General features: G+C 33.6%; 3 protein-coding genes across 12 annotated transcripts; 1 reads left to right on the top strand and 2 right to left on the bottom strand.

The window, feature by feature from the left end:
• The first annotated feature begins 8,730 nt into the window (after window positions 1-8,730).
• Window positions 8,731-21,044, top strand: LOC106069106 (Rieske domain-containing protein-like). 3 transcript variants are annotated; one of them, XM_056014411.1, is made up of 5 exons: window positions 8,731-8,825; window positions 11,072-11,260; window positions 13,704-13,738; window positions 13,889-13,969; window positions 16,044-21,044. In XM_056014411.1, the coding sequence occupies exons 2-5, from the start codon at window positions 11,122-11,124 to the stop codon at window positions 16,212-16,214; spliced, it is 426 nt and encodes a 141-aa protein (XP_055870386.1). In that variant the 5' UTR covers window positions 8,731-8,825; window positions 11,072-11,121; the 3' UTR covers window positions 16,215-21,044. The 3 variants fall into 3 exon arrangements, with proteins under 3 accessions (XP_055870386.1, XP_055870385.1, XP_055870384.1); XM_056014410.1 differs by having other exon boundaries at window positions 8,754-8,892; XM_056014409.1 differs by having other exon boundaries at window positions 8,759-9,168.
• A 3,021-nt stretch (window positions 21,045-24,065) lies between these two features.
• On the bottom strand, window positions 24,066-38,422 carry LOC106069105 (serine/threonine-protein phosphatase 6 catalytic subunit). Its single transcript, XM_056014135.1, has 10 exons — window positions 38,304-38,422; window positions 33,414-33,509; window positions 32,465-32,530; window positions 31,141-31,208; window positions 30,489-30,562; window positions 28,780-28,859; window positions 27,348-27,465; window positions 26,558-26,649; window positions 26,378-26,435; window positions 24,066-25,698 (listed from the first exon to the last, which is right to left on the bottom strand). Exons 1-10 carry the CDS (start codon window positions 38,370-38,372, stop codon window positions 25,508-25,510), a joined length of 912 nt encoding a protein of 303 aa, XP_055870110.1. The 5' UTR covers window positions 38,373-38,422; the 3' UTR covers window positions 24,066-25,507.
• A 3,685-nt stretch (window positions 38,423-42,107) lies between these two features.
• On the bottom strand, window positions 42,108-98,931 carry LOC106066103 (sodium bicarbonate cotransporter 3-like). 8 transcript variants are annotated; one of them, XM_056013459.1, is made up of 25 exons: window positions 98,640-98,931; window positions 83,298-83,652; window positions 82,279-82,422; window positions 80,497-80,523; window positions 76,627-76,762; window positions 74,325-74,485; window positions 73,587-73,799; window positions 73,101-73,270; window positions 71,650-71,682; window positions 65,270-65,512; window positions 64,732-64,878; window positions 64,301-64,407; window positions 63,655-63,838; window positions 62,031-62,164; window positions 60,804-60,981; window positions 59,644-59,994; window positions 59,006-59,119; window positions 58,032-58,193; window positions 56,158-56,336; window positions 55,392-55,464; window positions 54,240-54,485; window positions 53,623-53,754; window positions 53,049-53,275; window positions 48,431-48,457; window positions 42,108-47,218 (listed from the first exon to the last, which is right to left on the bottom strand). In XM_056013459.1, the coding sequence occupies exons 2-25, from the start codon at window positions 83,404-83,406 to the stop codon at window positions 46,951-46,953; spliced, it is 3,765 nt and encodes a 1,254-aa protein (XP_055869434.1). In that variant the 5' UTR covers window positions 83,407-83,652; window positions 98,640-98,931; the 3' UTR covers window positions 42,108-46,950. The 8 variants fall into 8 exon arrangements, 7 of the variants coding, with proteins under 7 accessions (XP_055869434.1, XP_055869435.1, XP_055869436.1 ...); XM_056013460.1 differs by lacking the exon at window positions 98,640-98,931 and adding an exon at window positions 88,079-88,165; XM_056013461.1 differs by lacking the exon at window positions 98,640-98,931 and adding an exon at window positions 85,584-85,697.
• Between the last annotated feature and the right edge of the window lie 8,361 nt (window positions 98,932-107,292).

The following is a 107,292-nucleotide window of genomic DNA, read 5'->3' on the forward strand; positions in this document are numbered from 1 at the left end:
TGTATTCTGTATTCTTTTAACTTATATCTATTAAATAATTTAAAAAATCAACTTGCCAAAATAACTCACAATGGATTCCCAGCAGGGGATTTCTAACAAGGCATTCCCAGCACAGGATTTCTTTGTCTATTTTAGGTGCTTTATTCAACACACAAATGCATCAGCTGAAAACATAAAAAGGGACACTATGCAGAGAAACAGAAGCAAAATAATGTTCAAGATATTTAATATCTATTAAAATTAATTTCAAAAACTACTTGCCATAATATCATTGCTAGGGATTTGTAGCAATGGATTTCTAGCAGGCACATCTCCAAAAAAGGGATTTCTAGCAGGCATCTCCTAGCATGGGATTTCTGTATGTCTATTTTAAGTGCTTTATCCCACACACAAATGCATCAGCTGAAAACATAAAAAGGGACACTATGCAGAGAAAAGAAGCAAAATAATGTTCAAGATATTTAATATCTATTAAAATTAATTTCAAAAACTACTTGCCATAATATCATTGCTAGGGATTTGTAGCAATGGATTTCTAGCAGGCACATCTCCAAAAAAGGGATTTCTAGCAGGCATCTCCTAGCATGGGATTTCTGTATGTCTATTTTAAGTGCTTTATCCCACACACAAATGCATCAGCTTAAAACATAAAAAGGGACACTATGCAGAGAAAAGAAGCAAAATAATGTTCAAGATATTTAATATCTATTAAAATAAATTTGAAAAACTACTTGCCAAAATATCATTGCCAGGGGTTTGAAGCAAAGGATTTCTAGCAGGCACCTCCAGCAAGGGCATTCTGTATGTCTATTTTAGGTGCTTTATTCTGCAGACAAATGGATCAGCTGAAAAGATAAAAAGGGACACTATGCAGAGAAACAGAAGCAAACTAATGTTCAAGATATTTAATATCTATTAAAATTAATTTCAAAAACTACTTGCCAAAATATCATTGCCAGGGGTTTGAAGCAAGGGATTTCTAGCAGGCACTTCCAGCAAGGGATTTCTAGCAGGCACCTCCAGCATGAGATTTCTAGCAGGCACCTCCAGCAAGGGATTTCTAGCAGGCACCTCCAGCAAGGGATTTCTAGCAGGCACCTCCAGCATGGGATTTCTAGCAGGCACCTCCAGCATGGGATTTCTAGCAGGCACCTCCAGCAAGGGATTTCTAGCAGGCACCTCCAGCAAGGGATTTCTAGCAGACACCTCCAGCAAGGGATTTCTAGCAGGCACCTCCAGCAAGGGATTTCTAGCAGACACCTCCAGCATGGGATTTCTGTATGTCTATTTTAGGTGCTTTATTCTGCAGACAAATGGATCAGCTGAAAAGATAAAAAGGGACACTATGCAGAGAAACAGAAGCAAAATAATGTTCAAGATATTTAATATCTATTAAAATAAATTTGAAAAACAACTTGCCAAAATATCATTGCCAGTGATTTGTAGCAATGGATTTCTAGCAGGCACATCTCCAAAAAAGGGATTTCTAGCAGGCACCTCCAGCAAGGGATTTCTGTATGTCTATTTTAGGTGCTTTATTCCGCAGACAAATGCATCAGCTGAAAAGATAAAAAGGGACACTATGCAGAGAAACAGAAGCAAAATAATGTTCAAGATATTTAATATCTATTAAAATTAATTTCAAAAACTACTTGCCAAAATATCATTGCCAGGGATTTGTAGCAATGGATTTCTAGCAGGCACATCTCCAAAAAAGGGATTTCTAGCAGGCACCTCCTAGCATGGGATTTCTGTATGTCTATTTTAAGTGCTTTATCCCACACACAAATGCATCAGCTGAAAACATAAAAAGGGACACTATGCAGAGAAAAGAAGCAAAATAATGTTCAAGATATTTAATATCTATTAAAATTAATTTCAAAAACTACTTGCCAAAATATCATTGCCAGGGGTTTGTAGCAATGGATTTCTAGCAGGCACATCTCCAAAAAAGGGATTTCTAGCAGGCACATCTCCAAAAAAGGGATTTCTAGCAGGCACTTCCAGCAAGGGATTTCTAGCAAGCACCTTCAGCAAAGGATTTCTAGCAAGCACCTCCAGCATGGGATTTCTGTATGTATATTTTAGGTGCTTTTTCCCACATACAAATGCATCAGCTGAAAACATAAAAGGGACACTATGCAGAGAAACAGAAGCAAAATAATGTTCAAGATATTTAATATCTATTAAAATTAATTTCAAAAACTACTTGCCAAAATATCATTGCCAGGGATTTGTAGCAATGGATTTCTAGCAGGCACATCTCCAAAAAAGGGATTTCTAGCAGGCACCTCCAGCAAGGGATTTCTGTATGTCTATTTTAGGTGCTTTATTCCGCAGACAAATGCATCAGCTGAAAAGATAAAAAGGGACACTATGCAGAGAAACAGAAGCAAAATAATGTTCAAGATATTTAATATCTATTAAATTAAATTTGAAAAACAACTTGCCAAAATATCATTGCCAGTGATTTGAAGCAAAGGATTTCTAGCAAGCACCTCCAGCAAGGGATTTCTAGCAGACACTTCCAGCAAGGGATTTTTAGCAGGCACCTCCAGCATGGGATTTCTGTAAGTCTAATTTAGGTCTTTATCCGACAGACAATTGCATCAGCTGAAAAGATCAAGTGACACTATGCAGAGAAACAGTAACCAATACATGTACAAGTTTTAACTGTTTAAAAAATTTTATTTAAAAAAAAAACTACTTGCCAAAGTGACATTATCAGAGATTTCTGTGCTTTATTGCACAGTCAAATGCATCAGCTGAAAAAAAATACAAAGGGACACTGCAGAGAACATTAACCAAATGATCTCCCTTGGCAGATTCCTGACAGTTGGAACATCACAATCTTGAAATATACATTACAAGACTCACTTTGCAGGGTGGCTCATTTGGAGCAGGCTTCTTTCATGTGTCCATTCTAAACAAGGGTTCTGTCTAGCTTCTGGAGCAGCAGTCTTTCACGTGTTCATTACATGACAAGGGTACAGACTAACTTGTCTTGGAACAACAGTCTTTCAGTCAATGGTACTGATTGACTAGGCAGGTCGGCTAACTTGAAGCAGTCTTTATATACACTGGAGCAACTGGCAGACAGATGTTACCCTGTGATATAATTAGTTTGAGATTATCTGCAATAAAAAGTAAATGCACACAAGTCATTTTAACCAGATCATGGCTTCCAGCAAGTTTAAATGTGTAAACAAGTGATCCAATAAAATATGAACTCATTTTGTCAAAATAGTGAAGAACTGATTTACAGCCATATGTATATATATATAAATGTAAAGGACTCCAACCTGTTTTTTCAGTTCTCTTTTCCTCTACTGAATTGACCAATGAACTACTACAGGAGCAATTAGTTTGTATCTTAATCTGAAATGAGATTTTCTATTACAATTTATTACAATGATTTAACATAGAACTTGCAAAGAAAAGCAAATGAAAAACAAAAGGCAATGAGAAGACAAAAAAAAAAATATATATACATATTAATTTTTAGATCCAGTTTTTAGTGTTAGCCTTTTGCTTATGAGATAAGGTCTAAATGATCTGTACGTTGCTTTACTGAAAAATATAACAATGATAGTGGATAGGGTTAGGTTTTTGTGTGCATTGTCAACACTCAATTAGCATGCTTAAAATTGTAATAATAATGACAGTACTATCTTTTATTATGCATACATCCAAGGAAACAAAGTTAAATTTGCCTAATCCTTCTACTTTTAAAAACTACTTGCCTCAAGGAGAACAAATGTGTAAACCCTTACTGCAATTCTTGATATGCAGTTTCTATTATTTGGCCTGATCCTAGTACTGTGTGTGGCTTTATATCAGTAGTAAATAGTCTGCATCCCTGTCTGAATTTAAATATATAATGAATGGGCTGCCTAAATGAAGAAGATAAATGTATGTCTTAGTGTAGATACTGACTGGAATTTGTACTAAGCTAGTTTATATACTACTGAATTAAAATAGTTCTTTAAATGCTCTGTTAAGATATAGAAGGTGTGTTAAAGTTTTGTTTTAAGCAACATGGTAAACAAATCATTAAAACAAAAAACTATTTTAATTTACTTGAACATTAAAAACACATTAATTTTCATGCATAAAACTAAAGATTTTATAAAATAAAAAATAATTAGAAAGATTACGTTTTCTTGAAGTTGACCTGTAGTTTCATAACTGGCATGTTCTATTTTATGCATATACATCAAAAGAAGAAAATCTAATTTTTTAATGTTTAAATCAAAAGTATTTTGAAGTCCCAGTATAATGTGAGCAGCATTAAAAAAAATTAGACATCTTAAAGCTCTCTATATAAAGCTTTCAAGACTTGCCTTTTACTCAAGATTGCCTTTTGAGTTGGACTTTTTACTCAAGTTGTTTTCATTAGTCTGTATGCTGCTCTATTTCTAGAGCAATAGGATGTATTCTGGATCTCCATCTGAAAAATATGAAACAAGAAGAGATAGAGCATTCAGCTGCCAAATCAAAATCAAAGATAATGAGTTTAAAGCAATAGTGATACTGAAATTTGTACTAAACTGCTGAATTATTCTAGCTATCAATTTTATGTGAAGAAAAGTTGTACCAACTTAAAAAAATAATTTTAAAAGCATACACAAAAATCTGAAAAAACATTTTCTTTAGGTTAGTTGAACACTAAAATATTCTCAACTTGCATGCAAAAACCAAGAGAAGAAAAAAAATATATTACTAGCTTTGCTGGTGTTTATCTGGAGTTTCATAGCTTTCCTATATAATGCATAGATCAAAAGAAACAAAGTTAAGTTTATACAGCTAATACAAGGCATTGTAAAAGACTACTTGCCTTTTAGAACAAAACTTGTTACATCTGTTGTAGTTTTATACTCTGCCTGTTCCTGTTTGGTTCCATTAATCAGTATGCTGATTTCTTTTATGAAACTAAATCTTCTCTGCAAAACTTGATCTGAAGAATATTATGAAATGTGATGAATGAATGAAATAAGCACTAGGCTGTTTAACCAAATATGTGTTTAAGTCTTAGTGGAGATAAAAGAATGTCAGTTGTATATTCAGGAATAGATCCTGCTCTATAAATGCTATGTCAGAAGAATAATTTAAGCTTGTATCATGATTATGATAATGTGGAAAATGTTAGTAGAAATATTCTTAGAATGTGTTATTGGAACATATTCTCAATTAGCATGCATAAATTAAAAGTTTACAAAGAACAAAAAAAGGAGGATTATACTTGCTTTGCAGAAATGTATCAGTAGTTTCATTTTCTCTGTTCTGTACTATGCATAGGTCAAAAGAAACAATTAACTTTTAATATCTTAATTAGAGTACTTTAAAAAGACTACTTGCCTTAAGGCAGAAGAAGACATTTGGACATCTTTGAAGTCAATATTAACATGTTTTTAGATATTTAGTCTGTTCCTAGAAGATGGTGGTTCCATTCAACTATATCCTGCTTTAGAGTGCTACAATGGTATATGCAGCCCAATATGTAAAATTTAAAGATGATAGTGATGATAAAAAAATAAAACATATGGAATAAGATCTAATCAAAGATGTGTCTAAGTCTTTTATATGGAAATAATGGAATTTTTTAATAAACATTTTGATAAAAAAACTCCTAAATTAATCTTGCTTTTAAATGTTATGGGACAGAAATAAAGTTGTAACAAGGTTACACCAACAAAAGAGTAATTACCAAAAACACAGAATTTAAAAAATTATTCTTCAAATGTTACTGGAAAAATAACATTCTCAATTAGCATGCATAAAACAGATAAAAAAAAATTACTTGCTTTGTCGAACTACATAATCAGTTTATAGCTTCCCTGTTCTGTGCATATATATCAAAGAGAAAATAAAATTATGTTTGTAATGGTTAAGTCATACTAATTTTAAAGAGTACTTGCCTTTAAAAGAAAAAAGAGTTGGAGATGTGTGCTGCTGTTCCAATTACATAATGGTTCCATTCATCCTCATGCTGTATGCAACAATGCTTGGATGTACTGAGACTTGATCTGAAAATTTTTTTTATATGATGATGAAGGGATTCAGCACTGGGCTGCCTAATAAAAAATGATGTCTTACTAGAGATAATGGAATGTGTACTAAACTAGTTTGAACAATGGAATTCATTGAAATTGTACTAACAAGAAAAACAAAATAGACATAAATAAGTGAACTAACTCAGAAATTATTCTTAAATGTTAAAATGTTATTCCAACATTGGAAACAAACATTCTCAATTAGCATGCAATCAACAAAAGTTTTAAAAAAAAATTACTTGCTTTTCTGCGGTTTATATGTATTTTTATATCTTGACTGTTCTGCATTATGTAGCCTATACAAAATAAAGCACATTTAAAAAATAATTGTAAAATTTAAAAGGAACAACTTGCCTCGAATGAACTTTTGGACGTGCTGGCTGATAACTAGTACTCAAAGATTGTTTCTTTAATCTGTCTGCTCCTTTAGTCTTACATTAATCTGTCTGCTCCTTTTGTCTTAGAATGCTAGGATGAACTCCATAACTGGATCGAAAAAAATATGTGATGAGTAAATAGAGCATTGGACTGCCCAACCAAACAATTTTAAATCAAAGGATGCTGAACTAAATACTAAACTAGTTTGGACACTTCACTTATCTCTAAATACAAAGCAATAAGAAAGTTGCATCAAAATTTATACAAACGATATGCAAACAAAAAATAATTACTAAGCAATGAGAGAACTAAGAAAATTATTCTTGAAATGTTATTTAAACAATGAAACTAACATGCTCAAAGGTAACATAAAAATGAAAAGATAACTTGCTTTTCTGAAGTTTATCAGTGGTGTCATAGTTTGCCTGTTCTGTATATAGCTATGCATACTTTAAATGAAACAATGAAGTTAATTGTAAAATGATCAAAGTATTTATATAGATCTAAAAGAAAAACTTGCCTCAAACAAAAAAAAATGTTTTCAAGCCCTGCCTGTTACTCTATGGAGCTGGTTCCATTGATGTATAGACTGCTCTATTTCTAGAGCAATAGAGTGCAACATCATCTGAAAAATAAAATGTGATGAATTGAGTTGCCATACCAAAGATGTTGACTTTATGTCTTTGTAGAGAAATAGGAAATTTTACTGCTATTTCTAAATTCTGCTGAAAACCCTGACATGTACCGCGAAAACCTAGAATTGTAGACTTTTCAAAACCTATTCCGTTACCCTTAAGTTTTGAATGGAGATTTCTCTCCTTTGCAGATTCTATACTAGATGTAGACTAGATTAACTTTGTCTTAAGTAGATTCAATGAAATGAAACGATTATAACTCAATTACTAATAGTAATATTAATAATCAACTCAATAATCCATGGCTCCGCACAATAAATTAAATTTAATGTAAAAATAAATCAATCCACTCACAATGAATTAAAATAGTCTACTTTCTAGATCTAGATCTAGATTTATATGATCATAATGTCATCTTGGCCATAGACAACTTCTGTCTCTGACTTTCTACACACCTCCCACGACGTATGTGAACAGCGCACGAAAATCTCACCAAAATCGGGTCAACTTTTAGAGTCGTCTGCACGGGAGAAAAGGGGACGCAATAACTGTTTTAGTCGTCTGCACGGGAGAAAAGGGGACGCAATAACTGTTTTAGTCGTCTGCACGGGAGAAAAGGGGACGCAATAACTGTTTTAGATCTAAATGAATAGAAAAATTAAAAAAGCGAATATAGGCCTATTGGGTTCTATTTTAAATGATTACGTTCTAGTTTATGAAAACTGTTTCCGAATAAATTCACCATACTAAGCAGCAACTATTTAAATATAAATACATATCGGATTGGTAAGGTCAGGTGCCCGGAGGATTGACCTATTTGGGGGCCCTTTCAAAAATATATACAAAATCATTAGAAAATGTATACATACACTAGTATCAAACACAACACACTAATACAAGATAAAAAAAAATACTAAAAATTACCTATTAATTATTTTATTTTCAACAAGAGAGACAATTAGGACTGGAAGATGCAAGGTGCAAATTTCTTTTGGTCACATCCCTTTGACCAAATAAATAAATTTTCAAGACAACCCTAACATAATTCATGATAATGGACCAAATGGACCAACTCCCCATCAAGTCTTTTCGTTCTTCTGGTTGTCTTGATTACTGGAAACCTTCTTTACCTTTTTCAATTGATTGGGTGATCAGTTTCGTCCGTTTCTTATCAATTGTAGAAAGCGTTAAAGGGTTTTAATTTCGTCAGCAGCTTCCCATAGGGCCAGACGTTTGTAGTTTCTTCTGAACTATATTAATTGGGCGCAGGGGATTTGACCAAATTTCCAGATAAGCAAAAAAATCATAATTTTCCACTGTACGAAGAATATTCTATGCACTGCTTCTAGTGTCCATTCTTTCAGTTGTTGGATTCAGAAAGTTTCTCCAACAGCTTGTTGATTTTGTCAAGATGCAAGGAAACTGTAAAGTAGTGTATTACTCTGCTTTTAAAACTCCAGGCTCCAGCTTCTTTTAGTTTGGCCCATCTCTGGGGTGAATCTGAACAAAAAGTTGAACAATTCATGCACAGTGGCCGGCGGGGAGGGGGGGGGGGGGGTCCGCTAATATAGTATGGTTTGTAAAGGGTCCCTGAACTTTGTGACTTCTGCCATATCACAGACCTATGTACATATGCAATTTAAACAAGGGAAATCAATCTAGAAGCTAGATCTACAATTGTAATATTAAGTGTCAACAACAGTCCATAGAAAAACAAAAGCTAATGGAATACTCAAAAATCCAAGCCAAGATATTAGAGGCACATTTCTTATTCATTATTGTCTTTTCTTATGCTAGAACAAATTCGCACTCGTAGAGAATATAAAGTAAAGTAGCTTTAATACATAAAATAAAACACTAAACTTTTAAAACTATAATTTACAAATAGAAAAACTTTCAAAAACGAAAAAACTTTATGAATGACACAAGTCACAAGTGTGGGGACAATCACAAAGACAAAGTGAAAAGATTGAGGAAAATTTCTTATTCAATACGCTAGAATAAATTCATACAAATCATGACAAATTAAATGTCACAAATGCTCCTTCTTCCCTAGAATGGAATGGGTTGCCTGAATTAGCCAGGAAAACTAATGACTTAGGGCTAGGGTTAGCAGAGTTTTTTTAAGTAACATACTGTAACTATAATATTTAAGTATAAGATAAGAGAGAGGATGCTATAATGCTACCTAGAGTAAAGTGCGAAGTTCAAACAGCTCTGATTTGTATAGAGGTTCGATCGGTTCACTTTTTATTTGAATGTTTACCAAATTACTACTATATTGCTACTGCGCATACTATTCCTTTTCCTTGTAAAGGCTAAGTTTATGGTGAGGTCAAACTCAAAAGGTGTGGAATTATTCTTTTTTACTACCCGGTAGTAAAGGAAATGGGTAATGGGCTTAGGGCTATTTTTAAGTCTAATGGCTCATTAGCTAAAAAGAGACTATTTGAAGTTGTGGAGCATTGGAAAGGTGGCAATGGATGGTGTTCTTGCGCTGGAGTAAAAAGAAAATGACTTCATAGTGAAAATTAAAGATTAAAACATGTTTTTAATATATTTTCTTTGATCTGCTCGAGCCTTGCATCAACCCGATCAAGCTTACTTGCTGGGGAAAAATCAGATAGAGGAAAAGTACACTTGGCGATACCCACCCTACACCTCCTTGACCTCATATTTATTTTTAACTAAGCCTAGTGATACATTAAATCAGGTTTATTTTTATAGACAAAAGGACGAGGAATTCAGAGATACCATCAGTTCTTTCATAGGTCAGACCGTTACGGTGCTATAAAAATCCAAACATGAAAGTCGCACTTTACTAAACACTTCTACTATCTATATTTAAACTTATAATAACTGACTTCTAGTTAAATTGACTTTGATGTATTTATGATAGATTTTTGAAGAGTGGATTTTACTTAACATGGAGGCTTGTCCGTTAATAAACACCAAGATAAATAGTTTGAATTTGTCAATTTAATTCTTGTTTCTACTGAATACAAAATAAATATTATGTCAATTATACTAAAATCACAGGGGCAGACTGGGTATATGGGCATTCTGACAAATGCTCAGTGGACCTGCACCCAATGGGCCAGTCTGGTCGCTGCTTAATATATATATATTGCTTTCAATTATAGTAAAGCTGATAAAAGATTGTTTATTATTTTCTTTTTAAAGGGCTCCACTGACAGTCATGATTGAGACTCACCTAACCTTGTATAAAAAACTTTTTTTTAAAAATAGTTTTTACAGAGTAATACTAGCTTAACACATTGTTCTTATTGATGGAATAGTCAATCTAAAATATTATATGTTACAAAGTGTAGTTTATGATATCACAAGGTGGAGAGCTTTGTATTACTAATGAATTACATTGAACAATTACCTACTCTTGTTTTTGCCATGGACGGAGAAATTCAGTTTTTAATGCATTTTCAAACTTGATATTTGTGGACAGATACAAATATGGATGCTCATCATAAAGCATACAATTTATGGGCCACATTGCATTTTAATGCCAGGACTAATTTTGACACCCAGTCTGCCCCTGTAAACACACATCCTGCCCTTGACAACGACCACCTTCCTGTTCTTTTAGGACCAATTATCGCCACTTAAACAAACAGCAGCAACAATGGTTGTAAAGACAATGACTTTACCACATTGATAGTAAAGTAGTAGGATTAATCCCAAGATTAAATAACTTTGTCTACATCTATGGTGCGTTCTAGTTAGCTATCAATAATTGCAAAAAAACAATAGTCTTCAGTTTTTATTAGTCTCATACTGTGGTCAGTAAAAGGCAATACAAATTATAGATTAAAGCTTAATTAGAAGTATAATTACAAAGTATTTATTTCATTTTAAGTCAGGATAAGTAACTGGTTAAGTGAAGTTTTAGAAAAATACATAGATTCAACTTTTAACCCTTCTTACTTATTTAATGAAACAAAAATTAGGTTAAATTCATTCATTTTAACATCAATTTTCTATTTCCAGGTGTGTGGAAGCATTATACTTATAATTTGAGGCCCTTAATTGAACATGCAATGGCTGAACCTATATTTGCGTGTACAATGAAAGACCTACAGCAAAATGGAGGTAGAAAAAGAATGACTATAGATGGCAAAGACATCTTTATATTATTACACAAAGGTCAACTTTATGCATTTGATAGTTTTTGTTACCGTAAGTTAAAATGGATATCTTTTGTTTATTAAAACTTCAACATACACATGATTTATCTTCCTTTTAAAATAATTTAGATAATTTACCATTGCTTTACCAAAAAAATTGATGTCATTAGAAGTAGTGCTTGACTATGATATGTATTATAGGTAATGATGGCTCATTGAAGATAAAATTTATATTATTAGACCTGCTAAACAGAAAATACATGAGATGGCTCTATGTTTTTATTTTAAAATTTTGAAATACTTTTCCTTTAACGAAATGATTTTTAAATTATTACTTTGTTAAAAGGGAGGTGCAGTGGCTGAGTGGTAAAGCACTTGGCTTCAGATCCGGGGGTCCCGGGTTTGATTCTTGGTGAAGATTGGGATTTTTAATTTCAGGATCTTTTGCCGCCTCTGAGTCCACCCAGCTCTAATGGCTACCTGACATTAGTTGGGGAAAAGTAAAGGCTGTTGGTCGTTGTGCTGGCCACATGACACCCTTGTAGGCCACAGAAACAAATGACCTCTACATCATCTGCCCTATAGACCACAAGGTCTAGAGAAGAACTTTGTTAAAGTAGAAGTTGTAAAAAAATATTCCATATGCTAGGACAAATTTGTACAAATTATCCTTCTTCCCTAGTGCTATTAGAGCATGGAATGGGTTGCCTTGATCAGCCAGGAAAACCAATGACTTGCCAGAGTTTAAGTCACTGATTAACATGTATGACTAGATTGACAAGGAGACGTGTAGGACATTATCATCTTCTCTTTTGATGTAATGTCTGTAATTTATAAAATAGGATATCCTACAGAATGACACCTGCATGAAATCAAATCAGCTGGTAATATCTGTTTTGGTTTTTCATGTGACTTGACATTAACTACTAGTCTGTATTGTTTTTCTAGTATTATTGGAAATTAACTTGATTTTTTTTTAGAGATATTCATCTACTGCAGAGATGATAAAGTTACCAACCGTTACAACGTTCGAACAATTATTCCACAGAGGGCTGTACACTATCTTGATTTGAAGTTTTAAATTATTTTATAATTTAACAATAAAATGTGTCTGTGTTATTGAGCCGGAATCTGTAAAGAGAATATGTGTTAAGTATTCATGCATTTATACAATGAAACCAAGGTTGGGACCTGTGCTCTCTTCAGTCAAGGATTACATCAATATTTCAGGGACTGTGACACAGCCGAGGATGTCGACTACTATATTGCTCTCTTCACCCACAACACTTGAATTGAGAGACATTTGATTAGTGTATGTTTAGTCGAAATGAGCAGTTGATTTCATAAACATTTTTAATCTACATAAGTCAACATGTTTTAGGGCTTCCTTCAAGCTAACAATGACCAAGGATCATCTCATGGAAATAAGATGAATACTTATTTTCCTATCTTCTTCTTTTCTTGTAGAATACAGATGTTACTTCAAAAAAGATGATTACGTCCTACACATAATGCATTCAGTCACAACCAATGACCTAAATTCTGTCAAGTCACTGGTTTTCCTGGCTGGCTCAGGCAACCAATTCCATGCTGTTATAGTACTAGGGAAGAAGAAGCATTTGTACAAATTTGTCCTAGCATATGGAATGAGGAATGTGCCTTTATCTTTGTGTCTTTCTGAGTATTTTATTAGATTTTGTCTTTGTATTTGAAGATTATGTTTCAGAGTTTTATGTATAATTGCTACTTTACTTTTGAGTCTTCTATCATGAAGGCTTTCTAAATTTAGTGATTTTACTAAAGGTGTTACTCTAGTCAAATGTGAATATTCATTTGTTATGAATCTCACTGCTCTATTTTGTGTCTGTTCCAGTTTCTTAATGTTTTCTTGAGTTGAAGGGTCCCAAACAGAGCCTAATTATTGCCCTAATCAACATTAATGCCTGGGCACTAGCTGTGGTCTGAATGATGTCACCCACTCCCTTTTCCACACAGCTGATTTATCCAAAGGAACAACATGTGTTGATACAGTTTGGGATCAGGGGGCATCGCAGACTCTGACAAGGTGTAGCACTGTGTTGCTGCATGTTGCCTAAGGGTTGCTGGCTCCTGATTTTTCCTCAGAATTGATTCCTGAAGCCGGGGGTAGCTGCAAGATGGCAGATGTTTGCATTCAGAAATTTCCTTCACTTATCCTCCATAAGGTTGTTAGTACTGGAAATGCTTCCAATGGCATTCGTATCGAATAGCCTGTAACAACCAGTCTAACTCATGGCCTTCACATCTGGCTGGGGGGGGGGCATTGAAACTGTTTATCACCAACTGGAGAAGGGGCCAAGTAACTGGCACCTAAACCAGAAAGCTTCATGGGACAGTAAGGGCTTGTTAGCCTTTGCCTAAGTGAATTCAAAATGTAATTTTAGAAACTTAAGCTTGTATTGTCTTGCTAGACAATTTTGTGCAGTATTAACTGCTGTCTACTATTTTCTTTTCAGATGCTGGTGGTCCCTTGTACCAAGGTGATATTGAGGTAATGTATACATCTTTAACTATTTGTATATTTTAAAAACTTGTTGGAACAGTATCAATTTAATCTTAATTTAAAAAAAAAAAGAAATTTAATTCAATTAAATGGTTTCACTTTTTTTTTTCAAATCAAGAAAATATTATTTTTAAACAGGACACATCAGAATACTCATGTATTGTTTGCCCATGGCATAAATATAAATTAACTGTGCAATCAGGAGAGGGACTGTACTATGTAAGTATATAGGTGATTATGGAATCAATGTACAAATTAATGTTTGCTTTTTTTTTTTTTTGATAAGGTAATATAAATTAAAAATTAAACACTTAACCCAAAAAGTAAGTAGACAGCTGCAGAGTGAATACATAAACAATGTAATATCTAAAGACAACAACAAAAACCTATGGTCATACATTAAGTCTAAGAAAATGGAAACAACAGGCGTAGCGCCATTAAAAGATGAACATAACATAATACATAATGATAATGAAACTAAAGCAAACATTCTAAACAAATACTTTGCATCAGCATTCTCAGCCCCAGGAGACAAAGACATATTACTGAATTTGAACCAAGTAGACAACATAGAAGATATAGTAGTACAAGAAAATGGAATTCAAAAACTATTAGCCAACACCAAACCAAATAAAGCTTCTGGACCTGATGGTATTCCAGCTAGATTACTCAAAGAACTAAGTAATGAGCTAGCCCCAGTGTTCAAAATACTCTTTCAGGCTTAACTTAACCAGGGCAGAGTACCAAAGGACTGGAAAGAAGCTAATGTCACCCCCCTATTTAAAAAAGGAGAAAAATCTGACCCAGGAAACTACAGACCAGTATCACTTACCAGCATCACATGTAAAATCCTAGAACACATAATATGTAGCAACATCATAAACCACTTAGACAAACATAATGTCCTCACACCATACCAACATGGCTTTAGGAAATATAGATTATGTGAAACACAACTAATAGGACTAATTGATGATTTTTCAAAAGGTTTAGATAATAGTGAACAAATAGATGCTATCTTACTAGATTTTTCTAAGGCTTTTGACAAAGTTCACCACCATAGTTTGCTTAAAAAATTAAAATATTTCGGCATTAATGGTCCACTGCATCAGTGGATTAAAGACTTTCTGATAGGGAGAGAACAAACTGTAATAATAAATGGCTCTAAATCAACACCGATAACAGTAAACTCAGGTGTACCTCAAGGAACAGTCTTGGGTCCACTACTATTTTTAATTTACATAAATGATTTACCAAATTGCATTACTTCAGGAACAAAAGTCAGATTATTTGCAGACGATTGCATAATATATAGAACAATAAAAACAACACAAGACACAGATATTTTACAAAGAGAATTAGATGAATTACAGAAACGGGAATCAAATTGGAGCATGTCTTTCCACCCAGAAAAATGTCAGTTGTTAAGAGTAACAAAAAAACTAAAACAAATTAATTCCACTTATCTTATTCATGGCAAACCAGTAACACAGACTAAAAACGCAAAATACCTAGGTGTTATAATAAATGAAAAACTGTCATGGAATCCACATATTGATGAAACTACAAAAAAATCAAACAAAGCATTAGGATTTATTAAAAGAAATTTCTATAAATCAAATAAGAACATAAAACTAAAATGTTATTTAACCTTGGTTAGGCCAATAATAGAATATGCATCTTCTGTTTGGGACCCCTCAACTCAAGAAAACATTAAGAAACTAGAACAGACACAAAATAGAGCAGTGCGATTCATAACAAACGATTATTCACATTTGACTAGAGTAACACCTTTAGTAAAATCACTAAATTTAGAAAGCCTTCAGGACAGAAGGCTCAAAAGTAAAGTAGCAATAATACATAAAACACTGAACCATAATCTTCAAATACAAAAACAAAATTTAATAAAATACTCTGAAAGACACAAAGATAAAGGCACATTCCTCGTCCCATATGCTAGGACAAATTTGTACAAATACTCCTTCTTCCCTAGTGCTATTAGAGCATGGAATGGGTTGCCTGAGCTAGCCAGGAAAACCAGTGACTTGGCAGAATTTAAGTCATTGGTTAATATGCATGACTAAATGCATGACGCGTAGGACGTAATCATCTTCTTTTTTGAAGTAACTTCTGTATTATATAAGATAAGATAAGATATATTGTAGTTTCTTGCAAAACTGACTAATATTTTCCTAAAAATTAAGACAGGTTGATTATTATCTTTAAAAAAATGCTTATTTCAATCTGGGTTAACTTAAAGTTGAAAGTAAACATGAACCCATGTCTTTTTCAGTCCGTGAATCCACAAGACCTGAAGTCACCTCCACAACTTTGTTCAAAGGGTGCAAAACAGAGGACACATGTAGTCACCAGACAAGAGGACAGGTTATACATCACCTTTTCCTACACAGTGAAGCCCCTTGGAACCGTCGAGTCTGATCATTACAACGGCTTGCTGATGTAAAACATTTCATTTTCATTTTACATGTCCTATATCACGATGAGTGAATGTTGAGAATATTTGCGAACTTGTAATATTGATGCAATTATGAGTAAGATATAGGCACCTTATTACTATCTGTAAGGTGGGAATGAAACATAGCACTCTGCTACTTTTAAAATGCTTTCAATGGTCTGCATCTCTAATAGCCTCTGACAATAATAATAATAATTTTATTTATAAAGCGCTGTTAACAAACAAAATGTAGGCTCAAGGCGCTGTAATAACATTACAAACACAAACACGACAATACAAATAAAAAACTAATCTAAAAAAGTTTTAAACAAGTAGGTCTTAATGTTCTTCTTAAAAGTGGTATAGCATGTTGTCTGTCTGAGATCAATGGGGAGTGAGTTCAGAACCTTTGGTCCGTGCACTGAAAAAGCCTGCAGACTGTAGCTTTTGAGGGAGAAACATGGCAACCATTCCAACTCCTGATCTTCACTAGTTGCTCAGATATAGGGACCAGTGGAATTGATTTACAAACAGGAGAAGGGGCAAAGCCAAGTAACTGGCACTTGAGCCAGTAAACTTTAAGGAGGAGGGACTTGTAAGTCTTGGCTGGCTACCCACCTAGTAAAAGGAAAACTATGAATTCAAACCTCTGCTTACTTGCAGTTAGACTCAAACATGGGAAAGTCTTTGAAAGTAAACCCTAAGGAAAAATTAGGTGACCTTTAGGCAGCTTGCGGCAGATAGGTGTACATTCTGGTCCAGCCTGTGATGCCGCTGACCCCAAATTCTAATGACATTTGCCATTTCTTTGTATAGATCAACTGCCTGGAGAGAGAGGAACTGCTGTGTCTGCGACATTGTTCTGACTAAAGCTAATGCCCTGGCATCTCATTTCCATTAGATGATCCATAATTGTTTCTTGTCTGAAGGAGGCCATACATTAGGCCTACATTATATGAGACAAAAGTTGTGACTTCTCTGTCTGTTGTGTGAAAATGATTTCTATGTTATAGAGTGTGGTGTCATGATTTAGTAAGGTTCTATTATATATAGACATAGAAGGTTAAGTGAAAAACTGCTCCTGTACCATTCTTCTTCTTCTTCTTCTTCTTCTAGCCAGCTTTATTGCTGCTGAGCTGTGAGCTCTTTTGCAGACTGTGCCAATGAAAAAAAGTGTGCTGTTTTCTTCAGTTGTTCAGCACTGCCGTACAGGATGTTGGTTATGTTGGGCTGTAGTGGAAGTAGGGTCTGCCTAAGGTGGATTTGGGAGGGGCATTCAAAGAGGATATGGTTTACGGTTTCAAAGGGGTAGGCGCAGTGTCTGCAAATGGGAGTTGTGTGGAGTTTATTTTGTTCAGATGGTAATTTAATAGTGGTGTGTGTTCTGTTCTTAGTTGGAAGATTGTAGATTGTTCTTTGCGGGGGAGGAAGTTAATACTGTCCAGTTTGTTAGGCATAGTCATTTCTTTGTACATGGCTCTGTCTGTGTTTCCTGATGCCCATTGGTTGAGCCACTCCTCTTTGTGATTGTTGACGAACATTGACCTTAAGGTGAGGTAGTTAACAGGTCTATTTGGTTGTTCCATAGATGAACCTGCCTTTGATAGCTTATCTGCCTTTTCATTTCCCATGATGCCAATGTGTCCAGGGATCCACTGTAGTATGATATTGATATTTAATTTTGGATATCATCTGATGAATTATCACTATTAGTGTTGTCAACTCTCTTGGGCTGTTTGAGGTGCTGCTGTTAAGTGCTTGCAGAGTAGATTGGGAGTCTGTAAAGACAACAATATCTGATGGTGGTTGCACTCCTTCATATAATTTGTTTTTCTACTGTCTGTAGTGCTATGGTAATTGCCTCAATTTCGGCTTGAAAGTTTGAGCAGTAATTGCCACAGGGTGCGCTCATCTCTCGTATACCATATGGTGATGCATCACAAGCCAATCGAACTGGTAGATTTGGGTCATATCTTATATGAGAACATTATCAGATGCTATCATTGTTTTTATTGTTTCGAAGGCCTTGGTGCAGCTTTTGTCCCAAATGAATTTAACTTTGTCTTGTAGTAGATTGTAGAGTGGTTGAGCTATTATGCAATATTTTTGAGCCACAAATGGTAATAGTTAACCATACCTAGAAAAGACATCAGTTGTGACTGTTTGGAGTATGTGTGTTCATTACTGCTAATACTTTGTCATTAGTTTTATGCAATACTTCTTTTGAAACTTTCATTCCACAGAAAATAATTTCATGTTTGAAGAAAGCAAATTTTTTTTCCAGATTTGAATTGAGACCATATTCCTTCAGTCTGCTGAGTAGACTTCTTAAATTTCCTGCGATGGTCATGTCGTCTTGATTGCATTGTACTCCTGGCAGTTCATTTAAGATAATATCCATAGTTCTTTGCCATATCATAGGAGCTAATGTGATCCCAAAAACGAGTCTGTTGTACACATATAGGCCTTTATGTGTATTGATGGTCGTTAAAGGTTTTGAAGCTTCATCTATTTGAAGTGTAAGATATGCTTGTCGTATATCTATTTTTGAGAATTTGTCTCCCTTTCTAAGTTTTCAAGAATATCTTCTATTCTTGGTAGAGAATATTGTTCGACTTTTAACACTGGATTGATGGTTACCTTGAAGTCACCACATATTCAAACATCTCCAGATGGTTTCATTATTGGTACAATTGGTGTTGCCCAATTGCTGTAATTCACTTTAGACAGAATTCCTTTATTCTCTAGTTTATTTAACTCCTTTTCTACTTTTGCCTTGATAGCATAAGGGACGGGCCTTGCATTTGCAGAACTTTGGTTTAGCCTCATCTTTTATTGCTATGTTTGCCTGCATGTTTCTAATGGTGCCTATTCCTTCTGAGAAGACCTCTTCAAATTCCTTGATTAAACTGTTGAAAGTTTCTTGTATACAAGATTCAGAGGATATTAACTGTTTGATGTCACTTCAGTTGATCTTCAGAGATTTTATCCATTCATGTCCTAGTATAGGATTGTTACTTTTACTCAACATGTACAAAGGAAGTTTCTTGGTTTCATGATGATTGTATACTATTATGTTCGCTTTTCACAAAGGGAGTATTTCTTCTCCTTTACTGATTCTTAAGCGGACATTAGTACATTCAAGTTTTGGGTTTCTTTTAAAGATGTTTATGTAATCTTCTATTGTCATTAATGATAGCCCAGAGCCTGTATCTATTTTAATTTCTGTGTCGATTCTGTTGATATTAATTTTGATGCACATTTGGTTTATGTTTGTTGACAAGCTGAATATTTCTTCTTCTGTATATTCTTGTACATTGTGTAAATTCCCTCCTCTTTTGCTTGCTTATTCAGGCCTTGTTTGCCACACTTGAAACAAGTGGCACTGTGAAAGAAGCATCTTGATCTTGTATGATTCTACTTGCCACAGGAGAGTTGTAAGGTTTCTTTTGATCTCTTGCGATTGTCTTTCATTCAAAGTTCAGCTTTTTCTGCATCCTATGTAGAGATTGAGATTGATTAGACTGAATCTGTTCAGCATCTCTCTTGGCCGTCTCCATGGCTGTAGCTATGTTCATAGCTGTCGATAATGTTAGACTGGCCACTTGAAGGAGTCTTTTTCGAATGTTTACATCTTTTAGACCACAAACAAATCTATCTCTAAGCGAATCTTGGAGAGCGGGGCCAAAATAACAGTGTTCTGACAGTGCTTTTATAGCAGTTATAAATTCATTGATTGTTTTGTTGTCTTCTTGGATTTTGTGGTGGAATTTAAATCTTTTCATAATCTCCAATGGAGGAGGGCTGTAATAATTGTTAAGTCACTTGCAAAGCTCTTCATATGATTTCCTGATGGGCAACTCTGGGGACGCCAATGACCTTAATGTAGCATAAAGCTTGGCCTCTATAGAGGTTAGTAATATGGCACCCTTTTTCTCCGATGGAGTACTGTTTGCATTAAAGTAGGCATCAAGCCTTTCTTTGTAATTTATAAAAGTTTCTGTACCTTCATTATACATGTCTGGTTATCCAATCTTTGTCACTAATTGTGGTGTCGTGACTTATTAAGGTTTTATTATATATAGACATAGGTTAAGTTAAGAAATGTTTAGTGTTTACATTTTCCATTGAATAACCCGGAAGTGATGCTCTTTATTAGTAACATAAATAAACATACATATATAAATTAGCATAATATATATACCACATTCATCAATTCTTACATTTCCTGCAAAGTATTTTATTTTGTCATGAGAACACTTGCATAAAAGTTTGTAACTGTTGTTTGGTTTATGCTAGAATGACAGATGACCAAGATAAATAATTTTAACTGTTGCTAATGTTGAATTTTTTTTTTAAACTTTTAGTTTATTGTTATGATTGTAATTGTTGGCTAGTTTTAGGGGGGTTTTTTATCGGTTTGTAAAACAAAAAAAAATCTGATGTAATAAATCGACTGAAAGTCATTTAGCAACCAATTCCTTTGACATAGATTTAAAACTTTTGGTTTATTGTTATGATTGTTTTTGTTGGCAGCGAGTGTAAAAAAAAACTAACTTGCAATTGTGTCACTATAAATCTATCCAAATAATCTAAAAAAAAACACTTTTCAATTGTTTTGATAATCAAAGTGGCAACAGGATGAAACCTTCCATGTATCAAAGTTGAAACTTCCGTGTCTCCAATTGAATAATTGGCAGCTTTCATTTTACATTGTCATATAACATGCTCATAATTTAGTTCATGAAAATGTTTTGCTTCAATCAAATAATGAAATTGTGTTTGGACACAATTGAAAAACTGTAAAGCTTTGTAATAAAAGTTTCAAACATTCAAGAATTTGTTGTTCTTCATTTTTTTTTTAATTTTAGGAAATCCCCTTCCTTATAGTTGGCATCTTAAAATTCCAGCAACAACAAAATAATTTTTTTTTTAAATTTAGTTTATATAGACCTATATAATTCTGATACATGTGAACAACTTGTTAGAACAAAAGTTCTCAAACGTTTTACTAGCGGATCCCTAACACAGCCGGAGTTGTCTGCTAAAGCAGCATAATCAAACTCTCCACAACTGTAAGATTCATAATAAAATGTTTGTAAAATGTTTTACGTCTCGGATGTTCCTTCAGAGTTTAAGATAGTTTACTTCCTAGTCCAAACCTCCAGCAGGACGACGGGGGATGGGAGCAGGCAGGATTTGAGCCCTCGACTGTTGATAAATCAGAACGACAGTCCAGCGCGCAAACCGCATGACCAGGCAGCCATAATAGGAATAATAGCCTAAGTCAGTGATGCCCAACCTAATTTGATCTGCGGGCCATTTTAATTTGGACACTCGTGCCGAGGGCCACATGACCGAAAAAGTACAAATACGAAAAGAAATTGACCCGAAACAATGTTATTACAAACTCTGGATCTAGTACTTACATTAATTAATGGGATATTGAAGGTTTATTTTGTTTACTCGTCGGAAAATTGCAATATGTTTCTACTTAAAATATGAGCAACATTGTAGCTAATTTTACCAACGACTCATTTTCTTGTCTCTGTTTGGTAAATATTGCCATCGATCCTCCCATTTATTAGAGTAGTTTAACAATATTTTTGTTCGCGGCTCAAACCAAGTATGCAGTCGTATTTGGTTTATAATGCGTTTTTTTTTTTACACAGCCTTAGTTACTTTAGAAAACAATTATGCTGGCTTATAATCATGTACCACAACATGTAAAGATACGTTCACCTTTCCTGGTAGATTCTCATTCAGAGTCACCTTTCATAAACATATAAATGGTGGTGGTGGGGGGGGGAGATTTTTATACACTTTGTTTTGACGTTTCGGAGGGCCGGATAAAACCACTTCGCTGGCCGGATCTGGCCCACGGGCCGTACGTTGGGCATCACTGGCCTAAGTCATTAAAAAAAAAACATGCACACACGATGTACTAATACACTCCTAGGTCATGGTAACATTCTTGTATGCTTGCCAACTTTGGATGCTAACTGCGGAATTACAGAGAAGGATCTTGGTAATGGAGGTGAGATGCTATAGAAGGAGCTTAGGATCACCTATAACGACCACATCGCCATTGAGAAAATTAAAAAAAGGGTCACATTGACCATTAGGCCCCATGATGACCAGCTTAACACTGGCAAATATAGCAAACTAAAAATTATGAGTTCCTCAGAGTTCTCAAAGACCTTTCTGCAAAGGGAAGACACTAAAGAATGGACTCAAGTCATAGCAAAAGACAGGAATGGAGAGTGCTAGTGTTGAGAACTGTTCAACAGACTAAAGGATAGGGTGAGGTGATTTTGATTTATTCGTGCTATACATTATTAGCACTAAAGATCTACATTAATACCATCAAACATACACTCACACAAAGTCAGAATGAACAAAATTAATAAACTTGTATGTCTACATGTAGGTTTGTATAAATCTTTTTCCTTTATTTCAACATGTCAATAATTCTTATCTAATACATTGCTATATTCAATGGAAAAATACAAAGAGTGGCTGAGACTGATGCTATAGTCAGTTGAACAATACAAAGAGTGGCCAAGACTGATGCTATATTCAGGGAACAATACAAAGAGTGGCCGAGACTGATGCTATATTCAGTGGAACAATACAAAGAGTGGCCGAGACTGATTTATTAGTATAAGAGCTCTTAAAAGTTCTAAACCCAAGCTCTAGAATAATTCTGTTTCTTCTTTGTTATAATCAGGAAGTATTGAATGAAATACATTGAACTGTAATTGCATAATGATATAATCAGTGTTTCAAATCTCCAGGTATTCCTGATTTACGTTAGGCATTTATAGTGCAACATAAAATACATGAAGTCAAAATTGATGTTCTCACTTATCAACAACTCTCAAAACACCAACAAAAATTGTGGAAATAAAGTGAACCTCACTTGTTTCCATACTCCTCAAACATTAACAAAAATTGTGAAACATGTTTTAAATTCTTACTGTCAGAATAACAGTAGACACGAAAAAGACCTACAGGATTTATGAAAATCATGATAGAAGAAAAATGAAAGTACAAAATTACTAATAAATATCAACCAGAAAGTTGAGTTTAACACATGGCCAAAAGTGAAGTTATTAACATTCTTAATTTCACACCAGACCATTATGTGACTCAACCAAACAGCATTTAGTCCATTCTTAACCACAGCTACACTGGAACCATCCTCATTAACGTCTGCTCAGTAATAAGGCTTGTCTTGGAGATCAATGAGGAGCTGAGTATTTCATGTTGTTACGCAGACCCAGCTGAGACCTACATATTTTGCCACAAGCTACTACAGATCAATCCTTAAATCTCTTTTACTGCAAGACCTTTCTTTCATTTCTGACCTAATTAGAATGTATCAGTGAAGCATATCACAATAGTTTTAATAGAGTCCAGTCTCTCTCTAAAAGTTCAATAAGTCAAGTTTCAAATTGAACAACATGTTTGAATCTGTTTCTATTCTCATCCAACTTGCGTGTGCAAAACAGTTGAACAAAAGAGTAGAGTGACAGTTTCAAAACTGCTGCATGCTGGTTCACTTGTTCTTATCTGCCAAGTTTAGATTCTATTCCATAATCCTTGACTGGACTGGACTTATTGTTGCCTGGGTTTACAATCCAACTTATGATTTCCTACCGATATCTGGATGAATGAACTGACACTTCTTCCTACCTTATATATATATATATAAGTGTGTACAAACAATTAGGTCAACGCAATAATATTTGTATGACAAGAATTTAATTAATTAAAAGACTTTATTCCAATGTTTTTTTTTTCAAATTTGTTCCCAGTTACACAAGCAATCAGTCACACACATACAAACAAGATGCAGATTGTTCTGTTCAATATTTTTTATTCTGTAAAGCTAAAAAAGATATTTACATTGTAACTTTTAACATGTGTGTTGGAAATTTACAACCATTTACACTTTAATAATAAGGGGGGTTAATGTCCATCAATTAAACAAAGATGGTATGTAATGCTATTGACCATCTGCTTTTGAACTACAGTCAATGTATTTCATCTGGCAAAGTCTGAGTTTAAGTCTCTGTATTTTTCTTAAATCATTGCATAAAACCATATCAAGCATTTCCTAAAGTATGAAACCAAAGTTCCACAGACAGACATTTTGTTGATGTCTTAAAAAACAAACAAGAATAAAATACAAAGTACATATTGCTCCAAATGGAATGAACTCCCTTGAAAGAAATTTTAAATTTTAAGTCAAACTTTATATACACATTTTAATTTTGTGTTTGTATTTGTGCATAAAACATCAGATTCAGTAAGTATTTAGAACTTTCCTTATGGATAATAAAGATTATTTTTATTATTTGCCTGGGACTTCTGTGTTAAATATTTTCCAAAAAAAACCCCTCTCTGTGGGACATTATTAAACTTTGATTGAAGCTATTCAATAATAATAAAAAAAAAATTCTTTTACAATTGAGCATGTACCATAAACATTAATTAGAAGTTTTTAATCCTGCAGTCTCTTAATAAAAAAAAATGCTATTAGTTTATATTCCCATGTTGGAGGTCATAGTTGAGTAAAGTGCCAGACTGAGGATCTTAAGTTCAAATCTGTTGAAAGCTGAAATCATTGTGACTTCATATAGCATGTAAGCTATATGAAAGATGTCTGTTCATTGTTCGGCCCATATGCCACTCTATTGAACCATGGGCCATCTTTACTACTTGCATAATAACAAAATATGCCGATGTTTTACTGACACATTCTTGAAATGTTGATGTTTAATGGCCAGTCAATATAATAAATCATAGTTAACAAACAGAGAAGCCTCATTCTGGATTTAATTTGATGAGCTTATAATGAACATTAGGATTTAAAACAAAAAAAAAACATGTTACAAACTTTTCAGTAGAATGTGACACTACCCTTTGGAGCTTAAAAATATACATCAATTATTGATCTGCCATTTCATTTGAAACTAGATATGGCTGTAACAAAAAAAAATACTGGTAATATCCTTATTCACAGTGATCAAGACAGTTACATCCATACTTCAATATGTTTTAAGTCTCTAATATCATAAACATTTTTTTACTCTAGCAATGTGCCAGCAGAAGACCAAACTTTTATTAGCCCCTGAAGGCAGGTACAGAATCAGATTAAGTTGACTAAGCCTGATATTTTTTTGTATTTAAAGTATCTAAACCAAATTTTAAGTATCAATGTTTTGGAATTTATTTTTAGCCTTTCTTGAAAATACAATAAATATTAAAGAACATTAAAAACATAATAACAATATCTATAAAAAGTAAGGTGTTTGATTCCTCGGGGGGATAACCCTTTCACTGTCTGGAACAGCTCGGAACAGCTTGGCTTCTCTGTGGTCAGGGTCGGAGAAAGACAGGACAGCAGCAATGTTACCGCAGCGATAGCAATAGTTGGGTGCTGACCAAACAGTGACCAGCTTTTCATCAAACATGAACTTGTAACCTGAGAAGAGAGTGAGTAAATATTGATTGAGTCAGTGGAACTAAACATTGAAGGATTCAGTCAATCGGGAAAATGTTGAACAAGAAAGCCAATGGGAATATATTCAAGTGATAAACAAGAAAGTCAATGGGAAAATATTCAAGTGATAAACAAGAAAGCCAATGGGAATATATTCAAGTGATAAACAAGAAAGCCAATGGGAATATATTCAAGTGATAAACAAGAAAGTCAATGTGGAAATGTTTAAAAAAAATGAAATGGTTTTCACTAATAGAGATCATTGTGAATTAGTTCAGATAGATAGGGATGTTTACATTTTTACTGTATGTAAATTGAAGTAACTTGGTCCTAAGGAGAGACACTGTTAGCATGAACATTAAGGATGTTGTTTGTATGTGCCCTATAGTTAATTGAATGAGTAACTATGCTAATGAACTGGTAGACCTAAAATGTATTTGAACTCTTGTATCTTAGAGTTAGAGGTTTGGAGTGAGTGTTGGACATTAAATACTATGTGCATGTTCGTGTCATAATAAAGCTGTTCAAAGAGTTACAGAGTTTTCTTGGCTGTTTGTTCAAGAATAAATTCAAAGAACTTATTAATTGAATGATAATCTGCTTTTATAGATGTCTGAAAAACAAACAAACAAACCAACTAGATTTTAAAACTAATTCTAACCTTCATTTACTAATTGATGTGCCCGACATATCAACTTTAAACTGTTCAGTGTTACAAACTGTAGAAAAAAAAATTCATTTATTAATTTGATTTCACATGCTCAGCAGAAGATAAAGGACTAAAACAATTAACTTTCTAGAAACAAAACTAATTTTTCAAGACGTATATATTCATACTTACCTCATTTGTGACCTTTGCTCCAAACAACCAACCAGCTCCACGAGGGCTCATGGCCCACGAGTCAACATCTTCCGGGTCTGACCAAACCAAGTCTGTGAATGACAACCAGAGAGGTCTATTTGATTTAGTCAATACGAAACAAAGTTTTCACAAGCAGTGTCCACATTTTGACTTCTCAAGTTGATAAAGAAATTAAAATTGGTCAAACCCTATGAAATGTGAAAAGCCTTCAGATTCACATAGACAGAAAAACTGAAGCATGACAAGAACAGAAATCTATGCACAGTGAAAATATATTGGTACTAGGTAACCTAAGGACATGCCTTACCATGGATCTTAAAATTTAACTGCTTTCAATTTATACATGCTTTCCTTAACTCTATGGAATTTTTGCCACAAATCTATTTATTTTGGATTATTATTAATTGATAACTTCTTGAGTAAGGGATTTCTATTTTACGTTTCTTTGATGTGAGACTAAGGTCTTATAACATAAACATGTAATAAAAGGGACAAAAGTTTTGAGAAGAATAGAAAGACAGAGAAAGCGATGGGAAGACAACATAAAAGAATGTCACTGAAAGAGATGAAATGAGAAGAATGAGATCATTTCTATTCTCAGAAACTTTCAACAAAAGGTTTGGACATATTTGCAATCCAGCTAACCTCACTTCTATAAAATATTATTTTAAACTATTTAAACCGCTGACATGATGAGAACTTTAAGGTTACAGTCAACAAAGAAAGTGTGTTCCTATTCAAGTTCACTGACCAGAACAGAAGAACTTACCACAGAAAGCACCTTTGTGAGGTATCTCTTGATTTCTTTCTATGGTTCTAATTTGATCAATGGTCTTGATGTCTGGAGACAGTCCCCCATGCACACACAATATCACTTCATCAATAATCTGGAAGTAATTTTTATTCTATACAATCTCGCAAATCATTTATGCATCTGAACTTATTCCTATGTAAAGCAAGTCTGTATTATATTCTTTTTTATTCAAAGAAATTCCTACCAGAAGATAAAACTAAAAATGTTATTAAATCTTAGTTAGACCAATAGTAGGTCATGAGTTCTCTGTTTAAGGATCCATCAACTCAAGATGGAATGCTCTTGACAGAATTATCCAGGCAAAATAATGAATTACTAGATTTTAATTTCTAATTAAACACATATGAAACAATCTTTTTTTAAAAGAATTTCTGCAATTTATAAGATAAAAAGCAACTTTAAGTCATGTTCTTCCAAGTCTCAGTGCTCCACTGGTCCCAGACTCTATATTGTTATCTGCCACTAAAAGACTAGCTAGAAGGTTTGAACGGGAGCCCTTCTATGATGTCAACATTGCTCCCAGCTTGCCCAACTATTGTTTTAACAGACAGGTCACAAGCAGATGGCAACTAATGCAATATTTTCTTGGCTTGCCACTTTTCCATAATGTACGGTACTCCACTTAATACTTAATTTTTTTGTGTTTTTTTGGTTACAAAACAACACCAGATTTCTTCCTAAGTATTAAAAAAATGACAATCTTATTTCAGCTGCTGTTACTTTGGCCTGAAATACTTCCCTTGTAATAATTAAACTTCAGTTAATGATTGTACTAACAGGAAAATGATATAAATACTGTTGAGAAAGCCAGGCTCTAGATAAAGAAAACCAAAACTGATCTAGATTTGCTTATTCTATAAGCCAATTCAATTGTAATAATTTTGGACTTTATGGCTATAAAATTAGAGGATTATTAGTCTGGTTGTCTCCTTTTTTTGTTATGTTTCCAAACTGTTCATATTGATCAGTGTGCCTCCTAGCCTTATTTTCATGATGAGATTGAGACTTTTTTCAGTGTAACTTGTTTTTGTCCAATAGTGCTACAGATAAATAAGCGTATAATAAAAGAAAACAAGTCCTAGAAATTGAATTTAAAAGACAATAAATGTTGGAGTTAGTCTCAGCTAATAACATTTGATGAAACAGATATTGTTGCTGAATCTACTACTACTCTTAAGATCCGAGCTAACCGACTGTCTGTTGCATGCCAGAAGTTTGATAAATATTTATCAAAGCACAACCAAAATACTAGTACGAAAAGTAACAGTGCAAAAGAACACTCAATAATAAAAATATAAATAATTGCTTGACAGAAATTAGGCTATTTACCAAAAGTCATCAGCATAAATCTACATAAACTAACAAACAAATCATTGGAATAACTTACAGCTGCTATGGTGAGAAGATCAAAGACACGACAACAATATCTCCAGGCATTAGCGTTGCCATACTTTGACTGGCATTCATCTGTGAAGTAACATGAATATGTACATAGCAAACACAAAAAAGCACCTTAAACTTTGGTTAAAGAGTTACAAAAAATTTAACTAACTTGTTGAAACAAAATAACTCTGTTGCCTGTTTCAAAGAGGATGACATTTTAAAGTCATCACAGCAGGCCAAAAATTAGCAAATAGACTTTTAAGTTTATCTAAAAAATGTAAATAATGTTTTAAAATATTATGATGTAAACAAAATATTATAGCGAATTCAACATATCTATCACACTGCCATTTTGTTTCCAAGATTTACAGTGGTGCTGGAAAATAAGAGAATTTTATTTTTAGACAGCATTGTCATAAAAGTCTGGCTATGTTTTTGGTCAGGCCTTGACCATGAAGAATGGCATGAAAACTAATCCTGGAGCGCTGATCTACACAAAAGCCAGTGTTTATTCAGAGTTTTAAAAAGGTCTCACAAACATTCATCAGCAAAAACACTTCATCTTTTTCTTAACAAGCAGAATAAAGGTCAACTGAAAGGAACATGGAAATCAAGAATAATTTAAATTGTAAACGTTTTCTTGTGATGATTTGAATGTCTTTCAATATGTGGAAACTCAGACATATAAATGTATGTATGCAACTTTACATTTGCTATGGAGTTGATTCTAGTCTCTGAGAATAAAAGTGACTAAAGAAACAACAGGCTGGGTCTCCTTAGTTACATTGAGTTGAAATAAGTAGACTTTCATTGTCAATACAGTCCCTTGCACATTGAATCAACACATTAACACATTTCAGTTTTTATATTCTTGTAGTACAGCAGTTCTCAACCTTTTATGCTCGGCGACCCCTTTTTAAAATCCACCACTCTGCCGCGACCCCCCCCCACACACACACAGATACAGCAATAGAAGAGTAGACAATTTTCGATGGTCTTAGGCGACGCCTGGCAAATCGTCATTCGACCCTCAAGGGGGGTCGCGACCCACAGGTTGAGAACCCCTGTTGTAGTAGAAGGGAAAAAGGAGGGGGGGGGGGGCAGCTTTCAGACCTTGCTATCTATAGATGCAACTGATATAAAGTTCATTTGTTTCAATGGTAAATGATTAACAAAGGAGTCAAGTGGCAAGCACGAGCAACTGCCTATTTTTCATCAATGTCTGTAAGGTAACCATTAGACTTGGGTGGACTCAGGGGTCCCACAAATACAAAAGTTCAAAATCCTTATCTCCAAAGGGATTCAAAATCAATATTCCTTCCACTCAATTCGGAAGTCAAGTGCCTTAAATAAATAAATAAATGATTCTTTTTATATAGCACTACTTCCACGCCTATAGCATGCTCAGAGTGCTACGGTCCAATCTCGTTTGTCAAACCTCAAGCCCCATTCATTGGTAGCTAAGCCAAGTTCAAGCCTATTTAGCCTCTTGACAACGTTTCCCTTACCATCGAGCCATAATGGACTCTAGTTTTCTAGACATTTATATAGACAACATTAATCCATTCTGTCACTCCCATGTCATTGAAAGATATTCACTTTCATGCCAATGAAAGATACATTCACTCTCATGTCAATAAAATATACATTGAAAGCTGATGAAGATAAATATAAATACTTCTAACCCAGACAGCAATGTGTTTAAAAACTTACCATAGAATCCATAGATCTGTGTTATCTGACGACTCTCATGATTACCTCTGAGTAAGACAATCTTGTCTGGCCACCTGGAAGTGCAAAGCAAATATATGAATACAACTGGTCTAAGTATCTGTTTTGTTTCACAGCCTTCTCTTGCTATTAGCACTGCATTGACAAGACATTATACAAGCACAGGTAATGACATTTGCATAGCACTGCATTACAAGACATTCTATTGGATCATTCATTTGGACAGCATTAAAGAGTAACTTATTTATATCATGATTTTTTTTTTTTTTTTTTTTACAAATATTCTTTAAGAATTGTATTACATCCTAGTCCAAAACACAAGGATTTAAAAACTGACTATCAAGATGACAGCCAAAGAGCACTTATCACAAAACCCTGCAGCAACGAATGGAAAAGTAACTCATTCCTATCAAAAATCAACTTATGAACAACTCATTTGTGTCTAGAAGTGTAACTTATGCAACACATTAAATGAGCTCATTCATATCTGACTCCCATATTAATCAATGGCCCATCACTACCCTGGGGAATCTCCTTTGTACACTGCAGCATTTCTTTGAAATAATTATAGGACTAGAACTTCAATTCTTCTACTGGTTATTTTTATGCAGATCACAATAGTAAAAAAGCTTACTTGGCTTTCAGTGTGAGTAGAAGTGTGAAGGTTTCTAGACTAAAGTATCCTCGGTCTACAAAATCACCCTGAAAACAAACATTAACAAAAAAATGATGCATCTATAGCAATAAAGGACTCAGCAAAGATGTGTTGTGGCCAACTTAGTCTACAGATTTTCTATCAATAGGATAAATCAAACAGAGAGATAATGCTAACATAAAGTAAGAAGATACAGTTCTGATTTTAAAACATTATAAAGGGAGCAAATTGTCATGGGCAAGAATTTCATAATATAATAGTTGTAATAAGGAATGACAATATAGACATTCACACGTATAAAATATTAGGTTTTATGTAATAAATTAGGCCTAGTAATTTTTTTTTTACATTTTTAAACTGAGCTTTTAAACCAGGTGGTCTCTGGTTCAAATCTCTGTGAAGACTGGGATTTTTAGGAACCCTTTAGTGCACCCAACTCTATTGAGTACCTGACATTAGTTGGGGAAAATAAAAACAGTTTGTTGCTGTGCTAGCCACATGGTACACTTCAACTTGTTAACTGAGGGCCAAAGACGCAGATGACCTTAACATCATTTCCCCTACAGATGGTCAGGTCTGAAAGGGGTAGTTCACTTTTATATTTTCTATTAAACTGAAAAATTGTTCTAGTTTTCTGTAGAGATCAACAAAAAGAAATCTGGATTTAAGAAATATCCGGGATATACAAAGTTCTGATATTTCCAACCAATATTGTCTTTAAAAATGTCTTCAGAGAGAGAATTATAATTGGTAATGTCCTAACTAATTCTAGAGGGATATTTGATGAACAAATTAAAGCCCATACAATGCTGCAATGTAAATCTGACTCCTAGATCTAAGAAAGAAATATTTTCTTGTTGAATTCCTTTTCAAACATATAAAAAACAATTTTGCAAGCAATTATTTTCAAAAAACAGTGTTTTAAAACTGGATGGATCTTAGTAACTGCACTCTAACTTAACTTAGCCCTTATCACCTTATACTAACTGCCCCACATGTGTGTGCTCCTACAAGCTATGCCCCACACCTCTTTTTCTTAGCTCTACGTCTAATAAAAAATCAAGTTTTTTTTCCTATCAATCCAATTCCCACTAATTATTGCATTCTAGCACAAACCTTTTGCAGGACAGAACAGGATGACTGGACAGGGTTCAAACCCAGGACCAATACAAAAGTCTGGAGCATACACCATATGATTTTGAATCATTAATGTTGTTTGTAATTTTTAAAAGAAAACAGAATAGTCTCTCTCTAATAAAAAGTAACTTAACATAATTGACATAAACCAATTATCATAGCTTACCATAAAAACATAATTAGTATCGGGCATCTCTCCTCCAGTTCTGAATAGTTCCATTAAATCATAAAACTGAAAGAAAAATAATTAAGTCATAAGAAGAAGAAACAGAGAGAAAGGGTGGTACTGCTAATTTGTCAATGAGGGTGGATATAGGGGATGATGATACTTTTCTAGACTCATCTTGGAGCCCTCGTTAGGGGAGACAGCTAGGCTAATGGGAAAGGAAACATTTCCTCCTAACGGCTTTCAAATCATGTTGCAGCAAACAAGCACTGCACATGGAAAAGAGTTGTAAGAAAGGTTAAGCTAAACTGTCTCATAAGCCACACTATTACTCATGGGGACAGTTCACTATGGTGACTGCTCTTTCACAGTTAGTGGCAGTACAGAATAGGAATAGGGAGGACCCTCTCATGTGCTCAGTTGTTTGTCTTATTGGGATGGGAGAACCTAGAAGTTGTGTCTTACAACAACATCAGATGAGATTAAATGATCATCTAGTTGATAAGGGATCTCCGAACAGAGGATTCTGTGAAGAGCCAATCCTAACCCCAACCGTTGAGTAAAATCCTTTCCTTAGGTCAAGGGTCATGAAAGGGGGGGGGGGGGAAGCTTAAACCTTAATGGACTTTCTACAGATAATATGGGGGAAAGAGGGTACAAAAGAACCAAATCAATCACCCTAGCAAGCAGGGAAAAAAAAAAAGAACTTACAAGTAGTTAGTCCAGTTATTTTTTTTATTATTTCAATAAATCATCTAATAAATTAAATATTAGCTACAAATAGTAATACATCAAAGAGGTCATAACAAAAAAAAAAAGGTTATTGGAAAAGAAATGGTATTTTTGTGCTACACAAAAGCAATTTTTAAAAAATAATATCATGTAAGTTATGAAGATAGCAGCATCTTCACACAAAGCAAAGTGGATTCTAGAATCCAAGTCTTCTTACCTGACCATGGATGTCTCCACAGACAGTCACAGGTGTCTGAACAGGTTGTACATTGGACTCCTCCAACAGCAGCTCACACACCATGTCACACAGTTTCTACAACAACAACAACAACATTCACAGAATTGTCAAAACTGTTTCTCAGTTTGTTATTAAGCACGATGATCAGGTTTAAAAAAAAAAAAAACTAGATCTAGATGTTTTATACATAAATATACTTTTACTTTGTGACATATTTTTCTGTTAATAATATTGTGACTTTGTGAGAGTCATGGATTATTGGACATAGCTTCTGTCAGTGATGGATTTTTTTCATTTTTAGGGGTATTTTCAACCTAATTTTGTTTTTTAATGTTTCAAAAAAAAAAATTGTTGCTGCTTCTGTTTTTTTTCCCTGTATTCTTGGGGATTAAAAATAAAATTATATAGATTTTTATAATATGTCAATAATAGCCAGTTTGAAATTGATTTAAAACATTTTTTTTAAACGCCAGAAAATGGCTTAAAGTTTCTACTTAACCTTCTTAAGACAACACTGACGATCTATCACCTAAGGCTATTTGGCAAAAAAGATGAAGCGGACAATCTATTGGCTGCGATGTTTCCAACCACAATATTGGCTAACCAGTGTTTGTATCAGCCAACCAGATTGGTTCTTACTATTTTTACACATATGGCAGCTTTCTTATTTGTTTGTATTAGATTTTTTTAAGTTAGCTAGTGAAAGGTGAAAATTTTAACAGGTCAGACGGTGATATTGATAAAAGCAAACTAATTGCCTCTGATTTTATTTACAAACTCTGATAGCCCTAATAAAAATCAGGGCAGTATTGAGGAAAGCTTTAGATCTAAATCTAAGTTTACACTAATACTAGATCTAGTGTTGACTATGTCTATTCAGGGTAACATGGTTTATAGAGTTACGGGTGAGGAGCTGGATAGAGAAGACCCATTTGAGCCCAATGGAATTAGCGCTCTGCAGACTTTTTTTTTTTACTATCAATTTAGTTCAAATGTTTGTCAGGGAGACTAATAAATATGATGCCAACTTTCTGACCAACAAATAGCTCACAAGAAGATCCCTTGGTCATAAACGGGTGGGTGTCACTGTGGCCATAATAAAGGTGTTTGTTTCCTTGGTACCTGGGAAGGGGGGGGGGGGGGAAGGTAGTAAATTAATGTGACAGAAGTGTCTCCATAGGCGGCATGGGTCGCCTTGTTTCTTCAAACACAAGTATTATGACTCATTCAGGCCTAAAACTTCTTAAAAAAACTCTTTTTAAATTCTGTTCTGTTTTGAAAAAATTTGTTGGAAATTTTTGCACATTACTTAGACCTATATTTTATCCAAACTAGCTTGGCTTATTTTAATAAATTGTAATAGATCTATTTCAGATAAGATTGCATTAGTCTCATTAGATGATTAGACATTAGTTAATTCATTTGTCTTCAAATAAAATTGGGTATACCTAAAATTGAACTTCAATAGAAATAATGGCTTTCAAGATATAGAATAGATTTAGATATAGATCTAGTTTTGTGTATGTACATTAACTCATTGGGTGCGGAGCGTCTTTCCCAGAGACGGTCTGACTACCCTAAATGCACGGAACGTCTCTGGGAAAGACACTTGTACCCTACCTTAGTTTCATTGCGTTTTTTAATCTAAATTTTTAACTAACAATGCTAGAACTATTTTCTCTCTATAAAAGAGTTCTTTATCCTATGTTTACATAGCAATAACAAGCTTTTAGCCTTATTTAGACTTTATTTGAATTTTATTTTTTACGATTTTTTATTTGTAAAAAATGGCGCCTTGGCTACAGTAGTCCAAGACACACCCACAATGTTTACTACTGAAGAAACTTTATAATTATTCTATAATTTATCACAAATAGATAGTGATTTTGATCGAGATTAGATCCAGTAAGTTTAGATTTAGTGTAGGATAATTTATTATAATATAAATAATAAATCTAGATTTGTATTTATTATATAATATATATAATATTTAGATCTAGAACAAGTATTGTCATAAGGTGTAAAGTGTGGATCGAGATTAACTAGACCTAAGCTATTGTCTCTAGATCTAAGCCTAGAACAAATAAAAAGAACAGATATATTAGATCTTCATCCAATAATCATCCACTGTGGGCATTTTTTGCCCATTTTAGATTTTTTTTCTCTCTATTGTTTATCTGCAAAAATCAACGTCATGGCTAGGCTAGTCCAGGACACACCCACAATGTTTACTAGAGAAGAGAAGAAACTTTATAATATTTCTTAGAATTTCTATAATAGTGATATAAGTGATAATGAAGATTTAGATAGATACAGTAGGTCTAGATTTAGCAACAGACTTGGATATTATTAGTATTTACTATTTAGATCCAGATCTAGTATTGTCTAAGGGTGGCTAAGGCTAGGTCTGGAATGTAGATCAAGATTGACTAGATCTAAGCTTTTATCTCTACATCTAGCTAGATCTCTAGATCTAAGGCGACTATGACTAATGTATATAAATATGTCGAAACTGATACTGGTTTTGTTTTTCAGGATGATGATGAAGTATCATTTGCAACCATTTTTTTTTACTGAGGGGGTGGGGTCTGGGGAGGTTAATTAACAGGCATAAATGTTTTAAGAAATTAGTTTTTATTTTATTTTTCAAATGTTCTATAAAAATACTTTACTTTGTGACACATTTTTCTGTTAATAATACTGTGAATTTGTGAAATTCATGGATTTTTAGACATATCTTCTGTTAGTGATGAATTTTTCATTATTAGGGGTAAGTGTGTTTGACCTCATTTTTTCAAGTTAAATAATTGTCTGTTGCTTCTGATTTTAATTTTTTTGAATTCCTCTATTCTTGGGCAATAAAATTGATATCTACTATGTCAATAATAGCTAATTTGAAATTAGTCAAAAAAATGGTCCTAAAAGTAGAATGTTGAAAGCTCAATCTGTTTTCCGCCATAATTGAAAACAACAGAAATGGTAGATCTACACCCACTAATTATCCATGCTAGGCATTTTTTGCTTATTATTTTGTTAGCATTTTTTTAGTATTGTTTATTTGTAAAAATCATCATCGCCAAGGCTTTCAATTTGTTCATATTGCACTCTGACTTGTAAGTAAAATAAATACTGGTAAATAAAAGTGAAATAAAAAATTATTCTACATTCATTATTTATCACAAATGAACAGTAATAATGAAAATCTAGGTCTAGATCTTAGGTAAACTGAATTAGAATTGGTGTTGTCCTTCGTCTATTTTGAGATCTACGCTTGGATCTCTTGCTAGCCTATATCTTGCACTGGTGTGGTATTAGAATCAAAGATGTCTTAGGCAATTAAAAGTAAGAGAAATATAGATTCTAAATCCCATTGATTCACATGTACATAATATTTCAATACATTTGATTGATAGTTTTTGTGCTGGTATCTATTGCTATTGCTAGTCATAAAAAGTGCAATAACTTTCCCTTTTTGGCTGACTAGAACGTCAGGTAAAATTAATAATATAATCAGTAATTCATCATATTTTATTGACTGTTTTATGACTATTCTTTTTGATAAAGCTGTAAGTATTCTAATATGCTGTTTCAACAGTAATGCAAAGATGAAAATCTAGATTTAGGTCTCACAAGTAATAAGTCTAAGGCATCCATTTTGTTTGTTATAAATATAATGTCATATTATTTAGATTATAATTTGTATCTTATATTTAAATAAAAAGTTGTTTACATTTTCAAACTCTCCATTCATTTACCTTTAATTTGATACCAAAAATTTTACTATAGCTTCATTAGTACTTATCTTATCTTATATAATACAGAAGTTACTTCAAAAAAGAAGATGATTACGTCCTACGCGTCATGCATTTAGTCATGCATATTAACCAATGACTTAAATTCTGCCAAGTCACTGGTTTTCCTGGCTAGCTCAGGCAACCCATTCCATGCTCTAATAGCACTAGGGAAGAAGGAGTATTTGTACCAATTTGTTCTAGCATATGGGACGAGGAATGTGCCTTTATCTTTGTGTCTTTCAGAGTATTTTATTAAATTTTGTTTTTGTATTTGAAGATTATGGTTCAGTGTTTTATGTATTATTGCTACTTTACTTTTGAGCCTTCTGTCCTGAAGGCTTTCTAAATTTAGTGATTTTACAAAAGGTGTTACTCTAGTCAAATGTGAATATTCGTTTGTTATGAATCGCACTGCTCTATTTTGTGTCTGTTCTAGTTTCTTAATGTTTTCTTGAGTTGAGGGGTCCCAAACAGAGGATGCATATTCTATTATTGGCCTAACCAAGGTTAAATAACATTTTAGTTTTATTTTCTTATTTGATTTATAGAAATTTCTTTTAATAAATCCTAATGCTTTGTTTGATTTTTTTGTAGTTTCATCAATATGTGGATTCCATGACAGTTTTACAAATGTTTGTTTTTGTCATATTATTATTAGGAAGAAAAAAAAGTTTTTCTAAAAAAAGTAGCATTTTTTTTACAAAATTTGAAAATAACACAATAACACCACACTCAATGAGTTAATTAGTTTATTTGTTAGGAACTTTTTGGAAGAGAAGTGCTTAGCCTGGAAATATTTATGTATAATGTCTTGAGTCGAACAGTCAGTAGACACTATATAGAGAGAAGAGTAGACTTTGAAGTCTTTTGAGTTGAGTCTCTCAAGTCAGAGAGTGAATCTGAGAAGTGACTAGATCTACTAACTAACTACTAAGTGAGTCGAGACGTCTCTCACACTCTGTTTGGCCTGTAGTCTAGATCTACATATAGATTCTAGGACTTTCTAAAGCATATGTTTAGATCTAAATCTTTGGCCTAGATCTATTAGGTGCATTTATAATCTATACCTACTTACTTTTAAATCATTTTCGGGTAAATATTTGCACTGCTTTGCTACTTCTATCCAATGATCAATGTCCGCCATTTTCCATTCGTTCGTATGATTTCACTCCCCTAGCCCCTTTCATAATCCCCGCTAGACTTCCTTGTTTGCATTTAGCCCAAAATAAAATGGTCCAGTCAAATCTTTTTTAAAAATTCTTATAAACAAAGCCTACAATTGTTGTGAAGTCATATAATTTGTCTTTCTTACGCGACAAATAGTATTTAAGTAAACAAAAAATAATCATTAATTACCATTGCTTTATGAAGATAAATAACAGTACTTTCTTTTAATACGCCAGACTACTGCAGTCCTCATTAATCTTCCGACTCGAAGACAAGCCTTAAAATTATTATATTATAAAATAAAATATTATAAAATAAAATATTATAACTAATTTCAGTATTAAATGATTTTTTAAATCTAAAATATGTCTAGGTCTATATATTTCTTCTCTTTATAGCTAGACAGATCTATTTAAAACGAGATTTTCATTGAATGAAAGCTCTATAGTAGAAAGTAATCATCTTCTTTTTTGAAGCAATGCCAGTATTTTATGAGAGAAGACAGTGTACCTCAACATAATAGAAACTATGTAAATATTGACACGGTGCAAAATAGAGCAATATGGGATTTACAACAAACGACTTTTCACATTTAATTAGAGTAAACTAGTAAAATCACAAAATTTAGAGAACAGTAGGCTAAAAAAAGTAAATAATGCTTTAAAAAAAACTATAGCTGAACAATGACATACAAATACATTAGAAACCCGACCGGATAAAATACTCAGAAAGACACAAATATAAAGGCAAGTAGCCTGCAGTTCTTATTTCATACAGATTCTATATGCTAGGGCAAATTCTTACTAGTGTTTTATCTTCCTTAGGGTCATATGTATGGTAGGCTACGGATTGCCTGAAACAGAGTTTACGTCTCTAATTAACATGCACAACTGTATTAGCACATGGATACGTGTAGGACATAATTATCTTCTCTTCTAAATGAACGTCTGTTCCCTATAAACATGCCCATTATGGCCCAGTATCAGTTTTAATTAGGGTTATCCCCATTTGCCCTAATTGCAGCCCTAAATAGCCCAAATGGCACCCTAATGGGCGCAGGTACCGTTACTTATAAGAGAAAAGGAGTTGTTTTTTACCACGCCATGGCCGATCCGAGAGTGTTGGAGATCGAGTCCGTACGTTTCCATCCAGTATAGGCCTACTGTATAGGCCTACTATATACTGTATAAGCGCTATTTATGGTTTTACTGAGTTATTGCTAAATAAATAAAATTAAAAAGTCAAGTGTCGCTGTATTAGTCTAACTAAGAGTAAAAAGAAAGTTTCATCTTTTAGCAGGCATTGCTTTGATTTATATAATTACGCATTTAAATATAAATCTAGATTTTGACGTTGTTTAAAATAGCCTACTGTTCAATTAAAAATAGCAGAAAATATGTGAAGATAGTAGAGTCCCTACTAATAGTAGGCCTATTAAGGAGGGGAGGGGGGAGAATTTGAAAATCCCCCCGGGCCTCCACTTGAAGGGGCCCCCAAATGAAGAGGTTTTTTTTTTTACATTAAATATTAAATATTACGCAAAATGCAGGGGCCCCCAAAGAGGTCAAGCCCACTTGACCAAATGCTGGCCCTAGCTACGCCTCTGCTACATGTCCATAATCAATATGCTTTTGGGCTATTCCAGACACAAAGACGCTTATGAGTCAGATTGATTTCATTTTGAATAGGGTTATCAGACGTCCGGCAAAAGAAGGACATGTCCATCTTTAGAGGTCATGCCCTCCGTCCGGCAGGCATTGGCCTAAAATGTAAAAATGTTCGCTAGTACTCTGTTGATTATTTTAATAACGCATAATTAAACAATAAAATTCCGTTCTTCATATTCTTCTACAGTAAGCTACTAACTCGGTTATAGATGAAAAAATTGTCATGTAATCGATGTTCAGTTGTTTGACCTTGCATTACTGCATCCTGAAATCATTTAGCCTACAAGACAGCCAACGCATAATATTTCGCCTCAGAACCGGACACAACAGAATGAGACAACATATATCTTCCGGACGCTTAAAGTCGGGACTAGCGAAACCTACCCTTGTGAAGCATCGCCAGAGAATGATGACCATGTCCTTCAAAGCTGCACACACTCTTATCAAAAGGCCCGAACAAGACTCTGGCGCCGAAACTATACGGAGAACTGCCTGGTCTGGAAACCACTGTGCTGTTATATATGTAATACAGGCGTTACTTCAAAAAAAGATGATTATTTTAATATCAGATATGGGATTACTAATCTGAAACCTCAAACATGAAAATGAGAATGAAGACGAAAAAAAGAAGAGTATACAAGACATAAAGATGAGTTTTTGTTGACAACCTCCTTCGTAAACAATGAACAGATCGAAATGTTCATACATTTAAAACTGTTCATGTGACACCAGTTACTAAATAGAGCATCTCAAGTTTTCGGAATTTTTTCTTTTGAAATAGAGTTTTTGCTGGTCAACCTATAGTCGCAACGAGAGAATTATAATGCCCATTGACTCGACAGTCAGAACCATATTCTAACATCTTAAGGCTACACTGTTGCCTCTGAGAAATATCATATTTTACATTTGCATTCTATGATCTATTGACATATTTCGCCAATTACATTATAAGCCTAGTTTTTTTTTTTAAATCCCCCTTCTTTGTAAGGCTTTAGCCTATATCTAACAGGTTTAATTTTCTTTCTTAGGCGTTCAATGGTCTGGTAACCCTACTCTACTAATGACAGTGAGATCATGATCATGCTAATGACTTAACGAATAATAAAAAACAATAGGCCTATATTGATTATTTCAATATATAGACTAAACGTCTGCAATTGGTGACAATTTACTTTGAAAAATGAAAGTGTTAATTCGAAATTTTAATCTCAAATCTAATTTTGAATTTAGCTCTACGTATTTGAAAGAAATGAAATACATTTAAGATCAATAACATTTCCTTATAGTCTAAAAAGCAACTTTACACATTCCTTTGGTGTCCATTTTCTTATCTATCTCTCTCTCTCTCTCTCTCTATATATATATATATATATATATATATATATATATATATATATATATAATAAACATTATTTCAAATCGCAAAGAATGACGACATAAAATATATACTGATGTGGATTCTAAGCACATGGCGTTAGTTTTTCTTTAAATGTATGTTCATAAAGACTTGAGGTCAAATCGTATTCTCTTACAAGATTTTCCCTAATCGTAGGCTTACACTCCTAAGAAATTAGCTGACCTTAAACTCAGTGTATGTAATAATGAATTAATGCTAACTTGTGAAATTAAACTAGCTGACCTACAAAGCCTACGTCATATTTGACTAGCCTGTAATGAGTGAGACCTTATTTCTAAATCGAGTTTCACTAGTTTATACAAAAAACGTTTCCATTGTAATTGCTTAAAAATGTATTGCATTTGTATAGTAAAAAAAAAAAAAAGCAACAATTTTTTAGATTGTGATTTCCTTTGGATGTCTGCATGCTCGTGTGGTATGCACTTTAGACTTTTGTCTCGATAGTCCTAGGTTCGAACCTTGTCCGCCACCCAACTCCCTCGTCCTGGACCAGGATTGAATAACTTGATTCTAAAGGAACATACGAAACATTCAATGTCTGACTTTGTTAAACACAAACACTTAGAGATAATCTGCTACAAGAAAGTCACAGGACACTTTAATAGAAATTAACATTCAACACTTCATACACTTTTTTTTTTGTATTTTATTTTTCTCTCTAAATTCAGTATTGCAAAACAAAACAAAGAAAAAGAACATGACTCTGTGCTACTTCTATCACCTCTTGTCTAAACTGTAAAAAAAGAAATACAATAGCATTAGGACAAGGAAGTTCTAACTGTAAAATCTGTTGAAAAGCATTTCTACCACTGGCTAATGTCTAAATAAAACCTTAGTGTTTATCTTCACACTTTATTATGGTGTTTTCCTTCAATACTTAGGTTAACTTACTATACGAAGATGGAAATACTGTTTTTTTGGGCCTTTCTTTTTTAGAACCAAATTAGTTACAATATTATAAACACATGAAAGAATGCTGAAGAAATATTTTGTAAACATAGTAAAAATAAATTATCATTTAATAATTTAGTGATATAAAAAAATGTGTATGTCTTGTATGACTTTCATCTCATATAATTTAATTACTATAAGTTTAATTGGTTGAATTAGTTATTGACTTATTTTTGGAATTCCGGTTCTCAACTAATAAATTAGTTTATAAATGACACTTTTCTAGGTCAGTGTTTCCAAACATTCTCGAGGCCAATTCTCAACTAGATTATCTCAAAATATGAAATATCTTTATTTTTACTCATTTGAGAATACAGAACATGCTAATAAAGTTATACCTTTTCTGATTTAAAAGTTCTCTGTATACAAAAATAACTTTTACAGTTAAATAAGACAATAGAATTCAATGTTTAAGAATGAGTCTACCACAAACATTATTTACAAAAGAAACATCTTTTCAAATGTTATCAGCATTATGTTACTTCATATATATATATATATATATATATATATATATATATATCAGTGACTGTCACCATACACATAAATCTATGCATTCAATTCATAAAGTTCTACAAGAAAGAAAGAAATTAAATCAGAATTAAAGACATTTTTTTCTACTCACAACACTACCTTCTGCCTATCACTGTGGATTTCAACTTGTGAAACACTGCATTAAGATATGCAAGTGTTAGCTTTAGTTTTGTTTTAAGAAATTTATAAACAAAAAAAGTTCAAAAATTAACACAAAATATCTTGTTGTCTTAACACATGAGCGAGATTTTGAATCTTTCGAAAAGGTGTAGCTATTTACCTAACCCTTAGTCTATTGAACCATTGGGGCACCACACAGGATCTGTCAACCATCTTTCTCCATTCCTCTCTTTTACTATTATATTGACCAAAATATCACAAAGCATTTAAACTCTTATTAAAGTATGGTATAATCTTTGAAACTGTGAAATAATTTTCTTTTAAGTGCTTTTACAAAACACACTTTTTTTTGTTACAAAGTTTTATTGAATAGTTGGGTTAAACATCTAGCATCAAAATTACTCTGCTAATTGAAGAGAAGTCTTTCTACTTGAAGTAAAAAAAATTGTAAGAGATTTTTAAGTTGTTTTTTTTTATGACATGTCCCCTCAAAAGTTGTTTATAAAAAAATTTGGCTCTGATAACCTCTGACCTGCAAATTAGCCATAAATATAAACAGTTTCTGTCTACATGAAGAAAGATTATGATTTGAATGAAATATTCAACCATCACACATTTGAGTCCAAGTGAAACAGTCAACAAGTTCTAGTCCAAGTATATATGTTTTTTTCTTCCTTTAGAACTATTTTTATCCAGGTCTGCCAAAGACACCTCCCCCCAATCATGGATCATATCTGTATTATATAAGATAAGATTAGTTATTTAACCTTTGATGTTATATTAAATGTAAACTATGTCTCATCATTGTTTCTTCCTCATTAGTTCCTCAAGTAAATTAATTTATTGCTTGTTTTCCAAAGTGATTGAAACATTATGTTGCTATTTATTTAATACAAATTCTTTAATAATATTGAAATTTATTTTAGGATAGGTGGCTATTTATCCAGGAATTATAGATATCAAGATAACAAAAAATCTAGTCCAATTTTATCTTGGGGGAAAAACCTATTCAACAGCATACTATTTATGGCATACATATGACACAAACATTTTGATAGATATTTTATTTTCAATTATTTACAAGAACAATCAAATAGAATCAAATCTGGATTTCAATGTTCAAAGTGTGTGTATGCAAGCATGCATGTGTGGGTGTGTGTGTGTATGAGTTGCATCCAAGTGTTATTGGTCATGGTTTGAATATTAATACACACAATGACAAATATTATTTTCAATACTCTAAAATCTAAAACTAAAAAAAAAAACTGTTCTATAAATATTAAGACTAACAGTACACACATTTAAAAAAACAAAACTGAAATACAACCAAAATAAACAGCTGTTTTTGTTTACATTACAGCCATGTAGAAGAAATGTCTGATGACAGAGTAGTGTTATATTACAAGGACTATGTGGGTTACAATGATATGCCAAAGAAATAAGTTACTTTTTAAAGCTTTTAGTCTCTCTCATGCACATATTAGAATAGAACATTTCTGTTTAACCATCTGAACAATTCATCTAATAGTTGACAAACATGAGAACATTTGTATGACTACAAGTTTTGTGCTGTTTGTTTGCTAAATAAGAGAAATGACTCTTGTTTATAAGTAACAATCAAATAACGCACTACTATCACAATGTTATTCACATAACTATAAAACCACAAATGCTTACAAAACTCACAAGCTTAAAATGAATAAATAAATAGTCTGGGTGAGATGACAGTACACAACTTTTGTGTGAACTAAGAGACACATACAACTGACACACATCTGTGGATATCATGATGATATAGCGACTGTCTTAATACATAAGTGTTCAGCAAGGGGTGGGTGTTGCAAGAGATGTGACTAGGTTGCCAGTGGTAGTTTTTTTTAAACAAACTGTGGCCACACGTGAAATGCTTGAGAAATGAGAAAATTGTTTTGGCGTAATAAAATATGAATCAATCTTGATATGAGAATAACTGTTGAGTCAGTTCATAAAAATGGTGAATACAAGTTGAATGCAAGTGTCATCTAGCCTAGTCATGTGAGTATCCTCTAGCTCACTACACTATAGACCAAAGATTTGCACCAGTCCTTTCAAACCAAATCCCACAAGAAATATAATCATTGAAAATAATGCTTAGTAACAAGATACATATAGATAAAATATTTTACACAAGAAACGATCACCCATAGGAACAAACAAGTTTGTTATATACTCAGAAATCATAACAAAGTAATTTGGTGTGATTTCACACACAAAATGGAACTTACACTTGGGAAATTATATGACTTCCACTTTTCAGTTTTGGTTGAAATAGATCTAGTCAAGTAATACAAAGTTTCAATGTAATTATTCTGCCACATTATGAACACTGGGAAAACATTTTTCATTCATATATTCATATTGGCTTAAGATGAAAGATGCACAATGTCTTGTTTTTTTTTTGTCACAAAGTTTAAACATGTAATTTAATTTTCTATTAAAAATGCAATAAAAAAAAAAGATTCAATTATTATTATGAGAATAATATAAAAAAAAAGAAAATTGGAAATATTTTTTAAAATATTTAAAAAAAAAAGACTTTCCTTGAAAACAACTAAATATTAATTGAGTTGATTGGTTAAACTAAAATAAATGAAATAATGATAGTAGGTCTACATGTGCTCTTATAAAATTCTTGCGGGTAAATCTATTAAAAACATTAGGAAGTACTAAAAAATCTTCAATATAATTTGTTTGTGTACATTTTGACTTTTCCTTGTGTTTTTATTTCACACTGCAATCTACTTCAATATTTTTAAAACAGATTTAGTATATTTGAAGGCAAACCAATAACTGAAGCCTTCTGTTAGAGGTAGGCTGATATTATCACTAGCTCAGTAACTTCAGAAAATAACATAAACAAGTTTACAATAAGACATCAATTTTACAAGCTAAAAACTTGATTATCAAGTTTGCAATCAACACTGAGTTTAATCAAAGAAATAACAAGATTTGTATTTTTTTTTAAAAAATCACATTCAAAAAGTCAACTCTTCTTCTTCTTATATAATACAGTTTTGAAGTGACACTATCAAGGTGCATAGGCCCACACAAAGAAGGTAGAATTTAAAATTCCAGTCATCAAGACTATTAGGGAAGATATTTTGGTCAAAGCTTCATTAAAACAAATAAGATAATCTTATAATGAAAGAATGTTTTAAAAAGGCAATCTTTAAAGAGTTTCAAAAGAAATTTAAAAAATACACTTCTTTTTTGATTAGTTCATAGTTATTTTCACACACAAAAAGAGTAACAGTAATTAAAAAAAAAACACAATGTTAACAAAAAACAAATATTTAAAGGCTGTATTCCTACAACTCTAATGCAAAGCTTTGACTTTGAAAGTAAAACACATTTCTCACTAAAAAATGTTACATTCAGTATTTGAAATTAAAGTTTACTTATTTGATACGTTATTTTAAGGTTTATATATAGTCTAGCTTCAGGTTTTATATTTGTATTATATTTGTTTGCACATAGAAAGACCTATACATCTTGGCTCTAAGTCTAAGTAAATACATTTAAAATTATTATTTTAAATTAGTACCAATTTTCAATCAAGATCATTATTGACATAAAGTCTATGCTTGGTTTATTCTTCATCTTCACAACTTGAATACAAACTATTTTCAAATGAACAAAGATACAATCCAATATCTCCCTTTTACATCTTGATGATGAAATCTGAGAGTTGCATTTTCCCTTTTGGTGTTGACACCAATTGTGAAAGTGAACAAAAAGACAACATTAAAAAGTGAATGCAATAATTTAAGATGACTATAATGAATGTATCACACAAACAAAGGGCCTCTATCCATCACTACACACAACTAGCATTGTGCATCGCCTTCCCCTGAGTCTCTGTCGGGTGTTCTGGCATGGACATCACTGGGTGGGTCCACTACTATTTCTGGTGGTTTGATCAGCTGGTCTCTCTCCTCGTGGTCTTCATGGTCATCGATATAAAACTTGACGGGCATTTTTTTCTTGGATGGAGAGGAAGTTAGCGCAGCTGCTCCATGCTCCTCCGTCTCTTCTTTGACACCACCCAACAGAGGCTTGCTTCCATTCCTCTTAGAACTGTGTTTCTTCTGCTTTCTGAAATAGTAGTCAACAAAAAGTCATCAATACAGTCAACAGTGTTTTTTTTATATCAGCATTAAGGAATGAATTTACTTTTAAATGACATCAAAAGTTAAGACGAAATTTATCAGACAGATAAAAAAAATTAACAGGGGCTGATTTAATCAACATGTCAGTCAATTTTTAAATGTTCTTCTCATGTTCTAGTTTGTAACTCGGTGACAAGTTCATTGTTGTTACAGTACAGAGTAATCAATATACAGGTACTACAATAATTAGCTAAAAGATGGTATGCTAATATGCTTTCCAATAAGTTTTTAAAGGTTTTGATTTAGTCATTAAATAAGATGAAATTGTCTCAGGTTCGGTATGAAATTGTCTCAGTATGAAATTAATCTCAGCTAATACAAAACAAATGAATTTAAAGAGAAATATTTTTTTCAACCACAAAGTGTTATTGTAATATTTAGAAAGCTACTGTTCTTACTCCAATTCCATGAGCATATTGAAAGGCTATTTGCAAAGTAGTTACACTACAGTCTATTGATTTGCCATTTAAAAGCTTCAGTTTGACAAAAAGCTGTTCACAAGATTTTAGCAAATAAATTTTTTTTAGTTATAAACTTCTAGTTGAAAAAAAAAATGATTTTAAGACACAGAGAACAAGAGATTCATAAGCAATACAAAAAATATAATAAGCCTACAGTAGCTACTATCACTGATAATACCTATTTCATTTATTTATTGATGGTTGTTAAAATTTGTGTTAGGTTATTCAAAGTTTACTTTTGTCTAGTGACCATTAATAGTTGAGTAGAAAAAAAAACACCCTCAGAGAAAATACTTTTTCTTACTGTACTTTTCTTTAAAAAAATAACAAAGAAACTTATCAGTCCCTTGTATTCCTTCAATCAAATGAGTACATCACTAAATATTCATACATTCAATCGAATGTTTAAAATAAACTGATAGGAAAATGTCAGTGGGAGGCTAACTACTTTTTTCTAATTGCAAGCTCAAATTATTTGAAGCCTCTTGATAGCTAAGAATTAGATTAGACTTTAAAAAAAAATGTGTTACATAAATTTACTGGTTATAAATATTTTAATAATAGTTATAATTGTTGTATAATAGTTATAATTGTTGTTATTGCTCTTATGTAACTGTTATAAAAGCATTAGAAGTCATCAGAAAGAGCAAATATTGAACCATATGTACACATCTCACCTAGCATTGTACAATAAATAAGGATTGCTGTAACAAGAGAATGAATGAAGTTGTTTTATCAGTTCTTTCTAAGCCCATAGTGAAATTATATAATCTAAAAACACACTATATACTCAAATAAGAGATGTTAGCCATGGCTTCCTATTCATAGAGTTAATAAACTAAACATGCAAACATTTCTTTATATTTGGACATAATATGAAATTAAATAAACAAATCAAAGATTTCCTCTCTATTTTAGAAGAACAATAAATCAAATAAGTAAAATTATCATGCCTTAAATGAAAGCTGTTCTAATTAGAACAAAATTAGAGGGTTTTTTATATAAATAATTTACATACATATATCAAAACTAATATCTATATACATTCTGATATGTCAGTTGCAAATAGTCTGCGGTATAAAAGAATTTTTTATTACTGTAACAGTGTCACGTACAAATTTAATATCTGTCAATATTTTTGTAACATGTCAAGAAATAGTAACTGGAAGTATTGTCTCATGTTGATTACAATGTTCTTGATACAGGGCACAAACCAATCTAAGATGTGTATCTAAAACTAAGCATTCTGAGCACATTGAGATATTCACTTTAAGACTGACACAAAACTAAATCTAGTGATTCAACTTTAGAGACACATACAGAATATAATAAAACAATTAATTTTGTTTTTGAAGAGAGTTGAAAATTCATTTTTTCAGAGGAACAAAATAAAACAGGAAACATACAACAAAAATAAATTGCAATAGTCATGTAAAGAACATTTGAATTCAAAGCAGATGATGATGTGTCCGTGCTGTCGACAACATAATCCTGGTGTTACAACAGCGTCAGATGTCATACATGTCAATGAGATACATTATCACAGAATTGTTGGATCAAGCAGTGTGAAGAATGACTGGATGGTCATGCAGAGGACCAGAGTTCAGAAGAGTGCAAGCATAAACAACAAAACTATTTAAAAGGGCTGAACACTATCAGGCAGGCTACTCTGGAGAGACAGCATCCAGAACTTACCGCAGCAAAGCTGATTGGACTACCAGCTTCCTCAGAACTTTCTGTTACATCATTAAGCTGGTCCCCCGACATTTTCTGGCTACCCAGTGACATGCGATTAGCACTGTGGGCATGTCTATACAATTATTAACATGCAAATTCTTTTAAGTTCTATGTTAATAATCAATTTAGTATTAGGAAAAAAACTGTACTGAATCTCCAAAGTGCACTATTGCAATAATCATGCAAGAAGTTATTAAAAAAACAACATTTGTTTAAATTAGTTTAGTATTATTTTTATTCTTTTGGACAATTTTAGTTAAAATAAGGTTTAAATCATGCTTTTATTGCTTTAAAAAATCTGGCATGCTTTCCTTAGATTTTTCTATTGAACCTAAAACTACTGGGACTGAAAAGTATTAGGCTAACATTTTACCCAGGCCCAAAAATCTGGCCATTTTAGATTTTTGAGATAGTCTTTGATAGTCTTTGATTTGTTGACTAATGAAATAGCCACTAGATTGTTCAAGATGTAAAACAGATTCACAATTTAGATGAAGACATTTTAGAATGAAGTGGCAAGGATATGGCCCAAACTGGCAAGAATTATAATCAAGTAGTAATAAATCGACATGAAAAAAAAATTGACTGATTTATTATTTCTTATGCAAACATTATTATGTGCAGAATGTTTCATTCCAAATCAACATTGCTTTGTGTCATTATCAAGTGACTATAAAATAAGTGAAAATGTCAGCTCAATTTCTGTCAAGCCAGAGCTGTATTTTTAACTCGAGGTAATAGTAGAAGGACCTCAAAGTTAAATCATCAGCATGTGCAGTTTCTGCTACACTTTAAACCTGTAGGATACAGCAGCCAACCACTAATAAAATATAAGGATACACATTTGTATACAAGTTGTCTATGCAAATACAAAAAGAATGTGAGCACTAACAAGTTTTGTGTCAGTCTTTAAACCTACCAAGTGGATTTCAAAGTGACTTTCTAAAGTCGCTTACAAAAACACAAACCAAACACATTGAAGGAAAGTGACAAACTGGCAAACTTCTTCCACTTCTACTAAACCTTGAAACTTTCAAAAATCATCAAACAGTTCTTTCCAAAAGTCTCCTAAATGTTATCCAAGAAATAAGCCAATAATTTAGCCCTAACACCAGTATTAGAAATTGTACTGTCAAAACTTGGAGTATGAGCAGCTTGGTTAGCAAAACATATAGCGGGACAAGTAAAAATAGATTTTAAAATTGACACAAGCATAAACTTACTTTACAAACTCTGAGATTGTACAAATATTTGACAAATGCTTATTTAGTTATTTTTTCCTACTAATTAACTTCAGAATACCTAGACATAGGGAATGACAACATGAGAGTGAATTTAAACATTATATAACCTTCAACCATAGTGAAATTTTTTTTTTTTTGTAAGGCTCAAAAATTGGTAAAAGAAATATTTAGGCCTTCCTCAGTGTATGGTTCTCTTGATTTAATTATGTAAAAAAAAGGCTAATGCTAATTATTTTCTAGTATGTTCCATTTAGTCTTTTTATTATTGTTTAGTATATAATGCTAATAATTGTACTCAATCTTTTAAGCTTTATTTAATGATAACTGTATTTATATAATATTTTCTGCTTTTAAATACAGAGGCTATATTGCCTTTGCAAATGAATAACTAAAAGTTTGTATGTTTATGTAAGGTATAAATGTCCAAAACTATCCAAAAGGCTCACAGTCCAAGTATTGACCATAATAAAAAAAAAAAGCTAAATATACCTAAAAAACTTCCATCCATCTAGACCATCACATCTTTTTGATCCAACCAGAATTAATTAACTATTAACTGACTGATTGGCTAGTGCTTGTTTGTATTCCCCACCCCAACCAAAAAAATAAAATCAAAGATTTTCTGTGATAGAAATAGTAAATAATAAGAACATTATGAAATTAGATTTATATTTTTACGAAAAAAAACAACATAGTTAACCCCTGTACCCTAAAAAAAGATGATCTTTTCAAATGATAACACGCAGTACAAGAGCAGTAAAGTCTTCATCCTTCTTGTCAGTTAAATGCACTTTTGGAAGTGATCGTTTCATAGAATAGTAGAAGTGTAAGTCAAAATTTAGTCATTAAATACCCCATAAAATTTAACTGAGTTTTAACTTAATTTAAATACTTGCAATGACATCAATTATAACAAAACTATTACCAAGTTTTGAAACAAAAAAAAGGTATCTACATTTTTAACAAGATTTATGTTTAGCTTAACATAAGTTTCTGATAAAACATTGGAAGAGTAGGATCCACTAGAACCTTAGTGACAAATAACTGATCATCTTAGCCAATTCAGAGACGTATTCTAAATTTAGAACTCTCTCTTCCATCCCCCCCCCCCTCTACTTTTCAGCCTGTATAAAAGGAACAATTAATTTGGTTTTGAAAACAAGTATATTTGGTTACATGACTTAGAAAGATATACTAGTTCCAGTAGTTTCTGCTGGATATAAACACTTCTTGTTTCCCCATCAACTGTTATGTTAGTCAAATGTTTGTTATGTTTTAATGAACAAATTAGTAGTCAATGAAGTGAAAAGATCACTCACCTATATCTGATCAGTGAAAGAGGTGCAAGAGGAAGGCAAACAAAAACAGGAAATAGATTTAGTCAAATAAACATTTCAAAGAAACAAATATCTTTTAAAAAAAAGATTACAATAATGACTTCTATTCTAAAGTCTAAGTCTAAACAAACCAAATTAATGCATCAAGTGCAAATACATTATTGACTTTGTCTCAGATTAACCTTTACATTAGATGATAACTTCGACTAACGAATTTTTTTAAAGCACATAAACAGTGTTTGGAAGAGAAAGTCTATAGTTTTATTGTGATTTTTCCATCTTAACTTAAATAGCTTGACATAATAAAATACTACAAATTTTTATTTTGGTCTAATTATTGTCAGGTTCTATATATCAGAGAATAATTCTGAAGTTGATACACTATTAGAATACAGAGCTGATTAGGGCTACCATACATCTATTAGCAAACATTTTTGTCATTGTTAAATTTATTAATTCTTTGCAAGTAACCTTATTTACTGATAGTTAAAATATTGTTCTTACATTTCAATATTTATTCAATATTTAGTTTTCTTCTTCTCATGACTTTCCCATGAAATTAAAAAAAAATCACCTTAAAAAGTAAATCATTTGAAATATGCATCAGTCTCCACTATTGATTTTTGATCTTGTCATGTTAAGACAGAATCTCAAACCATGGAAACATATGAAACTAATTGCAAGCAAAAATTCCTAACTAAAGTGCAATTCAAGAAAAAAAAAACAGTGGGAGAGAGAGAAAAGAAAATTGGTTGATAAACAGGTTCTTAGTTCCAGCTGAAATATATATTTTGAGCAATAATAGTAACTTCATGATAGACTATTACTTTGTTTAAACTACTAAGGACATTTTTTTTCTAAATAAACTTTAAAGTTAAAATTAACTGCAGCATTTAAGATAAAACTTTTTCACTCTGACGAAAACAAACATTTTGAAAACTTAATTTTTAACATTAAAAAATGCCCAACCGACATACTTTTTAGAACTACTCCTATGTCCATTCTCTTCTTTAGTCTGATTGGCCAGATTGGAAGAGGATTCATTGGACATAATGGATTTCCACATGGCTGTCTTAGACATCTCTTCTGATATATTCAACACATCAACATCAGCTTTAACTGTCCAGTTTTCACTAGATATTTCACCAAAGCCCAGAGCTGCCAAGGGTATAGCAGTTGAGTCTTCAATAAGAGATCGTCTTTGCTGAAGATTTAGAAAACAAAATATTATATTCTCATCTTTAAGAAATTTTAACAAGCAAGTATTAGCGTATTGACTATATACATGTAAAATTCCAATAACTTACATGAAAAAAATAAATAAAAAGGATCATCTTAGTAGAGTTAGTAACTACCCACAGTTATATAGAGAGACACTTATATGGTTTATGAAAAGAAAATTCAGCAAGAAGGAAGATTGATGTGGCAATACAAGGATTTCAGGTTAAAAGCAGTGTACTTTACTGCTGCAATATCAAAAGCTTATGGAGGAAGTAGGCTTGTAATTCATAAAATACACTAGTTGTACATAGAACAAAATCTGGCCAGTACCTCCTCAAGTTTCATCTCTTGATCCTCTTTCTCCCTCTTATGTGTTTCTGGCATAATGTCATCCAACCACTTGAGTTCTTGTTGAGTGAAGATTTTGTCCATACCCTTACGCACAAAACACATAGCTAGAACCTGTAGCAAGACAAACAATACATTAGTTAAGGCAGAAAACTACATACATTTAAATGAAAGGAGGAAAGATGGTTGAGAGAACTTGTGTGGTGTCCCAATGGTTTAACAGACTATGGGACAACTGAAGGTAAATTGTAAAATTTTAAAAATTACTTTTTTTTAAATTTGGTTATTTAGTTTTACCACAAAAGTCAATTTTTTTCTCAGAATTTCCATTTTACCTAGCTCACAAAACTAAACCTTTTCTCTTCAAATCATTAGTAGGAAAAAAACAACAACTCATTTTTATTTTGCATTAATTGTAAGAATCTATCAGTGCAGCCACAATAAGGATTAAAGATTTCAGAAAAATATTTTAAGCTGATGATGCTAGAAAGGGAACACAAAGAAGTTCAAATTACTGACTCATTTAAACAGAGCACCTGTTATAAATCTGTATATATTAGTTACTACTTTAGTGATTGGCATTTCTATCTAAGACTCACCATGACTGGGAAAGCTATAGAGATCACCTTGATAGACTTGATGGCCCACAGAATACTTAAACATATCACTTGGATGGCAGTGAAAATGTGCACACGGTTTGTCTTGACGTGGCGGAGATACAAGAGGTCAGGTTGATACTTTGGAGGCATGAGGAGGATCAAGATGCGGTCAACAAATTGCATGCCCCTGAGAGAGGACACACCCATGTATAGGAAGACACCGAATAAAACTGGCATAGGAATAAACTGAGAGAGGAAACATAAAAAGCATGAGTTTATTCACAACACAAAACTTGATAGTTCAGGGCTACTAACCGTAAATTAACATATCCCCTACTAAACAAAAGTCAACATATTTAGGCTACTAAACATCCTTACATTTTCAGACTATTCTAACTGAATTTGACTTAAGAAAATATGTGGCTTTCTATAAAAAAATTAATAAAAATTTTCATTTAATATAAGTCCAACAGTCGACATAAAAAAAAAGTAAACTTCCCCTTTCAGACCTTGTGGTCTAAAGGGCAGATGATATAAAGGTCATCTGTTTCTGTGGCCTATGGTTTATGAGGGTGTCATGTGGCCAGCACAAAGACCAACCACCTTTACTTGTGTCTGTTACTAGTTACTTATGTAACTAATGTCAGGTAACCATTAGAGCTGGGTTGACTCAGAGGCACCCAAAATTAAAAATCCCAGTCTTCCCAGAATTCAAACCCAGGACCCCCACTTCAGAAGCCAAGCACTTTACTGCTCAGCCACTGTAAATTGTTAATGTTTGATGGACATTTCAGCACTTATGAACATAATAAAAAATAGTAATTAATAATTTACCCTATTTGTTATGAAAAAATAACTATTCAATAGTGATTTGTTTAGTGGCAAAAAGACCTCACGGAGATTAAAATAAATGGGGATGTTAGGGTTTTAAAAAAGAATAAAGTTACAATTATTTATGAAACAAAATACAGTAGAAAAAGTTTTTGTAAAAAAAAACACAACATTTTTAAACATAACAAATGAAATGATGAGCTTTGTCCACACAAAAAAGTTGCTCATCTTCTTCAGCATGTAATATACCAAAGTGTGGGGATAGAAACACTTGCCTAATGGTGTTAATATCAGTCTAGAGGTAAAACTATTTATATTCACCTTGAGAACAGAAGTTAAAAACACAGAAACTCCAATGAACAAAAATATCAAAGTGCCAGTAACTCTTTGTTCTCTGAGGAATAAACATAAAAACTCTATGATAATGCTGATTTTGTAAATATTTATAAGTATAATAAATTTACAAAACAAACTCAGTAAAAGCATGGTCCAGAGGCTAAGTGCGCTTGAACTTGGCTTGGCTACCTATAAAGGGGGCTAGAGGTTCGACACCCGACTCGGGCAGAGTTGTGTTTACTGAGCGCCTGAAGGCAGCACAGAAAAACCTCCCAGATACCCCCTCCCTTCCACTGTTACACAACTGAGATTGGACCAAAGCATTCTGAGCATGCTATAAGCATGAAAATAGTGCTATATAATTTATTTATAATTTATTTATTGGGAGAAAAAAAAGCTATTAAAGAGAGACAAATCTCTACTTTTATTTTCAGAGAAAAAAAATAAAAAAATATTGAGCTCTTGTCCACTGATTAAATAGTAAGTAATGCTAATGTGAAATTTCATCAGCTGTCTATTTAGCAAACTGGTCTTGCACAGTACATATATTAACCAACCCCACATGGAATCTCAATTTTATTCATTAGCCTTTCTTTTCAAGAAATTTGGAGTTCTTTTTTTTTTTTTAAATCTATTGTGCTAGAACAACTATTGTAACAGAATAGTACAGACACACAAAAGTCAATATCCCTATTTTTCTAAGTCCTAAAGACAATGTCTCTACTACTGGTCATATTGCTACTGTCTTCACCTTACTCCCAAGAACTTTGCACTTTCTCCAGGAGCAGAGCACTGAGATTCTTTCTTTAAACTGTTCACATGGTTGATGGACAAGACTGTGGCAGCCACAAACCAAGGCAGGCCAATGAAAGAGCAGATAACTATCAGAGTGGAGATGACAAACAAGTCGAGGTGGTAGCCTCCTCCTTTCTAGAAAAACAAATTCAGAAACAAGCCATTCATAATTCTGAAACATTATTGTAATCCTATGGAAATGTATAGCAGGTGTGTTAAAAAGTCAAGTTTCTCTTTGAGAGCCAACCCCCAATCACTTGTATCCAATGTTAACTTTACAACATTGTGTATGTACGTAATAAAATAATAAAAATACAATTTATATAGCAATGTTAGAAAACATTAAGTAGGTTTAAGATGCTATGAATAAAAGGCAAACTAATTACTAAGTTTTGAACCGCTTAATGTTCTTATTGTAGTGAAGCATGTGCTCCATGGGAAATGTGTTCCAAACCTTTAATACATTACAGTGCTTAAAAGACCAATAAACGTTATGTAGCTCTTTAATTTCAAAAAGCAAATATCTTAGTCTTCCATAAGTCAAACGAAATATACACAAAATAGTTTTAAGACAGAAGCATTTATGTAATATATATACACAATAGTTTTAAGAGAGAAACATGAACATATATAAATGTTCAACTTTCCCTTGTTTTTATCTTAGTATTCTTGTTCTAGTGACTTGTTCAGAATTGGGACAGATATTAATTCCCAAAGAGATTTACTCATCTGCCAGATCATATTTTTAGTGAGAGAGCATCAGCTACACTTCCAATTCTACTACTGCATGTGTAAAAATACTCTTTTTTAAGTCAATACTACTTTAATAGATCCTCAACACAAAATTTATTCTAATGCTCAATTTTGGAACTTGATACATTTCTATGTCATTCATACTATTAAGCTGAAGATCTGAAAATGAAATGAGATACTTCATAAATATATAAGCTATCAACTACAAGGAAGCAGAGGACATAATCAAAGTTTTTATTCACCCCTGATGATAACCCATGACTTGTTACAAATCACAATTTCCTTCAGTTGTGCAGCAACAATGGATCATTTCATTGAAACGAGATGAATGCCTGAACTTTAGCTATGGCCGGAACAATGTTGCCTACACAGCAGTCCCCCCCCCCCCCCCATCCATGTAGCTGATGTGCCCAAAGGAACAAGTGTTGATAAATATTGGGATCAGCTGTGTTAGGAGCTTCCATGCTGTGTTATGCAGCTAAGTCAAACAGAGGTAAAACTCAAATAACAAACTCCAATAACACAGTCGAAAGGCCAACAATAGAAGTTAGTTGATGCTGATAGTGAATGTCAAACAAGAAAGTTAATAATAACAAAGGGATCTGTTGAATGTCAAGCTAAATCTCTACATCCATTAAAAGCTCCTCTCTCTAAAGCCAACAAAAGTAGACTGGCTGCCTGGTCGTGCGGTTTGCACGCTGGACTGTCATTCAGATTTATCGATGGTCCCGGGTTCAAACCCTGCCCGCTCCCATCCCCCGTCGTCCTGCGGGAGGTTTGGACTAGGAAGTAATTATCTTCAACTCTGAAGGAACATCCGAAACATGTCAAACATTTTACAAACATATTTATATTTCACTATTCTTTCTCAAAACCTAGTCTAGGTTTTACTAGTCATGTCATTGTCTCTTAGTCAAAACTTACCCTATTAATGAAACAAATAACTAATTCCTAATCGTGCCATAACAACGATATTGCAGGCTCTGCAAAGGTGTAGAACTATATGCTGCAAGATGCCTCCTTAAAATGTGGGATGCCCCAGACTACCTGACATGTGTCTAGCCACTATTGACTTACTTTTAACTTGTTCTCTTTCCTGTTGACTATAACTGCTGTGATTTGCTGGTCCATGAATATCAAGATAGTCACCAACATGGCTGGGATGATAGCAGCTATGGCAGTCCACCAAGGATTATAGCCAAAAGGATTGATAAACCATTGACGCTTGGGATTTGTTGGCTGTAAATTTACACAACAAAAAAATATTATTTTTTTAATGAGAGAAGAATTTTGCCATATATTATCAAATTGTAACTAATTCTTTATTTCAAATTTATTTTTATAGAATTTTAATTTTGAAGAACATTTTTTCAATTAATTTAAAAAGAATGTGATTGCAGAAAAGATTGCAAGAAACAATATATGTAAGTAGAAGAAGGAATTCATTGAAATCATGAATGTTAATTGACTACATTTTAGTCTCTTATCATGAAAAATTTCAAAGTTTTAATTAATTAAAAACAAATATAGATATTGTGAGTCCCAGATGCTAGGACAAATTTGTACAAATGCTCCTTCCCTAATGCTATTAGAGCATGGAATGGGTTGCCTGAGCCAGCCAGGTAAACATTGGTTAATTGGTTAACATGCACGACTAGATGCATGTCACGTAAGATGTAATCATCTTCTTTTTTGAAGTAACATCTGTATTATAACAATAAGAAGATATATATATATTATATACTTTCTTAATGATGTCATTAGAAAACTTCAGTGCAAAGCATTGGCTAACACTCAGTCTTCAAATTGTTGATTTCAAAGTTTGGAATGGGCTATAATCAAGGAAGATTTGTTTCAATATATTGAAGCTCTTTATTCTCTGGGTGTTTAAAGATGTACTTGAAATAATTGTTTTTCCTATTCCTCACAATGAATCATGGCTCTCTGGAAAACTGTAAAGATGTCTTAAGAAAAAAAAATGCCTAAAACACTCATTGACAATGCATTATTTTGTGCTTTATGTGGCCAAGTAATATAAACAGTAAACTTACAGCAAATTTTTCTGGTACATGGAGTTTGGGTGTATTGATGCCAATCAGAAAGTCTAAGAGAACCATACTCAAGATGGCAATAAGAACAGCAAAGTCACTCATCAGACCTCTGACCTGGAAGGAAAAGTGTTTTAAAAATAGTTATAAAAAAAGAAAAAGAGTGTATCCATTTAATAATAATGTTCATCTAGCTATGATAGGAGGCACAGTGGCTGAGAGATGGTAAAGCACTTGACTTCTGAACTAAGTAGTCCTGGGTTTGACTACTGGGGAAGAGTTGGATTTTTAATTTTTGGATCTTTAAGGTCCCTCTGAGTCCACCCAACTCTAATGGGTACCAGACAATAGTTGAGGAAAAGTAAAGACGATTGGTCATTGTGATTGCCACATTACATCCTCATTAACCATGGGCCACAGAAACAGATGACCTTTGCATCATCTTGCCCATGAATCAAAATGTCTGAAAGGGGAACTTATTAAGCTAAATGTATTGATTTAAATCTGTACTGTTTTAAAATTTAGCTTTTTATTGGCTCAATTTTTGAAGGATATTTATTTTATAAAGTTTTTTCAATGAACACAAAAAGTATAAATTCTCTATAAAACATTATGAATGGATCAACTAAACAATGTCTTACTGTGGTAGGAAAGAAAGAAGCATTCCTTGACATTTTCAGAGACAGCGCTAGAGTGAACGTCCCAATGAACAGCAAACAGGAGAAGAAGAACACGTCTGGAACATAGAAAGGAGTTTTGCACCCTGGCCCCAGCAGCAGGTACTTCTCCTCATTGCACATGTCCCGTATTGTTTTGTTGGAGGCATCAACCTCCTCTGTGATATTGATGTAGGTCAAGGCTGTAGCGTTGGAGATCAGTGATTCGTTAATGTAAGGGGAGAGCACTGTGCGGTTCATATAGCAGGTACAGTTGTAGTCAGGGACAGAGTTAGGATTTAAATTGACCGGAGAATCAGAAGCTATTTTAATTAACTGAAACAAAATAAAAAATGTTGACATATTTCTGTGAAATCTATAATGTGGGACATAGAGTTAAAAGATATACAAGTAAAAAAGCAATATATTTCTGTGACAGTTAATTTGTATCTATTGTGTGGCCAGCTAACTATCATTCTGCCCTATATCTCACTTAGCAATTAGCTGAAAGAGCAGATATATTTCCTTATATTCTAAATAAAAAATGTGAATGTGTAAATTCCTTCCAGTTCAAATAGTTCATCTCAAAAGTGAAATATCTTCCTAATACAATCAGTAAAGGCCATAATATATCAGACCTGAAATATCCTTTTCAAATCTGGTGGATTTCACTGTAGTAATCTAAACTATCTCAGGTTTGAAACCTTACACTACCATTTGAGAGCCCACCCAGCTGTTATGGATCCTATGCTCTAGTTGAGGGGGATTAAGACAGTTAGCTAATGTGTTGGCCACACAACATCCTTGCAAAGCCTGGTCCACAACAGTACTTTAGCTGACACATAAACCTCTTAGTCTGAAAGTTGAAACTTCCATTTTAAATGTATCAATCCATAAAAATGTATTTTGAAATATTAAAGCATCAAGGAAAAGTGTACACCAGAGAACAGATTTATATACTGGATACAGACTCATACATGTAACACAGTATCAGACATTAGCTACAAAATTGTCTGATGCAGTGACAGTGGTGATTCAATAAATGATGTCCAAGTTTTTACCACAGAATTTCCATTGCTAAGATGAGCAGACTAAAAGTATTTTCCTAAAACAAGATACAAACAAGCTCTAATTGACCAACTTACTTTTTGCAGTGACTCAACAATAAATATCAGTGAAATGAGGGCAGCAAAACTCTCCTCGGTGAAGCGAGTAATGAAGCGCACCAGAGCACTGAGGTCAAAGGCCACCATAATATAGAGTGCAGTAGAAGTCCATATCCCAATCCACAGCCTCATCTCCAAGTAGTTCAATTCATTGTCACTGAACAAATAAAAAGGTTTCTTAAAGATTTATTAATTTGGAGCTCATCTGTAATTTATAGTTGCTTCCCTTCATAAAGTGGATAAAACGATTCTGACCTTGATGGAGGGTCAATTTAGTTTTGTTTTTTTGTTCTTTTTATGACCATAGTAGACTACATCTGAGTAGTTATTACAATAAAGCAATTAGACTCAAAAGTAAAGCAGCATAAAACAATGAACCATAATCTTCAAATACAAAAACAAAATCTAATAAAATACTCAGAAGGACACAAAGATAAAGGCATACATTTGTATACATGCTCCTTCCCTAGAGCATAGAATGGGTTATCTGAGTCAGCCAGGAAAACCAATGACTTGGCAGAGAGAGTTTAAGGTTAGGGTTATGGTTACTGTTAAATATCTATAAAACTTCCCAAGCACCAATCTTCAAATATACTTGCTTTAATAAACTCTTTTTTTTTTTAATTTAAGTTAGAAATTATAGAAGCCTACGGTTTTTTTTTCTACTAAGGGAAATCACTCAGATATAAGACTACATCACATAGCTACAACATTTAAGTATAAGAAAAAAAGGGCCAAGAATAAGAAAAAAAGAGCTTAGAAAGTTACAGATCCATCTTTATAATTTTTTTTTTTTCTTGAGGTGTGTAAATGTAAACAATAAAGAAATATTAGTTGCCGACATATTCTAATTTAAATTTGGAACTATTTACCAGGTTTTCATGAGTTCTCATTAGACCAAAATCAACCAGCCATTTTTTTGTTACAATAATTAATGTATGTAGAATTAACTTTTCAAATAAACAATAGAAATAGAAACAGCTGATGATGTTACAATGGGAACAAAAAAATAATTTAATTATTGAAAACAGTCTAGAACTCATTTAAACTGTATTTGGAAGGAGAATTTATTTCAAGTCAAGATTGTAATTTAATATTTTTAATAAGATGAGCAACAAGAGTCAATATTTTTTTTTCTATATATTTACAAAGTTTATCAATATCTGAACTATTATCATATTCCTATCATAACATTAATTTACTCACTTGCAAAAATGATTCAAGATTGTCTCAAAGACTAGGACAGGTCCAGTACTGCCAATGATGGTCAATGGCTGACCAGAGAATAAAGCATAGATAATACCACATATAGCACCTGATAGAATGGATTCCAAAGCAGCCTATAAAAGAATACAAAATATGTCAGTATAATGTAAACTAAAGTAAAGGTAAAGTTCCCCTTTCAGACTTTGTGATCTATAGGGCAGATGATGTAAAGGTCATCTGCTTCAGTGACACATGATTAACAAGAGAGTCAAATGGGCAGCACAATGACCAACCACCTTTACTTTTCCCCACCTAGCTCTAATGGCTACCTGACAATAGATTTTAGCATAAGGTATTTGAAGATAATAAGATAACATTCAGGATGGCTGCCTGGTCGTGCGTTTTGAGCGCTGGACTGTCGTTTGGATTTATCGAAGGTCGAGGGTTCAAACCCTGCCCGCTCCCATCCCCCGTCGTGCTGTGGGAGGTTTGGACTAGGAAGTAAACTATCTTCAACTCTGAAGGAACATCCGAAACATGTAAAACATTTTGCAAAAACATTCTAGTCTAAGATAAACTCAAAAATATAATTAGGATAATATAACCTTTTATTAATTCATAAGATAAGATAAAGATAAGATCTAGTTTCAAGCCTGAGTTTTCACTTAAAACTGAACAAGGTAAGAGTCAGTGGCTTTTTTAATTCAAGGCTTGAAGTACTTAGAACCTCCCCAGCTCTAATGAATAAATGCCATTTTTTAAAAGTAAAAGCAATTGGTAGTTTTGCTGGTCACATAGCACTCTGCTCTATTGAGGAGCACTAGAAGTGGCTGCACTAGATTTCATAGAGTGGCTGCACTAGACTTCATAGAGTAGCTACTTTTTCTGAATTAAGGAGTTTTCCCTTAAATTTGCAATTAAAGTAAAACTGGCTGACACTCATTGTGAATGACTCACAGCAACAAAAGCTTAAAAATTTTTGTGTCTTGGAATGGATAATTTTCTTTTCCACATAACTTACAAAAGCAAAAATATTTTTCTGGCTACCAAAAATATTCCTGAGAGTGTGGTGGTTGAGGTGAAGATTAGGATTGTGAATTTCAGGCTTTTTAGCATGTCTTGAGTCCAGCCAACTCTAATGGGTATTGGTCATTAGTTGGGGAAAAGTAAAAGCTGTTGACAAATGTGCTGACCACATGACACCCTCATTAACCATGGGCCACAGTAACAGATGATCTTTACATCAACTGCCTCATAGATTGTAAGGTCTGAAAGAGATATTTTACTTTTTTCTAACATAAATTTCATTACACAATTAAAAAAGGTAAATGATCTCTCTCAAGGCATGTTTTCTTCTTTAGTATACAAATTAATGCCTTTTCAATGTCTTGGGAATTATAATTATGGCTTCTTTAACAAAAATGTTTTTCCATAAGGCTCCACTAAACCTGGAAGAAGGACTTAGCAGTCACTAATCAAAATTTGTCTTTTAGACATAGTCAAAACAGTTCAAGAATATAAAACAATGAAAGACAAAGTTTTTCAAATGAGGCTGTAGTGTGCTTAATACAGTTTTGGGAACTATTGTGTCTAAGGATGAGACCAACAGAATGTCTTGACTAACCATGTTCATGTCTGTAGCATCTCCCAGCAGTCCTCCAAATGTTATGATGGGTGTAAGACATGCAAAGTACAAGAACACAAAAGAGGCCACAGCCTGCACAGAGAGAACAGAGAGAGCATCTTTGAAGTCACTAGGATACCAGGGCAGCTTTCTCTTCACATCATTGATCAAACCGCCAAATAACCTGAAACAAAAGCTCAGTGCTCAAATCTAAACAAAATTTTTAACAACTTCTAGTCTTTGTTGTGTAAATTTCTCTTTCCATATACAAAGAGCAATAGTTACTAACCATTTGTTTAAAACGAGCATTTCATAAAAAGTAATAGGATTTAAAAAGCCCCACAGAAAACGTTTCAAGACTTCTGGTGGAGTCATAGCAAATGACTATGCACCAATAGACCTTTAGATTTTTATAGTTGGTAAAGTTACCAATTGTAGTACCGGTAACTAAAAAGCTTTTAAACATTGTCTCAAAGGCCTAATAACTTAACATTACACCAACTGTCGTAAGCTACTCATCAGCACCAATCTCAAATTACATAAAGTATTCACTTAAGACCTTGGTTTTGTTACTGTGTGCTTTACGAATATTTATTGAGGAAAGTCTGTTCACAATTGCATACATAACTGTAGCACAACAATGTACCTTCCAGTCCTGACCAGTGTTGGGTCAGCATGATCCTCAATTTCATCCTCAAAGACTGGCTTGCCATTTGGTTGAGGTGGACCAGAAGATGCAGTTTTCCTTCCCTCCTGGTATTTAGAAAAATGTGGACAGTATTAATACTTATGTTATAATTACTAACAAACAAAAATTACCTTCCAACACTGACAAGTGTTGGAAAAAAAATTAGTCTACTTATAAATGATAGAGACAGTAGCTATTCTCATTCTTTAGGGTTAGTCTTGCTCAGCTAATTTTCTAACATGTACATTTTTTAACAGAACGTTTTAGTTAAATATTCAGCTTTAATCTATTTTTATTACTCATTGCTAGCAATTTAAATAATATTAAATTAAAATATTGTATTCAAACTAACCAATAATTTCATTTTGTGTTGTAAACTCTACTGTTACCTGAGAGGGTACAGACTTTGGCGGTTCAATACGTATAGATGGGTCCCACTCTCCAGGGGGAAGCACTGTCACCTGATCTAAGAATTCATCAATGCCAGCTAACAAGTCTTCTCTGTTGTGTGCATGGTAAGCTACATCATGAAAGATCTAGTAGAAGATAAGCAAATAAAAGGCAAATTAATGAGAGAAAAGCATGTCAACTATTTTACAGATACATGAACTTCTTTTGATAAAGTGTTATTTTTCACAAAATATTATTGAATTTCAATTTATTTTCTAAGCTTGGTCAATATTTTTTTACAAACAAGGCTTCTGTTACACAACTTACAAGTCACTATCATCATAAACTTATATTGTCATATTATAAAAGAATCATTCCTGTTTCCTACAATTTCTGCATTTCTTACATTATCTTCCTTTTATGGTCTCTAACCATTGAAACTGATAATTATTAACACATGTTGGCTTGATTAGTAAAGAAAAATTGCTAAAGAAACTCAAACATTTTTCTGACATCAAAGAACACTATTCTACTGACCTCATCAGACATCAAGGTTGCAATGGAGCGACCTATCTCATGAAATTTATTTTGATTTCCTATGGGCCCCAGCAATAAGAAAACAAAACGAGTGGGCACTGGAACTTCTGTGAGGTCGCCAATAACCTGGGCCTTGGTCAGACGAATAAATGCAACTATCTGGTGATTTAGGTAGTCCACTTCACCAACAAAGATATTGGCAGCTTCAGCACCGGGGGGAATCTTCTTCATGAAGTGTAGATTCTGATGACAAACAGAAATAATAAGTAAACAGATATTCAATTAAGTTAACATTATAGATTAAAAAGTATGATTGGGAATAAATACACATGTAAAGTAAATACTTTTAAAATTTGTGATGAACATGGTGTCAAGTGAAAAAAGAAAAATCATTTTAATGTTTGAGTTTTGGGGTGGAATATATATTGCCATTAGTTTTGCAGATGTGGCTAAATATGCAGGTTGCATAGGGGTTTGCATGGTCATATGAAATACAGCCTTCTTCCTTAATCTTCAGAATTGAAGACAATTTCTGATTAGTTTTGGTAACTTTGCTGTCAGATTTACTTATGGCTCAGCCAGTACTGAAAAAAGGGCTTTTAAAAAAACTAGATATTAAAAAAGTGGTGGTAAGAAAGGTGGAGTTGCTAGTGGAAGTGAAATGTGTAACTCCAAAAACATTTAGTGATAAAAAAGATTAATTTGGCTGAAACTTAGTATGATTCATTGTAGTCTAATCCTATTAACATGATCCATATGTCAATTATTTTAACTTTTTTATAAAGCTATATCATTTAATTTGTGTGCTGCCAAATATTTCAAATCATTTTATTTTGTTGTGCAACTCAAAAAGTAAACTCTGATGGAAAATGAACATTAATTTTTCATTAGCATAGCAATCTTTAAATAGTTTGTGCTGGCAGCCATGTGTTGTCCAGAAATATTTAGTTTCATTTTCTATACACCATAATATTTAAAAAGATATTTTTCATTATAACCTATGAACCACTGGATATCTTATTTTGATATAAAGCTGTAACATGTGCCATTATTGTAGAATATTATAAGTCAGTCAAATTTTATATTAATTAAAAATAACAAACTTTTTAAAATAAGCAACAAAAAAAGTTTTAATGTGAACATAGAATCAGTAATTTAGTCAGAAAATCAAACCATTTCTTTTGGCATTCACTGGTTCCCAAACTGTAAATATGATGAAATATTATAATTTCAAAAGCCTATATGATCCCCTTTGAGACTGGGATATTTGATTTGAGAACTAATGATGGTCTTATTTACAGTTTTTATTTGGAAGACTTTGAAAATAATTATGATAAAAAAAAAGTTAAGTATTTCTCCAATCCAATTTCCACTATAAAAATACTTAGCGCAGGCTGGATGCTTTGTATAGTGTTTCTCTATGGTAAAATACATTTCAAGTAACATACACAGAGATTAGCACCATTGCTATCAAAATTCTATATAAAGTCAGGATAACAGCCAAGTGACTGGTTAAGAGATGTATATTTAGATAGTCATTACAAGAAATGCAGTCAGTGCCCCTTTAAACATCCTATTGATGCACAGCTTTTCTAGTATAAAATTAAAAGGAGAAGGTCTAATGTTGCTGAAGGCAGACAGAAACAAAGAGAACTAGGTTTAGATTATTGCTTGAGTTATGGGTGTTCAAGAAGTGTTTTGGACAGATAGACTTTTATGTCACACTAAAGCACACTGGTATTAAAGGTAACTGGTATTAAAGGTAACAGGTATCTCCCACTCAACCCCCCAAATGGCTACCTGTTTGCACATTTAAAATGTTCAATGTAATGTTGCTCCAACATGAAACATATTTATACTACACACCTGAAACCACAGCCTTAAGAATATCATTCGTAAGGTTCTTTTGCAACTACACAATTTGTCAAGCATTTTTGAATCATAACTTATGCACACACTCACTATCTGATGATAACTTACATTCACACTCACATAATATCAAGGAAAATATACACAAAACATTTTTCTGGCCTCTGTTATTCAAGCATTCCACCTGATTATAAATCTAAATGTATGACATTGCTGTTCCCTATCTTGTAAAAAAAAGAGAAGCACTGATCTACATTAGTTTCTTACAAATGAGAATTCTTAAAACTTAAAGGGCAAAGCTAGTGATATTAAAAACAAACCACATGCTGAATGAAATTATTTGTAAAGTTCATTGACATTACATGCTGATTTAGTAGATGCTTTTAAAAACTTCCAATAGGGCCATGCTAATAGTGGCATAGTTTCTAGCTTTATTATAACTTTTGTTCACAGAGAGACAAAATGATTTTAAAATCTTGAAATTAGGAATGATCTATAAATAAATTGATAATTAATATGGATGAACAAATGAATCTTAAAAAGAATTTGTTTTTATATCTACATAGACCATTCAGTTTTAAGAGTTGTTTCCAATCAAAACAAATATATAACATGATCAACATAAATACTGCACAAAATAAAGAAACATTCATAAATATCTTATTGTTTTTCACACCTGGCACAAAAGCTAATATATTCCACACATTAATGTGATTTAAACATTTTAAAAATGTAAATATTACAATGATAACTCCCTAAAGCTATCATAAAAAAAGTTTTTAAAAATATTTTCAAACATTGATTAAATATTGATTTTTAAAAAAATTACTTTTCTTTCCTTACAAGGCTAATAAGAAGTAAGCGTGCTAAACAATATTGATATTTGAAATAATGTTGAACAAACCATGTAATAAATATAGATTTTCATGAATTTCACAATCCTAGCAATATAGAATTCATTAATTCATTGTCATGTTGCTTGTCCTATACGTCTTTACATTTTACTTTCTAAAAGTCACAAATATTAGTTCCCAATATTTTTAATGTTATTAGAAAATTGAAAAAAAACAAAAAAACTGACTTGTTTGAAATGCATGCTGGTTACTAAAATGTATGAAAAATACTTCATTGTTTCTCAAGTGAAAAAGATGAAGCATATAAAGTATAGATCAAAACACTTTCTTAAAATATTTGTTAACAGAATAAGATTTTCTATAATAAGCATTTGTATATTATCTCAATTAGCCTAATAAATAACTCCAGATAACAGATTGGATAAACTAATGTGAATGTTTATGATTTTGGCCATTAATTAGGTTTCAACTTATTTTATATTTAATTGTATAAACATTACATCAATTTGCAAATTAAAACAAATACAACAAGAAAATATAACAAAGTGGAAACAATGTTAGTAAAAAAAAAATATAAAAAAATAAAAATGCAAACAGAAAAAAAGGAACTTTTATTTTTGTACTATGAATTTAAAAAAAAATATATAAGAAATGTATATTGTTTAATTATGGACAACTTAACAAATAATAGTCAATTTGTTAACAAGTAGTATTAAGTAGGTTTGTAATATTAGTGTGGCATCTTACCTGAATCTGCTATTTAGATAAAACAAAATGATGGAAATAATTTAAGAATCAAGATGACAATTGTTGATACTTAATTTACTTTATTATTTTTATAATAATGTCACAATATGTGTTGAAGCTATTTTCAAATCATTCTTGTGTATATGAACAACAAAGATCTGTTTATTTAGATTCAATTATTCGGTTTATTGAGGGCAATTATCAGCTAGTGTTAAAAATTCAACTAAATCTGCTAAAAAAACAGGTAAAAATATTTATTTTATACACATATTAACACAGCATTTTAACAGGATGCAAACGTTTCCCACAATGCAACAACTACATCTTGTTGCTAAACATAAATTGTGTGAAGTTGGTGCAGTCTAAAAGACTAAAATGAGTGCCAGGGATCAGCCATAAAATGAAACCAGAAGAGGATGAAATGCTCTGTTAATTACACTTCTGAAAATAGAACACTCCATGCTTCAAGAATTAAGTTGGTAAGCTGACAGGAAACTCCATAGTGGCCAAGCTGGCCTTCATATATTTCTTTTGTTGTCTCTTGCATATTGATATCTAGCTCTATGACATGTTCAACACTAATCCAAACCACTCTTTAATATTCAGACATTCATTTATGTTCCTAAGGATGTATTTTAATTACAAATTTTAAGATATATTACACAGAATACAGCCATCGATATTAACTGATTGATAGGATTTAGAAGCATTTTTTAGTGCCTTCAATCCCAAGCTATCACATGAGAAGAAAACTCTTCAAGCCCAAGTTAACATTGTGATACAGAACATCATGGTACATGATGAATGAAATATTTAATATTAATGTACGACACTATTGAAGAATACTTCTTAATAACAATAAATTGTTTTTGAAGACTGACAGTATATAAGACTGCTAGTGTAAACAGGAAGATTTTGTTGATAAAAACATCCAGTTCAATGAAAGTATGTAAGAAGTTCTATTTAAAAGCATAGATTCGAAAAGACCTGTTAAAAAGAAAAAGTAATGTAAAGAAATATTATAATGTAATTCAACTAAATCTTACCTTTATATCAAAGTTCAAGGAAACACAATCAGATGCATTAAGGAAAGAAAAACAAATAGTATTTTAATTCATGTCAGTAATGTAAAGAAAAGTTAAATTCTGTCAAATATTATTTCAAACTTATTTTAAATCTATTACAAAATTAAGATTCTATTGTGTTAAAGTAACTAATGGAGAAAACATTTTTAAAAAATACTTCATTAAGAAAAATCAAAACAAAAACTACTTGTTCTAAAATTCTTGTTAGAAAATCCATACAAATTCGGCATTAATTGCCAGGTTAGGTGAATGGAAGAATACATAGTGTTTGTAAGTTGAAAATAATCCTTTTTTAAGCCAAAAGAAATTGTGTTAAAATCTATACATTCACCAGAATGCATGCATATTAGATTGACCTGTTCAAGAACGAGTTCAGTTGCACATGTTAGAAAGTGTAAGCAGCAAACCTACCATCCACATTGGAGGCTAATAGTCTAGGGCTAGAGGTGAAAATAAAATAAAGCCAATGCAGGAAAAGAAAGAAATGAATTCACTAGAAAAACTTGATAAGTGTATTTCAACTTTCTATATAGGGATGTGTGATACAAATACTAGGCAAACATTATTTCTATTGCAACTTTTTAAAGAAGTTTTATAATCAAGGAACTAGCAGCAAGTAGAATTTAAAAAAAAAAGGTGCTTTCATTTCATATTTTAATAAAACTTTGCTTCTTCTCCTACTAGTTATAAAATACAGACGTTACTTCAAAAAAGAAGATGATATTACAACCTGTGTTTAGTCTTGTCAAATGACTCAACATTTCTGTTTCTAATTTTTAAATACCCACCGAAACCAAAAGTGTTAATGCAAAAGGAAAGTGTTTAATAAGGCTTTAAAAGCAATGTGGCTAGCCATTTCCAAAGCAAAATGAATGAATAAGTTTTCTGAGATTCTTTAGTAGAGAGCATGTTGTATTGACATTTTGTACAAAGTAAAAAAAAACCAACAAATTATTTAACAAATTTATGTTTTAAGCTAAAGGAACTAAGATCTCTTCTTTTTTTTTTTATGTACATCTATAAATGGCTATAAAGAGTGCTATAGATTCTACTCAATTATATATTTATTCAAAATAAATGTAAATGGCATATTTAAATACTTTTATCAAATTTTTCTTCAAATTCTATTTGTTTCCATGCTTAATATACTGCTGCATATATAGAGTTATAAAAGCTTATAGGCTACACCTGTATGGCATGTTCCAAGTTTACTCAGCTTATTGTTTTTATCTGGTTTGTTTATTTTTTTTTTAAATTTGTATTCAACTAAGAGGTTGTTTTTTTTACTTGGCAGAAGGGGACTTTTTTTTTAGATAGCTTTAGAAAATCATTTGCTTTTTCTAATTTTTTCTAACTATTATTTGTTTCTTTTTTGTTTTTAAAATGATTAAACTATGAATTTGTCAACAACATGAAAGCCATACATACTTGATGTTACAGCCCTCTTGTAATGACAAAAAACTATCTGCCTAAAGATGTGATAGGCATTATCTTACTTTTTTAAAGCCCATTTGTATTATTACAACAAACTCATTAATGCATAAGTATCTTTTTTTTTTTTAATGCACTTGGACTTGTTCAGGATAAATTACTCCGTATATGGATTGTATATTAGTTAAAAAAAAGAGTAGAGCTTTTGCCAGAAAATAATGGTCTACTTTATCTTTCTTCATAATCTGTCTCTATATACTGTAGGCAATGTAAGATAACTAACAATTTTGTTATAAAAAGCCAAGATCAAAGATGATTAGGTAAAAAAAAAGGGGGGGAATTAATTATATTGTGTTGCAGATGACTATGAAGATGTAAATCTACCTTGGCTTACCCTCATGGACGGAACAGTCGCAAGACTTCTTTCCTTAAATGCATGCAAGTTAATATTCAGTTTCAACTTTGTTTCAAAGTGTTACAATTCTAAACATTGGCTTAGTCATTACAAGGTAAGAATCAAGTCACATATTTTTTTTTACTTCCATTAGACATCAAAAATGAGTCACTAACACACTTACACTTCCGATATTTCAACATAAAAACACTCTGGCTTTTCAAATGTTCATTTACAGTTATACAAAATTGTAGAGAACTTATAATTTGTTTGAAATATCCTTGTAACAGATGAAAGACCTCAAATCTACTTTCTTATACAGCTGGACAGGGAATAATAAGAATTTTTTTTTATTTGACCTAGCTATAACTTAGTTCAATATATCAAACTTTGGTATAACTGTTTAATATAACTTATATAGCTTGTTTAACTGTAGGCTTTTTTTCTTTTGAAGAATATTAGGAACGTTTAAAATATCTATTCCAGTGATGCAAAAATTACAGGCTGTATTGGGCCTACAATGTTTTCTAGCCCATCAAACTTTCTACCCATAGTACTTAATGAAGCCGCAGATGTACAGCTCCAATAAGATTGGACAATGTTTGGCAGTGATGCTGCCCTTCATAAAAGTATATGGCCCTTCAAATGAAAAAAGTTTGACACCACTGATCTATTTATTTAAGACGTTCAGTTAGAAAGTTGAAAGACAACATTGAATCATGAAAGTTAACAATGCAATCAGACTAGCTCAGGCTAACTAAAACAATAACATAGCCTGCAAGGGCTCACGCAAAAGAATTGAAAAATTAACAAGCTAAACTAAACATTCATGTTTCAAAACAACTTCAAACATACATTTAATTTTAACTACATGTAGTAATTGACAAGATGACCACTAAACAAAATAAATATAAAAAGACTCTGGAGAGCATCTCATAACTAGTGGTGAGGTAAAGAAAGATGTATTGCAGTCAAATGTTTGGCAAAACATTTTAAAGGGGCCCAATAGTTTAATCTGTTAAAAACAGTAGGATGGATAGATCCATCTAGTACATCAAACTAGACATTATCAGTAAATTTAAAAAAATATCCTTTAATAATGATTTCTTGCTGTTTGTGGTAAATCTATGACAGCTCTACTCATAGCCTTTGTATTTATATCTGGATTGGGAAGCCAGGACACAATGAAGGCCAAACATCATGTGTTGAAGGGTTTATGAACAGGATTTTAAAATGAAGGTTATGAAAATAAATTGTGGATGCTAAATAGAGCTAAAGTTTTTGGGCTCCCTTCCATTGCACGAAATAGATCTGAATAGTTTTGGCTTCTCTACTTAGCCAAATGCAAACTACCTGCAAGCAAAGTTTAAATGAAATGTCAGCTAAAACTCCACAAATAGTTAGGCGTACAAAAAGGCAGTTTTTGTCAAATTGTCTCTTCAGGAACTCACTTTATGAGAGGCTGTCTCTGATAGCTCCCCAGTGCTGGGCAGTGTGGTTGCAAAGGAGCTGTTCACACTTAACCCTTTCTCGACCTTATCCTCGTCTTTACTTCCATTTTTACCTGAGCCCATCCCCTGGATGTTAGGTGTGCTCTTGGCTCCAAAGTTGGCATCGTCTCCTGCAACAGAGATCAGGAAAAAATAAACTGTAAACAATTTCAATCAGAAGAAAACATGTTCATTTTGTGCTGCTCATTAGCCTGGCTACTTGCACTAAAGTCAACAGCAAATAAAATTTTAAATCTGCAAAACACAGAACCCCTCTATGTGCTGAAATTATTTTCAAGGATATCTCAACTTTTTTTTCTCGTATAACTAAAAATAATCATTTCTAAAAATATTTTCTTTGAATTATTTCCTAATGCTAACAAGTCATTGAATAAAACTGGATAAAAATGAATACCAATAGTTAACATATTACTCTTGATTTATTACCTAGAGTTAACAATGTCTTGGGCTCGGAATATTTTTTTCCAATATCAGCCAGGGATCGGACAAATGGAAGATGCATTCTGCTCCCACCCTCATCTTTAGTCTGACGCCTCTTTTCATTCTGATGTCTGTGCCTGCACAATATGGTGGTCCTGACCTGATCCCGCAGGTGTTCCTCTAATTGCTTTGAGGCTATCATGTTGTCTAACATTAGATCTGGAATCAGTCAAGAAACAAAAACAGTTAAGGCCCACTCTTTCTATTTAAAAATAAGAACCTGGTAGTTTAAACAATTCTTTACGTTAAAAAAAAATGGTTCTTTGGTTAAATTGTTTTTATTGGTTGGATGAAGTGAAACTTATTGGAGCAGCATCATGTTCATACAGAATTGGCTTAAATATAAGACTAGCAGACACCCATCTGTATATTTTGTAGTATTTCTACTAGTACAGGATGGCTGATAGTCATGTGGTATGTTCTAGCATGGTTGTTATGATAGTTGTTACAGCAGTCCTAAGTTCAAACACTGCTTGTTCTCATACCCTGTTGTTATGAAGATTGTTTGAACATAATAAGCTTTATTTCTAAAAGAACTCTGTAAAATTTTACACCTCTACCCTAATAAGACCTACCAGCTACTCTTCTGTAATAAATTTTAAAGTCACCTCTACCCACAAAAAACCTACCAGCTATTTCTTCTGTAATAAATTGTGAGGTCACCTCTACCCACAAAAGACCTACCAGCTATCTGTTCTATGGTGTTAGCTTCCATTTCAAGCATGCAAGTTCCCTGGAGAAGGCTGCATCTCAACTCAAACATAGAGTGCAGGGACAGTGTGGCCACATGTGGTTTGGACCACCTCTCACCACCTTCCTCCACGTCCTCTTCAAATTTGATCCACCTGGTGAGTACAAATTAAAACCTGCACATCAGGAATGCACATGTAAAGTCAACAAGTCCCACATCTCACTAGATCAAGAGGTGAAATAAGTAGCAGCAAATCAAAGAATACAGCGGTGTTATGTTACAAAAGTAAATCAAAAACATTATAAACAAGTTTTTCTAAGTATAATAGTAAATAACACAATTTTACTTCAATCCCTAAAGATAATTTTTTTAAAATTATGTATTTGTTTATACTCCCAAAATAAACTTTTAATCTATTGCTGTTTAGGCTTTAATTTCAATTTTTTTTTTCAACAGTTGCACCATGTTAAGTGTCTCTTAGATTTTCAAAAGTACCATCACAATCACTTAGGTTGAATTAGCCATGGTTTTAAAAAGATGAAGAAAATAATTTGTTGTAGACATATTTGTTGTTCATTTTCATTCAGTTTTTTATTCACTTGCATTGATTTATTCTAGTAACTTCTTTAATTGATCATGGTGTTATTGTGAAAGAAATACTAAAAAATATTCATAATTTTCTGACTCTTTTAAATTCTGATTTGTACAAACCAATCAAGAAAAAGTGTTACAGTTCTTGAATCCACAGAAACAAAAGGAGACAGCTCTTTGGCTGTGAAACAAACAAGCTACACCACAGACTGTTCTGATTGCCCCCGCAGCAAAATAAATTTTGTCTTGTAAATTGGCCTAGTTAACAGTCTGGCTGGCATCTGGCTATTCAATGTATACAACATAATTGTATTCTGTTTTGGTTACATTTTGCAAAGATAAACGGAGAATTTGGAGACTGTAAAATGTTCATTGTCTTGTTTTTAGTGTTGCTCACATGTATCCAGCATTTTACTTTCACCTTTGACTATCCCTTAGTCTGATGTACCATTGGGACCACACATGATCTGTTGATCATCTTTCTCCTTTCCTCTTTGTCTTTTGCCTAAGATAGAATCTATTTCAATGACAGGCCCAACCATTCTTTTATGGTGTCTTCCCATTGCTTTCTATGTCTGCCTCTTCTTCTTTTTCCTGGTACTGTTCCCGGAAGAAAGTCTTTACGAGCCCTGACACCATTTTCATAAGGCCATAAAGTTTTAAAGTTTTAGTTTGCGCTTTTCAACAGTGGTTAGAAGGTCATTATGGTGCCCAATCGCTATTTGATGCTGTTTCTAATCTCTTTATTTTTGTAGTGGTCTTTGTAGCTGATACCTAGGATCCTTCTATAGCATCTCAATTCCTGTTCCTTCATAGCATCTTTCATTATCCTTTCAAGGAAGATATTGAAAAGAGTTGGTAAAAGTAGGCAGCTTTGTCTCACTCCAACTGTGGTTTTTAAATCATTTCCAATGTTATTGTTGAAGTACACTGCACTAGTGGCAGGCTCGGAGCATCTCAACATTGTTTAAAAAGTGGGAATATGTGGCTGAGTGTCATAAATCACTTGAGGGTCCAGTTCAACCCCAGTTGTGTTTGCAGAGCATCTTGATGCAGCATAGAAACCTTCTCCCAGCTACACCCCTCCCTATACACAAATCCAGAAAAGAGATTGGACCAGAGTGTACCAAGTGTAATAAACCCACTAAAAACAACTTTAACCTCAATTAGCACATGACAAATAATACACTCTTATCTTTCACTCCAGCATCCTCTTGTTTTTCTGACCCTATTCCACACAGTCCTGACTTAAACACTTTCTTGGCTGTTTACTCATTATCATTATCTTTCCTTTGCGTTTCCTTGGATCATACGGCCTCAGTAAAAACATGCCACTCTCTACTGTCTCTTGCTAGTTTTTTAATGGCTTCTCAGCTCTTTCCTGTCCTCTTTGCTTTATCTAGTACGCTGCATCGCCACATTCTTTTAGGTCTTCCTTTACATCTTGTGCACTGGGGGGGGGGGGGGGGGGGGGGGGGGGGGGGGGGCTCTTAAGGCCTTTCTAGTTCTAGCTCTGTTGTTAACTCATTCATTTACAATAAAGGTCAACTGGTCTTTCCATACACATTCATACACAATGCATTACTAGTCACTTAAAACAAAACACATTTACTATGACACTGAGCATATTAGAGCATGTAAGATTTACTATAAAAGAGTACTTCTAATAAAAAAAAAAGATCCTTGGTCGCCATTTCTACTCACCTAGCAGTCTCTTTCCACTCTTTTTCATCCCCGGCCGGAAAGAGCTCGGCCATCTCACAGAATATATCATGAGCTCTGTGGTCTTCATCTTCCTCTTCTCCTAACAAGAACTGGACACGCTGCGATGGAGGGGCAGCTGCACACACAAAACATAATGCCATTCTTAGTGCCTGCAGTCATACTGACAGTATCATTACAATTCAACACACAAGTTTTGTAAATTAACAATTAAAAAAAAAATTAATGCAGCACTTTATTTTACAAGATACATGATATTATTCATTTGCAAGTTTTATACATTTTATTTATAAAATTTTGAGAAATTCTATCGTTTTTAATACCTACATACCCAAATATTTTGATTTATTATAAAATAACGTTTAGGAATTTAGCTGTTAGAAAAATAGAAATGATCTTACTTGAAATTAGAAGTTGAATTGGTTTTCAATTTATTTTATAGGTTGTAGAAAAAAAAAGTATTACATTGAAAAGTGTAAAGACTCAAAGAACAAAGGATTTTATGAATAAACTACAGTCCATGTCTTTAAAAACAAATTATTTTTGTCCTTAAAATACTCAAGTCTGCTAGATAAAATATACTGATCACAGAGCAAGCATGGTAGAAAACTGACACACATTAGAAGTCATTTTTAAAAACAGAAAATTTCAATTAGAATTAGATTTAGAATTAAATTATAAAGAAAAAAATGAATGTATACAGCAGGAAATATTATTTAATAAAGTAAATATTTTTTTAGAATAAAACGCAAAACACAAAGCAAAAATTTTAACAAAAAAAAAAAAAGTAAAGTTACATTAAAACTGTTTGTGGAATTTTTAAGCCATTTGTACTGAACAACATTGTTAGAAATTGTGTATTTGCTGTATATTACCTAGTTAATATTATAATGAAGTCAATTTTAATAACATAGCATACAAGAGTATAGAGAGAACAAAGATGGGCTACATACAGACTAACAATACATAAACGTCAACCATCAAATCTGTTCTAGAAAAACTAGTTATGTTATCTACCTCAAATAATATCATTAAATCCATACTTTAAGGAAGTGCATAATTTATTTCATGGATCAACTATATGATACCATTTTCCACATTATTTTGCTGCATTGTTATTACAAATGTATTTACTTATGAGGGAGGGGAGGAGTGAAATATTTTATATAACAAATTTTTAAAACTAGACTATAAGGCTAGGAGACAAACATTTAAACTTATTGACTAGTGTTTCAATACTTCATAGAAGCTTCCTTAAAAAATATCTTTAAATTATTCTGTAGCTATTATTTATGTATTAAGACAATAAAGAGTAAAAAAACATTTCAAATTATTAAAGGGAGATAAATCATCATTGCAGGTGCAAACAATAAGAATGTAGATATAAATAAAGTGGGCACAGTGGTCAGGGGTCGTGCAGAATCTTTCAGCTTATTGATGGACTTTAAGACTGTAATTTTGTTCTCAAATAAAAACTTCTAAAAAATGAATTATATAACTCAACAAATTGCTATATTTTTTTAAGACTCCATTGATTTAACATTATACTTTAGTTAATATATCCTGTAAATGGCAGTTTTATAACTAAGGATAATGGAAACCATTATAATAGTCCCAATAGAAACCATGCAAATATTTAACATCACGTTAATGAATGCCTGTCACATGTTTATAGGAATACACTTTTTAAAGAAAGAACAGAGAGATATCCCTTTTAATATTTTTTTTTTTAAATTGAAAGCAAATAATTAACAGAGATGGAAGAAGAAAAACAAACAACTAAATATATTTTAAATCTTTGTAAAAATAAAACTTGTACAGAAATACAAAATATTTTGCAGGGGAATAAGATTTCTTTTTTTTTTTTTTTTCAATATAGAAAGACAGAAAAACTAAGACCTAGAAATACAAAACATGGAACAAAAGAAACTGCTGCCAAATACCCGTTGTTTTTCTTCTAGATCGAACTGAAACTTTTCAAAAGGGGGACCAAAAAAAATAAAACAGACAAAAAGAAATAAGTTTTAAAAACAAAAGTTAAGGAAAGATAATTCTATTCATTTTTTTTTTTGTCTTTCATTTCCTTGCTAGAGCAGACAATAAATTGCACCTCGACTGCTCACTAAATCAAATTTTTCCCAAACAAAAATAAAATTGAAATGTGCATGTCAACAGGCAAAGACTGTAAGATACAATAGTTCTAAATATAGTAACAGCTAAATATAGTTACAACTGGCCTAAAACATACTGAAGATAATAATAATAATTATTATAATAATAGGAAACATTTCAAAAATGCAAGACTACTATTTGATTACTTTCAAGTTAATATTTTTTTGTTTTTGTATTGGGATTATTGTTGTTTTGTAGTTTATTTATTTAAGTCTCTGATTGCTTTGGATTTCTTAAAATTAAAGTATGATTTGTTTTCCAGACATCAAATTTACTATAAGACAAATACTAACAAAATGTAAACAATTGTTGACCTATTGTAGGCTACATAATGGATATAAGAAGATGACATTAAGGGATATGAATTTGAAATAGAACCGTAGACATGTAATAAACTCTACACTGTTAATGATAATATACCTTTTCCTTTAGGATTGATGCATAGGATTGTGAAGGAAAATATCAGTTTTTTGTCTGTTCCTTTTACATTTAAGGATTCACTAAAGAACATTTGATTTAATACTTTTTATAATAAAATTACAATAGTGATTTTTAATATTCAGATAGACACACAAAAAAACAACAAATTCATCTGTTTAAAAAATAATATTTTTAAATATACTTAAAACTGGCATGAAAGTCTAATTGGACAATGATTCCAGAAAAGCCAAGAGTAAACTTCAAAGAGTTATTTTCAAAAAATGATCACTAAACACCTTTTTAATCCAGGTTTTAAAATAAAAATTGCATTCTCGATCGTTCTAATTATAAAAACTATTATTGACTTTTGTAGGTCATCTGTTGATTATAGAAGTGTGAATGCAATAGATAAGTAGAATAGGGCCTCGATTTAGGGAATTCCATTTTCTCAAAGCCCTAAAAAAATATTGTGAAAAGAAATAATTTTATTAGCAACAGAATTCAGTGTAATTCAAACATAATCCACACAAAGATGCTACACACACATTTTAAGAAAGCCTAACGATGAATAAAAAAAACAAACAGTAATTTTAAGGATGAGAAAATGAAAAGAAACTAAAATCTGAAATGTTAGAAATTACTTCCCTTGAGACATGAAATAAAATGTGAAACATTTCTAATATAAAAAAAAGGAAAAAAACAAGCCACACAACACACACACACAAAAGAATATTAGATCATTTTTGTGATGTTTTGATGTGTAGTATTGAGCTTTCTTTAGTCTTTTTTATAGCCAACTACAATGTTGTTCTTTTTTATCCACATTTATTTCTTTTAAAGGTTTTTAAGGATCTGTTCTTGTTTTTTTTAAGTCTCGTAGTAAAATACAAATGTAATTAGTGATTATTTTTTAAAAAAATGAGGGCAGTGAATGTGTTAATGTAGTTGCACCAAAGTTCATTATTGTGTTAATTGGAATAGTTAAAAGTTGCCAAAGTTAAACTTTTCAGTAAAAGAAGAAACAAAGTATAAGAATCTAGGTCACTTGTAAAATCTGCCAAAATTTAGTAGCCTACAGCTAATGTCTACATTATAATTAAAAACAAGTGAGAAAAAAAACTGTTTTGAATGTTAGAGAAATCCCAGAGCGATGTTTCTAATCTAAAGCAAAACTGTTTGAAAGTGTAATGGCTGCTTAAGTTTGAGAAATGTCTGGAACTGGATGTCAGGTGTCATTGCATGACATTTCTGGACATTTACCTCCTTCACTTTCTCCCCGAGCTGGGCCTTTAGTTTGGGAAAGGTGGGAGATAGGAAGACATAGTTAATATCAGTGACATGACAGATCAGCACTGACCTACAGCCATGCAGAGAAGACCATAGTCAAAGATGACCATTACTTCAAGATTTCTCTTACACAAAAAACTCTCAGATATCTTGGCTCTACTTTTATTATCCCCTCCTACAAACCTTCTCATGGTAATAGAAAAATAAACTTTTTGATAATTTGTTGTGCGATTACCATTAAATGTAATATTATAAAGTTTCCCCTTTTAGACCTAGTGATCTATATAACAGATGATGTAAAGGTCATCTGTTTCTGTGGCCTACGGTGAATGAGGGTGTCATGTGGCCAGCACAACGACCAACCGCCTTTACTTTTCCCCCAACTAATGTCAGGTACCCATTAAAGCTGGGTGAACTCAGAGGTGCCCGAAGATACCGAAATTAAAAATCCCAGTCTTCACCAGGATTCGAACCCCGGTTCCGAAGCCAAGCACTTTACCGCTCAACAAGCGCTGAGATAAATTGTTCATGGTTGATGTGTGGCTGAGAGGCCAAAACAGCTTGGCTACTGCTTGACTGCCTAACAATAGAGCTCAAGCTCAAATCCCAGTTAGAGTTGTGTTTACTAACCATCTAAAGGCAGCGCGGAAACCTTCACCGCTTCCCCCTAATGACACATAAAAGAGATTGGATCATGCTATAAGCACAAGAAGGTGCACTATACAAAAGCAATTAAAATAAATTAAATGGTTCCATTTCGGCACTATGTCTTGCTTCTTTATTTGTTCATCAATAATCAAAATACCAGATCCATATGCTTATCAGAAATTAGAATTTATTCTACTAATGTACTTTTAATAATATTTACAGTTCATTGAATACAGCCCAAGTAATATCTAGAGTTCATTGAATACAGCCCAAGTAATATCTAGAGTTCATTGAATACAGCCCCAGTAATATCTAGAGTTCATTGAATACAGCCCAAGTAATATCTAGAGTTCATTGAATACAGCCCAAGTAATATCTAGAGTTCATTGAATACAGCCCCAGTAATATCTAGAGTTCATTGAATACAGCCCAAGTAATATCTAGAGTTCATTGAATACAGCCCCTTGTAATGTTTACATGACATCTGAGCTGTAGATCAGTGCATCATAAATATGCCAATTAATATAAATGAGATGTGAGGATGTTATCAACAAAACAACACTTGTAATGAACGTATAGAAATATTGGACAAAAACATCAAATAATAAAATTCATATTTGTCAAAGAGAAATAAAAAGGACAGAATAAATTATAAACCTTTTAACAAAAAAAATCAATACCAATGAATATGATTCTTGACATTTTATTTTTACACGGAAACTTTGAGAGCAGTGTTTCTAAAATGAAGTTTAAATTTTTCTTTTACCCAAGCTTTTTGTTGTTGTTTTTTTTAATAATTCTTGCAATGTTTTTCTCCATGGGCTTTTGAATTTATTACTTTCTGTCTCCTTAGATATCTTGAAGCTAGGTTTGAAAAAACTAAATATATGTTTTGAGCGATGATGATTATCAACAATACACACAAAAAAGGGGTGTGTAGCCTGGCCAACATTTTATTATCATCTAAAAACATAAACTGAGCACATTAGAATAGATCTAATTCTCCGTGAGTTCTTACAATCTGATGATATTTGCCTGTGATTCTCAAGGATTGCTTTTCAAGTTATTATAATGTTCAGTTTTATGTTCAACTCATGTCTTAATTACCTTCTGCTGTAAACTGTTGGTTGTTTGCATTGGCAGCACGCGATGAGTCGTTCTCACGTCTGTGTTTATGCTTGCGATGGTGTCGTCTTCGTTCTTGTCGAGGGAGATGAAGGCCGATGTAGACAGTATCTTGCTTACGGTGGTCTGTCAAGTGAAACAGATCAAAGTGTCAAAAAATTTTTTTCGAATGTGAAATACATAGACTATATATATATATATATATATATGTTCAAATTAATAAACAAATACTTAAATTAAAATATTTAGATAAAACATTAGGATATATATTACAGAATGGAGATCTCAAAGTTAGTCTAGATATAAATTAGCGTAACATAAAATTTATTGATGTTTCGAGATTAGAATAGACTAGGTCTATAGTTTACCACACCAGCTAATCTCATATTGCTTATGTTATTCAACTTTAAAAGTCAATTAGTCTCCAAGTAACTCTATAAGTTTTCATATTTTGTTGTTTTTTTTATTTTCAAGGTTTTTTGTTTAATGATTGTGGGACTGCCATGTCTAGGACTGACTGACTGCAATTTTTCTTGTCTGTTTTTGTTATTAAAGAAATGAACTAGTATTCATTCTCTTGCACAGCCAGGGTTGATATGTTTGTAAAATGATTTACATGTTACAGATGTCCTTTAACTTTTTACACTACGGAGGTGTGGTGGCTGAGTGGTTAGGCTTCCGAACCAGAAGTTAGCATCCTGGTGAAAACTGGGATTTTTTATTTTGGGATCTTTAAGCCTCCACACAGCTCTAACAGGTACCTGACATTCATTAGGAAAAGTAAAAGTGGGTGGTCATTGTGATGGTCACATAACACCCTCATAGCAGTGGTCACATAAACGACCTTTGCATCATCTTCCCTATAGACCGCATGATCTGAGAGGGGCATTTGTTTCTAAAACTGTGTCCACTTAGGAATGTTCTGGTGATGTGACAGGTTTTGATTTTTATTAATATAGTTTTCTTTCATCCATTGGATCCTTACTATTATTATGACTTACCTTGAATGTCTGTAATACTGGGTGCGTGAAACGATGCATACGATCCATGGTCTCTAACTGGCATACCAGGGTCCATGTTGGACGGGTCAGGGGAAAGTTGACTTGCCATTGTCAAGTCTCTGGCTCAATACAAAAGGGGAAGGGGGGATTTAAATGAGATGGGTCAGAAAGGAAGTGAGAGGATCTGACAGAGGGGGGGGGGATAAAAAAATATTTAAATTAAACAAGAAAAAGAGAAAGGGGAGAGTTTGTTTCAGGAAGCGCGAGGTCAATTGTTTCCAGTGTGCGTGTGGGTCAAGATGAAAGTGTCAAGCTACGTCAAACAGCTTGTGATGTCTTGGCCAGTGGATAGAATCTGTTCAAATAGAAAACATGATCAAGTTATTTATTAAACAAGCTAAGGATTTTATAAAAAATATTTTTTAATGATTTAACTAAGACTCTACGGCCCCAACACAGATCGAGTCCGTCAGGGAACAGTACCAGGATAGCAATAATGAAGAGGCGGACAGAGAAAGCGATGGGAAGACAACACCAAAGGATGGACGGGCCTGTCATTGAAACAAAAAATAATTCTAAGGCAAAAGACAGAGAGGGATGGAGAAAGACGGTCGACAGATCATGCATGGTGCCCCAACGGCTCAACAGACTAAGCAATAGGTGAGGTGAATGTGATACGGCCATCTCCGCAGGGGCTCATTTAGATCTTTCTGCGTTTAACACTTTCACGGAAAAGAAGGAGAGAGAGAGAGGCGAAAGAAGGGGTGGGAAGTCAGCATCAAGGAATGGGCGGGGGGCATGTCAATGAAAGAGACTAATCCTCATAAACGGTAGAGTGGAACGGAGAGAGATGGTCGACAGATCAGGTGTGGTGCCAAAACGGTCCAAGGGACTAAATGACACGTGAAGGTGAGTATAGAAGGCAATTTAAGCTAACCACGGGTGACTATAAGTACGTGTAATTAGTCTGTACTGCATCCGGCCGCCAATAGCGTGGATAGCATCGGCCAACATTTATTGAAACTTAAACGGTAAAGAAACACAAAACAAGCACTGTAGACGGAATGTAGCGGATGGTGTTGGGTCAGCTCGTTTCCTTGACCCACTTGTTACTTTGTTTGGACTACACATTGAACACTGAGAGGTGAAAAGGGGGCGGGACATCAATTCTGTCTCTATGCGAGGATCTCCAGGTACGGGAATGTCCCCTAATACTTGCACTCACTACCTATTACCCATCCATTGGGAAATACCTGTGTGGTGTGTAACATTCAAAAGAAATGTGTTAAAATAATGATCAAGGTAAAAATAAAAAATAAAAAAACAAACAACTAAGAACCTCTGTCCTACACCTTGTTCATAATTTAATCCGCAAAAACAAACAATGTCCAATAACTAAGCTAGACAAATATGAACAGAATAAAACACCACTATGACTATGCCTTCATAGTTTGTCTGTTGATGCATTTTTATTCAAACTGATAAATGACAACAGCAGGTTAGGATAGCAGCTAGTCAAACCTTAGAAGAGAGTTTTTAAAAAGTAGGCTATTTGTCCACTCCATTCATAGAATTCCTCTTGGAGACAATTGAGAAATGAGTTGATTCCTTGGCTTCCTTGGCAATGAGTTGATCGCATAGCAATGAGTTGATCCCCTAACAATGAGTTGATCTCCTAGCAATGAGTTGATCATCTAGCAATGAGTTGATCCCCTAACAATGAGTTGATCTCCTAGCAATGAGTTGATCATCTAGCAATGAGTTGATCACATAGCAATGAGTTGATCCCCTAACAATGAGTTGATCATCTAGCAATGAGTTGATCTCCTAGCAATGATTTGATCCCCCTAGCAATGAGTTGATCATCTAGCAATGAGTTGATCTCCTAGCAATGAGTTGATCTCCTAGCAATGAGTTGATCACCTAGCAACGAGTTACGCCAACAAAAGTAAGGTGACCTACAACGCTATTAGGAATTGCAAAGAGTAAAGAAAAAGGAACTTGTACTGAGAACATGGTTAGCTTTTAGCTCATTGTCACATTGTAAATATGTGAAACACTGTACTCATCCTTAATCTTCGGAATCGAATACTTTGCCACTAATATGAGAACATCGCGTCATATCTTCCCTTATTCCTAAAAATTGCGATTGAACTCTTCAGTTCAGTGAGGTAAAGTTCAAAGCCTCGCACGAATTCTGATAAATGTACATCGTAAATGTTAAAAACAATGTTTTGAGAAATAAGATCTAATACAAAGTCTATATCGATCTAACAATCAACTCACAGGGCTCCAGTCTTTCAGACCAGATAGATCCAAGCAGAACATCACTCGACAGACATTGTCATAAAACAGACTCATGGAAAAAAAAAAACAACTAAATCCAAATATTTGGACAAGTGCACACGTTTTCAAAAATAAACTTTTCATGTTAGTTTTTTTTTTTATAAAATTATTTTTCTAAGATTAGAAAGTATGCCAAATTGTAATCTACAGCAAACATTCCGATCTGTTTAGACCAAACTTAAAATTATCTTTTTGGAAATTAAAAAAAAAAAAAAGAAGATCGATGGGAAATACGCATATATGTAAAGTGCTGGGTCAAAATATATTATTATGTTGGAAAGTTAATATGTCCTAAACCAAACATTCTTGTTTCTTTTTTAAATTATGGAGTTGTGTGTGTGTGTGTGTGTGTGTGTTTCTGATGTAATTCTGAGTAAAACTATGACAGATCATTTTTTAAGTTGGACTAGCTGTCTGGAGCTACTGCCCAGCAAACGTTTACCGACAACTTCAGTATGATTGTAAGGTCATCCGAATGACCTTGTTTGAATCTGGCTCGTGTTATTTAGAGATCCGAGCTCTACTAACACTCACTGATGTTTCTGCCTATGCTTTAGTGGCAACTGAAAGGTTCTAAAAAGTGCTTACACTACAGCAGCGGTTCTCAACCTTTTATGCTCGGCGACCCATTTTTACAATCCCCCACTCTGCCGCGACCCCCCCCCCCCCGAAAACACACACAGCAATAGAAGAATAGACAGAAACAATCCATTTTTTCGAAGATCTTTGGCGACCCCTGGCAAATCGTCAATCGACCCCCAAGGGGGTCGCGACCCACAGGTTGAGAACCACTGCACTACAGCAATTGAAGCAAACAAGGTTTTAAATTTGGACCATTGTTTCGATCATGAAGGAAAAAAAAAGCTGACCACTACGCAGCTTTCCTGTTTTGTTATTGCTGTTGTGATTGCTGTTGTTATTGTTGCAATTGTTGCTGTCATTGTTGTTGTAAATGTCGTTGTTGTTTAGTAAAGAAGATGATGAAAATGTTATATCCAGTCTTACTTGGCTAAAGATGTATTCAAAACAATGTTTTGTACGTTGCAAGGTATGTGCACTATCAGCTGTTGTCATCTAAGCAAAATTCCTCCTCATGAAACACAAGAAACACCGACCATAAATGAATCCAAGACATGACCTATATATGTGTAGATATTCATGTCCGTTAAACCCAAACCCTGAACATAATCGTATCAAAGAGAAGTCACATCTACACACAAACCTTAAAACTGCTGTTTCCGTGGTAACGATTAGTAACTTGAAAACATCACCAGGCAATACATAGAGAAGTAAACAAAACATTTTTTTAAATTTTAGTCATTTGTTTATTTGATTTGGTTTGTAGAATACCGGTATACAAGTAGATCATCGATTTTACTTTCGACATACTTTGTTTTTCTCTTATCTTATCTTATATAATACAGACGTTGCTTCAAAAAGGAAGATGATTACGTCCTATGAGTGAGTCTGGTGTGAATGTACACTTTGGTTTCTTATAGTTATAATGTTGTTTTTTTTTTTGGTGTTATGCACAAATTGTAAGACAAATTTCCATACGGACTATAAATATTATTATTATTATTATTTAGTCATGCATATTAACCAATGATAAATTCTGCTAAATGTACTGTGTCCATAAATAAAGCTTTAAGAACCTTTGATTGAAAGTACAAAGCAGACGATTTGAAAATAGACACGCAGATAGATTACAATTCGAAAGAATTTAATTTAAAAGCTAGTGAAAAAAAAAATGATATAATTGTGTGTACACAGTGTATTCCAAACAAAGGATGTAGAAATTTGGAAATTGGTTTTCGTTTTGCTTGTTGTACAATCAATTTTCTGACTTCCAGAAATGAGAATTAGTACGCCCTAGCCCAACTCGAAAACATCTTGATGACAGTCCGAAGCGCACCCAACACGACGACACAACACGACCACACACAAGACCAGAATATTTTTTGAAGATCCAGAGATTACGGTCGGGGTGTTTCACATCTAATTATGGTTGAATTATTTAATCATTTCTGTCCTGGGCTTGACGATGAAGACCTCGTTACTACGTTGACAAACTTTTAACTTATCTGGCCAATGTGATACACACCAGAAGAGACTTTTAAGACTTTGTTTAACTGCTTACAGTTAACTATAGAAAAAAAAAGTATATGTATCTTGGCTACTTCAGTTATAAATGTGCATTGCTGCCTGGCCCTGTTGTGTATGCGTCTGTCACATAATGATCATTAATCCAAAACTTTTGCATAGCCTCACGTCTGCAGCTTTGTAAGGAGTTTAGTCCAGTGCACATCGCTTGGGCAGATAGAATTTTATCGTCTTTGTTTATGATAGATAGTCTTAAGTCTACATAACAAAAAAAAACTAGAATGACAGCCTTGGATATACGAAACAAACAAGACTGTAAGGAACAAACTCACATAGTTTGATTGTAAAAAAACATCGAGTCCAGTGACAGAATCTATCACCTCAAGACACTAGCCGAGGGGGTTAAGAAAGCTTCACTTGAGAAAATCTCGTTTATAAAGAATTTTGTTTAGCAGCGCGGGAATTCTCAAGCAGACGTCAGTCGTGCCATGTCATATCTCGTGTCACATTTCATGTCACTTTAGGGCATCATCTTTGTTAGTAGGTTTACATTCACGTGTGCGTGCGTGCGTGCGTGTGTGTATGCCTATGCGAAAGTGGGGTTCATCCATTGTTTTCATTGCAGTCCTTGAAGTAACCAGGCAATGTACTTTCACAATGGAAAATTTTCCACAATTTTCCAACTGATAAGAATTTCAAACCTCATTTCACGACCTTTTTTTTTTTTTTTTTCTAATGTGAAGTAAAAAAAAAAATCCAACAACTTTGACGTCATTGATTGGTTATGACGCAATAGGTTTCTAATTTATTCCATAAGATAAGAAACATCAGAGATTCGACGTTAATTTAATTTACACAAACTGACATTAAATATTCATGTTCAGGCGGGAGGAAAAAAAATGATGACATAGATGTAAAGACTTACTGAGGCAAGAAATGCAATTGTAAAAAAATGATGATCAAGTAACAGAACTCTTGTGACTTTCAAAAGTACGGGGAATGCGCATTAGTTTTAGGGAAGAGGGAGGGATGGGAGGTAATTAAAATTTGAAAAAAACACACAATCTTGACGCTAATCCGTTCACTTTAATAGGAATAGCATCCGTCGGGTGAATATTGACCAGCAGACGACGTAAAGGAATCACAGAAGTGACAAGTGTTGTAGAGAGGGAAGAAGAAGATTTGTAATATTTGTGATACTTTTATGATACTTCTTGATATTTTGTGATCCAACTGGATATTTCTTGGATACTTCTTGATATTTTGTGATCCAACTGGATATTTTTATGGATACTTCTTGATATTTTGTGATCCAACTGGATATTTTTTATACTTCTTGATATTTTGTGATCCAACTGGATATTTTTTTGATACTTCTTGATATTTTGTGATCCAACTGGATATTTTTTATATTTCTTGATATTTTGTGATCCAACTGGATATTTTTTATATTTCTTGATATTTTGTGATCCAAATGGATATTTTTTGATACTTCTTGATATTTTGTGATCCAAATGGATATTTTTTATACTTCTTGATATTTTGTGATCCAAATGGATATTTTTTATACTTCTTGATATTTTGTGATCCAACTGGATATTTTTTATACTTCTTGATATTTTGTGATCCAACTGGATATTTTTTTTATACTTCTTGATATTTTGTGATCCAACTGGATATTTTTTTCATACTCCTTAATATTTTGTGATACTTCTGGACATTTTTTGATACTTTTTTCTGATACTTCTAGATAGTATATGATACTTCTCGAGCGCATGTAGTCTACGGGAAAAATGTTTTTTGTTGAGTTTCTTTTTATTATTTATGATTATTTTATTTTAAAATCTAATGCTTGTTAGATTTAATGACAGAGCATAGCGGCGTCACTTGACCACTAAATGTAACATTAACAATAAACATTCGTTTGTTTGTTTTTTTTCTGTTGTTTTTTTTTTTTTTACATAAGGTTCTTTTTCTTTATTCTTTGTGACAGAAAACACATCTACATTTTTTTCAAACAAGTAATAAAAATATTTAACGACTTCCTACTTTATGTTCAAATAACTTAGTAAACTCAACATTCATAGAATGGCATTGAAAAACAAAGAGAACAAAAATAAATGACCAGATCGAAGTCATCGAACCCTGGACAATCGCTTCATTAGCGCGACGCTCTATCAACTAAGATATCAAGCCGTACTGCTACGTAGGCCCTACTAAGTTTTATTTTGAAATATAATGATTTGATTTTTTTTTACTTGTGTTTCCTACAACAATCGAATTTTCTAAGAAAAAAGTGTGAACGAATTGTAGAAATGAAAAACAAAATGTAAAGAGAGCAAAGCGAAAATACGTCAAGAAAAAATATCGTATATATTTTCTTGAAGAGATAACATTATTTGGCATACATAGATAAATAAAAATACGTCTTCATTTGGTTTAATGAAACAAACAAATGATTCGGACAGAATGCGGGCTTGTAGTTTAATTTGAAAAAAATATAAACTTGTTGAGAATATATATGTCATGCTCAATAAGACGATTCTGACGTGTAAAATAAAACTTTTCGATACCTTTTCTATTTTCTTAAAGCGAATACTCTGACGTGATAGGATTCCCGAACTTTGTAGTGGGTATCGATACTTATTTGAGCGTGGGATTGTCTTCTCGACCAGCGATACCTACAAGATAAGATGCCATGCAGCAAACTAGCTGTTCTGTTACTTGCATTCGAGCATAAAGTCAAAGCTAAAGATAAGATTCTGTGTCCAACTCTATAAAGTCACTCGACTTGTTCTCATGCAATGCATAGCACAACACACACACACACACACACAAGTATACACCTTCTTTTAATTGAACAGGATATTGAGTTATCTCTCCTATGTGGGGGATTTCGTCCACGCTTTAGGTGTAATATTAAAGGTTATTACAACGAAGACACTGCTAAGTTTTTTAAATTTTAGTTCAGTGGTTACCAATCCACGTACTGCGATCCCTTAATGAAATAGCAAAAGTGATTATAAGCTAATTTCTACAGTAATAATACTTTTAAAAAAATGAAGATTGATCAGCATATCTATTTGAATATTTAGCTAGAAAGTATTAACTTCCTCCCCCGCAAAAGAGCAAATCTACAATTTTCCAACTAAGAAAAGGACACATACCTCTGTTAAAGTACCATATTAACAAACTACATTCCACACAACTCCCCCCCCCCCTTGTAGGCACTGCGTCCACCCTTATTAAAACCGTAAACCATATCCTCCTTGAATGCCCCTTCCTGATCCACCGCAGACCCTACTTCCACTACAGCCCAACATAACCAACACTCTGTAAGGCAGTGCTAAACAACTGAAGAGAACAGCACTCTATTTTTTCCTTGGCACAGTCAGCCAAAGAGCTGACAGCTCAGCAGCGAAAAAGCTGGCTAGAAGAAGAAGAACATTTAGCTTATATGGGCTACGCATTACGACTCAACCACCAAATCACAGTATAAATTTATGGCGTAGCTACTGCACAATAATAGTAGATTCATTAAAAAGATAAAGATTTTGAATCGTTGATGGCCTCCCTTCAGTCGTAGAACGACTCTGGTTCATCTCGTAGAACCGTTCTTTGATATGACTGTGGAGCCCTATTTTGGAGAGACACTCCCATCCACAAATATCGCAGGTGGCTTTCGCTTTGGTTGGTAGAGGAGCCGGCCCTTTTTCGTATGGCACGCTTTTCTTCCAGAGCTGGGGGCCCATGTTTTTTCACTGTGATTTTGAATGAGGTAGTTCCGAATCTCTGACCTACTTTATAAAAAGTCACGTGACTGTGGTCTTATACATGGGCAATAATGGCAATATCTTCCTATGATAAGATGTAGATCTAGATTTAGTGCTAGCCTAGATCTAGTAGTCCTACTAAATAATCATAAAAATTAGTGAATTATTGTAATATACTTTTTATTACTTAAATATGTATAGATTTAGACTATTTTCATGTTTAAATTACAATGAAATCAATGAGGTCATTAATGTAAACAACACACCCACGTGACTGAGAAGAGATCCGGAACTACCCCATTAAATAAATGACGATTACTGTTATTACATTATAAGTTGTTGTTCTATCTTGGGACTGAGTTTAAAACATTGAACTTATCACCCGGGTGTGGCAGTTTAATAGAGAGACATAAATATCAACCGTACATCAACTTCCCAGACAGAACGAAAATAGTTATATTGCTGTATATATTATTGTTATATATATTAATGTTATATATATTATAACCCAAAGTGTAAGTAGCGTTACGTTATTTCCATATCAACCCGCAGAAAATTAAGAACGGGGTCAATACCCGTTTAGTGACGTCCAAAGCGGTGGACTGGAATGGACATAAACAAGAGTGTATCTCAATTTTGTTCACAAATTAATTTTTTTAAAATCCATTATTAATGTAGAGAACGCAATCTACTTCTTATTTTGAAGTAACGTCTTTAATATATAAAATAAGATACACTCTATTAATTTAAGACCATATTTTGAGAAACACAGAACAAGAAACCTAGTTATAGTAACCTGTAGTAACCTAACAGCACTGTGCATTGCAGACCTATCTGTTTATCGAACTTACACAAGACTTGATATTACTTCTCTTGGGATTTACGGAGTACAAAAGGTATGTACAAATGGTTAACAAAAGATGACTACACTTTAAATCTTGAAAGGATTTACAGCGTAAAGCACACCTCCTGGATTGACTCTAACAAAAGAATTCGACCTATGAGTTCACCCTAACCCAGGAAGTTGACCTCTAATTCACACTACATGGCAAACAACAATGCGAAAAATACAAGAGGGAAAAAAAACGCAGTTTGACCGTTACGCTGGACGACGATTTACCCAGAAAGAAATGAAAGAGATAGTCAAAAGTGAGGGATTACAATGTGTGTGGGTGTGAGGGTATATAAAAGTGTGGGGGGGGGGGGGACTTTTGAAGGCAGCCCTATTTCAAAACAACAAATTATGAGTTAGATGATTTCAGATGTAAAATTCAAGGCTTGACTCAAAAAAAATATTAACAATTAGTATATTAATTACTGGTATTTAACTATTTTGTTTGATACTAACAAGGAAAATTAATCCTTCAGTATTAACAGATAGGCTAAATATGTAGGGCTTCGTCCGAGACCAAACGTTATATAAGGCATAAACACTAACCTGCAACGTCACAACCTGTGGGCAGTTTAAACAAATAGCTCGTTGCCACGTCACAGGTCTTTTCGCCACATTATATAATTACACACGTTATATTTGCCACACCCATTGTAGGGTGAGGTCAACACTTCAAACAATTATATATTGTACCTTCAAACAATGGACCTCATTCACCAATCGTAAACAATCAACATTTAGCCACGTGGTGCTCTATCTCTTCTGTATAATTTACGATCTCATGTTTAATTCATGATGGTTGTCACGTGACAGTTTTTTTCCACTGTTTTATCAATAAGATCACGTGACTAAATGTTGTTTGTTTACGATTGGTGAATGAGGTCCATTATTTATTGTACCTAACAAAACTTAAATCAATTAGAAAATTAACCAATTAGTCAATGAATTATTGGTAATTAATTATTTTCTTTGATATCGAACAATGTAAATAACTTCTACATTATATAGAGATATAGTAGTAAATGCGGAGTTCTTTACTTTAGTTAAACTTTGTTGTTTTTTTTTTCAGGATATATTTTGCTTATTACTCGTACTTCTTCCTTTTTTTCTTTTAAATCAGCTTACCCCCCTTTATGAGTATTTGAGCCGTGGCCCCATATTCATTTACCACTACCACTACCTCCCCTGTGCAGATATATTAAAGACATTGCAAGATTAACTTATACATTAGTATTACGGATGGGACTTTGTTCAAGTCCACATATCAAGTTCTTTTAGGAATCGCTCCCTTCCGCCACGTACTTTTCTTAAAACGCCGTTTTATAGTAAGATCTGTATCAGCGTCCTGGTCATGTTTGACTGAATCCAACAAACTTACTATTTCCCCCCCATCATGCATACAAAAAGTGGCGTAGAGGGGTCCAAATTTACCCCTCCCGACCCCATTTTAGGAGGGGGGGGAAATGAGTGTCCTAAATTTATTTTTACATTAAATATTAAGCCATTATCTCATGTCATGACGTGGAATGTCAAAATGCAGGGGCCCCTAAAAAAGGTCAAGCCCCTGGGCCCCTAAATCCCTAGCTACGCTGATGCATACAACTACAGCGTTTCGAATGGACTACACGAGTGTCCCGGGGGCTCAACTTCGATTATCGCACAAAGACATGGGAGGACAACGTTTTTGTCTAGAGTGAAATCTTCTATTAAGTGAAACATGAAAAAGACTCGCTGGATACACACTCACACACACACGCACATGTAAACACGTGTTATCTGAGGTACGAGTGAGTAATTACAATGTAACAGAACGAGATGTTACCCACTACACTATCTCCTCACTCCCACACACATTGTAGGGCCACGTGATACATTCACCGCGTGAGTGTGTCACCAGATGACCAGCTGTGTACTTCCCTGACAAGTTTGGCCCATTCACCACTTGACCTACGATAAGCCAATACAACGCTACGCCCAGACCAAATAGTGAAGAATGTGTTGAAGGGGGGGTCACTAAAAGAAAAGGAAATTTTAAGATCTGTTACCTTGGATGTGGCTTCCTTTATTCCTTGGGGCTCCGATGAAAGCCCCTTAACAATGAAAAACATTATGTATCACAATAGGCAAAGTAGTTTTATTGTATTTTAATTATATAAACGTCAACTAGATAAGCACCCGTCATACACTGGACATACTTTATGTATGAAGCACAATGGAAAAAACTGGTATAAAATATTGCAAAAAATTGGCTCGTATAATGAAAGATAATTGATAGAAATCATTAAATTTGTACTTTTGTTTTTCTTAGCGTATTCATTTTTTAAGAAAAAATTAGTTACAACATCAGTCATTGAGATCTAGATCCTATGCCTAAACAGACCTCCAGAGGACAATGGCTTAACTTGCATGAGAGGTGACAAAATATGTAGGTCACAAATGGGCCTGCTTCGTCGCGTGAAATACTGCAATTTTTCATAATCCTCTAGCTCAAAGACAACGCCTTATGTTTAATTGAATGTCTTTACTAATTAAGCCTAAGGGATGGTATGCCTATGCCTACATCGGCTATACATTGATATATGTTTAGAGTGACAATTCTTCAATAGTCCAAGATATTTTCCTCAGATAACACGGGGGTTGTTTGTATAAAGGGTCATCGACCTTAAGTTTTGTAGAACAATCTACTGATTACAACTTAAGTGTATACCTCAAAATCCACCCCTCCCACGGAAAGTAGGGCCAAGTCAGTTTCTATGCGGCTTACAGGTCTATCTACACTCGTGTCTTGTCTCGGTTTAAAAAAAATAGTGCGCCAATGGAGATTCGCTCGTATCAATGGAGTCCTTTGTTTTATGACATCGTAAAGGGATGTCAGTAGCGTGGCGAGGGGTGATTGGCAAGGGAGGCGGCATGGGGTGGCGGCAATGTCTGTCACCAAAACGAACACTGGGAGTTATGGATCTACAAATTGGAATGTACTCTTCCTGGTTGTCGGGGATGTGTCATATATTTAAAATAATAAAATTAATACTGGAACATATTTACAACATAAGTCAATTTTTGAGGCCATGGGCATATCACATTACTTTTCTTTATTGAAGCATTACTAACGAATATATCATGTATAGATTTGATATCCACTTGTTTCCAACAAATAGTGAGTAAATTAAAGATGGCAGTACATGTGGCAATGTCTTCATATTTTATTTTTTTTAGTAATGGCATGGCGACTTAAAAATGTGAAGAACACTTTACACATGCAGATAAGAAAGAGCGAAGAAAAATGGACAAAAGTGAGATGGAGGTTTGATCCTTCACGGATTATTGTCCAAGAAAAAAAAAGTGTATGGATAAGGATGGAATGAAAAGAAGGAGGGGGAGACAAACGAGTATCCTGTTTATACACGCAGACGTAAAAAGAAAAGCTGAACATACAAAATTAAGGACTTAGATCGACTTGTATTTGAATTGTTGGGTGGATCTAAGGTTAGAAAATCAGAATGACGCAACACTAATTTTTTTGACATTTTTTTTCGCTTTTATAAGATTAATTATGTGTTTAAAAAAGGTAAATAAAGAAATAAAATATGTGAAATTAGGCATCCAATATGGCCGGTATGAGTTACCGAGTTACTGGATAACTGATTATAACATTCACTAAAGATTAATTCTGTCACATAAACATTTTTTTATCAGTGATTCTCAAACTGTTTTATCAAAACAAACATTGTGTACCTTTTTTTTTTTTGTGAGCATATATTAGATCTACATTCCAACTAGCTTTTATACTAGAGTTTTTTTTTGTTTTGTTTTGTGTGTGTGTTTTGAATATACTGTTTCCCCAATCAGCCATTTTTGTACTTTTTACCCCCCCCCCCCCGAGGTATCCAACTGTTTAGATACGCTACTCTGTACAAGTCCCATGTACATGTGTGTGTGTGTGTGTGTTCGTGTATGTCTATGTGTATGTCCCTATTAAAACATTGTACAACAAGATAGCTTTTGGACCTGGCAAACGTTTCCTGTTTCAACGCTGAGAGTCACTCATGGTTCACACAGTATTTTTTTTTAAAGTCACTATTGGTATGTTAGACCAGAATAAGGCAAAAACAAAAAAAAACTAACAAACAAACAAAAAACCAAAGCTTGATCAGACTAGACTGTAAGTTGGTACATATAGCCCATTTTAAATGCATGGCCCCTATAAAGATCTGGCGATGTCTCCATCTGTGCTTCGGATGACTGTTACAAACTTTAGACTACACAATAGCGTAGCGAGGTACCAGTGGGCCCTAAGAATGTGAAATATAATAACCAAATGTAAGCGCTACCTTGTACATGTAATGATGTCCTTACACTTAATCCAGTAAGTCACTTCCAACTTCAACACATTTAAATTCATACAATGAAATATTTTTTTTTCTTTCTATTTCTTTCAAGGGCTCCTGTTGGCCCCTATGAGAACGTCTGTAATTTGGTCTTGTGCCAGGGCCCAATAAAAAAAAAAGTTTCTACGCCACTGCACCATAGAGTATATGTGTACAAACAACTCGAGATTGTATTAATAAGTTTATGTTAGAAACGAACGAGCATTTATTCTATGGAATTTTTATTATTATTTTTTTTTAAATATTACTATTTGCCAGGTGACCTGCACCTTGATTTATTTTTTGTTCTATGTTTATATTGTTTTGTTGTTTTTCATTTCCTCTTTATTATTAAACTCGACTTCCTGTTTGATTTACTCTTTATAAGGGATTTTGATTTTTACTTCTTTGTAAAAAATTTTCATCGTTAATATATATATATATATATATATAAAGAGAGAGAGAGAGAGAAAGAGACAGAAATGACACACCTGATACTTCAGCTGGATATAATACAAATAAGAGACACAATAACAAGACTTCAATACATGTTCATTTAACAATTGTATTTGCCAAGTCCAGTTACTAGATGGATAGATTGAGCATTTAAATAATCATAACCTTCTGTGTAATTGAATTTAAAATGTTTTATTACGATTAGTTAAATTCTATTTCATGTATTTATAAATGCCTGCATTCATTTTTTTTTAAAGAATTGTGACAAACTCTCCCTTGTACAACAAATGTTCCCTCTCGCGAAGATAAAAAGCTTATTGCGTGATTAAACCGAAGGACAGAAATAATTGTCGTCTTGGTGGCACATGTGTTATTTCCCCCCCCCCCCCCTCGTGTGCTGTCTCGTGTAGTCATGTCACTACTCCCTCAATTCCTCTATCTAGGCCTAGCACGTGAATCTCAAAGTTCATTGACGAACGTCTGGTGGGAAACCAGACACAGGGAAGAGTAAAAAAAAAAAAAAGGAGGTGAGGGGGAATGGAGGTCACAATGGCGGACAAGGGAATCGACCCCCCCCCCCAAAGCCATTATGTTTATTTCCTGAATAATTAGAAAACGCAAAAAGAATACAAGTAATTACAACAGTCGATACCTGGTCATTCACCAGTTTTATACACAATATAAACTAATTCAAACATCGGCTTGTCAAAGAAAGTTAAGACAATTACAATGTATATCATACAATAATGTAAAAAAAAAAAAAAAAAACATAAATTAAGATGGTTAAAAAATGGGACATTTATTTCACTTTTATTTAATTGGAAAAGGGGGCAGCACTTGCATGTACAATTAGTAGCCATACGAGAAAGTTGACTAGTAAGAGATAAATATCATTAAAATGAGGAACATCTAGTAGGTGACAAAAGTAGTTTTTTTTTAAATTTAGAAAAAAACGATCTATACCTACTTATGGGTAGAAGAAGATATAAAAGAGGGGTGGGGCGGGGAGAGACATACACTCATTATATTATTATTATTATAATGGTTACTATTATTATTATATAGTTAGATTGGAGTGTGCATCTATATTTAGGATATGAGGTACAACTATAATCTAGCTAAAATTAAAATAAGTAACAGATCTGGATCTAGTTTGTAAAATGTTTTCCACGTTTCGGATGTTCTTTCAGAGTTGGGATGGGAGCGGGCAGGGTTTTGAACCCGGGACCATCGATAAGTCCGAACCACCGAAGTTAGAGGTGGACATATTTAGTTATGATAATTCTATTGAGGACAAGTGACATGACACACTCACACCGGCCTTCTTATACACATTTGTCAAGCTCTGTGTTGAGAGCAAGCTAGTCATTAGAAGTATACGACTCACTGTATGAGACCTACTTACCGACAAGAAAGACAAGAAACACAACTCTTCAGCCTACAACTCCAAGCATACGGGACGTACGTTATATCCAAATAAATCCAACAGAGAATGCACCAAAGTATTATATTTCCCATGACAAAACACCATCCTGATTTGAACAAAAAAATAGACACTCGCGATATTTTCTTCACATTCTCTGTCCTCGTTAGTTAAAGCTGATCACGAGTCAATTTGAAGTCATGTCGCTGGTTCTCTGTCTTAAACTTTACGGTTGAAATAAAAAGACTCAAACTGAAATGGGAAATTCCCGGTGCTAAGAAACTTATTGAAAACAAAAAAAGAGAAAAAAAAAAACGCCGGTAGTGATAGTTCTTGGATTACTGCACTAGCCACAGCCTGGAGGGAGTAGATGTATATGTAACTCTTCCCTTTAACGTCAAACAGCAGGGGCGGAGAGGTGGGGGGAGAGGGGGTTTAAGGAGGAATTAACAAACTGGGTGTGGTGGCGAGCTAGCTAAATATTAACTACACACGAGTCGGCTAGACGAGTGGAGGAGGGGGGGGGGGGGGGAATGAGCGAGAGAGAGAGAGAGAGAAAAAAAAGTCATGTGGGATACGAATTCATTATTGATCCGTAACACGCGTTCAATGTTCAACACTTTCTTATATACACCGCAAAGAGATTTTGACGCCCCAGCTCCTCCCCCACTCCCCACAACGACAGAAACATATGTATATCATATGATTACATATGAGGACAAAAAATAATTGAACAGAACACGGAAGGACTTGAGATCTATTCTAGTTATCGCAATGTCCTGTAACATCTGATCTAATAAACCAAAGCTATGACTCGTGGAAATTTTTTTTTTTTCATTGTCCCATCCCATAGAAGAAAATGAGAAAAATAAAGGTACATTTTCAAGAACTATTCCGTTTAAGAAAGTCTCAAAGAGCCCACTGTCTATAACCAGTTTACTCTGCGTCACCACGGGAGTTGGGGGGCGGCTGTAGGGAAAGAAAACGAGTTTTAAAGATGAAGCTTATAAGGAAAAAAAATTAAAGCTTATACAAAGTGTAATTGTATCAATTGGTTTGGCTCAGTCACGTGATTAGGGAAAGGGGTGGGGGGATGAATAGGATATCTGGGTAAATGTTACCATGATTACTTTTAAAAAAAATTCCAGGCTCAAAAAACAAAACAAAAAAAAAAACTCGAGGCTCAAGCCTCCTAAAGTCTTCTCAAGCCAACAATCTAGCCTCTGTGTCAGGGAAGTGCTTAAGAAAATTGTAGTTTATATAGTTATCTATTCGTGTTCGTCTCAAAGCGGCGACCTATTTCTCTCCAAAATATATAAAGGGGAGTAACTCAACTTTACTTATACTACCACATCAGTCAAGAACAATTTCTTTCCCTTGTTCGATACCGAACAAAACAATACTTAATTAACATTTTTTTTTTATATTCTTGTGTTGTCAGTTCAAAAAAATACAAATGCAATATTTCAGCTTGATCCGAGATTGGGTGTGGGAGAAATAACGTGTACAAACATTTTACCAGACAGACACGAGTGAGTTTGTAAAAAAGTGATTCACAAAACTTTAATGTGCTAGTAGACAAAAAAAACACAGGGTCGGGAATTTTTTTTTTTTTATTTAGAGCAGTTAAATAGAAAGAATTAAAAACAAATACATGCAGCGGTGTCGCTAGTGGAGTGCCAAGGATGCGTACCGCACCGGGTGACACCCATCAGAGACTTATGCGCTCTAGACTGTCGTTCAATGGTCTCGAAGGACGCGAACCCTTCTCGCTGCCATCATCCCCCCCCCCCTCCCCGGCGTCCTGAGGAATATCCGTGACATGTACAACAAGCAAGTGACACCAAAGCGATGAAATGTAACAAGCAACTAAATAATAGTAATGATAATAATAATAATAATGATAATAGTAATCGGTTCACATGAAAGTTTTGTACTGAGGGCCGGATTTACAACAGTGCAAGATTTTGCAGCCTCACAGACCCCCCATCGTTTAAGGAAGGCTCCACATTTCAAAATATATGTATATTTTTTTTTTAGAAATATGCAAACTATACTGGAATAGACTCAAAATAGAGCAGTGAGATTCATAACTAACGAAAATTCACATTTGACTAGAGTAACATCTTTAGTACAATCACTAAATTTAGAAAGCTTTTAGGAGAGAATACTCAAAAGTAAAATAGCAATTATAATAAAACACCGAACCATAATCTTCAAAAACAAGAACACAATACTCAGAAAGACACAAAGATAAAGGCATATTCCTCGTTCCATATGCTTGGACAAATTTGTACAAATGCTCCTCCTTCCTTAGCGCCATTAGAGCATGGAATGGGTTGCCTGAGCCAGTCAGGAAACCCAGTGACTTGACAGAATTTATGTCATTGGTTAACATGCATGACGCGTAGGACGTAATCATCTTCTTTTTTAAAGGAACGTCTGTATTTTATAAGATAAGATACACAGATGTACAAGAAAATAAGATAAATGAAATGAAATTTACAAGTACTCTATTTCTCTCGTAAGATATATTATCTTTTTTTTTTTTTTGCTTCTCATAAATCTCATTAAGAATATTTCTATAGAAACTTGAAAAAGAGGTTTCCACAAAAATCCTGCGAAGAGACTCCACTTAATAAATTCAGACTCCACGTAATAAATCCAGGCATGATGTCAATTAAAGTAGGTAATTATGGATTTGCATTATATATTAACAAAAATTAAAAAAAAACCGACACGTTGAATGGCAAAAGAGACGAACATGACATCATTAGCAAATCGCACGGGGGTGACACCGACCCTAACGACGACGCCTCTGAAAACATGACCTAGATTAACTTGGGTTACAATAGAAGGTCTTTGTCTATAGCAGTCTAAATGATTCACTTTGTCGTCATCTACGGCGTGTTTATAAGACCGCAAATCAACGTGAACTATATTGCCGTCACGCTTGAGTGCTCACGCAGATCACGTCTGACATAGTCAGCGGAAAACAGCACCTCACGTAAGTAACCGTGACCTCCGTGACCCCCCTATATCGAAGGTCTCGATACAACACGGCTATGATAATCTACTAGAGTATAAAGCACGAGGACGAGTTGTGGAGCTTAGAGAGTTACAGGGTACGTAGTGCACATGTACAAGGCAGTTATACAACCGTATGATCGAACTTTCTAGGATAGGTAAAGCACAGCTCGCCCCGTTCCTGTGGTCAACGGTTGTAAGGAAATGTTTAGTGGCAAGGACAAGGCTCGTAAAGTAATTCTGTACGTAGTAAAGAATGAATAAAATGCATAGACGAATTTATTTTCTAATACAAACTCTTAAAAATTTCACTTATTATCCGCTTCCCTAACCAAACTTGGCCCCACGAAATCCGTTACGCATAGGGCCTCACAATAGTTAAGTCCGGCCCTGCTATTTAGTGACGGGTGAATATACATAGTAGATTACTTGTTCTCTTTCCATGACTTCTTGGTCACAATAGTTAAGTCCGGCGCTGCTATTTAGTGTTTGTAAAATGTTTGCTTGTAAAATGTTTTACATGTTTCGGATGTTGCTTCAGAGTTGAAGATAATTTACTTCCAAGTCCAAACCTCCCGCAGGACGACGGTGGATGGGGCGGGCAGGGAATGAACCCGGGACCATCGATAAATTAGAACGACAGTCCAGCGCGCAACCCCACGACCAGACAGACATCCGTGACCAACAGATGTTAAAATTTCAATTTCACAAAAATATTTCTTAAAATTGAAAACCTCCAATTTGATAGATATCTTGTTACATTGTACCAAAAGAAGAGTTATATATAAAACAGTAAAAAATATTTTAAAAAATAATTTACAAAAAAAAATGTATATTGGAACGAACTGCACATTTACAGCCATATATCTTAATAATGTGAGATGTGTTTTCATTTTTTCATTATCAAACAACAATAATTAATTACCACTGATAAATTAATTATTTTTTTTAAATTGATTCATGTATTTTTTTAAGGGACAATGAATAATTGTGCCAAGTTCTATCTTGATACGAGAATGGGAAATGGGAGAAATAACGTGTACAAAATGTGTAACAGATAGACGATGATTCGGGACAGGTTTGTAAGCCGGATTGAACAGTAATGCCAAAGGCCGATTTTGACACCCGGTTCACCCCTGGGTGCGTGATATGAAGTTAGTGTGAGCGTGTGTTTCTATTGTGATGGTGGGAAGAGCTATGCAGTGCGAATGATGCAAGAGAAGCGGCATTGTAGTCAGAGACCAACAACAGACCAATCCAGATTGCCAGAGTGAAAAGACGTGTTTTTGTGGGGAGTTAAAATTTTGTTCAGAATACCATTTTATATTATTACCAAAGTCTACTACATTTATTTCATGTCATCTCAACTTGATTTTGTCTACATTGTAATCAAAGTTATAGTTAATATTGTTCACAAAGAAGTTATTGAAGTTATTTCAAGTTTTATACGTCAAGCTATAATACGCCTAACAACGGTTTAGTTGTCTACTGGCAGTTTGGTGCTACAAGTCAACGACCGCTCACAACAGTGTGTGTGTGTGTGTGTGTGCGTTTGTTGGGAAGCGTGGTCTAGAGGCTAAGTGCACTTGAACTTGGCTTGTCTTGGCTACCTATGAAGGGCGTTCGAGGCTCGACACCCGAGTCGAGCAGAGTTGTGCTAACTGAGCACCTAACGGCAGCACGGAAAACCCCCAAATTCTTTGCCCTTATTTCTCAAAATTCTCACAAGAGCTAGCAAAATCAAATTTGTTAATTTAATGATCTATTTACTTGAAACATTGTTCTATTGATTTCATCTCGCTCTTCTTACGGTCAAGTTTTTCTCGCCGTAATGGTCCTATGTCAGGTTCCCAGACAAACGATAAACTGTTTTTTTTTCTATAAGTTTTATTTTTATATGTATCTAGGTATCAGTGATTTAAAACGTGTCCCCCCCCCCCCCCCAAACCACTTTTCCTTATGCCAAGTCACCCCCCCCCCCCACAGACACACACTTTTCCGTGCGCCAAGCGCGCGCGTTACACACATAAACACATAAGATCTAAATGTACTTTTTTTTTTTTAATTGACGAAAGTGATGTACTACTCTATAAATAGATCTCGACAGAACACACAACATGAGTGATAATCTATCAGTGGCGCAGGTAAACAAAATGCTCAATGCGATACGATCTATAAATAGAGCCACCCCATCAGTGACAATCTACTAGTGACAGATAAACAAGAGAACATTAATGTGGGATTTTTTTTTCTCTCTTCTTGTTTCGCTAAAGTTAGTTATGTTACAATTCTCACAAGACAATGAATATCCAAGGACGCTGCACAGTTCATTGGAATTCTATAGCAATTTTTTTCACTCTAAGTTTCTGTAACAGCTGATTAGTAGTAACCCCCCCCCCCCCCCAACTTTGACCAGTAATTTTTCTTCTGTCGAATGGAAGAAATGACAGACAGACAGACAGACAGACAGAAGGGCAGAGCTGCAAGAGTAAGAGAATTAAAACAGGCAAGCCCTCCCACACACACTCACACAGCCACCCTTTCCCACTGCCTATCATGACAAGATTATCCTAGAACGTCCATGACAAGATTATCATTGAACATGCATGACAAGATTATCATAGACAGTTCATGACAAGATTATCATAGACAGTCCAAGACAAGATTATCAAAGAACGTCCACAACAAGATTATATTAAAATGTCCATGACCAGATTATCCTAGAACAGGGCTGGCGAACCTTTTTCAGTCCGAGTGCCCATTAATTTCAATTTAAAAACAATGAAGATTGTTGCGTGCCCAGTAGGTCTACTAGTGACGCCGCTATATAAAAGAAGTGCTACAGCCAGTAAGTCAACTGCATGTATAAAAACAGCTTAGTAACAATATTACTTGTTTATTCAATTTTATTATCCTGACCTACAGATCTGAAGTCTTAAGGCAGGTCAATCAGTGCGACCTCTGCTGTTGTGTGGTAGACGATAACAGTTTGATATCTGGTGTATACCGTGTATTCTTCAAAGTTACACACGCCGCACTTAGTTCATCGGTCAAGCAATTTCTGGCATCTGATTTAATATAATTCATTGTAGAAAATAAAGATTCGCACGAGTAAGTAGACGAGAAAATTGACAGAATGGATGTTGTCACTTTTATCAGAGAATTAAAAGTTTTAGGCAGGTCATTCCAAACTTGAAGAATCTCATTTTCTGCTAATATCTGAGGTTGTAATGATCCCTTTAACCGTTCACGTTCAATTAATTCAAGTTGTATTCGTAAGTCAATAAATTTCTGTCTCCAAATTGCTCTGGACTGAAACTCAACAAGTTGCATTTCAAAGTCGTGTAATCCCATCCAAGAAAACATGGTTGAATCCAGAGTTTTAAAATCTACTGTATCTGGATATTTTATAAATTTGGAGGTGTACTCGAATTTTCGAAATTGTTCCAAACGCAGTGAAAATTGTTTAGCAGTTGTGTCAATTATCTCTAAAAACAATCTTTTCTGATAATCTTTGCCGGTAGTATCATGAACTTTTAAATCATCATAAAATTTCTTCAGTTTGTTAAAATATTTTAATTCTTCCTTCTCTATGTCACGTTTGTAAATCTTCAACTTTTTCTCAAATGCTGTCAAGAAGTCAAATGCCTGATCAACAGATTTTCCGAAACCTTGCAACTTCGTATTAAGTTCATTTAAATGGGATGAAAAATCAGTAAAAAAAACAGTCAACATTTGTCAATTCTGAGCAATTTTGTTTGTTATCATCCATAAAGATTCAAATTCATCAAGGCATTCCAAAAACCGTTCCAGAACGTGACCTCGGCTTAGCCAACGTACGTTGTTGTACATTAATAAGTCGGAGTAACTGGACTGAACTTCATTTAGCAGCTGTTCAAATTTTCTCTTATTCAAAGCACGGGCAGTAATGAAGTTTACGGTTTTTGTTACACATTTCATAATGTCTTCAAGTTCCTTTAAGCCGTTTTTTTGAACATAGGGTTTGTTGGTGCACATTGCAGTGAAAAGTTATTAGTGGGTGTCCAACATGTTCTGTAAACAAAGTAACGAAACCTGCATCTTTTCCAGTCATACTTGGAGCACCATCAGTTGTAACAGAAACTATTTTTTTGAGATCTACACTTGCATTTCTGAGTTCAGTAACAACCGTTTGACATATATCTGCACCTGTTGTTGTCGTTGGTAAAGTTGCCAATTTTATTAGTTCTTCGTGTATTTAATTTCCTTTGCTATATTTGGCAATGATGGCCAGTCTAGCGGACGATGTCACATCAGTACTTTCATCAAGGCAAATAGAATAGGCTTGACATGCATTAATATCCTTCTTTACTTGTTCTTGAATATTAATGTGCAATTTCATAACTCTCGCTTTAACCGTGTTTCGGCTTATTGGCATATCCTTTATTCTCTGAATGACTTTATCCTTGTTTTGAAAGTCTTCAAACAAATAAGACGCACATTCTAACATTGCTTCCTTGATATAATCACCGTCACTTAAAGGTTTTCCATGCTTTGCTATAATTTTTGAAACTTCAAAACTTGCAGCCACTAAGTTAGAAGAACTTTTAACAAAGCCTACAAAAGAACTTGGATTGTGAAATCGCTTTTTTTAATTCGCGCGATATCTGTTCTTTTTGCTCATCCTCGCTTTTGCCTAAAAGCCAGCTGTGATTGGACTCATAATGACGTTTTACTGATGATGTCCGATAAACAACACTTTCCAAACACATGGCACATAAGGCCTTGTTTTCTCTGTGAATCATTCCATATCTTTCAGTCCACCACTCTTGAAAAGGTCTGCCACTTCCTTCTTCTTCATTAAGTTTTCTTTTTTTTTTATTATTGAGAATGACATGTTATGGTAATTATTCTGATAAAAATTTATTGATGGCAACGCTAGGAAACGATGTAAGACCGACACGTTTTCAGTATCAACAAAATGGCGAAAGCTAAGGAGATCTCGTTCAAATACGAGATTTGTCTTGAAAAAAAATTATTATGCCCTATGGCCTATGCTCCCCAAATGAAAAACAGTCACATGAAAAAGTTATATGGAATATGATCCACTAGCGCTTCTTCCATATTATTTACAGTGCTCGGAAATAATTGAACATTATTAATTATGGTAACATGAGATATCCGTGATTTTTCCAAAAAACACATTTCTTAATATCATCGTCGTCGCGTGCCACAGAAAATCGTTTCGCGTGCCACCTTGGGCACGCGTGCCATAGGTTCGCCAGCCCTGTCCTAGAACCTCCATACCAAGATTATCCTAGAACCTCCATACCACGATTATCTTAGAACGTCCTTGACACCATTATCATAAAAGTTCATGACAAGATTATCATAGAACGTCCATGGACACCAAGGAAGACATTTAAGCCCAAAGACTCCTAGATGCACGTCACAGGGACACTGAACGATGACGTAGGGCTTCATAATATTCTATATGAATAAACGTCCATTTTGTTTTATGCGTTTCGGACGTTCCCTCAGAAATGACGATTATTATGTCCAGTTCCTGCAGGACGGTATGGGATGAGAGCGTGTCGAGTTTTGTGATGTTAAGGTCACATGTTTCTCG

This window comes from Biomphalaria glabrata, chromosome 16, assembly GCF_947242115.1.
Source record: "Biomphalaria glabrata chromosome 16, xgBioGlab47.1, whole genome shotgun sequence".
Taxonomy (NCBI): domain Eukaryota; kingdom Metazoa; phylum Mollusca; class Gastropoda; family Planorbidae; genus Biomphalaria; species Biomphalaria glabrata.

What these genes read in the sequence shown, in the direction of transcription:
- LOC106066103 (XM_056013459.1), bottom strand. Translation starts at nt 83,406, where the DNA reads ATGGCAAGTCAACTTTCCCCTGACCCGTCCAACATGGACCCTGGTATG. An exon ending in CAAAGTCTGTACCCTCTCAG is followed by an intron (nt 64,408 to 64,731) that starts GTAACAGTAGAG and finishes TCTAAATACCAG; the next exon opens with GAGGGAAGGAAAACTGCATC. An exon ending in GGAAAGAGAACAAGTTAAAA is followed by an intron (nt 56,337 to 58,031) that starts GTAAGTCAATAG and finishes TTGTTTTTCTAG; the next exon opens with AAAGGAGGAGGCTACCACCT.
- LOC106069106 (XM_056014411.1), top strand. Translation starts at nt 11,122, where the DNA reads ATGGCTGAACCTATATTTGCGTGTACAATGAAAGACCTACAGCAAAAT. An exon ending in ATTTGATAGTTTTTGTTACC is followed by an intron (nt 11,261 to 13,703) that starts GTAAGTTAAAAT and finishes TTTTCTTTTCAG; the next exon opens with ATGCTGGTGGTCCCTTGTAC. An exon ending in CAGGAGAGGGACTGTACTAT is followed by an intron (nt 13,970 to 16,043) that starts GTAAGTATATAG and finishes TGTCTTTTTCAG; the next exon opens with TCCGTGAATCCACAAGACCT.
- LOC106069105 (XM_056014135.1), bottom strand. Translation starts at nt 38,372, where the DNA reads ATGGCGGACATTGATCATTGGATAGAAGTAGCAAAGCAGTGCAAATAT. An exon ending in TACCCGAAAATGATTTAAAA is followed by an intron (nt 33,510 to 38,303) that starts GTAAGTAGGTAT and finishes TTGTTGTTGTAG; the next exon opens with AAACTGTGTGACATGGTGTG. An exon ending in ACATCAATTAGTAAATGAAG is followed by an intron (nt 25,699 to 26,377) that starts GTTAGAATTAGT and finishes CTCTCTTCTCAG; the next exon opens with GTTACAAGTTCATGTTTGAT.